This window comes from Rhinoderma darwinii, chromosome 13, assembly GCF_050947455.1.
Source record: "Rhinoderma darwinii isolate aRhiDar2 chromosome 13, aRhiDar2.hap1, whole genome shotgun sequence".
Taxonomy (NCBI): domain Eukaryota; kingdom Metazoa; phylum Chordata; class Amphibia; order Anura; family Rhinodermatidae; genus Rhinoderma; species Rhinoderma darwinii.
Genome location: NC_134699.1, coordinates 40,730,144 through 40,874,322, shown reverse-complemented (window position 1 = coordinate 40,874,322; position 144,179 = coordinate 40,730,144). Strand labels below are relative to the sequence as shown.

The 144,179-nt window shown below is 39.8% G+C and overlaps 4 protein-coding genes across 4 annotated transcripts; 1 reads left to right on the top strand and 3 right to left on the bottom strand.

Annotated features, from left to right (window-relative positions):
* Window positions 1-22,839: 22,839 nt before the first annotated feature.
* On the bottom strand, window positions 22,840-43,450 carry BPIFB6 (BPI fold containing family B member 6). The gene is made up of 15 exons (XM_075845625.1): window positions 43,345-43,450; window positions 41,823-41,934; window positions 39,374-39,478; window positions 38,869-39,015; window positions 34,401-34,464; window positions 32,827-32,887; window positions 32,522-32,613; window positions 31,572-31,751; window positions 31,068-31,121; window positions 29,383-29,544; window positions 28,211-28,278; window positions 27,176-27,218; window positions 26,688-26,751; window positions 26,392-26,474; window positions 22,840-22,878 (listed from the first exon to the last, which is right to left on the bottom strand). The coding sequence occupies exons 1-15, from the start codon at window positions 43,448-43,450 to the stop codon at window positions 22,840-22,842; spliced, it is 1,380 nt and encodes a 459-aa protein (XP_075701740.1).
* A 3,902-nt stretch (window positions 43,451-47,352) lies between these two features.
* BPIFB2 (BPI fold containing family B member 2) lies at window positions 47,353-63,044 on the bottom strand. Its single transcript, XM_075846222.1, has 15 exons — window positions 62,939-63,044; window positions 61,046-61,196; window positions 58,283-58,387; window positions 57,601-57,750; window positions 55,685-55,745; window positions 55,409-55,469; window positions 54,973-55,064; window positions 53,957-54,142; window positions 53,109-53,162; window positions 51,872-52,042; window positions 50,749-50,816; window positions 50,611-50,662; window positions 48,881-48,944; window positions 47,626-47,702; window positions 47,353-47,394 (listed from the first exon to the last, which is right to left on the bottom strand). The coding sequence occupies exons 1-15, from the start codon at window positions 63,042-63,044 to the stop codon at window positions 47,353-47,355; spliced, it is 1,440 nt and encodes a 479-aa protein (XP_075702337.1).
* Window positions 63,045-71,016: 7,972 nt separating this feature from the next.
* On the top strand, window positions 71,017-105,524 carry LOC142666492 (bactericidal permeability-increasing protein-like). Its single transcript, XM_075846559.1, has 15 exons — window positions 71,017-71,208; window positions 77,187-77,301; window positions 80,172-80,300; window positions 81,328-81,483; window positions 82,054-82,117; window positions 82,768-82,831; window positions 84,033-84,124; window positions 84,829-85,005; window positions 87,747-87,806; window positions 89,882-90,049; window positions 91,376-91,443; window positions 92,762-92,804; window positions 94,191-94,254; window positions 99,152-99,228; window positions 103,659-105,524. The coding sequence occupies exons 1-15, from the start codon at window positions 71,097-71,099 to the stop codon at window positions 103,695-103,697; spliced, it is 1,428 nt and encodes a 475-aa protein (XP_075702674.1). The 5' UTR covers window positions 71,017-71,096; the 3' UTR covers window positions 103,698-105,524.
* Window positions 105,525-106,083: 559 nt separating this feature from the next.
* LOC142666703 (bactericidal permeability-increasing protein-like) lies at window positions 106,084-137,084 on the bottom strand. Its single transcript, XM_075846855.1, has 15 exons — window positions 136,898-137,084; window positions 126,533-126,644; window positions 125,139-125,267; window positions 124,602-124,757; window positions 124,310-124,373; window positions 121,622-121,685; window positions 120,893-120,984; window positions 120,371-120,547; window positions 119,586-119,645; window positions 118,903-119,070; window positions 116,472-116,539; window positions 112,180-112,222; window positions 110,646-110,709; window positions 107,912-107,988; window positions 106,084-106,858 (listed from the first exon to the last, which is right to left on the bottom strand). The coding sequence occupies exons 1-15, from the start codon at window positions 137,010-137,012 to the stop codon at window positions 106,775-106,777; spliced, it is 1,473 nt and encodes a 490-aa protein (XP_075702970.1). The 5' UTR covers window positions 137,013-137,084; the 3' UTR covers window positions 106,084-106,774.
* Between the last annotated feature and the right edge of the window lie 7,095 nt (window positions 137,085-144,179).

Here is a 144,179-nt window from a genome sequence, read left to right as displayed (position 1 = left end):
AATCTATAGAGGTAGGGGAGAAGGTATGTGTGAATGATAGGCCGTAGTTATTGTTATTCAACGTTTCAATGAAGCCAGTAGCTTCCTCCTCAGTGCCTTTCCATACTATAAACAGGTCATCGATGTATCTTTTATATAGCATTATGTTATTTTTATAGTGGTGTTCGCCATGAATGTGTGTTTTTTCGAAGGAGCCCATGTATAAGTTGGCATAGGAGGGTGCGAAGCGGGTGCCCATAGCACAGCCTTTGATTTGGTGGTAGAAGCTACTGTTGAAGCTGAAAATGTTGTGTTTGAGAATGAATTCGATGCAATTGGAGAGGAAATCTGCTTGGGGTTCGGGAATTGAGTCGATGGATGAGAGGAAGGAATGGATTACTTCTAAGCCTTTGTTATGGGGGATGTTGCTATAAAGTGCCGTGACGTCTGCTGTTAGAAAACTGATTGGGGATGTTGAGGGGTCAAACTTTAGGTCATTTAGGTCTCTGATTAGCTGTGTGGAATCCTTGAGGTGGGAAGGTAAGGTGAGAACAATGGGTTGGAGGTGGAGGTCAATGAAATGTGAAAGGTTACTTGTGAGGGAGTCGATTCCCGAAATGATGGGGCGTCCGGGCGGATTGATTAAGGATTTATGAATTTTTGGTAGGTGGTAGATGAAGGGCATATTTGGAAAGGTGACAGTTAAAAAGCGCTTCTCCTTTTTATTTATTAGTCCTAATTTAGCAGCTGGCTCAATAAGGTCTTTGTATTCTTGTGTGTAAGTGGATAGTGGGTTGGAGGTGAGTTTTCTGTAGAAAGAGGTGTCGCTGAGGATCCTCAAGGTTTCATCGAAATATTGGTTCCTATCAAGGATGACTATACCCCCCCCTTTGTCGGCTGGGCGAATAATAATTTCCTGATTTTTTTGAAGATGTTTCATAGCTCTTCTTTCATGGGTAGTCAGGTTGTCAATATAGTGGGATGGTAGGTCTAGTGACCTGAACTCGTTACTAACCAGGGATGAGAAGGTTTCTACCATTGGGCCCTGGTGGTGGGTCGGGTAAAAGTTGGATTTGGGATGGACTTCCACTGGGATGGCATTGAGGGTGGGAGAATTTGCAGATGGTTCAGTGGTTGGGCCTGGTGTAGCGGTGGATTTGATCATGGCGAAGTGTCTGGTGAGAGTGAGTTTTCTTATGAACCTGTTAAGGTCCATAAAAAGTTCAAAAGTGTCAATTGATGCTGTGGGGCAGAAAGAGAGGCCTCTATTCAGAAGGCTGAGCTCAGAACTATTTAAGATGTGTGATGACAGATTGAATAATTTTACTGTTGGACCAGGTTCCTCTTTTTGTTGTGTGATGGATGTTGGTTTGGTGCGTTTGATGCCTCCTCTCTGTCCTCTAGGTCTATGTCTAGTTTTCTTTTGGTCGAAATTTTTTGGATTTTTGGGAAGAAATGGGTTATGGTCTGGGCTTTGGGGCTCATGATATATGGGATCAAAAGCTCTTTGCTTACCACAGTGGGGGTTAACGGGGGTCGGACTAACTGGGAGGGTAGTCCTAAAAAAGACGTCGTTGCGTAGGTAAAATCTAGAGCGGACGTGGCCAGATCTAGATTAGGGTTTGTGGACCCCTTGGTGGTGTTGTAGTCAAGAGGCGGGCTGTGGAAAAGGTCTTCGGGTGAAGTTGGGTTGGTGAAGTAGGGTGTGTTGTGTACTGATAATTGGAGTAGGGATGAGAGATTGTTGTCGTCCTCCTCATCGACAAAGTCAGTGGAGTCGTTGGTCAGGGATACGGGGGAATGAGTGATGGAGGGTGGGGGGACTTCCATGGATTGAGAGGTAGAAGGTAACCGAGATAAATGAAGGGCTAGGTCAGAGGATTTGAAGGCATTCATTGGTACTCTGGGGCTGAATGGTCTATGCGAGGGGAGGTAGTGGGGTTGTGGAAGGGGGTTCCGAGTGGGGGAAGGAACTGTGTCATGACAGATGGATTTGGGGATCGGTAGTGGAGTGTTAGTTCTCGATGGGTGGTTAAGGGTTTCTGAAAGAATTCTCGGTATTCTTTGGGGAGTTCTAATGGTGGGTCTGGACTTGGAGCTGTTCCTGAAAGATCGGCTGTAGGTCATGACCCGTGGGGTTGCGAGAATGGGTTTGCTCAAAATGTTCCTATTTTGGGTGTTGACATGGTCAGGTGGGATGGTGTCATGGTGGGGGACAGGTAGGATGTTGGATTTCCAGTCACCTGCAGGGTTGGTAGCATAGTCTGCCTGATCTCTTTTTAGTTTTTTAACTTTTCTTAGAATGAGATCTTTTTCATAAGCGATCAATCTTCTGCTGGTGGATTCTTCTAGTTTGGAGAAATCACAGTGATCGCTAAAGTGTAATAATTGCTCCTTGATCATGAGGATGTCCGAGAGAAGGGCATTGCTAAGCGTTGTGCGTTTGGTGTGCAGTCTTTCTAGGAAACCTAGATGGCATATATCTATAAAAGACTTCCAGTCAGTGCTGAAAGTAGGGTCTGTGGGATAAGGGTTGGTGATTAGCAACCTTAGACCTCTAGGAGTGATGTTGCTAGACATATACAGTGACAAAAATTGACAGTCAATGTTCTGCAGAGCTTCCTTTTTCAGGAGGTCTTCCAAGGATAGGTATAAGTTAGTCATCTTTTGGGTTTCAGCAGCTGATGAGCTGTTACTTGCCACATGAGGGAGTCTTGGCAGTGTGACGGTCCCGATGGATTCAAGGATGAGTTGTTCACGTAGTAGGTTCCTTTCAATGGTGAAATCCAACATGCTTGTAAGATGTAGCAGGAAGTTGTGGTAGATCCAAAGCAGCGGCTGCCAGTGGGGGAGTCAGCTTTCCAGCCAAAGGATTGGTGGTAGGGTGCTCCCTGTATCGGAGTATCAGCCTTGTGGAGCGGATAGGTCCGATCTGAAGTAGAGAGAGGGCAAAAACCACGGCGCCACTTGGTGTGGATCAAAGGAGGTGTAGGTGAGAAATAAAAATAATAAATGCTCACCGTGAGGTTAGAGGAGTTGAATGTAGAAATCCACGTATTAGCTGCTGCCAGATCCGATACCGGTTGCCGAGGTAACCGCTTGATTGTGATGAGTGCAGAGGAAATAAAATTAGGATCTATGTTGGCGCTGCTGCGTGGTGTAGAAAGGATGAAGATCCAAAAGCCAGATAAAAGTAAAATGATTTATTGCTATGCAACGCGTTTCAACGCCGAACTGGCGTTTTCATCAGGCATGGGGAACATAAAAGAAAGGGCATGTATTTATACAGAAGAACAAGTCATCTGATTTGGGGCAGTTCAGACTGGGTAATTAGGTAAAAAACCGCCAAAAAGACATCAGGAAGGGGGGGGGTCGGGGGGGGGAGGAGGGGGTTCAAAGTTCAAAGTTACATTTTATTATAATAACATTTGTTGGTGTTAAAACATATATACACAGTAGAATAAATTAAATAAACAAAGAGACGAGCTGTCATAATAAGGAGTTCTCTTTATGATGTGTCGATGGCGAACACCACTATAAAAATAACATAATGCTATATAAAAGATACATCGATGACCTGTTTATAGTATGGAAAGGCACTGAGGAGGAAGCTACTGGCTTCATTGAAACGTTGAATAACAATAACTACGGCCTATCATTCACACATACCTTCTCCCCTACCTCTATAGATTTCCTAGACCTTACCATCAACTATGATAACCATAGCAACCAATTTACAACAAAAACACATTTTAAACTAGTAGACGTGAACAGTTACATCGATTTTAGAAGCGCCCACTACCGCCCATGGCTTACAAATATTCCTTTTGGTCAATTCAGGAGGATAAGGAAAAATTGCAGCACCAATAAAGACTTCAACAAGGAGTGCCTAATTTTAGAAAAAAGATTTAAAGACAAACATTTTCCCATAAACCTTATTAATGGCGCAAAATCACGAGCTTCAGAACTTACACAAAAATCCTGTCTAACCCCCTCCCTCAAGATACCCATATCCGTCCAGAGCAAGCACAATTTCATCACCACTTATAATAGAGGCAATAAAACAATTAGGGATATTCTCTCCAAACATTGGCACATTCTAAAAAACGATCCGCACCTAAAGGACACGCTACCAGACCAACCAAACATCACATTTAGACGTTCCCTAACCCTCAAAAATATCCTGGCTCCCAGTAGAACAAAGAAACATATAGCAACACACACAAATTTTCTTTCGAACCTCAAAGGTTCCTACAAATGTGGACACCCACGCTGCCTCTGCTGCAACACCATAAGCCACAAAAAATACACATACACCTCCACCGTTACCAATGAAACCTTCACCATCCAAACTCTCCTTAACTGCGGCACCACATATGTCATATACCTCCTAGAGTGCCCATGTAAACTACAGTACATTGGCAGAACCACTCAATGCCTAAGAACCCGAATTAACAATCATCGGTTCAATATCAACACTGGATATCTTAAACACAGTGTATCCCGTCACTTCTCTCTGACACATGAGCGGGATTTCAACAAAATCACAATCACACCCATTGAATACATCCATCCCGATGTCCCGAACAGATTCAACAAACTCAAACAAAAGGAAAACTATTGGATTTTTAAAATGAACACATTACACCCACTGGGTCTAAACGACATTACAGAGTCATCCCTAGACTAAATACTGAACCAATCCCAATCATTAAAATTACCTCTGGATCCCACCAATAAACATATACCTGAACTCAATATCCATCAATCTACGTATCTCAATTAAATAGCCCCTATACGGAAATATGAGATAATTTCTCACTCCCTCATTTCCCTCTAAAATTCGACAACTAGACAACCATCCGTTCTGCATTTGTGGTTGTGTTGTTTTTCAAAAAACCATAATACGCCACTAATCCCGGATTTTTCCTCTAAAACAAACCCAAAATTCAATTAAAACCAACCTTTCACTTTCACTCCAAATAAATTCGATTATTGCCTCAGCAAAATCAATCCCTACCACTCTTACCCTCCAGAACTATTCCGATTTTTCAAATGATCTCCCAAATGAACTAATCACAAAACGAAAACACAAAACAAAAAATAAAATAAAATAATCACTACACATAGCATTGCCGTTTCTATAATAAAATCCTTACTTCATTACTTGTACTTCATTTATACTTACCTCAACCTCCCCCTTCTTTTTCGCCTTCTCTCCGTTCTTCATCAAATTTCCCCTGCAGCACAGTCCGGCGTTCTTTGGCGTTTTGCGGTTCACCGTGCGTTCCATCTCGTTTTGGACCGCGTCGGCCACCGTAATACAGGCGGTCTCCTTGGCAACAGACAACAACGTTCATTCATACACGCAAAACACGTATATGTCAATGTCACAACACCTTACATTAATAAAAACAAATAAACAAGCAAACGAATATGTATCTAGTTAATACTTGCTCACCTCCCACTCCTTCCCTATACCTTTTGATAACAATAAAATTTTGCCGTCCCCCGCAAACAAAATCCTTTCAGCCGTCCTTTCCACACCGACACATCATAAAGAGAACTCCTTATTATGACAGCTCGTCTCTTTGTTTATTTAATTTATTCTACTGTGTATATATGTTTTAACACCAACAAATGTTATTATAATAAAATGTAACTTTGAACTTTGAACCCCCTCCTCCCCCCCCCCCCTTCCTGATGTCTTTTTGGCGGTTTTTTACCTAATTACCCAGTCTGAACTGCCCCAAATCAGATGACTTGTTCTTCTGTATAAATACATGCCCTTTCTTTTATGTTCCCCATGCCTGATGAAAACGCCAGTTCGGCGTTGAAACGCGTTGCATAGCAATAAATCATTTTACTTTTATCTGGCTTTTGGATCTTCATCCTTTCTACACCACTACCACATATAGGGCATTGCCATACCCAGGAGAACCTGCTTAACAGTTTATGAGGTATTTGTCTTCAGTGGCACAAACTGAGCACAACATAATGTGCACTAAAATGGCATATCAGTGGAAAATCCACTGTGCATTATTTTCTAGTAAAAAACACCTTTTGGGGGATAACTTGCAGAATAACTTGCCCCGCCAATCAGCACCTTTCAGGGGGGCTATATGTAGGGCAAAATCTACAGGGGGCTATATGTAGGGCACTATCTACAGGGAGAGCTATATGTGGGGCACTATCTACAAGGGGATCTATGTAGGGCACTATCTACAGGGGATCTATGTAGGGCACTAAATATGGGGGGCACTGCCTACAGGGGGATCAATTGGGGCACTATCTACAGGGAGCACTGTGTGTGTGTTGCACAGTGTATGGAGCTATTATAATCAGGGACACAGTGTATGGTGCTATTATAATTAGATGTGCAGTGTATGGCACTATTATATTTATATTTAGGGTGTAGTGTGTGGCATCATGAGAATTTTATATTTGTTTATAGGTGCAGAAATGTTTGAAAAGTGAGACGCTGAAGACATCTGATTGGCAAACTGAAGAAATCTGCCGTGACCGGGAGAAGTCGTCATAGAGGTCTGGACCAGATGGAGAACGAAAGAGGTAACGAACAACTAGAATCTGAGATAGTCACCGGTGAGTCACTTAATATAAATGTTTATTCTGCCTCTAACCAGTACTGTAGTCACTCTATGATATGCACCGCGATAATGGGTAGTATATTTTATTTTTTTGTGAAACAGCAAACCCAGCAGATCCTTACCACTGTTCGGTCCATGCTGGGAGCTGTAGTTTTACACCGTACAAACTTATACAAGAGGGGTTGCACTAAATTGAGCTGTATTTGTGTTTGTGCTGTATATATATATATATATTCTGAGCTTGGTTCTGATGTAGTATATATGTACTGAGCTTGGTTCTGGTGTTGTGTATATGTACTGATCTTGGTTCTGGTGTTGTTTATATGTACTGAGCTTGGTTCTGGTGTTGTTTATATGTACTGAGCTTGGTTCTGGTGTTGTATATATGTACTGAGCTTGGTTCTGATGCTGTATATACGTCAGAGCTTTGTTCTGATGCTATAATTATATAGGATATACTTATAATAACAAAATTGCAGGGCAGATGGAATTGTTTTCAATTCATTGTATATTTAATGGGAAACTGTCTGGTCGTTTTAACCCCTTGAACCTCCACCATGCGGTAATACATGACCTTACAATATTTCCAAACATTCCCTTGTATGTTTTTTTCAGAAGCAGCAATATCTGTAAAATCAACGTTTAAAATGATGCACACTATAGGCTAATTACTCATTATAGGGTCACAGGGCGGTGTCACTATTCTGAAGAGTATGAGTCCTGCCTCCAAACCCACCTTTCCATGCTTCATTGGCATCCCCCTGTCTGTTATACATCACTACCAGTCTCCTCCAACTTTCTCGGATGTGCCATTGCCTTGTACTACTTGGGCATGCACTGTGCAGTGAGATGTATTCTGCCCGACTGCGCCGCGCATGCCAGTACAAGTCAACAGCGCATCCGCAAGAGTTGGAGCCAGGAGGGTGTCAATCAAAATGGGGGGGGGCACCATTTCAATTTTTGCCTTAGGCAGCAGAAAAGCTAGAATCGGTCCTGCCTGTGCTTCAGTCCATTGACACACTAGAGCCACACGTGGGATATTTCTAAAACCTGCAGAATCTGGGCAGTAAATATTGAGTTGTGTATCTCTGGTAAAACCTGTGTTACATAAATAAATGGATTCAAATTGAATTTCAGCAAGAAAAATGTAATTTGCAAATTTCAACTCCACTTTGCTTTAACCCATTCCCGCCGCAGCCATTTTTTGGATTTTCACTTTTGTTTTTTCCTCCCCATCTTCCAAAAGCCCATGTGTATTTTTAGATCTTGATGGCAAATTTGTTTTTAAGCTATAAATAAATAAAGAATTTACTTTTTGTATGGTACAAATTGTGTACTGTAAGTTATTTTGAATTTGATATGAATATGTCTACATATATGTTTATAGGTATTATTTGTATGTATTGATATACGTGGACGATTATTATGTTCTTTTTGAACTGGATTGGTTTAGGTATTAATGACTAGTGTCAAGTGTCTGAAATAAAAAATATGTGAAAAAGCAAGCAAAGTATGGGCACCACATAGGAGCTGCATACCCTACTACAGACACATGGTAGAGTGAATAGCTGGTCCTCATTGCAGTTGCACATGTGTAGATGGGATAGGGGAAATGTTAGTATGCATTATAAATAAGACGATTTGGAATTGGTGATGAAAGGGGTACACAGAAAATAATTCAATTAATCATTGTTAATTCAACAGTTATCATTCTGAACTTCAAGGATCAAGGGTGGGAATGGGTGAGAGCACATTCTAAAACCCCTGCCTTGGACACCAAGAGAACTTGTCCCACACCTGCGTCTATGTTTTTTGTTGTTTTTTTTAAGTTTACAGGAGCTTGCACGGCTTTTTGTTACTGTAATTATTGTAATTTTATAGTTCATAGTAACTGCTGCCAATCTGTTCATATCAGTATATTGAGCTATAGACATATATCACTTAATAATCTTTGTCATTCATTTTGGTTTTCCCAGTTTGTCAGTAAAACACGTTGGCTGTCAGTTGTTCTGAAAAAAGTAAAAATCAGGTTGGCAAACCAGCTGGTCAGGGGTACCCGAGAAGGCAGCAGTAGGAAGACTTGCTCAAAGATGCTTGGCAAAGCAGTCAACACATCTGCCGTGAGTCTTTAGACTGAGAGACCCATTCTTTAACCAGTTCAGGACCGGGCTATTTTGCGCCTTCAGGACCAGACACCGTTTAGCCATTTTTAGCACGTGTTAGTTAAATGGCTATAACGTTTTTATTTGTTGGGCTAACGACGTGATTTTTGCGATGTTTTTTCCGTAGACAATGCAGGTTTCATTTTTTATCGTTTTTATACACACCTTTTTTGCTATTTTAGAATTTGTATTCATAAATTTTGAAAATAATAGTAAAAAAATAAGCTTTTTTACGTTTCAGCTATTTTTTTTGGGTAATAACATAGTTTTACCCTAAAATAGACCTTTTATTTGTGATCGTCACTGTCTACCGTAAATTTTAATATATTACATGTCTATATTAGGGTAATTGGGTCAGCGCTAGCGTTACAACAATGATTGGCGGGGGGGAACGTTTTTTTTGGGGGTGGGTATTTTATGTGTATTTATTATTTAATTTTTTTTTACACTTTACTTTACTATTTTTTTATTACTATGGTCTGTCCCCCAAAGGTCAAAAAAGACCTTTGGGGAACTTTATATATATATTTTCTTTCTTTTACACCATCTTTTCCACTGTAACTGGAGCTGCACAGCAGCCCCAGTTACAGGGGAAATCAGCCCTCTCATAGTGACGATTGTCACTAATAGGGCTGTGCTGGGTCTAGTAAGATCCAGCAGCAGTCTGTCACTAACGGCACCCGGCGATCATGTGACCAGTCACATGATCACCGGGAGGAATAGAGACAGCGCCGCTGCTGCTGTCTCTATTCCTATACACAGCGTTCATTGAACGCTGTGTAAAAAGACATCGGAGAAGACAGAAGCAGTGAAAGCTGCTGCTATCCTCTCCTCAGGGTCCCCGGCAGTCACTGACAGCCGGAGACCCGACATTCAGCTGCCCGATCGCGCGGGCAGCAAGTTAAAACCCGAGCCGTAAAAAGTCTATGGCTCGGGTTTTAAGGACCCTGACCGCAGGCCGTAAATATACAGCCAGCGGTCGGGAACCAGTTAAAGGGGTTTCCCATCAGGGCAAGAATATCAACAGTAAAAGCCATAACTTACTGATTAGTTATAAGGGGCTACAAGTTATAGTACCTGTACAGTGCCAGGTGGTGTTGACTTTACTGGAGCTGTTGCCCCCTTTGTTCCAGGGGACCTCCATTGATTAGCATATCCCAGCCTATCATATTTTTCTTAATATCTCCATTTAGAATGAGTTATGTAATGTATTTAAAATGATTATGTAATTGTGTGTGTTGTTTTTTATACATTTTTACACATCCACTGACCCATGTTAAGACTTACTTATGTAGTTGCTTGTACAAGTGCCTTAAAAACGTAAATGATATAAGCCTACAACAAACCGCAGGGACCTTTCATTTGTCATCTTTCCATTGATATTGTAATCTGATCAGCAGCCAGGCAAAGGTTGAACATTCTATACATGCAAAGTTACAGTAGCCACATTACTAAGTAAACATCCTAATGGGAGGTTTAACAAACGTGTAAATATCAACACAATAGGTTAAATACATAGACTTAAGCCACAGCATTACTTACCATTGTTTAAGATGTTCTTACAACATGATATTCCCCCATTAAATGTCAGACGTGTTGGTTACAAATCTAAATAAACTATTGAAAACATCAAAATAACAAAGGGGCTTATAATTTACATTGATGGAAAAGAAATAGATTTACGACGTGTTATACAAATGGTCTGCAACCTATCACTCTCCTGCTGTTCTCAAACTACAACTCCTAGCATGTCCTGACAGCATATTTGCCTATTTTTCAGAATCAATATCAGGGAGACTTGAGATGTGGTGCACTTCTATGTAAACTCTGTACATAGGTAAATACCCCACCCCCATAACAATAGCCATAAACAGTGCCAGCAGAGAGCCCCTATAAAGGAAGCCAGCATAAATAGTGCCCATAATAAACAAGGGTGCAAGCAGATGGCTCCACCACCACATGATGCTTCAATTAGGCTTCAAACTCAGAAACTCCTGTGTCCCAGGTAGTAGCTCTTCTCATTGAGCTATGGGTGCTGCTAGACAGCTCCACTGCTAAATCTTATCTCCAGGTTCTTGGGATTTTTTGCCTTGATTACCTGATTAGTCTCGGCCTTTTAGCTTCCTCTATAAGACTATGTAGCTTTAAGTTGTCATCAAGCCACATTAAGTTATTCATTTCCAACTGTTGCATCTCCAAAGTTCCCGTTTTTTGGGAGATTCCTTGTCTTTCTACTCACAATCCATCCATCAGTTGGGACACATGTTGTATACATTTCCCCTCTGAACATTGTCAGCTAGATTGTCTGCCTAAACCTATTTCTTAACTAACTGAGAACACATCAATTTCTTAACTTTCTGTTAAAAAGCTATTACCACAATATGAATTTCAGGATGTCAGACTACAATTACATTTTTTAAGTATATTATTTTATTTTTTTACAAGGTCTGAATATGGACCCTAGTAAAATCAAGGCTGCTGATTGGCCAACCCCAAAAAATAAAAAAAGAAGTTCAGAGATTTATTGGTTTTGCTAACTTCTACAGAAAGTTCATTTGAGAGTTCTCCAACATCATACACTGAATGTGACTAGAGAGTAAATTAATCTTTAATTGGTATCTCACTAAAATCAGGAGTACAATCACCACCGTGAAAAAAGCCCAAGTCAAATTTTGAAAGAAAACAAGTAATTCATCAGCTGAGTAGTTGTGAATCCTATAGGATGAACACACCCATACAGATATGTAATGCATGGGGTTAACGTGTTTAATGATTGATGTTACAGCAGATCACTTCCACAAAACTATGGAACATCCAGGAACCGCCCTGAGTGCCCCAAGACAAAACTGAATCAACTCATGAATGACAGAATTTAACACGTTCCCAACATTTGTCGTATGGATACGTCATGGAAAGCTAGTGCTTCCCACATTTTCCGTATCCATACGACAAATAGTAGACACCATCTCAGAAGCTGAGTCTGTTTCACCATCCCCAGGTGTCGGCTGTTTGTTACAGCTGACACCCTGGGGTAATGACGGGGACCAAAGTTTGATCCAATCCCAACCATTAACACCTTAAATGCAGTGTTCAAAAGCGATCGCTGCATTTAAGGGATTTTCTGCTCATCAGCACCCCAGTAATGAAATTCAGGCCCCGACAGCAGCTGAGCCGATGTCATCAGTGGTGGATGTCAGCTGTATGTTACTAGGTGGACTAAAGAAAAGTGTAAAAAAAAAAGTGAAAAAAAAAAGTTGTAAAAAATATAATAAAAGTTTCAAGTAATAAAATAGAACAAAATCTCCCTTTTTCCGTTATCAAGTCCCTTATTATTGAAAAAAATAAATAAACCATACATCGCCACATCCGTAACGGCCTGAACTATAAAAATGTCCCATGTGGTGAACGGCGTAAAAAAACAAACCGTAAAAGACAATGCCAGAATTTTTGTTCTTTGGTCACTTAAAAAATGTGAATGAAAAGTGATCAAAAAGTCGCGTGTATCCAAAAATGGTACCTATATAAAAGTGCTATAAATTAGGTATCACCGGAATCGTACTGACCCGCAGAGTAAAGTTAACATGTAATTTATAATGCATGGTGAATGCTGTATAAAGTAACGAAAAAAATATTCCAGAATTGCTGTTTTTTGGTCACCTTGCCTCCTAAAAAATAGGATAAAAAGTGATCAAAAAGTCGCATGTACCCCAAAATCGTACCAATAATAACTACAGCTCGTCCCGCAAAAAAATATCCCTCATGCCACTACGTCTATGAAAAAATAAATTAGTTAAGGCTTCCAAAAGTCAGGAAATAAAAAATATGCAGTTGTGCAGGCCCGGGGGGAACATTTCTTCTGTTTCAAGAGGCGATTTATCAAGGCCCTAAAATTAGGAAACCGGGAAGGGTAGGGCCTAAACATATCTGCTGGAAGCGAGGGTGCAAAGTTATAACAGGACAACACTTCCTAGCAAAATTCCCCGAACTGCAAAGGTGCGGAGTGTGGACCAAAAGGGGGATAAGGAAGGACATTTATCAGTGTGACACTGGCCTGTGCAGAAAGGATTGCTTCACAGCATAACACACATCTATGGATTATTTTACAGTTTTTTTACCCCATTATTATACCACCTGACTATGCCCCTGATATACTCCGCCCAGCTCACATATGCCCCCACATTATAAACTGAAATACCAGTTTATTATCACATGTCGGGTATTATTTTACTCGGGAAAAATTGCTTTACAAATGTTGCAGTGCTTTTTCTCCTTTAGTCCTTGAAGCACAGAAAAATTAGAAAAAATTAGCTAAACCTACAATTCTTTGAAAAAAAATCGATTTTCATTTTCACGGCCTACTTCCAATAATTTATGTCCTGTGGCGTCAAAATGCTCACTATACCGCTAATTTCCTTGAGGGTTGTAGTTTCCAACATGGGGTCACTTTTGGGGGATTTCCACTGTTTTGGCACCGCAAGGGCCCTTCAAACCTGACATGGTGCCCAAAATATATTCTAATAAAAAGAAGGCCCCAAAATCCTCTAGGTACTCCTTTGCTTCTGAGGCCTGTGTTTCAGTCCATTACCACACTAGGGCCACATGTGGGATATTTCCTAAAACTGCAGAGCCTGGGTAATAAATGAGTTGCGTTTCTCTGATAAAACTTTCTGTGTTACAAAAAAAAAAAAATGGATCAAAAATGAATTTCTGCCAAAAAAATGAAATTTGTAAATTTCACCTCTACATTTCTTTAATTCCTGTGAAACGTCTAAAGGGTTAAGAAACTTTCTAAATGCTGTTTTGAATACATTGAGGTGTGAAGTTTTTAAAATTGGGTGACTTATTGGGGGTTTCTAATATATAGACCCCTCAAAGCCACTTCACAACTGAACTGTAAAAACAGCCTTTTGAAATGTGAGGAATTGCTGCTAAAGTTCTAAGTCTTGTAACGTCCTAGAAAAAAGAAAAGGATGTTCAAAAAACGATGCCAATCTAAAAGTAAAGTAGCAAAATTTTGGTGTTTTGGTGTTTTTCACAATTAAATACTGAATGTATCGAAAACAATCTCAGAATCGCTTGGATAGGTAAAAGCATTCTGAAGTTATGACCACATGAAGTGAAACATGTCAGATTTGAAAAATGAGGCTCTGTCAGGAAGGTCAAAAGTGGCCAAAACGGGAAAGGGTTAATTTGAGCGCATTGGGCTTTTTTCACAGTGGTGATTGTACCCCTGATTTTAGTGCGATACCAATCAAACATTAATTTTACTCTCTAGTCACATTCAGTGAATTGTCAATTTATAATTGTGGCTGCAGAATAAATATGAACCCCTTCCCGCAAAATGATGGGTCTGGTACGTTGGCATTTCAAGTAACTTGTCGCAGTCCGACGTACCAGACCCGTCATGTAGATGAAACATCTCACTGCAAGGGCGGCGATCGCAGTTACCGCTAATCGCTGCTGTTTAACCCCTTCGTCCGCCGCATTGAAGTGGTTGACAGAGGGAGGGGGATCCCTCTGTACCCTCTGCCCCCCCACCGCGAGAGATCGCGGGTGACGATGGTTGCTATGGCAACCAGGAAGCCTAGCAACGGCTTCCTGGTGGCCAGGTACGGAAGCCTATTAGGTCTTTCCCAAGGCAGGACCTAATAGGTTGTCAGTTGGAAAATGACAGTTACAATACATTGCTAAAAAATGTAGGGCAAAAGTTGCCAAAGAAATCAGCTACAGGCGTTGGCAAGCAAATCCGGATTGCACACAATAGCTTGCGGGGTGTAAACATGTAGTCAGCACCAAAATAGAAGTGCCTAGCATGTAATAAACACCCCACACATTCACAGCTGCTAGGTGTGCTGGCAAAATATTTGAATGGGTTTGCCTGCCACAGATATAAAAAGACCACTTCCCAACGCATTTCTGCACCAAGTAGGGGAGCGTCCTCAGGGGTATATCTTGTCTTATTAATCTTTATTGGTAAAGGGCCGGTCAGCATGTATTATGCTGTTTAAATTTCAGTTACGGCACGTATGAGACATCTGATGTCGGTCCCAACACGCGCCGGCAGAACACTGGGATCTTATGCACATCAAGCCCCACCTCCCTGGCTGGAGGCGTGATCGAGCCGCACCAATCAAAACACAAGACGTCAGAACAGACGCCCATTCGATCAGCCGGCCCCCTGGTAACCACTCAGCCAAAGGGATCGATGCAAACAGCATCGTTAGTAACATGGGGGGAGCCAAAGGCGGCCGAACCCAGCAAGACGACATAGCACCAAACTGAACGCTGTGATACAGCAAGGGAAACAGAATCGGAAAATGACAGCCCGAAGACCGTAAATGGATGCGCGTACAGCACAGAGTAGAGAGCCAGGACGACATAGACGCCGGCATCAGTCACCGACGCCGAAGCCAAGGCACAAACATACCATAAAGTACGCACATCAGGATCCAATTAAAAATGCAACAAATACACCGCATAGTAACATAGGCGAGTCACAGAGAGAAAGCACTAATCAGGCCGATAAAGCGAGCAAACCCCCCCCCCAATAAAAAAAATAATACAAAATAAATAAATAAAAAAAAAATGTATAAAAAAAATTACAAAAAATAAAAAAATAAAAATATGAAAAAATAAAAATAAAAAGGGGGGCCATCAGCAAGGGATCAGCAACAGCAGTGTACCCATGTCTGCCTGTTTCTGGCATTGACAGTGTGTCACAAAACACCAGCTTATATGTGGACAGGATTCTGAGGCCCTTTGTCACGGCACTTCCATCATACGTGCGTGACACGATGGAGGTACTACGGAAATTAGAAGGAATCAGAGTTGATTCTGATGTCCTGTTGGAAAGTCTCGATGTAGAGGCCCTCTACAGCTCCATTCCACATTCGTTGGGATGTGTAGCTGTGGAGTATTTTTTGAAGGAGAGAGGTGCTCAGTTCTACGCACATAACCAGTTTGTTCTACGGTTGCTCCAGTTTGTACTTGAGCATAATTTCTTTGTTTTTGAGCACAAGTTCTTCCACCAGCTCAGAGGAGTGGCTATGGGTAGCCCTTGTGCTCCTAGCTATGCCAACCTTTATCTGGGCTGGTGGGAGAGGGAAGTTGTGTTCTGTGACGCGATGGAGAAGTATGTTTCCTCCATCGTGTTATGGATAAGATTTATAGATGATGTCTTCATCCTATGGTCAGGGACCTCAGCGGAATTCAAGGATTTTGTGTCGATCCTAAATGTTAACAGCCTGGGTCTCTTTTTTACATCGGAGATCAGGGATAGGAGGATAACATTTTTGTACAAACAGATAGAGAAGACGGATCAGGGGTACATTAAGATAGAGATGCATAGGAAACCCACTGCCACTAACAATTTGCTGAGATGGGACAGTTGGCATCCTAGATCCTTAAAGATGGGAATACCCAAAGGACAATATATTAGAGCGAGACGAAATTGCACTACTATATCTGACTTCAGAGCATCTGCTATGGGGTTGAAGAATCGTTTTGAGCGTAGGGGGTATCCTGGCAGTGTGCTGAGATCGGCATACCAGCATGCCATGGCATCTGACAGGGAGTCCTTGCTCAATCCCAGGGTGCGGCCGGTTGATGAAAATGTAATTCGAGTGATTGGGACCAACGATGCTGCTCATCGGGAGGTTAGGAATATATTCGCATCCCATTGGGACATACTCAAAACGGACCCTGATGTGGGTAGTCTGGTTGGGGACTGGCCACAGATCACTTTTCGTAGAGGCCGTAACCTTAGGGATTGACTGGTGCACAGCCATCTTGAGGGAACGGGTGCCACTACCTGGCTGTCTACCAATACTGTTGGTTCATATCGTTGTGGTCGCTGTAAGGCTTGCACATCTGTCCTCAAGAACAAGACCTTTAAGAGCAATGTAACGGGGGAGGTGTTTGACAATAGGGCTTTTATCAACTGCCTTACAAAAGGGGTGGTGTACCTTATTACCTGTAGCTGTGGGTTGCAATATGTGGGCAAAATTAAAAGAGAGTTCAGACGTAGAATCCGTAACCACATATGCGACATTAATGGCAAAATTGATACCACGGTCTCAAGGCATGTTTGGGAGTGTCACTCTGGAGACTCCTCTGTCATTATGTTTCAAGGTATGGAATTGGTCAAGGCACCTACCAGAGGAGGGGATTGGGACAGGCGTATTTTGCAGAAGGAAGCACGGTGGATTTTCAAGATGCAGACTGTTAAGCCACTTGGTCTGAATGAATCCATCTCCTATGTCCCGTTCCTCTAACCATAAGGGGGTATATGCTTTTCCCTGATACATCTTTGTGTGGGTGCGACTCTTTTTATTGTCCCCGTTCTCCACCTTGAATTTGGTCTGCGGGTTTGTCTGTGCGGTTTAGGTGTATCCATTCTCGGGTATCTATTGCTATGCTCGGTGTGGTGCTGTGTGGGTACACTGCTGTTGCTGATCCCTTGCTGATGGCCCCACCTTTGTTTTTTATTTTATTTTTTTTGTAATTTTTTTTAATATATTTTTTTTATTTATTTATTTATTTTTTTATAATTTTTTTTTTTATTGGAGGGGGGGGGGGGGGTTTGCTCGCTTTATCGGCCTGATTTGTGCTTTCTCTCTGTGACTCGCCTATGTTACTATGCGGTGTATTTGCTGCATTTTTAATTGGATCCTGATGTGCGTACTTTATGGTATGTTTGTGCCTTGGCGTCGGTGACTGATGCCGGCGTCTATGTCGTCCTGGCTCTCTATTCTGTGCTGTACGCGCATCCATTTACGGCCTTCAGGCTGTCATTTTCCGATTCTGTTTCCCTTGCTGTATCACAGCGTTCAGTTTGGTGCTATGTCGTCTTGCTGGGTTCGGCCGCCTTTGGCTCCCCCCATGTTACTAACGATGCTGTTTGCATCAATCCCTTTGGCTGAGTCGTTACCAGGGGGCCGGCTGATCGAATGGGCGTCTGTTCTGACGTCTTGTGTTTTGATTGGTGCGGCTCGATCACGCCTCCGGCCAGGGAGGTGGGGCTTGATGTGCATAAGATCCCAGTGTTCTGCCGGCGCGTGTTGGGACCGACATCAGATGTCTCATACGTGCCATAACTGAAATTTAAACAGCATAATACATGCTTACCGGCCATTTACCAATAAAGATTAATAAGACAAGATATACCCCTGAGGACGCTCCCCTACTTGGTGCAGAAACGCGTTGGGAAGTGGTCTTTTTATATCTGTGGCAGGCAAACCCATTCAAATATGTTGCCAGCACACCTAGCAGCTGTGAATGTGTGGGGTGTTTATTACATGCTAGGCACTTCTATTTTGGTGCTGACTACATGTTCACACCCCGCAAGCTATTGTGTGCAATCCAGATTTGCTTGCCAACGCCTGTAGCTGATTTCTTTGGCAACTTTTGCCCTACATTTTTTAATAATGAATTATCTTTAATAAAATTTGTTTTAAAACGTTTACACAGGCAGTTCTAAATATAAGTCAATACAAGTGAACGTATACCTACCACACCCATATTTTTGTGAATTAAAATGACAATACATTGCACTAAGTAAGTAGTGCAGTGTATTGTACTGGGGATCTGAAGATCAGATCTTTAAGTCCCCAGGTAAGTGTAAAAAAAAAAAGTTCAATAAAGTTTAAAAGAAAGTTTAATAAATATAAATAAATAAAAGTTTTAAGTAATAAAAACAATAATCGCCCTGTTTCCCTGATCAAGTCCTTAATAATTAGAAAAAATGAAAAAAAACTATACATAATAGGTATCATCGCGTTAGGCCTGAGCTATAAAAATATCACGTTATTTTTATCGCACGGTGAACACCGTAAAAAATAAAAATAAAAAAGAATGACAGAATTAATTTTTTTGGTAATCTTGTCTCAGAAAAAATTTAATAAAAAGTGATCAAAAAGTCGCAAGTAATCCAAAATGATACCCACAAAAATTACAGTTCGTCACACAAAAAACAAGCCCTCCCAAGATGATATCAACTGAAAAATAAAAAAGTTATGGCTGTCAGAAAATGGCGACATTAAAAGATGATTTTTTTTTTGGAAAGGAGTATTTTTATTTTGGGTAAGTAGGAAAAAGTAAAAAAACAATATAAATTTGGTGTCGCTGTAATCATATCGACCCGCAGAATAAAGTTAAGATCTTATTTATACTGCACAGTGAATGCTGTAAAAAAGAAAAAAACAAAACACTGCTAGAATTGCTGTTTTTTTGTTTCCTCGTCTCCCACAAAATGGAATAGTGATAAAAAAAAATCGCATGTACCCCAAAATGAAACCAATAACAATTACAGCTCGTTACACCAAAAGCCCTCACACAGCTCCGTCAACGGCAAAAGAAAACGTTATGACTCTCACAACGCAATGCAGCAAAATGATGCTAAATGACAACCCAGACTAATTTTTTAGGTCCAGTAGTTTTTCACTAAAAAACCCACATCGTCATTTGCTAGACCCCACAGGTGGACCCCGTAGATGCTGCAGAGATGACGAAACATTAGGGCCTTTTGATTCTTATAGGGCAGGTGAAGAAGTGAAACATTTGGCAACACTGGAGCGCAGATATTTTGTACAATACCAAAAAAACCCGGCCTGTGCATAAAGGATTGATTCAAAGCGTACCACACCAATCCATGGATTATTCATTCACCCCATTATTACATCATCCTATTATGCCCTGATGTACTCTGCCCAGCTTACATATACCCTGATACACTCCGCCCAGCTTACATATACCCTGATGTACTCTGCACAGCTTACATATACCCTGATGTACTCCGCACATATTACATATAGCCTGATGTACTCTGCCCAGCTTACATATGCCCTGATGTACTCCGCCCAGCTTACATATACCGTGATGTACTCCGCCCAGCTTACATATACCCTGATGTACTCCTCACAGATTACATATAGCCTGATGTACTCCGGACAGATTACATATACCCTGATGTACTACGCACAGCTTACATATACCCTGATGTACTCCTCACAGAGATTACATATACCCTGATGTACTCCTCACAGATTACATATACCCTGATGTGCTCCTCACAGTTTACATATATCCTGATGTACTCCGCCCAGCTTACATATACCCTGATGTACTCCGCACAGCTTACATATACCCTGATGTACTCCGCCCAGTTTACATATACCCTGATATGCCCCCACATTATAAACTGAAATACCAGTAAAACCCAAAACAAAACTCTACCAAGCAAAATCTGCGCTCCAAAAGCCAAATGGCGGTCCTTCTGATCCTGCCAGTGTGTCCAAACAGCGGTTTATGACCACATATTAACAATTTATGGTCTGTGTGTGTCTCCAGTGGCACAAGCTGGGCAGAACATATTGGTCACTGAAATGGCATATGAGTGAAAAAATGCCAATTTTCAATCTGCAGTATCCATTGTGCACTAATTTCTGCAAAACACTTGCGGGGCCAAAATGCTCACAATACCTCTAGATAATTTTCTTCAGGGATGTAGTAATTTTTCATGGCTTTCCAATGTACTGGTACCTTAGCTCAATGCAACATGGTGTCAAAAAACAAATTTTGTAAAATCTCCACTCCAAGAACCAAATTGCGCTCCTTCCCTTTAGAGCCTTGCTGCGTGTCCAAACAGCAGTTTATGATCACTTGTGGGGTATTACCATACTCGGAAGAAATTGCTTTACAAATGTTGTAGTTGCTCACATGTTAATTCCTCGCATGTCGCTTGGAATTTGTTGAAAGGTGAGTTTTGTTTTAGTTTTTTTTTTAATTATTATTAAAACTGGTTGTTACTATGTTTGGGGCCTCCCTCTATCTGGCCATGTTAATGGGTAGAGATGAGCGACCTGGGACAACCGAACCCGGTTTCGGTCCGAACATCCGGAAAAGTTCGGTTCGCAGCGAATCCGAACTTCACCGGGTTCGGCCGAACCCGTTTTGACCGAACCCGGTCGAAAATATTATACAAATCGGCAGCCACTTGTCTCTATCAATCACTGATAGAGAAAAGAGGCTGCTGATTAAAAATAAAATAAAAAGCATTTCATACGTACCCGGTCGTTGTCTTGGTGACGAGTCCCTCTTCTTCCTCCAGTCCGACCTTCTTTTCTGACGCGGCAGCCTGTGATTGGCTGCAGAGGCCGCGGCAGCCTGTGATTGGCTGCAGCGGTCACATGGGCTGTATCGTCATCCAGGAATGTCGGGCCGGATGTCGAGAGGGACGAGTCACCAAGGCAACGGCCAGGAGACCGGACTGGAGGAAGCAGAAAGTTCTCGGTAAGTATGAACGTCTTTTTTTTTTACAGGTTACTCTATATTGTGATCGGTAGTCAATGTCCAGGGTGCTGAAACAGTTACTGCCAATCAGTTAACTCTTTCAGCACCCTGGACAGTGACTATTTACTGAGGTCGCCTAGCAACGCTGCCGTAATAACACCTTCACATGATTGGCAAGTCACCACCCCGCACAAGATCCGTGCTGTGCTGTGAACTCTGCTCTTACCATTACGTGGTGACTTGCCAATCATGTGAAGGTGTTATAGAGGACAGGAGTGGAGGAGAGGTAACAGACTGAGAGCTACGTAATGGTAAGAGCAGAGTTCACAGCAGCACTGAATCTGCACGCTCATCTCCTGAAATACTCTGTGCTGTCTTAAACTCTGTGGACAGGTCAGGATCCTGTTTCTTTTAAATGTTGCACTGTAGCGCAGCCTTATATAGTGGATCGAGCGGGTTCCCTAGCAGCATTTAAAAGAAACAGGATCCTGACCTGTCCACAGAGTTTAAGGCAGCACAGAGTATTTCAGGAGAGGAGCGTGTGATTGGCTGCAGCGGCCGCTGCAGCCTGTGATTGGCTGCAGAGGCCGCTGCAGCCTGTGATTGGCTGCAGAGGCGGTCACGTGGGATGAAGCGTCATTCCTGGAGGCCGGCATTCTGACGTCATCCTGACGTGCGTGACCGCCACTACAGCCTGTGATTGGCTGCAGTGGCGACATGGATGAAACGTCATCGCTGGAGGCCGGACAGGAGGAATGTAAGTATGAACGTATTTTTAATTTTTTTTTATTACATTAAAATTGTATTTTCCGCGCGGTCAAGGTTGCTGAAAGAGTTATTGCAGCCCATTAACTCTATCAGCACCCTGGACAGTACCATGCTCGGCGCACGGAAAATACAGGTTCGGTCCGAACTAGTTCGGTCTGAATCGAACTTTTTCGTGAAATTCGGCGAACTAGCCGAACCGAACGTTTCATAAGTTCACTCATCTCTATTAATGGGAGCACTGTTTGGAACACATCGTTTTGGATGAACTCTCTGGTCGGTACTGTGTATAGGGGTATCTCTGGCTAGCACTGTTTATTGCAGCACTTTCTGGATAATACAGTTAATAAGGGCAATCTCTGGATGGAATTGGTTAAGGGACACTCCCTTGGCAATGATTATTGGAGCACCTAAAGGAGCACATTTTGACTGGGAAAACACATCTAGTTCCTATTGTAAAATTTACATTTTTTAATTACCTTAATCACAGCGTATTTTATGCAGGTTTTCTACAAAAAAGAGAGGCTGATAGATTTTTTATTAAAGAAAAATTAACCTGTTACAAATATTTGTATAGTGTGCAATGTGTATGTCACATTTTGAAAAAAAGGCAAGCAAAGAATTAAAGAAATTTCCTTGGATCTTAACATGCCAAAAATGTATAACAACAGATCAAATCCAAATTAAAAGAACAAATGTGAATGTAATTTTTTATTGGTTGTAAATGTTCAAAGAAAATATTTTTTTTTCAGTATCAACATTCTCCATGTGCGGAACAAACACTACATTTACGGTAAGCCTCTAAATTTCCAACACAGTCGTCTCCAACCTGTGACTATCTAGCAGTTGCAAAACTGCAACTCCCAGCATGCCCTGACAGCTTCTGGCTTTCAGCGCATGCTGGGAGTCATAGTTTTACAACAGCTAGAGAGTCACAGGTTGGGGACTGCTAGTCTAATGCAACAAAATATATAAGGACGGGAAGCTTGATTGGTGAATCATTCTTGTTTAACATAGTTAAAGGAAAATAAGGCAATTCAGGCTTTGCAGACATTGACAGATATTAAGATTAAGTCCTGAAAATAGAAAAGAAGTGATAAGAAGAACATTATTTGCATGCACATTTTCGAAGCATTGGGTAAGTCAAATTATTTTAAAGGAACACTGAGAAAAATGATACCCTGTGTTATGTTTAGCATACCTCCCAACCATACCGCATTCAGAGGGACTGTCGCGGGCAAGCCGGTGGTATGTCCCGGTGTCAACTGTATCTGCGTCCTCAGTTTGCAGATGCAGTTAAATCCAATTTTCAAACAAGGAACCATCAGCTCCCTGCTTCAGTATTAGTACAGAGCAGAGGCAGCTCCTCCACTCGTTGAGGATTCCCCGCGTACAGCACTACTTTAAGCGCTGAGCCCAGGGAAGCCTTTGATGTCACAGTCCATTTATGGACAGTGATGTCGGGCTTTCAACTATCAAGTCCCCAGCCAGAGCAACGCAAGCTCCATGGCCGGGGAGTAATGTCTTGGGAAAGCCCTTGACATCACTGTCAGTGGCTTCTCTAGAAGCGGAATCCCCTTGACACTCTGGCTGGGCTTTCCACTGGAGAATCCCCTGATGCCACTATCTATATATGGACAGAGACATCAGCGGCTACTCCTGGTGCGAAATCCCCTGCCAGAGCATTGACAATGCTCTGGCTGGAACTTCCTCCCCTAGAAGCAGCCCCAATGACGCTATATACAGGGAGGGTAGCGCTATCTACAGGGGGTGGCACTAAATTCAAGAGGGTGTGGCACTATCTACATGGGCACTGTAGCAATAGATTGACACTAGCTACATGGGACAATGTGGCACTATCTACATGGGCAATGTGGCACTATCTACGTGGGCACTGGCAAGTTATTTGTGGGCACTGGCAGTAGGGGCGGCTAAGTTGGCATTATACTGCATAGGGCCACTAAGGTGGCATTATACTGTATGGGGACAGGTATGGGGCATTATACTGTATGGGACAGCTAAAGGGGAATTATACTGTACGGTGGCAGCTAAGGGGGCATTATACTGTATGGGGCAGCTATGGGGGCATTATATTGTATGGGGCAGCTGTGGGGGCATTATACTGTCTGGGGCAGCTATGGAAGCATTTTACTAAAGAGGCAACTATGGGGGCATATGTATGGGTATTGAATGTATGGCGGCATCTGTGTGGGCATTATACTGTGTGGGGGCAGCTATTTGACATTATACTGTGTGGGAGGCACTATGGGGCATTATACTGTGTGGGGGGAAGCTATAGGGGCTTTATACTGTGTGAGGGGTTCTATGGGGGCATTATACTGTGGGGAGGCACTATGCGAGCATGATACTGAATGATGAAAAAGCGCTTTACAAATTTACTATTCAAAATGTGCTAGAATTATGGCTTAGAGGGATTTTCGAAGATAGGTCCAAGATAGGCCATCTAAAGGGGACGCGCTGCTTCCTGTTCATTCCTGCCACTGCTCGTACTGTGAATCACCGACACACTTGTAGTGGTAGTTCACAGTATTGCAGTCTTCTCACATTCACTTAAAGGGAATGTGTCGCAAATTAAACCTTTTTTTTTTAAGTAAGTTACTTATTTTTATCATAGTTTTTACGTTTTTTGCTGTATTTTTTTTCTTCCATATGGTGGAATGTATTAAAAATGAAATAATAATAATTTTACATGTTTTCCTATGTTGACCACCAGAGGGAGCACTTCCGAGAATTACAGCAAGGTGAATAAGGCAAAGCAACCTGACTCACAGCTGCCGTAAATGTGTGAGGAAATCTCACCCCCCTCCCTATTTTTGGCTACAAGCCAGGAAAAGTTGTCTTCAAATTGCTAAGCATTGTCCGGCTGCCATTTTGGGAGTGATTGTACAAATGGCAGCTGCCAGAAGCTATAGGACACACCAAAAGGTTAAGGGTATGTTCACCCACTTACTAAAAAAAAGTCTGAAAATACAAAGCTGATTTCAAGGGAAAACAGGTCCTGATTTTCGGCCGTTTTGTAATCAAACTCACGTTTTTCGCTGCGTTTTTTACGCCCATTTTTAGAGCTGTTTTTCTATAGAGTCAATGAAAAACGGCTCCAAAAACATCTCAAGAAGTGACATGCACTTCTTTTTCAGACAGGAGAGGCCATCAACTGGAAAATCCCTTTAAATGATGTCAGAATTCTGAAGTACATTCTGTGAACCACATATGATAGCTGTTTTAGATCCTTTTTGCGCCAAGCTTGCGCATGTCTTAGCGGGAAAGGGGCGTAGTCTAGCCGCACCAATGTGCAAAAAATCTGCCAACATTTTGGCGCAAAACATTGGTGTAAACTCTGCCAACCAATAGGTGGTATAAGGAAGTTAAGGATGTCTAGCATGTCTAGCAAGATGCGCCAATTTTATTATACAGCATGCATCACTTTGATAAATTTGGCGCATTTTCTGACTGCCTTGGTTAAGTTCATGCTGTCTAGAATTTAGATAGTACTAGTAAATCAGCCCCATTGTATGGAATATTAGACTGACTCAGTCACTGATTGCTAGCCTAACGGTCGAATGAAGAGGTCTTCTTTTTAACATAACTTTTTTTTGGAAGCATCCCCAAAAATAAGATGATCAAACTCCCAGCTATCAGCTGTAATCTGCAAGGGAACCTGACAGCAATTCCTTTGCTGGGGAAATTAGACATTACCTTGTATCCATTGTAATGCACGGGCGTGCCAGGACCTCCAGAGAGAAAGATGCTCTTTGTAAGTGCTCTCTGCTCTTACTATCTGATGGAGGTTCTGAATGAGGGACTCCCTTCTATTAACTCAGAATTAGCCTAGTCCCTTATACAGGACACGTAACCACTAATGTACATTATTTTGAATGATACTGAGAAATTTTATAAGCATATTAACATGTTAGGTTGCAGGTTGAGTGCTTTCATATAGGTCGTATGACTTTTTTAGTGGTTTTGCAGCAGCAGGGGTGTGCATTTTATAGTAGAGTGCCTCAACTGCTGCAGAACATCTTTAAAAAAGGAGAGAGGGTCTTAATGTAAAGTAATGAAGTGTTCTGCAGTAGGTAGGTGACTGTACAGTACCTTTAAATACACACCTGAACTGCTGCAGAACACCTTTGTAAAGAGAAGTGCTATATGTCAATATGTTGGTGGTTGACATGAAGTTTCCTCTGAGAATGCCAGAGAGGAGGCAGAGCAAAAGGAAGAAGGAGTTGTCAGGAAGGAAGTGAATAATAGGAGTTAAAGGGGCTTTTCTATACTATAAAGTAATGGCATATCACTAAAATATGCCATCACTTTATGATTGGTGGAGGTCCTGGATATAGGTAATTCTACGAATAAAGGGGTCGCTGCGCTAATTTAGTGCTGTGTCCCCTTCAATGTTTTTCTCTGTACAGCAGCGCCCATTGGGGCCAGCTTCAGATTTACTAAACTGTGGGGTTAGCCGGGAGCTCTGCTGTGCAGTAAAACCTTAGAAGACGACGTAGAGCTAAATAAGTGCAGCGGCCACTCATTCTCAGGATCGGTCAGCGGAGATGATTAGATTGGAATATTACCTTATCTGTTTCAATTTGACCATTAGACAAGTTGATATCCAGTCTCTGCAACATTTGTGGGATGGGGATTGGTTGTAGCACGCCTGGAAGTGAAAATAAATATATCACTTATAGTATATTTCTTAAATCGGTTTTCTGAACTTTCCGTCCACACTGATATTATCATTGGGGTTTGGATGCTATGGTTACGTACGGCACGTCATCACAGTGATCAGAGTTTGGTTCAATAGAACCACAAGAGGTCCAGGTACTGCAGACAATGTACAAATGCTAAAATTGGGAAACAAGCAACTTACTACTGATAGCAGGGGTATACAACGTGTTGATCATAGACGTTATGAACTCCTTCAAGTCTTGCACCTAGACAAAATCACAGGGATGTGACTTGTTGCAGAATTTAAAGGGTTTATCCACAAGCTACAGTTTACATGTATAACTGAACCACAAATAAGACTAAGGATATAAGGTAACGCTATGTCACCGTGGTGCCCCATCTGAAAGGAAAAGTGACCTCACCGCACCGACTCAGCGGAACTTTATCAATAAAGTAGGATTTTTACCATACTATACTGTACTGGTCCAGGAATCCCCCTGTTGATTTCAAGAGGTTATTGGGACTTTAATAGCCTATCCTTAAGATGCCGCTGCCGCTGCCGCATCTTCTAAAAATTTTTAGGCAGAGCTCAGTATTAAATCAATATTCATGAGAAAGTCAAAGTAAAGATTTCAGTGGAATGCGCGGTCTTCATACATAGGATTAACTGTAAATAATTTGCTATCTTACCTCAAATTCTCCAACTGAGGATGAATCTAGAGCCAGGAAGGTCCTTAGAAAACAAAGATACATGTTCTAATTTTTCACCATGAACTTTTACCTCTCACTAGGCAATTGCACAGACAGGAATGTCAATCAAATAGCTCAAAAAATGTTGCAAGCTTAGGGTGTCGTGTCTCAGTCAATTTGCGTTTTCGCAGCGATTTTCAAAAAAGTATCAACAAAATACGCAATGTCTTGGTGGTAATCACTGGGTACGAATGACATGGCAACAATTGTTTTCACTGGACAATAGTCCTGGCAACGCAGCTCATATTAATATAAACATGGTTTAGGGTCTATGCACAAGACCATATTACTGATTTATATTTTACGGATCTATAAAAGGAAGTTGATAGCCTGGTATCGCCCCACATTATGCCATATTACTTAGGTACCATAACAAAGCAAACAAAAGTACCTACTGGTCTATATTATAGTCCCATAGGGACTCCATATGCATGCAGGTCTGCTAATACCTAATCCCCTAATACATTGGTGATCTATCGGGATCTAACTTTGGTGATATAAGTTTGGTTCAGTAGAAGTTTGGTTAGACAACTGGCCTGTTAGATTACACAAAGCTGAACAAGGCCTCATGCGCACAGTCGTATTACAGCTTCGTTTTGTACATAGCCATAATGGGACTACCATAGAGATGCATGGGATATCTACTGTACCCCTGTATGCCTCTGAAAAAATCATGGCATGCTCCTTTGGATGCTGTAGGTATGAACTTGATTCAAAAGACATATAAAAGAGTGCAAATCACTCCAGTTTAAAGAATATATATATATATATATATATATATATATATATATATATATATATATATATATATATATATATATATATATATATATATATATATATAAACATATATATATATATATATATATATAAAAACATATATATATCTTATTTTATTGATTTATTTACTTGTCTATGAGGTCTAAAATATGTAGATTACAAACATTCAGACATTTCCTTTTCTTCTTTTCTTACTTGTCAAGGGAGATCATAAAGTTTAGGTTTTTTTCATCAACTGATAACTGGAGCTTAAAATTCATATGCTGTAAAAGTAAATGGAAATGTACTAATTACATTCAAGAGTATGATAGAATTTATTGGTGTGGAACAATTGTATTACATAACAATCCTAATAGCGTTTGAAAAAGTTAGCTTAGGTGTATCGTCACCAATGCTAATCTTCTAATAAATAAAAATGATTGTCTATACAAATTTTATTTTCTGCAGCAAATATATGGCCTAATTTATCAAATCTATCTCAGATGGGAAATAGTCTTGTTGTCTTTTTTTTTTATTTGTAATCATTGATGTCAATAGGTGACATTTTCTTGCCTACACTGGGATCCAAAAAATCCACTGTTATTTTAGTCCAAAAAAGAAAAAAAAATACACTAAAAGCTGCCTTTCTGAATATGTTTAAGTGGCTCTAAGTCTGGGGAAAAGGTCAGGGCTTAGGCTGCTTTGTCTGTGAGGCAGCTTTCTGCTGCACTAACCTCCCCTCATTGCGCTAACTAAGCAAGCTAAGCCTTACTAACTTTCAACGTATTATTCAAAAACAGGGAGGGCCTCTGTTTTCTTAGTCAGATCTGTATTTTAAAGTTTATCTATGACAATGAACAAAAACACATCTAATTTAAGATATATTTAGAGCAAGATTGAAATTGCTTGGGCGCCAACACTCCATCTATACAGAACATGAGTCATAGCCAGTGTTACCTCTAGGCTGTGCGCTCTTAACAGGATATTAAACAGGAGTTAAACATTCGACACCCTGCAGACAAAGTTGTTACAGGGCTTGCCCCGTTCCCTTTTATCAGCTGATCATGGGGTTTATAGGAGTCGGACTCTAACTGATCTGATATTGATTACCTATTCTAAGCACAGGTCATCAATATCAAAGTCCTATAAAATGCCTTTAATTGTGGTAGTCGATTACAATTGGACCCTAGTGGCTAGCTCTAAAACCAACTCCATATTGTCTTCTGCTGGACCTGTGGGACCCTTTTATATTTGGTGCTCATTATTTTGTCATTGCCTGATGGGCCAGTCTGACCCTAGACATTGCTATGTTTTGTTACAGCCTTTTTTTTTTTTTTACAAGTTTGCTAGTAATCTAACTAGTATAATTGGCTCATTTTAATTCTTACCAGGTTAACTTCAAATAAGAGCTGAGATTTTGAGTCTGGGGACGATGCAGTAACTTCCATAGTTGAGTAGATATGAAGAATTGCATTTTTGCTGTTAGCTGTAACTAAAGCTGATTTATTCACAAAAATATTTATTTTGTAATCTTGTAGTCCTGCAGGAAGCTGAAAGAAAAAGATATCTGCATTATCATAAAAACAAAGGCAGTGAAAAAAGAGCAGTGATGAGGCTTCTTTTCTCTGATCGTGGGGATCACTGTATGGGCTATGCGGTTTATCACATTATGGGAATTATAGTAAAATTTTTTACTAAAGAATCTACGGTCTTGACTAAAGTCTGGGTATGGTAACAGATGTCCCAAGAGAACTGAACATATACAGAGAACCTGTATGCACCTTCCTAGACTCTGATGCACCTTCCTCTTTAGGACAGCATAACAGTCACAGTTGTATAACAGGCAAACAAGAATGGACAAGGAGGCAGCACTTCCAAAAATATTACAGCCTTTAATCATCCATGCAACGTTTCAGTCCACCAGAACCTTTTTCAAGCATGCTCCCTATACACTATCTTTCCCCCTCCCCTTATAGATTCTACCATGGATTCTCTCCTCTCTCTCTACACTGATGCTGCCTGTGTGATTTCCGCTTCCCTATCCAGACTCTGTGGGCTCTCCTCTCTCTCTAAATCCTCCTCTCCTCCCTGCTAGTACCTAATACATAGAGAACGAAGGGGGAGAGCACAGAGAAGAGATTATGTAAGCTCTAAACCCTACAGCAGTAGAACCGTAGGACAGTTTTTTAATGTAGACTATGCAAACGTGTAAATGGGTTTTCCAAGTATTAGAACATGACCCTCTTGTAATTAAAAATAAACTCTATTCATATATTTGACATTCAACTCCGGTCCCACGCTGCCAACCGCTGGTTCACGCTGCTCTAATCTGGTTCGATGACTTGTCAGAAAGTCCCTATGGACATCACATCTCATGGCCGTACTCTCAGTGCATGCCATTGTGACATTGCATAAAAATATAATACCATGAACACCAAGAGCAATGTTCATAAATTAATAGCAATAGCACACCCCTGGCATACACTTTGACTCTATGGTCTATAATATCACTCTTATAAGAACCCCTTTCTCCACTGAACACCTGATATAAAATCCCTAAGCAGTAAGCTCCCCAAAATGGCGGCTGAGCGAACAGAATATTTTCATGTAAGTCTATGACTGGGAAAGGGGAATTTGGAGCTCTGTATCAAAAAACTGAGCTCGGAACCCTATAAAGAATTTAGAAACCAATTTAGATTAAATAAAATTAAATTATATGTACACTTTCCTGCCCAAGACCACCTCCATGAGCCCCTTCACTCAAACTACCAGGAGTATTAGCTGTTAACCAGGGTTACTAATCACCAGGCATTTTTCAGTCTTCACTGTTGGCACCAACACTCTTTAGAATCCCGCTTTGAAAATCTGCTTGCCCTTGATAAGGTTGCGTGCATGAGCCCTAATGGGAAAATTTTCCACTGGGGCTTTTTTCTCTGAAAAAACACAACCCAGTCTCAACCTGTGAATACACTCTCAAAGTTCTGAATCTCAGAGTTGTGTGTGTGGTATAACAGATGGTGGTTGGTTTATAACTGAGATAGTTGGTTAATCTCATGTATGTATAAATTCCTACCTCGGGAATGAATTCACTTAGGATTGATGTGGACATGGCCCCTCCATTTGCAAGCTGAAAAAATAACAAATTATTGTTAGTGAAGTTACAGTACACTGGCGTTAATAATTTAGTAGAGAAACAAAGATCTGGTTCCATTACTAAGAGTTACCCCTTAACAGAGCAGTGCAATGCCATCTCGAACTTACTTATTGCACCCCACCCCATCTGAACTGAAATAAGCTAAATAAATAAACCCCCCAAAAATGCAGGTTTTCAAATGCAAAAGGTTAAGATTTTTACAAATCCATTTCCCATTAATGGACCCTGTCTGGACCCTATGTTTATCCTCTGCAAACAATTCAATACTTGAACTTAGCCTTATTATTGGATTGTGGCAAGGTTGGGGATAGGAAAGAAGATGAAACAAAGTTGAGGGGAATCTAGTCCTGTAATGTATACAAAACATATCATTCAGTTAATGTTCATCCTCTGTAACCTAATAGGAGAACATTTTCTTCATACATCATCTTCACTGGCTGTAAAGTTAAAAGCTCCTTCTTCTTGAAACACAGTGAAGGCACGTCCAAGAAAGTCAGCGGTCAGAAAGAGCGTTGTAGTTTCACGGCCAGATGGCAGGACAAAAGAACTTGTATCCTTGTCATCGGGTGGGTTGATGATATTTTCTCCATTGAATACTTGGACCTTCAGGAGAATATAGAATATTGTATGATTAAGGGGGTTTTTTAATGGAAGAGGTTCAGATTAACCCATGGTGCTGTATTTTAAACTCTAGAATGTTAATAAAATTCTCCTACCCTGACCCGACTACTCCACCAGCCTTTCAAGCATTTTCGACCTTAGAGTGAAACCCAGTGGGTGGGTATTGGGGACCCTCATTCTCGGGGTAATGGGAATTAGACCCTTCACCAATCTCACGTTTATGGCATGTTTAAATCACGTTTAAAAATGAATAGTGGGAAAACCACATTCAAGGAATTTTTTTCCATGTCAATAGGACATGCCAAAAACACTATTGTGTGGGGTTCAACTGCTGCTACTCCAATAAGTTGTTAGAATGAGACTGTTTTTTGAAGAACAGGCCACACATAAATGGAAAACCTTGGAAATCTATGGAAGGTTCTGAGTCTCTACTACAATACATAGGAGTCACATAAGTACAGAAGTAACAAAATGACCAGATTCACTCACTGTACCTATTTGTACATATTAGCATTCAGCTGTGGCACAACATGAAGTTCATGCCCCCCCCCCCCCACCCCCCTCAACTCACACATCTTTAATAGTACTGGTTGTCTCATATGGGGCAGAGGGACATTTAGGATCCCCTTATGTCCAAGGGCCTGGGTGCACTGCAATCTTGGCACCCCCTATAGTGACACCCCTAGCTTTCAGTATGGTTAATACTAGAGTTATTGGATGATGCAGTCACGTGGCAGTTAAAGTGGACTCACATTTAATTCAATATCAATATATTCTTCTGTCACTGTTTCTATTGGAGATGTCATGTAATGGAGACTTCCAGAACGTCCAAAAGGAAAACTCACTGAAAAAATATACTCAATTATTGCAGTGTCACATGACTACAGATAGCGGAAATAACAGTATAGAAATAAAGCAGTTGCATATAGTTACAGAGATGCATAAAGAAGAGGAGGTCGAGGTGCAAAAATTAGAATGGTTCCTGTTCATGTCACTCCATTTCCATATCCTGAAACCGGAGGAAGTCGGGGGCTCGTTTCTGATTGTAATACTTAACTGTTTGTCATGCACAATTTTCCATTCATTTCAGAAAGGACAAAATCCACGGCTGGGCACAGCTGAAAAATATGGCCATTTCAATAGTATATTCTTAAAATGTAGCCACAATAACAAATCAAATCTGCAAATGTGTATCCATCACATGACCATGAACGCTTTTTATTCACTGGATGTAAAACAATGAACATTCCAATTGAATGAAAGCAAGCAGAGATCTTGAAAGCTCAAAGGATTGATACAGATAGTTTATTGGAAAATTGTAGCATTTTTCATTAAACAAAGAATAACATTTATTTGTTGAAACTTGAATATCCCTTTTGGAATTACACAGGGCCGTAGCTGTAGGGGGTACAGAGGTTGCAGTAGCCATGGTGCTTGGTGGTCTTCTGCCACATAAAAGGACACCAGGACTTAGGATCTGGTCACAACTCCATTATTTATTTAGCATCAGGTTCCTGCTGCTCTCTGATGGCCAGAATAATGTTGAATGCTGCACGTTTATTTTCAGGAAAAGACAGAAACGTGACTGACTTATTATAATGCAATGGGATCCATTGCAAAACATGTCATAACAGAAAAAAATGGAAGCCATGACGCCAATGTGAACAGAGCCTAAATATGTCTCAAGATAGTATGGGGTGCTGGTACAGATTTTGCCTCGGGACCTAGGAGCCTCTAGAATTACACAAATAGCAAGTCCGCAATATAGAATATTACTATTTAAAAACGACCTGTAGCTGCAAGAGCAATCTCGTGCTCCTAGCTTGCAGGGCTACTGCTCTACAGACCTATCAGCAGACTGTAGGATGTTGTAATACAACCTGTATCTTCTGATGGGTCTGCAGAATTTAATTTTATCTCTGCTCCTATTTCAGATAGTTACCGATTTGTATCTTGGCTTCACGTAATAGAATGGTCAATAGCAAGTATCGATTGTTTTTAAAGAGGACCTGTCAGCTCTCTTGACATGTCTGTTTCAGTAAGTACTTGTATTACTCAATAAAATAACAATTCTGGAGCATCTTTTCTTAGTACACTGTGCTGTGCTGTTCCTCTATTATTCCTCCTGAAAATGTACAGTACGAATAAATTGACTTCTTGCTGTTATCATTTTCCCCCATCAATGGGATGTGTCACTTCACACTCTGATACTGTCAAATTAGTGTATATAGGATATACAGATATATATAGGAACACAGCCTATTAAGAAGGTGACTGGTAACACCCAGTTGTCAATTTCTTCATTCATTTCCAGAAGGAAAACAGAGAAATAGCACAATATAGAGTTTTAAGAAAAGATGCTACAATATTGTTATTTCATGGGGAATATAAGTATTTACTAAAGCAGACATGGCAGAAGAGCTGAACGGTTTTCTAAACACTTGCCTTAAAGGATGTGTAAGCGAGACCTGTTTATTAAAACAATCATCTCAGTTTAAATTAAATCTACTACATAGCAACAAATCATAATATTTTAAGAAATGGGAAAAAAAAAGAAAATGGAAAAATAAATTTAGTTACCAGATTCAATAAATATTTCAATAGATATTATCCGTCAATGTAATAACTTACTGTAGCAGGCAAAAGTGTTTTAAGGTTTTTATCCAGAAAGTTATTCATCACATTTGGCAAAATTCTGAAGAAAAAAAAAAAAAAGAACTGGAATTAGAAAGCTCAGCACAAAGAAGCTAACAAGGGAATCTGAATGTCCAAATCAAATTCATTTACATTGTTTATTTGCTTTTTTTTTTTTTTATTGTAAGAACGAAGGGCATCCAGGGCCATTGCTGTTTAGGGGATCTATAATGTTAATCCCTAATCATTTCCACTCATGTAAGGGTCCCTGCTTCTTTAAAGGATCTGACTAGAATTTAGACTGAGCTTATATAACTATTTTTTGGGATACTATTTTATGCCCTTATACTGTATATGCTTTCTGGTAATTTTAAAGCAAGCTTATTTTGCAGATTTGATAATAAAAAATAAAAAAAATCTATATAGAAGCAGAAGAACCAAGTAACAGTCGACGCAGAATCCCATTTTAACATGCAAAATACACAAAAGTTTGAAAGGACGACAAATTTCTGGCTTTGAGGAGCCCATACGGAATTCCACTTTTCTTGCTCCAAGAAGTAGTGATAGCTCCAACACTGTATGTACATGATACAGATAGACCCTGGTTACCTTGCTTTTTATACAGTCATTATGGTTATATTGTGATATAGAAGTTCTGTTACCTTAGTTTTAAGGGTATGTAAACATTTGCAATATATTTTTCATTTTTCTTCATTGCATTTAAAATATATAAAAATTAAACCACTCTGCAAATAGTCTTGATTAAATGTATCCTACCGTTTTGTGTATTGATCTCCCATGCAGACGTATGTGTCTCCATGGCTACAGACTACAAAAAAAACAGGGTATAATCTTATCCTGCAATAATGTGTTAAAGCGTACCCCTAATTATAAAACAACTTGCCATAAATCTATAGCATGAGCGAATATAAGAAACTTTGTAATATATCTTATTGGAGAAAAATTCATTTTTCTCCAATTATTAGACCCCTTCCACCAGTTTTCTTAACTGTTCGCTTACTCAGAATTCACTTATAGGCGCTTCACTTTCAAGTTACACTGCCCATCAAAGTCTATTGAGATTAGAGGGGGGGAGATAGGAGATATGTTAAAGGCTTTGTACACCTTTGCAAGGCAATTACTTTTTTTTTTTTTTTTAATAAAAGGGTGTATCATTGTGTTTGATGCAACTTTACAAATACTTTTTATTAAAAAAATGTTGAACTTTTTTAGGTACAGCTGCTTTGTATTCTCTATACAGAGCAGCTGTGTCTTGCGCTATTCACTGAATACGTCAGTTCCGCGGACCTGACGGGTTCAGTGATTCTGACATGTAGGATCCACCTGTAAACTATCACATCTACGTTTATAACTTAGATGTGATTGTTCACAGGTGGGACCAGCGTGTCAGAGACAGTCAGGACCCGCTGTCACTGAAACCCGCTGGGACTGACATATTCAGTGAATAGTGGTAGATATAGCTGCTCTGCATAGAGAATATATTTTAATAAAAAGTATTTGCAAAGTTACACCAAACACACTGATAAACCTCTTTATAAATATAAATAAATTGCCTTACAAAGGTGTACATTGCCTTTATGGCTGGGTTTTCATGGTCAATATCCGTTTTGCCCTTATATTTGGAAAATTACTGCAACACACCGCGGTTTTGCTGCCATTCGCGACAAATAATTATATGTTTTACTGCGGCGTGAAAAACCAACCCATCAGTCTCATATACACATCAGTCAGGAGCAATGTAGCTGAGAATCCAACACTGGTGTGAGATAGTAAGGCTGGGTTCACACGACCTATTTTCAGACGTAAACGAGGCGTATTATGCCTCGATTTACACCTGAAAATACGGCTACAATACGTCGGCAAACATCTGGCCATTCATTTGAATGGGTTTGCCGACGTACTGTGCCGACGACCAGTAATTTACGCGTCATCGTTTGACAGCTGTCAAACGACGACGCGTAAAATGACTGCCTCGTCAAAGAAGTGCAGGACACTTCTTTGAAACGTAATTTGAGCCGTTTTTCATTGAAGTCAATTAAGAACAGCTCAAGATTACGGGCGTCAAAGACGCCTCGCGTAATGCGAGGAGGAGCTTTTACGTCTGAAACGACGCAGCTGTTTTCTCGTGAAAACAGTCTGTCTTTTCAGACGTAAAAGCCAGTTCTCATGTGCACATACCCTAACACTTACCAGAAGCTGCTGCACATCTGTGTCTTTCTTGCACTCTCCAGCTCCCTCCTCTTGCTCACCCCTCCCCTCTTCATAGACTTGTATTGGCAGCTGTAACCAGATCTCTCAGAGCTTAGCAACCATATCCTCTCTGCCTCACTAAATACTGATTATATGAGTTAATTCAGAATGAGTGAACAGTTAAGAAAATCGGAAAGGGAGGAGGAAGAAAGGAGCCTAATAACTGGAAAAGGAGACATTTTTATTATATAAGATATATTGCAAATTTTATTGCTTTCGCTTGTACTATTGATTTATGCAAAGTTATTTATAACTGGAGGTATGCAAAAAGCCATTTGTTACTCCACTGTCTCTGACCGATTCTTCTTTCTAGCCTTTTCTTGAACATGATAAAATCATCTTTGATCAGAGCAGATTAATGTTATTCACACACAGCATTTTATAAGTCCTTAAGGAGAAATGTGAGCTGCAGAAATCAGAATTTGCATAGCCTGTGGATGCCAGAGTGTGGGAGAGGAGACACCACATGCACACAGCCTACAGCACTAACAAAGGGATGGGGTGGGGCAGAAAACATACATCACAGGGAACACCCACTGTGCTCTGAACCTGCAGTTCCACAAGCAATAAGAGGAATCAAGTCTTGAAAATAAAAGAAGCAATACGGAAATGAGTCCACAACTTAATGTGACTTAAACTTCTCCAGGTACATATATATATATATATATATATATATATATATATATAAATTATGTTTTTAAAGGCAAAGGTGCACATATGCTTTAAAGATATGAACATTAATATAATGAGCTTCTTAGCACCTCTATTCTTAATGGAAGCATAATTATTTTGTTAGAGTTGGGAGGAGTACTTACAAACTTACCACACTACCAAAAGTATGTGAACAGCCGAACCCCGGAGTGGGGTTCCTTGGGCCCTCATGAGGAAGTTACCCTCCATCTATACAGATCATGTACATGTTCACCTTTAATTGCATTGTAATTTTTGTTGTTCTCATTGCACACAGGACATATCATCAACAAGGTCTTATAGGTTATTTGTGAATAAATCCATTACATACAGAACCTAGAAGCAAAGGATTAATTCCAAAGTCAACTCCATATGGAGCTGTCTTCTACCTGACCTTTGAAACCTAGTTGTATTAGTGGCCACTAATTGTGTGGGAGCCTGGGCCCATTAGATGATCCTGTAAACTCTGGTGGACAGTCCAAACCTGACCACATCCATATGCACTTGTTAAAAATGTTATTCCCATGGATATTGCCCCCTCTTCTACAATTGAAATCCCCATTTGTCCTGCACATTACACCACTACAGCTAACCTTCATTTTGTGCTATCAAATCTATAAAGTTTATATGATCTGTCAACAGTTCTTAGATGAAGTGTCCACATACTTCGGCAATGCTGTGTATATGAGCAATCTAACTCGAGAGCCCAGTATGATAGGAACACTATTAACAATATGATTTATTCACTCCAAGAACTGTAAAAAGGGCCACACAAAAAGGACATTATTTTTGTGTCTAGGAAAGACGATTCAGATGTTAATATATAAAAGGGTCCGTAATTGCGTGCCAAAATTTCGGACCGCAATTACGCACTCATTCACTTCTATTGTCCACAGACACCTTCCCGTTAATTTACTTGAAGGTGTCCGGGCCGTAGAAGTGTACCTCAAACAATATGACACGTCTTATCTTCTGCGTTTTATGGGCCGTACTACCATACTTTGAGATTACGGGCACGGCCATGTGCATGGGGCCTTAGAGTAGTCAAACAAGGGAAGGCCCTACTCCAATAGGTAGTAATGGCAGATCCTATGACAGCATTCAAAAAAGGGCTAGATGCGCATCTAATGACAAATGATATTAAGATTATAGATAGTTTAGCAATAAATGATATATAATTGATTGAGAAAATTTGTACTTGATGTCTTTGACCTGTGTCTTTTTTCAACCTATGTAACTGTGTAATATGTGCAACACTGACAATAGGCCCTGATTATCAGACACGTGTGGTTATAGAGGTCTGACTTCTCTTATATTAGTGATTTCAGAACTTTTTAGTTTAGATCTTTGGTCCTTTGAAAAAATCTCTAAACTACAAAGTGGAGATATGAATAGAGCATTTACCTGCTACTTGACTTTCATCTGATTTTAGACTACACCCAAGTAAAAAATGCAGTGTTTATAAACATTCATTAGAATAATATAAGAACTTTAATTCACCTACCCTTTTGGAAGATTGGCTTCAACGTCAATGAGGTTGATCTTACATTCCACTCTGACGAAAGTAGGGCAGTCTACATTCTCTTTCTTTAAACTTGTATTTGTAATAATATCTACTTCGATTTTCATGTCAGTTTTTCCACCCAAGAAACTGTTAAATCATAAAAATACATTGGTAATTGTGTGTGTCCGTACTTTATGCAGGCTTGCCTTAGGGATGTGAAACCTGTGGGGCAAGGGTGGGAGGCCATTGGCCCTGATGACTTGGACACTTATAGCTTGCAACATTAATCACACACTCGGTGCCTGGACTTATGAAAAGACAGCCGTCTCCTTCCTTAGATTATTAATTGGCAGAGTTATTTGGCCAATTGTATGGCTCTATTAATATACCACATTTGGTAAGGTTATTCGGCCTATAGGGTACATGGTATGGCATGCCACATGGGTACCCATCAAAACAAAGGCCGGTTCTGAACATATATTTTATTGTTAACCATATTCTTTACCTTTTCCCGCTGATTTCTATCTTGTTTGTTACAAACATTTGGATACCAAAGTCTGGTAAGATGTTCAGAGAAATCTTGGAGAATTCAAGCTTTTCCACCTTTATACTGTAAATAAACATAGGTAATTATTTCCAATTTTCTAACCAGCTATTATAGGTAGATCATGATATTTGCTGACACAAGTTGAGTGAAACCTCTTTAGGATGACAGCCCTTAGTGGACGACACCCCTTAGTGGTCTTCTACAGGGGTGGTCTTCTAGAGGGGTGGTCTTCTAGAGGGGTGGTCTTCTAGAGGGGTGGTCTTCTTAGTAACAACTATAAGTGGCAGTATTTTAGATACAGGCAGTATATAAAAAGGAGGAGATAAACTTCCCCACAGTGTCTGTCGGACCTCAGGATATTCTTGTAGAAATCCTTATACTGGTGTAAATTTCAACTTGTTCCCCTTCATTTTTGACTGACAAACAGCTGGGGTTAAGGATTACCCAAGTGAAGGGGCTGGTCAGTGGGGGAAAGCTAATTTTACAGCCAGTTGCTTTACAGCCAGAGACTGGTTTGTTATATTGAGAGGAAATGGGAGGGAGATGGCTAATTTTCTGGTACACATATACAGGAATTCTCTACATTTCTGCCAATTTTGATTGCAATATGAGACAGAATTGGATCAAAGAAGAAAAGAATAGCTACCCCTTCTCGCCGCAGCCATTTCTACGTCGTTACTTTTCCTCCCCACCTACCAAAAGCCATAACTTTTTTTTGTCAATATAGCCATATTATTGCTTGTCTTTTGCGGTTTGAGTTGTCGTTTTTTGTGGAACCATTTATTGCACATATAATGTACTGGAAAACTGGAAAAAAAATCTTTGTGTGGTGGAATGAGAAAAAAGCAGTGATTCCTTCACTGTCTTTTGGCTTTTGTTTTTACGTTGTTCACCATGCGGTAAAAACTACATGTTAACTTTATTCTGCGGGTTAGTACAATTAGGGCGATACCAAATTTATGTAGTTTTTTTACGTTTTATTAATTTTACAGGGAAAAAATTAATTATTAAAAATAAAATTTGTTTTGTGTCGCCATATTCTGAGAGACATAATTTTTTGTTTTTTCTGTCGATTAAGCTGTGTGAGAGCTTGCTTTTTGGGGGGTGAACTGTAGTTTTATTGGTTCCATTTTGGGGTCTATCCGATTTTTTCATTTTTTTACTGCATTCACCATGCGAGTTAAATAATGTAATATTTATGAGGTCGAATTTTTGTTGACATTTTTTAGCAGGTTTTTTTGAACTTTGAATTTTTTTTTTCATATATAAAAAACTTAATTTAACTGTATTTCTGTATTTAACTTTTTTATTAGTCCCCCTAGGGGACTTTAACCAGCGATCGTTAGATCACTTGCACCATATATTGCAATACTAATGTATTGCAGTGTATCGTCGTTTTTACAGGCTCCTATTAAGCCCTGCCTCTGGAAGGGCCAAGTAGGAGCCCAAAGATGGCAGACCTGGGGGCCTTCTCATGGCGTCGTGGTGGGCTAATGAGCCGTTGGAGGGGACTGCCCCACCCTTTCTAACTCTTTAGATTCCGCCGTCGCTATTGACCACAGATCCAGGGGGTTAAACAAGCGGGATCCCGCTCATTGCAGTGAAGTGTCTGCTGTTGCATACAACTGACATGCGCAACATATGTAGCGGGCTCAGGCTGTGAGCCCGCTCTATACTTTCCCTCCCGGCCTCTGTCATATATATGGTGGATGTCGGGAAGAGGTTAAGGAAGAAATGCTGTTTTTTTTCTGTATTTTCTACATTTAGTGTTCTATCAATAAAAGAGCAAAGATAAGTAGATGTTAAAGGGGTTGTCTGATATGAGACGAAAAGAGTTTGCCTAGTTTTTAGAAACAGCACCATTCTTCTACATGGGCAATGTCTGGTATTGCTGCTCAGTCCATTATATAAAGTAGTCAATTTTTTGCATAGATCCACCAAACCTAATAGACAGGTCTAAATTGCTCTTTGAGTTCCCAGTAGGTACTATAAGCCAGGCCTAAAGTGACCATGCTTCTTTAAGTGCTATAAATAATAAGTTCTGACTAATAGTAATAGAACCACTAGTGGTTATTCGGGTTCTGTTACTATATTCGTTTACATAGTTACATAGTTAGTACGGCCGAAAGGGATTGGATAAAGGGAAGGGATGGGAGCAATTCTAGAACTTTGTTTTAACCCTAGTGATCCAGGGGAAGGTTTAAAATAAATAAATAAAAGTACATAAGTAAATAAATATAAAAATGACCCATAAGGCATTAACCAATCTTACATAAAAAGGAAATATTCCCTCCTGATCCCAAGTAGCGATCCAACTGGATCATCGTTCAAACAAGAATTCTACACATTGACATAGGAGCTGTTATTTAACCTCTACTGAACTTTACAAGCTACAGAATTCACTTACTTTGTAATACCCTTCACTGGACTTTTACCCTTTTTGCCAATGGCTTTCTTAGTTTCTGGTGATTCTGCCATTTTCTTTAGTGTGCTTTTATCTGTCAGAATATCTGTCACAACTATAAGAGTAAACATTTCACAATATTATACGTACATTCATACGTGGGGGAGCCAGAAGAAATAAAAATGCTAACATGGACCTTGACCTACAGAATAGGAACATTTAGGGTTGCTGATGGAGAACTAGATATATATTTTGAGAGTCAATGGGGGAGATGTATCAAAACTGATGCAAAACGAGAAGTGGCATATTCAGATTCCACTTTCAATTTTTCAGAAGCCCTTTGGCGACCTGATTGATTGACATGGCCAACTACGCAGCTTTTTCTTTTTTTTTTTGCATCTGTTGTATATACAGTATTTGTCCTTCAAATAAGTATACAATAAACTAGATCATTCCATAATTCTTATTAAATCTTTGCGTCTACATTATGAGCTATAGTATATAATGGTGCCCACACTGCTGTTCAGCCTTTTTAGGTATTGTGATGGCAAAAATAGCACAGCATGCAGCAGTACTCTTGCCACTAAAATGACTGATACCTCGATGGAGTCCCCAGCTGACCCCATTTCCACTGGGGTGCAATTTGAATCCGTCATATGACGGATCCGGCAAACCGCCATAACTTCTGTTATAAAGAGAAGCCATGAGCTCAGTTTCCAATCTAAAGTTGGCCATTGGTGTAACTATTATTAACAATCTGACTGCTTTAACAATCATTAATTAATTGTTACTTGTATAATAGTAAAAATTATAATTTCTAGACAATGTGAAAAAAAAATTTGCTCTATTGGTCCCAAAAGTTATATTGGTATTTCCTGCTTCAAAATTTTCCACGGTCTATAGTGATATATACAACAATTGTCACAATCATTTTCTACTGAAAAATACATGTGGGGCAGTGAAAATGCACAATAGTTCCCATAATATATACACATTGTTGTTTTTTTAGTAAGAATTGTAAGGACTGATAAGAAGGAAGGATGTAAACTAATGAAGTCACCCAATCAGTACACACAGCTGATCCCGGGACTATGTGTAACTAAACTATGTATTATATAATATATAAATACACAAATGAAGTATAAAATAAAATATTAAAAGATAGTCTAAAGTTTTATGTATGAGGTAGGCAAATAAATGAAATTAAGTTTAAATTATAAATGGTAAGTAGATAGAAAAAAAAGTAGATGATAGATAGATAGATAGATAGATAGATAGATAGATAGATAGATAGATAGATAGATAGATAGATAGATAGATAGATAGATAGATAGATAGATGATAGATAGATAGATAGATAGATAGATAGATAGATAGATAGATAGATAGATAGATAGATAGATAGATAGCTATGAGATAGATAGATAGATAGATAGATAGATAGATAGATAGATAGATAGATAGATAGATAGATAGATAGATAGATAGATAGATAGATTTAACTAGAGCTGGTGGCAACCCTTACCATTTTGTAGAGCACAATTGTCCAGCTGCAGATATGCCCCAGGTCCAAGTGACTGACACAGGGTTACAAGCCCTAGGAAGACCCCAATGTAGTACAACATGACCATTCTTCACCCCTAACACGACCTGGCAAATTATAAAAAAGTCAAAGCCATTCTGTTTTGCTTCATATCAGCATCTGATTCAGCTTGGGATATCACTTTACAACATGCTTCCCTTCACATTGGAAATCCTTTCTTAAAGGAGAACTACATTACATTTAATTACATTATTATTGTAGTGTCTTCCAATTAGAAAAAATAAAGATCACAATATTACACCATGTCATTTCAAAGTCTGTCTTGTTACAGCATCACCTTCACTTTATATGTTTAGGATTACTCTAAAGTATCCGCATGGCTCTCTAGCTGTTGTACAACTAGCAACATTTCCTGACGAGTGAAGATCTACTGATTGCAGACCACTGTTATAGGGGGGTAGTACATCACTAATAATTGTTTTTTCATAAAATGTTTACATTTCAACATTTTGTCCTATAAAGTTATTGTCAGGAAAAGTGGAAAAACTACAAACTACAAACAATTCTAGCAGTGTATCAGTGGTGGACATTGATTCTAGTGCACCTTCAGAGATAGCACTGGATACACAGTGGCAGGGTTGTGTTATATGGCATCCTTGGACTGGGATGGAGTCTACGTTCCCCAAGCCAAATGATAAACTGTTGGATGCGCTGGGATCAGGGCCGATTCTAGCTTTTCTGCTACCTGAGGCAAAAATTGAAATGGCGCCCCCCAAATTTTGATTGACATCCCCATGGCTGTTCTACATCACTGCCAGCCTCCTGCAACTCTTGCGTATGCACTGTTGCTTGTACAGGCATGCGTTGTGCAGCCGGGCAGAATACACCTCACTGCACGATGTGTGCCCAAGTAGTACAAGGCAATGGCACATCCGAGAAAGTTGGAGACTAGTAGTGATGTATATCAGCCAGGGGGACGTCAATAAAACATGGAATAGTGGGTTTGGAGGCAGGACTATGTGACTCCTCAAGACAGCGTCACCGCCCCATGACCCTTAATGAGTAATTAGCATAGGTGTGCACCGTTTTAAAAGTATATAATATAGATTTTGCTGCATCTGAAAAAAACATACAAGGGAATGTTTGGAAATATTGTATTACTGCATGGTAGTGGTTCAAGGGGTTAAAATTACCTGACTAGTTCCCATTAAATATAAAATGGATTGAAAACGATTCCATCTGCCCAGCAATTTTGTTATAAATATATCCTATATAATTACAGCTTCAGAACCAAGCTGATACATATATACAGCACCAGAACAAAGCTTAGTACATATATACAGCACCAGAACAAAGCTCAGTACATATAGACAACACCAGAACCAAGCTCAGAACATATATACAAGACCAGAACAAAGCTCAGTACATAAATACAGCACCAGAACAAATTTCAGTACATAAATACAGTACCAGAACCAAGCTCAGTACATATATACAGAAACAGAACCAAGCTCAGTACATATATACAGAAACAGAACCAAGCTCAGTACATATATGCAATACCAGAACAAAGCTCAGTACATATATACAACACCAGAACAAAGCTCAGTATATATATACAACACCAGAAACAAGCTCAGTACATATATACAGTACCAGAACAAAGCTCAGTACATATATACAGTACCAGAACAAAGCTTAGTACATATATACAAACAACACCAGAACAAAGCTCAGTACATATACACAGTGCCAGAACCAAGCTCGGTACATACATACAGCACCAGAAAAAAGCTCAGTACATAAATACAGAACCAAGCTCAGTACAGATATTCAACACCAGAACCAAGCTTAGTACATATATACAGTGCCAGAACAAAGCTCAGTACATATATACAGTGCCAGAACCAAGCTCAGTACATATATACAACATCAGAACCAAGCTTAGTAAATATATACAGTGCCAGAACCAAGCTTTTTACATAAATACAACACCAGAACCAAGCTAATACATATATACAGTACCAGAACAAAGCTCAGTACATAAATACAGCACCAGAACAAGCTAAGTACATAAATACAACTCCAGAACCAAGCTCAGTGCATATATACAGTAAAAGAACCATGCTCTGTACATATATACAGCACCAGAACCAAGCTCAGCACATATGTACAGCACCAGAACAAAGCTCAGTACATATATTCAACACCATAACAGATGATGGTCACCATATTACGGATCCTTACAAGATAGATCTGTAATATGGCTGTTTGCATGAGGCCTCAATGTGCTATTATTTTACCTGTTTATAGATAAATACTGTGTGTAGATTTATATTTCTGGATATTATATTATTTTATTACACAACGAACAATAACTTCACAGCATTAAATAACATGGACAAACTGGACATTCAATGTTTCCCATATCATAATTACATCTTAACATGGAAATATATACGAATTGACTAATTTTTAATAATTTGACATATAGAAACTAAACTTATGAGGTCACTGTGTGTGTGTGTGTGTGTGTGTGTGTGTGTGTGTGTGTGTGTGTGTGTGTGTGTGTGTGTGTGTGTGTGTGTGTGTGTTGGAACTTGTCCCATAATCCATTTCAGCTAAATATAAGATCTTTATGTTGAAATAAAAGCATTAGCTGAGGTTTTCTTATCTGAATTCCGGTGATAAGATTAAACCTCTTAGCTCGGTTAATGCATTGTAAACCTTCTATAGAAAAAGAACTATAAATCTGATCCACTTCATCCTCATATAAGGAAGTGAAATACAACATAATATTGTGCATTGTACTTTTTGATGTAGCTGATAGGCTGGACATAATCCAGGAGATAGGTAACTAATGTGCCGGGTAATTCTGCTGGTTCCATTTTGATGGGTTGCTGGCTCCTAAAGTTTCCAGTAATTTCGTCATCGCTGCTGATGTGTATGTAACATACTGTACTAAGTGTCACTCATCATCCGTACAGACACATGAAATCTGAATCTTCAACTGATAGATGGATTTCGGGGAGGTCGGATTGCATTGTGACACCCTTGAAGGGGATCTCTAGCCAATTTTTTATGAAATAAATGTAGGAAAGTGTATAGGTATTCTAAACCAGTACGGGTCCAACAGTAGACCACAATCTAACAGTAGATCTCACTGCAGAAACAATTTAGGTCTTCAGACCAGAGTTGTAACTTGAAGCTCATGAAATAAAAACCCTAACAGGGCCCCCGACTATCGTGTATCATTATGGTACTGGTGACCTCTTATGTGGCAAATGCCCTATTGGGACCCCTCAGATGACTGCAACCTCTGCAAATCCTATAGTTATGCCCCTGATCCAGGCTCTAGGTGTTCCTGATGGCAGCTACTCAGAAGTTGGAAAACATTGTGCCTGTCAACACCCTTTTCTAGTCAAATTATATAGGACCTCGTGAGGTTTGTTTAGCACTATTAGTTGGTGAGGCTCAAATATACCTACTGACTGCAGAAAGAAGGAGTTGTACGGTCAAGTATGATGAAGGCATGGAAGGTATCGCTATGGAGCAAGTGCAAAAATAAACTTAATCTAGCTGCTATCATTGCAGGTATATATATATAAAAAAGGGCATGCAAAAAATTTGCAGTAGTGTCTTCCCCATGCCACATGTACCTGGTTCCCTTGTAGATTGCCGAACCCCGTTTCCACAAAAAGTAGTGCAATAGCTGGTGAGCCACTGTTTGGAGACCACTACCATGAGGGGTGCTGAGGTTGTATTTCCACATTAGCCACAGAGTCTGAGGCCGAATTAAAGGATTATAAATGTAATGTGGGATTATTCTTCAGAAATTATACATAGAAGTACTTGAATATAGGAATATGATACAGAAAATATTACACAGCACAAGTTTTATTAGCGGTAGACATTTTATTCTTGATATCTGTTGTTTATTTCTTTAATATATATGTGAACTGTTGCTTTGGAGTTGAATAGTCATATAATCTACTTGACATATTGAAGATCACATGACATAACCGCATAATCCTGTAAAAAAAAAAAAGTTTTAGAGCCGAGCAAAAATATGTATAAAAATATGTATTTTTCTAAAGTAAATAAATCTTGGAAAAGTTATTTTCTGTCCTTGTAATATATATACTTTCATTACTATGAAGCAGTAGGTGCCACATCTATAAATTTCTAGGTGCTTTCTTTGCCTTATCATGCAATCGATTATAACAACATATATGGGCACTTTGAACAAACTGAAACACTTACTTCCTTGACCTCCATAACTTCATGGATAAGTTGTACGTTAGGTAATGAAGGTAGAGACACTCCCACACTCAGGTCCGCTGAAAAATGAAAATTATTAAATTGGATAGCAAATAATTTTTAGTCAGCATTTTCATCCCGTAACTTTTCTGCAGCATTATGTATTCTTGTTCAATGACAATGCCAGCAGAATAGTAGGATTCAAGTCCTGCTTCAAGTCCCCTAGGGGAACTAATAAAAAAAGTAAAAAACACTTAAATAAAGACTTTTATAATGTTAAAAAAAATATAAAAAAAAATATTAAAAGTCCTAAAAAAAACCTTTTTCAAATTTTTTCCCTAAAGCAGTGTTAAAAAAAATGAAAGTTAACATAACTGGTATCGTCGCATCCGTAAAAGTCCGAACTATCACAATATAGCGTCATTTAACATGCTCGGTGAACGACGTATATATATATAAAAAACACATGCAAATTTCAGTTTTCTGGTCACCTTAGCTCTAAAAATTTATCAAAAATTTGCATGTACCCCAAAATGGTATCGGTGAAAACTACAGCTCGCCCCGCAAAATTTAAGCCCTCACACATCTAAATTGATGGAAAAATAATAAAGGTTATTGCTCTCATAACACGGCGACATAAAACATATTTTTTAGTAAAATAGTTGTATTTTTTTAAAAGTGGTAAAACATATAATAAAACATATAAATTTGGTATTGCTGTAATCGTATCAACATGTAGAATAAGGTGAATGTCGTTTTTACCGCCCGATGGACGCTGTAAACACAAAACCCCCCCCAAAAAAATGGTGTAATCGCTGTTTTTTGCTAATTTCACCCCACAAATATTTTTTTCAGATTCCCAGTATGCTATGCGGTACCATAAATGGTGCCATGAAAAACTACAACTTGTCCCGCAAAAAAACAAGCCCTCATATGGCTATGTCGACGAAGAAATAGAAAAGTTATGGCTTTTGGAAGGCGGGGAGGAAAAACAGAAAATGAAAAACTCTAATTGGCCTGGTCTTTAAAGGGTTAATTCCCCCTTATTTCATATATCACCGCTGTATGTTTTATGAACATACGTTTTTGGGACTTGTACATAGTGCAAAGTCTAAATAAAAGTAATTGACAATCTAATAGGCTTTATGGAGCCCTCATATGAAGCTAAGGAGAGATGACCATTATGCCTATCTCTTCTTATTAGGAGCCGACTTTCCATCATGGACACACACAACTTTGGTGATACAATATTACTTACCATTAATCTGGAGAAGATAAGCCTTCTCAAACACTGTACGCATGTATCCAGCCAGCAGTGAGGGCTATGGTAGAAACCAAAATATATATTATAAATAACAAGTAAACAATATATTTTCACATGAAATCTTGCCTTGAAAATAGGCAAATAGAATTAATTTTGCTAAAGTTGCCCGTATCTTCTGCATTTTTTAAATACAACATCTTTAGTCTATACAGCTTTCCATCACCTTCTCTGATAGAGAAACCTACTTTAAAGACTTTGTACACTTCTGAAAGTTTTTTTTTCTTCATTAAATCTTTTATATGGATGATTTTAAACATTTTTTAAATTTGACATTTATTAAAAATGTTGCTTCGTTTTTCGGACACAGCTTCTATGTATCCTTTACTCACTATTCACTATGAGTCGATTCCATTAATTCAGCCAAACTGATGGAATCGACTCGGTTAAGAACGTGTTTTGTGTGTGTCTAACACACAGGATCACAATAATATCTATCAAATCTAAGTTGACACACACAGGATTCGCTCTCAGCCGAGCTGTCAGTTCAGCTGAACTGACGGAATCGGCTCATACCAAACGATACAGCTTCTATGTATAGAGGATACATAGAAGCTGTATCGAAAAAACAAAACAACATTTTTAATCAAAGTCAATTTAAAAATCACCTAAAACACCTAAAAAGTGTCATAGCACAATCCTGTGCCAAAAATTAAGTGGACTGCTATTAGATGGTCCCAGTGTAGAATCATATGCATCCAACAACCCAGACATTGGTTCTGAATCTCTATTTTATTCTACAAGTTCTGTTTCATTATCCCTTATTAAATTAAAAACATGTATCCCAATTTAATGACTTTGAATGTTATCATTCAAAGTCATGGACGTAACTTTGTATTGTGCTCTATTTGCACATTTGGTTCTTGTGCCAAGATCTTTTGGAGCCAGTGCCGTATGAACAACCTGTGCTTTTGTTTACATTCACTATCCCATACAACTGACTTTATGGACGAGCAGGTGTGTAGCTATAGGGGAGGTGCATATGTAGTGGACACACCTTGGCACTGGAGCCCAAAGGCCCCTCTCCGACATAAGAAGGCACTAGTATTATAAGTGGTACATGGGGTGCCCTGTTACAGACTTTTGATTGAGGCTCTTGAGCTTTAAATTACACCTCTGTAGATGAGCAGATTATATACATGTAATATATGACACATACAATGCATGTATCGCCTGCATAACTATCTGGTGATACAACCATGGAGCCATACATTTGAGATGCTCCTCAAACTATAATGTCCCCATAGAATACATCACTGGAAAGTTTATGGACCTAAAGAAGTATCAGTGGTGAAAGGGTAAAATCTTCAAGCACCAGAGCTATTTTGAGCTTGAGCTAGTGATCCAGTAAAGGATGGCTTGAGGTTTTCTGACTACTACTAATTGCCTTGACCCCATTGACCACATTTATAGTATCTGATCCAGCTTTTCAGCCTGCATGAAATCTGGTCTTAGCTGGTCAACCCTTGGACACCTTGAAACCTTCTCACACTCCAATGAGTTTGGGTATGTTGCTCAATTGTCACTGAGATTGGCTTTCAATTACTGTAAAAATGTCATCATATTAAGAGATTAAATAGGAAGAGAAATGTGCCTACAAGATTGATGCCTAATAAAAATCAAGAAGCGTAGCCTTTTTATTAACCAAGCAGGACACATTAACTTACATTACAGCTGCATTTTCCAAAAGAAGATGATGCCATTACAAGATTTAGATCTCTGTAATAAAAAAGGAACACATTAATAAACTCATAAATAACAAAGTCATATAAATAAGAAAATAGACATATGACACAATATCATACCCTTGCAGTGACACTGATGTCTGCAGCTTTCCTCCTTTAACATCCAACTTGGCAAGTAAAGTGGCTCCCTGAAGATATTAGAGAGTTGTAAACATTATATTACCAAAACCTGAGGCCATAATACAACTTTAATTATGGGTTAAGGGTTTAATCAATCTCAATGATTGTCATTGCAAACAAATATTTAAGTAAATAGATATATATGGATATCTGCAAAAGCATGAGCTAAAAAGGATAGACAACCTCTGTTCTCATGTATACTCAGTTGACAATGTTCTGATCAGTTGCTATAATCAGGGAAGTGGCCATCGAGGGTTCATTTCCCCAGGGAAAATGGAGTATTACACATCATATATTGAAATCAATGAGTCGGCTACATAATGCATTGAGAAGACGGTCCTCCAAAGGCAGAGCCATTCTTTGAAGTGGCTTTCTGCCCTGGCTAATAAAAGGGAGTCCAGGATCTTTTAAGGCAGACAACCCCTTTAATAACTATTATTCTATTATTTGTAGTTATACACAAAGCAAATTTTTCATCATATACTATGCTCCTAGACACGCCAACACACGCGGCTGCACTCTAATGCTTCTAGGGTGCACTCGCTCGTCCCTGGCCTTAAAGGGCCAGCGTGCGCACCAACAAAATGTTCCTTGACCTATCCCCTTACATCCTGGACTATATAAAGGGTTCTGCCCTTCCACTCCTTGCCTGAGCATTGTTGTTATTGTATTCCCATTTTAGTCTTGCAAATGGTCCCTTAGTTGTTATCCTGCTCCCAGTGTTCCCTTATCCTACTTCCTGTATCCCGTAACAGTGCTTGTTCCTGAGCTGTATCTAATGTTGGAGTGGTGTTGTCATCTGCCACGTCTGGTATCATCTGCCATGTCTGATATCATCTGCCACGCCAAGCATCACCTGTGCCACGTTTCTGCTACTCCGAGCATCTGACTGAACATCCTCCCAGGTACTCTTACCCCAGTTTGGCCAGCTGCTAGTCCGCTACGGCGGAGCGGCCTAGTGGGTCCACATACCCCACCGGCATGACAGGTTAGATGGGGTAAATGTTAGTGTTGTCATTAAGAAAGTATAATTGACAGCTTTCACGATCCTAGCCATACTTACCACATTGATTGTCATCAGATGCTGAATACGTAAGTTGGGCATGACAACAAACATCTCTACATATGGAGAAATCTGGACTAATAACTGATTTGACTTGAGAGTGACTACAGGTGTTTGGCTGAGCACAATATTTATCTTCACAGGTAGAGACTGTGAGTATTTCCAGCTGATCTACAATGACAAAAAGAAAAAAAAAATCTTATATTAGAGATATAAATGTAAAAAACAACTTAAAAATTAAAACTTACAATAATAAAAACAGTATTACTGAGTCAAAGGGGTTGCTCACTTTGGACAATCCCTTTTTTGTTAGATGGGTTATCTGAATATAATGATGATAAAGAGGTTATCCCATGAAACATTTTAATAACAAAAGTCCAGAAATGCTGTTAATAGCTGTTTTAAAGTAATTTGCAGTGTTTCTAGCACATAAAGATAGCTTTATCAGCTTTGTGTGCATCATTGTATCCTCCTTGATGCTGTTGCTAATCTGAGCAGAATCAGTCTCCTTCCCCTCTGGCAGATGACTATATATTCCCTTCTTACTTTCCTAGCAGATAGGTAACATGGCATCCAGAGTAGTGAAGATACACTATATAATGTGTGGCATCCACATTATGACCTTCCTTAGAAAGCAATCAAAACCTAACTAAATACAACAATGAAGACTGAGTGGGCTTGTGCCAGGTTGATATCTGCTGTCATGATGCAGAACTTAATCTTTATTATCTGAGAAGGAGCCGTTTTAGCTATACTGCCATGCTACTGCAAATGATCTGCTCCTTTCCTGACAAGCTTGCAACAAAGCTATTTCTATTGGCTGCTCTGCAGTGAACACAGGATCACTATGCAGAGAACTGGCTGTGGGGAGAATGACTGAGCATGGCTGATTGAGCATGTGTGATTTGGCTCATTAGGTGGATGCGCACATTGCTATAGGCTTTGAACACCAGGTGGGGCCATACTAGATAAGAAAATGTCAGAACTTCTTACTAGATTGTTTTCAAAACACAACATGTAAAATGCAAACATTAATTATTGTCTACACAATGAATATGATAGTTATTGGTAGAATAACCCCTTTAATGGTTTTTGGTACTCAACGTTGTTCACGATTCACTTTGTAAAAGAGGTGGCAGGTAGTTTTTAAACGAACATCACAGCGTTGTTGGCTGCCGCATTGTATATAACTGGGGAGTCTCAATCACATTATTTCTGTGACATAAAAAATATATACCTCAGGTATATGGGATCCCAAAATGGATGTTGTCAGGTAGCTACCAACAGACGCCTACAGAAAAATAACCAAAAATTATTAATGAGAAAAGTACAGTTTATGGAAAAGGTAACTAACAATAAAACGCTTGAAGACAATAGGGTAGTGTTTTTATATTAATCTGTTAATTCTACATTTAAGGGAATTTATTATCAGAAAATTCTGTCACTTTATTAAAAAATAAGAATGTGAACCCTTCCTGTTTTGTAGAGATCACAGGTCAGCAGTGATCTTATGATCATTAGAGGCAGGATTACAATGAAAGGCAACATCTCTATTATAAAGCTGGTGACATATAACACAGGATCACACCTCTGACAATAAATGATGAGAGGCAGATCAACTACTCCTCCTTAATGCACAGTGACCTCAGCAAAGGTCACAGAGCATGCCCAAAACACTCTCTCATAGAAGTCAATAGACTTTTTAAATTCTAATAGGCGATAATAACATAGGTAGCCCTATGTGAAAGTAACGGTGAATTCTTCCGATAACCACTACCTCATGAGAGGTTGTCATTCTATCATTCCTTTACTGCCATCATGACTAGTAAACACATTTTTTCCTCACTTGTAACAAAATTTGTATAATTATAGGATAATTCATCCAATATATTTCTGTGTTTTGGAAATGGCTACCTCAGAATATAGGAATGGAGAAAGGAGTTATAATATTCAGTTATAATATTAAATCCCAAGAACTTTTGGATTTTCAATTATGTCAGGATGTACTCGGTTATTTAGACTCCTTTAAGTTGTCTTTTCCGTACATAAACATACTTGGGTACTATGCTTTAGGTTCACACTTACAGAAGATGATGAGATTTCCAAATTAAATCCTTCTGAAGTCTGAAAGGCTGTAAACAGAGAGAAGAAGAAGTCCTGTGAAAAGCCCATGTTGACCATTGAGTTCTGGTCACCAGCTCCAGGTGGTAGTGTGAAGTCCTTGCTTCCAGTTGGGAAATCAACAACTTTCTCATGTACAGTGTATTCCACCTAGTCAAATCATAATGTACAGGTAAAATAATATATCTCATTTGTAGTATATCATTTGATAGTTTTCCTTTACCACATTTATTTTCCTTATTCACATTAGGTGATAACACACATGGCTGAATGTAATGGCCAGGGTTGGTTTGGTCAGGCACTGATACAATAACGGTTTCCAAAGGTTTCGTAGAAAACAACTCCATTTGGAGCTGACTTTTAAAGTGGATGTGTACTCGGAATCATTTCGGGATGGGCCTTCAGAAGCATTTCCCCTGGTGGGCCTGAGGAACTCCAGCCAAAAGCAGGTGAACATACATGATGATGTTAACATTGTGGATATGGTTTGACTATTGTGGTCCCCTGTCCATGTACAACACAGCATTGTGCTGCCGATGTGAACCAGACCTGATGGGAAACCACATTATTGATGACGTGGAAACGACATGGGATTTAAGCAGGAAATATATACATTTTGTTCTTTTTAGCAATTTGGAGCAGGTTGGGCTTACTTTTAGGGAAGGGAATATTCCCAAAAATTAAAATTATATTACATCTTGTGAAGTCTTAGGCTTTGCCCTACTAGTTCTGACTATTAAGATGATCAGTCGGGGACACAAGGTAAGATTGAATATTTATAAGTGAAGGAGAAATGCTTCAAACTAAGAAATAATTATATATTTCATAGTCAAAGTAGAGCAAAAATGTTTAATGCCCTTGTGCTGAGCCGTGTCCTACTACCCATCATAAACCTCAGCTTAAGAAAAATAGGAATGCAGCAAATATTCTGTTAGCATGACTTACTGTGTTAACAAAAAAAAAGTAACATTTCCACTTACATTCATATCCATGTCCATATAGTCCTGGTTCACAACAGGTGGGGTAGGCATAATATATTGCATGCCAAGGTCACTGCCAATAGGCCTAGCACCTTAAAATAAAAAAAACAAGGCCAATATATCAGTCACATGGAGAGTGAATTCTTTGTTAATATGGTAAATCTATTGGTGGGTTGGACACATTGACTTGAGGAGTGGTATGTGCTGTCTGAAATTAGGAATTCTAGAATGAATTTAATTTTTAAAAACACACAATCCATGGACAAAGTAAAGTAATGGAATCACCTATATAGTAAAGTGAACTCATATCTATCTATAAATCTATCTAATTAAAATATTAAATATATTGCATGTATAATAATATAACATATGACAAATATTATTGATCAAATTCAAAATCTTTTTGTACTTTTACCCGCCTTACTGTGCAACTTACCCACTAACAGACCAAGGTTGGCATTAAAGCCCAGGAATACATTTGAAACGGATACACAGAGCTAGACAGAAGAAAAGTTCATATGTTTATCATATCATAGATAAAATAGTTGGATTTATTATATTACACAGACAAATTTGGATGCAATTTTAAAGATTTTTAATGAAGACTATGTGTAAAGTTGTTACTTTTGTTATTTCAGATGCATTGGAGCATCCCACTGCTTCATTTAGAGTAAAGGCAAAGAATTTGGAACAGACTACAATTTTCACTCACCCGGTCACTTAGAATGGCTTGTATGTGTCCTTTAATTGCATCAACTACTCCGGGAACGAAACTGGGGAGAAAAAATAAAGAGGTGAGTAGTGGGGTGACCAGCAGGTGTAAGTAGCAGGTGAACTGATCTGTGATTGATTATTTTCCCTTGTTGGATTCAGGTTATATCTCTGTGTATATATATATATATATATATACACCGTTCAGCCGTAAGACTTAAACCACCTGCTCAAAAAAAGAGTATTCTGAAGACTGAATGACAGTGTTTTACATACTGTGTTTCCATCTCCGGTGTTTGCAAACATTGAATTAGATGATTAATATTTCAGAGTACATTCCGGGAGCTAGAAAATTAGAAAGCAGTGCTCCACTGCAGTGCCTGATTTAGAAACCCCCTAGTCCACATGGTCGTGTCAGGTACTGCAGCTCAGGCCTATTCATTTAAAGAGGCTCTGTCACCAGATTTTGCAACCCCTATCTGCTATTGCAGCAGATAGGCGCTGCAATGTAGATTACAGTAACGTTTTTATTTTTAAAAAACGAGCATTTTTGGCCAAGTTATGACCATTTTTGTAGTTATGCAAATGAGGCTTGCAAAAGTCCAAGTGGGTGTGTTTAAAAGTAAAAGCCCAAGTGGGCGTGTATTATGTGCGTACATCGGGGCGTTTTTAATACTTTTACTAGCTGGGCGCTCTGACGAGAAGTATCATCCACTTCTCTTCAGAACGCCCAGCTTCTGGCAGTGCAGATCTGTGACGTCACTCACAGGTCCTGCATCGTGTCGGACACATCGGCACCAGAGGCTTCAGTTGATTCTGCAGCAGCATCGGCGTTAGCAGGTAAGTCCATGTAGCTACTTACCTGCAAACGCTGATGCTGCTGCAGAATCAACTGTAGCCTCTGGTGCCGATGTGTCCTCGCTCGTCTGACACGATGCAGGACCTGTGAGTGACGTCACAGCGTGATCAGGCAGAAGCTGGGCGTTCTGAAGAGAAGTGGATGATACTTCTCATCAGAACGCCCAGCTAGTAAAAGTATTAAAAACGCCCCGATGTACGCACATAATACACGCCCACTTGGACTTTTACTTTTAAACACACCCACTTGGACTTTTGCAAGCCTCATTTGCATAACTACAAAAATGGTCATAACTTGGCCAAAAATGCTCGTTTTTTAAAAATAAAAACGTTACTGTAATCTACATTGCAGCGCCGATCTGCTGCAATAGCAGATAGTGGTTGCAAAATCTGGTGACAGAGCCTCTTTAACTGTGTTTTCCCTCAAGTAAAATGCATCAAATATTAAAAGGATAGTGGATAAATGTTAGTTAGCTGGGGGGCCAGCTGCTAGTACCCCCCAATGATCACTAGTATGGGGTCCCGAGTCCAGTTTGTATGGACTCTATGGGAGTAAGGCCAAACAGCCAGAATGCGAATGTAGAGATGAGAAATGTTGTTTGTGGCAGAACCTGACACATCCACATGGTCATAAACGATGCTATTTTGGGTACTAGTGAAAGGGCAGCCAGGCTTTCTCCTGATTGGTGGGGGTCTCTGGGGTCAGACAGGATGGGTGACTAATTTTATATCCCAGAACACCCCTCTCACTATAATTATGTTTATGTTGGCCAATGCATCCACATCCTAGAGCTCCTCATCCTCCTAAAAGATCTATATTTAGAAAACGACAGTAGTCCATGAAATCTGCTAATCTGACAACATATTATTTCCATTCTGCCAAGATTACCAGATTATTGTTTTCAGATTTGTATCTGCTGTTTATTATATGAATTACAAGACCTACTCATAGAAAAGTCCTGAATCTGACCCTTTTTCTTTACCAAAGTCCATACCCTTATCACTCATAGTATGATGCACAATTTGTATTATATTTTATGATATAAATCTTTCTTGTACCCGATTCCTCCTGCGGTGACTTGTATGCCTCCTAATATAGACTTGCAAGCAGAAACTTCAACAATAGGGAATCCTTTTGCTGTCCTCGTGACCTTCAGATCTGCTATAACACCGGCTCCTAATTTGAGAGTAATTTCTCCAGCAAGGACTCTAGGAATATGAGAGAAAGAACATAAACCAATGGAGTGGAATCATATTATAAGTGAATGCAGACAATAGTTTAGCCAGTGAATTTCCCATGTAAGGCACCCTGATCTTGTCTAACTCACATAGGTGCCATTTCATTACAGTAGAGATCTATGTCCATTGCAGTGTGTAGTTGAGTAAGGTAAAAACGGACCAAAGGCGCTGCTAGGATCATCGATGCAATAGGCTTTAGACAGGCATAAGTTCAAAAGTATTTAATAACACAGGAGAGGCTACGCGTTTCAACACCGGACCGGCGTCTTCATCAGGCCAATACCTGCAGTGTGTGTGTGTATGTTGTTCGGATATTTTAGGGGAGTGAAATGGGTGACTGCTCTGCCAGGGTTTCAGAGTTGGTGTAATGTAAGTTATAGTGTTTATATATAAATTGTAACATAAAACACAAGGGGGCACCACTTCATTATAATTTATACATGGTACTTTCATTGAAAAATCAACATGATGTGTTACCTAGAGCCGGATCTAATTTACTCACATTCTTCCACTGATATGAAGATTGGTATCTACAGAAACTTGTACTCCAACTTTTGGCATAAACTTCACATTGATTTCAGGAAGCTGGACATTGAATATTTTTATCCTGTATTTGTATGAAAGATGCAACAAGTTATCACATGGATCTCATACATAGTGTTTCATTGTAACTCACTGCATAAAGACATAAAAAAAGTTATATGATTTTTCAATATACTTTCTACATCAATATCCCGCAATTTTTAAGATCTCTGCTTGCTGGAATTTAATAGGAACATTCACTCCCAAATTTAAATTTTATAGTTAATGTAGGTATTTACTAAAACAGACATGTCAGTAAAGCCAACAGGTCTTCTTTAAAGAGGTTGTAAAGAACTAGAAAAATATGGCTTATTTCTTCCAGAAACTGCGCCACACCTGTCCATTGGTTGTGTCTGGTATTGCAATATCACACACAATCTGTGGACAGGCATGTCACTGTTTTTGCAAGAAAACAGCCATGTTTTTCTAAGTCTGTACAACCCCTTTTAACCCCTTCCCCTGCATGCATTCTGGGCCTTAATGACCAAGCAATGCTTTTAGTTTTTCCATCGTCACATTCAAAGAGCTATAACTTTTTTATTTTCCTGTCGACATGGCTGTATGAGAACTTGTTTTTTGTGGGATGAGTTATATTTTTCAATGGCACCATTTTGGGTCATATAGAATTTTTTTATTAACTTTTATTAACTTTTTTTGGTGGGGTAATATAAAAAGACAGCAATTTAGCCATTGTCTATGCCATGCATTTTAAATTGACGCCGTTCACTATGTAACGTAAATAACATGCAACCTTTATTCTATGTGTCGGTACGATTACGTCAGTACCAAATATGTATAGTTATTTTATGTTTAACTAGTTTAATAAAAACACTTTTGAACTAAAATTATTTTATTTTGCATCTCTGCATTCCAAGAGCCATAACTTTTTTATTTTTCCGTCAATGTAGCCATATGAGGACTTGTTTTTTGCAGGACTTCATTGCTACCATTTTGGGGTACATGGGACTTATTGATTAACCTTTATTATTTATTTTTTTTTGAGGGGATGGAAAAAATATCAATTTTGCTGTTGTTTTTTTTTCGCCGTTTACCTTGCAGTGTAAATAATACGCTAACTTTATTATTTTGGATCATTAAAATCGCGCCACTGCCATATATGCATAGTTTTTACTTATTTTTTACGCTTTTACTAAATAAAACCACTTTTTATGAAAAATATTGTCTTAGTTTTTTTTTTTGTGTACCTTTATTTAACCTTCATTTTTTTTTCAGTCCCACTAGGGACTTCACTGCGTGATCTTTTGATCGCTCATATAATGCTTTGGTAAACTTGGGCCATGCCTCTTGCCAGGGCAGACATGGGGGCCTTTGTTAATCCCCCGGCTGTCATTGTAACACATCGGCGGCCCACGATAACATTTGCGGGCCCCCGATGGGAGACAGAGGGAGCTCCCTTCTTCTGTAAACTACTCAGTTGCAGCGGGCGCTACTGACTGCAGCATCTAAAGGGTTAAACGGCCGCGATCTAAGGAAACTTTGATCGCTACCATTGGAGCTGGAGCCCTGCTGTCATCAGACAGCCGAGCCCCCGCTCCAGACTGCACGGGACACCCGTGAAGGACTTTGAGTAGGCTGCCTTGAAAAGGTGGTGGCGGCCTGGAATAAGGCCCCTTAATGACCACCGTGAGAAGGCGTATCGGCGGTCATTAAGGGGTTAAGCAACAACCATTGACAATTTTAGTGATATTATGACACTGGTTGCTGCAAGATAGTATATCTCAATATTGTGACTTTTATAGAAAGCAAGATTATAGGTATAGAAATTGTTACACATTTTTCTCAGTCATGATGGATTAAACATAATGATCATCTATCAGATGAACAGGGACAGAACTACCGTATAGGCTTTACAGCTGTAGCAGTTGCCCAAAGGTCCCTCTACCACATAATACCAGTATTATAAATGGCACATGATAAGCAGAGGTCCCTGTTACAGATTTTGCATTTGGGACCACAAGTTACATATCAAGTAACCCACATAATAATATTTTTTATAGTAGCAACACTTTTCATTCCCATCATTGTAGTACATATCCCTTCAATGGTCGGCATCTTGATAGGAAGAATTATCGGAGCACTCGACAAATCAAATGAATTGTCCCATGTATAGATTTAATTATTTCGTGATTTTTATCTTTTCCTTATAGATAAATAGCATAATAATAAATTATTTATACTAAGGACAGTTAAAGGCAAGGGCAGCCAAGACAAGATGAGGAGATGGAGACTGGGTCCAATGTGCTTTTTCAGTAGGAAGAAAAGAAAGAGTAGTTCTTAAAAGAAAGCCAAGGGTCAGGGGTATCCAACACACCATCATTTTTCCATTAATCTGTGTTATTCTCTTAGCAGCAAGACAAGATAGACGGGATTCTTGAGGGTGAAAAGACAATAAATGGTGCACATATGAGTTGTGATACTCCATGTTACCAGACACATGACAATGGAAGTTGATGCTTTTACGTTGCTCCAGGACACAGGTTATGGAAGTACACAGTGGTAGCGTCTGCCCTTACATAGTTGTGTTAGAGCTATTGGTACATAAGCCAAGAATATCCATGTTATACCCTTCAGAATGGTGTTTCAATGAAGTAGAGTTCTGGGATTATAAGCATGAACATATTTATATAGCAATGGTTAGTATTTAATTACATATAATACATACCCTGCAAGATTAAGGACATTGCCCAGGATAGATTTTCCCATTCCAAGAAGACCTCCATTTGCAAATATTCCTACCTCTTTCTTCTCTATAACTGAAGGAATTGGAATGAGTCCGAATGCATTCTGGAGAGATCGTTTTTGGGTCTGGCAAGCTGTGAATAAGAAAACACATGTCATCTTCCTCCTTACAATCAGAATGGAGCCTATATGAAAGGCCTATAGTATTTAATGACCTATGCAACATTTTATTTAATGGAAATGCTGGAGCTTTAGGCCTTTCAAGGTCTGTCAAGACAACAATCCCTGACAGGATCAGGATGACCAAGATATAATGTAATGACTGGAGAGGCTTGGCATGCAACATGGAGATTTAAAAAAAAATTGGAGTGTTTTTTACTTGCGATTACAGTATATGGAATAAAGTACCTAAAGATTTGTACCGCTATGTTTGTCTGCTTTTATCCTCCGAAGAAGCACTTTATGTGAAGGCTGGGAGACCATGCAGTAGAAAAACCAAGTGTATTCAGATACTTCATCTACCACATCTAACCTCCTTGATATTGGGGATGGTGAGAAACTGTTCCTGGAGACTGTGTTGAATTTTTCTCTGGACTATACAGTGTGTAGTCCCATTGCATATAATCTTTATATAAGGATGTACAAGAGACTCCTAAATATCTGAACATCATGTTCCTTATATTAGAAAAAAAATTGGGAGTGGTTTAGTGAGGGGTTATACAAAATGATGTTGGTGTATATGTGGTCACCAAACTCATTGACCTCTTCCCTGCCAGCTACACATGACCTGTTGGATATGCATGCCATGAATAAGGACACAAGACGTGTCAGAAACGCGTAGGCACAATTCAACGGGGTTTATTCTGATCCTTCACCCATCTCTCATCTTTGTACTCTGCTATACTACAGAACTATTTTTCTATATAGTTCATTTTATTTTTGTTATACCAATAAAATTGGAACAGGAGTTCCTTTTTACTTACACTCAGCGCTGGATCTTGGGCTCTACTTTTGACCTGTTGGATACTAATAAAGTCTTTGGGAATCAACTCAGACTGAAAATCACCTCAGAACTTGTAATTTAGGAGTTTTATTGGACACTTAATAATGAATCTGAATCCAACCTATTTTGACAGCACCCTATGAATCCTGTTGACATCCCCACTAAGGAAACATTAGTGCTTATATCATACATGAAAGAGATGATCTGACAAGAGTCAATAGTCAGGGTCAGAGTACCAGAGTACTCAGTGGGCCGAGGCTCTTACACAATAAGGCCTTATTTACACAAGCGTGTTAAACATCCATTTCAGGTCCCACGGACCTTTGTAATTCAATGTGGTCGTTCACACGGCCGTTGTTTCAACGGACGGTGTGAAGGGTCCGTGAGAAAATAGGACATGTCCTATTTTTTCACGCTTAACGCATCCCTCCATAGACTCTAATCTATGGGGTATGTGAGACATCGCGTCCCGCAGTGCAGAGCACGGATGCAGCTCAGATGTGAAAAACTGCAATTTTTCATGTCCGAGATGCGCAACGCCCGTGAGAATCTGGCCTAAGGGTCCCAAAAGTCTAGCAGAAGACAACCCCTGACTTTGGCTCTAGACATTTGTCACTAGGGTCTATTTCTACTTAATTGATTCATAAATCTATACTGAGCTTCAGACCTGGATATCTGTGGTACATGTGTTTACACACAGTTTTACAATAAGCCATATGCTACTAAACAATGCTAATAATTGATGTTACGTGAAAAAATGTGGACTTGTAATATGCATTTGGCAGACAATGTTTCTAGATAAAAAAAGCTTATGTTCATGTTCTTACTATTACATTGTGCTCAAAGTTTTCCTTATGAATAACTACTACACACCATACTCCATAGCTTCTTGTTTTACGCGGACAACCGTTTTACAAGGAGTACTTCTCATTGGCGAAATCCATACTATCAGCAGCGCGGTTATAAAAAGCAGCTTCATAATGTCTTCGGTGAGATCTCTTCTGGGTTCAGAGAAAAACAGAAACGTTAAATATATAATTATTAAGCAACAGAATTCCAATGTGATAAACTCAGTACAGGACTTGCATTGAGTTTAAGCAAATTACTAACTTTCCATTGTATTGTTTTATGAGGACAACCTTTTTCTAAATGCCGAGCCCTGGGAATCAATTTCTCGTCATGAGTCCGGCAGCTTTAATCCCCTGTGATCAGCTGTTAATGTCAAGGGTCAGGCACATATTTCCCCAGCAGTTACTGTACTATTACATGGTGTCCATTCAAATCATGGTTACATGGTGATGTCAACATGCCATAATGGGGAAGATGGAAGGGGATTGTTCTGCCAGGACGTCCCCGTTTAGCATTTACAACTCGTGGTTCAGTGGACATCACTGTTCCCTTGTAGTAATGGCTTCATAGGTATAAGTCTGACCAGGACAAAAACTACGTGGAGTTTGTATGTTATCCCAGTTTTCTTGTGACTTTAGTCTACTACTCCAGTTTCCGACCACAATCCAAAAACATGTCTGGGTTAATAATTTTTTTTTAAATTGGCCAGGTTTACACATGTACATTTGAGACAGGGAAGTTAAACTGTGAGCGCTACATATTAGGGACAAAAACTGATTCTTATTGTATATTTGCAGTATATAGCGCCATCATCGTTTGTGGTGCTGCACATTTTAAAACATGCTGCAGCATTGTAAACAGAGACTGGCAGGGGAACATGGAACCGTCGAACATGGAGCAGGTGATTTGAGTTTTTTTAAAGTCTGGAAAATCTCTCTAAATTCTGTGCAGATACTCACAAGTCTCCAGACTCCCACAGAGGGCAATTCTAGTAATATATATATGCTTAAAATGCAATTCTCTTATAGACAAGTGTAGTTAAATGGGTTGTCCGCTCTGGACAATTCCTTGTGTTAAAATAGATCTTTGGCAAACAAGTTCGTCACAGAATGTCCCACTGTTAGAATCCCACTGTGGTCAGCTGTAATATGGGGCATACCTAAGCCGCAAGTGATCCATTGCCCTGGAGAGCCATTACAGGGGTAATCACGCATTAAAGGGGTTTTACCACAATCAACCTTTATCACCTATTTACACCCATTTATTACCGCTGGGTCTCCCACCGATTTCTAGAATGGAGTTTCGGAACTTGAATGGACCACCAGTCGAGCATCCACTCTATTCAATGTCTATGGGGCTGACAAAAACAACCAAGTGTTGTACTCAGTAGTCTCCGTCAGTCAAATAGACTTTGAGTAGAGCAGCACCATGCATGCTTAACCGCTGCTCCATTCAAAGTCCTCCTCATTGCAGCTGTGCCGTGAGGAAAAACTGGGGTCTCGGGACACTCATTCTAGTGGTCGGCAAGGTCCAGACGGAGGGGCCCCAGCAATCAGGAACGTATCACCCATCTTATGGATAAGTAATAAATGCTGATTGTTGGAAAAACCATTAAACAGTATCTAATCGAATCAATAAATTGTCATGTGATACATGGATGTACCGGGTGCACCACACTCTCCAGTCTAGCTAATAGATGAGGATCGTGAAAGTGGTACTCTGCTCATTTAACTCAGAATATTATGGTATTTGAAAATGGGTTTTCTAAACCAGACAACCTCTTTAATGAAGATATATCTAGAACTCTTTTATACCTAATATCCGATAATCCTAAAACAAGGGTTTTCACTTTGTATAGGAGAAAGGTGGCTTCACCATCAGCATACAGTAGAAGGGCTTTTTTAAATATATTTTAGTGTTTTGGACTCTTTCCCGCTGGATAGGTTTGGTTGCCTCTTGTAAAAAGCATGATATTACAAATTCTAAATTAGATTCTAAATTAGATTGCTTTGTAATAGGTAATTTTATCAAAAAATTTACCCGTATTGGCAAATGTTGTTCTTGCTTTCCTCTGGTTCAACATTGCATGATAATAGGTCAAATTGTGCAGTTATATGTATAGAAATGAATTTTCAGCAATGCTGGTTATAAATTTAAGCACATGAGGACCACTCAGTGTCTTTAAATATATTACGCTGGTCCGTATGTGACTGCAGGACTGCTGCAAAGTAGATGCATGATGCTTGCAGATGAATGATAAATTATATATACATATATACATATAATTCATAATATTCATAGAAGCAAGGAGGTATTCAATATATATATATATATATATATATATATATATATATATGTATATATATATATATATATATATATATATATATATATATTGAAGAAAGTCCCACAGCACTCCATGTTAGTGAAAAAAATGGTGGTTTATTAAGCCAGCACAAGCTGCAACGTTTCCGTCCTGCTATATGACCTTTATCAAGCATGAAGTTAATTTTTTATTATTCTCGATTTTTTTTATTTTAAGAAAACTATAGCATTAAACGTAAAGATAAAATTCTTACCTGTGCCTATGGTTATTCAGAACCTTCCACAAGTTAACGACTTCTGAGATTGATTTTGACAGAATGGGCATTTATAAGTGGTTTCAGGAATGTTGACATAGGAGGCCAATATGTAGAAATCTGCCTACAAACAAAGGGTGTAACTTCATAAACATTTAATATGTATTTAGTATTTGCAAATAAAATTGATGCCAACCTAATTTTTCTCACAGTGATCAATTCAAACCACTCAGTTCCAATGTTCATTAGCTTTCATAGAACAGACAGGAAATACTGCTATATCATGGCTGGCCTTACATTGGATGATGCCCTCTGCAATGCCTTCTGTTGGCGCACCCACCCAATATGGTGTGCTGTCAAAAGAATACAAATTACCAGACCAGACTGTGCCTACTTATAAGCACCATACAGTACAGTGCCTGAATTATGCCATATGCTTGACAAAAAAACCTTTCATGCATTTGCCCAAAAATCAATTCTATACAGTGCCGCTAATATCGCACAATAAAATAATTGAAAAGCCATTGAAAAAGTCAAGTTAAAGTTTCTTTCTACTGTGTATTTAATGCATTAAAAGTCAAGATAAAGAGTACTACATCTGTACACTAAAAAAAGAGTATACTGTATAGTGCCACAATGTAAATGCGACTAACACACTGTAACCAAATAAGAGCTTCCTATATAAATTAATCTAATAACAAAGCTGTGTAATATCTAAATGATACTACTATACAAGTAATATTAGGGTTAACGTGGCGCCCCCCTTCAGCAGTAGCAGCTGATGCACACTGTGCAAACATACAGGTTGCACATCCCTTTGCTACATCATTAGGGCCTGTACTACATTGCTGTGTAGCTACAGTATAATGGATTAATTTCTCCTGGTCGTGGTCTGTATTTTACCCATACAAGTGGTAGGAGATCCCTATTTAATCAGGGCTCCTGTGCAGGTGCTTATTGCCTTGTAAGAGCATGCTAAAAGTAAGAGCACTCCGTTCGAAACGCGTTAGCAGTAACACGTCCCACCTGTGTCCGATGGACTTTTATTCTATGCCGAAATAAAGCTCTTTTTATATTTTTATAAATGTGGATGTGCTGAGGATTTTCTTTCAAAAACTCTTCTATTTATTGGATCCTTGCCTTGCCTGCCTGCAAGCTCCCTTCTTCCAACTGCACTCCAACTGAGGAACTATAGATCCCAGGATAACCTATTGGATGAGCACACCTGCAGCTTCCATTGCTGCCATTTGTTAAAGTTGGACAAACCTAGTGTTATCCTGCGAAGGTTTCGTATCCTGTGTCCATTACCTGTCGATATCCTGTGTCCATTACCTGTCGAAATCCTGCATTCTGTGTCTGCTTCCAGTAATCCGGCACTAGCCTGCTCCCAATAATCCGGTGCCAGTTTTTTCAGTAATCCGGCGCCAGCCTGCTTCCAGTTTCCAGCACTAGTCTGTATCCTGCTACAACCAAGGTACCATCTACCCCTGTCTGCCTATCAGCTGTCTGGCCAGCAGTTACTTCACCTCAAGAAGTAGTGACCTGGCACCTGGCAGTCTCCCTGCAGCGATCACCAGATCCCTGTATAGGGGTTAAAAGGTGAAGACTGGTGAGGCTGGTTAGACATCGCCCTTAGAGGTGGCGAAGTAGCCCAGTGGGTCCACAAACCTGCTGATCGTTACAATTTGCTCAGGCCATGGACCCTGCTGGCAAACCCAAGACTGCTGTTCAAGTCATGCAGGAGGATATGCGAGACTTTACAGCATTTTTCCACAACTGCCTAAAATTTTTGGACAGTACTGTGAAAATAAAATAGATCCCTCTGTCCCATAAGAGGAATCTAGCACTAGATTTTGCACTAGGGTCAGGAGCTAATCCTCTGTTTAGAAACACCGTATCATAAGTTTCTGAATTATTAGGCACCGCCCTGTTAATCCACAGTTTAGATTAGCTTTGGGAGCATTATAATATAGCAGTTCTCTACACCAAAGGTAAATTATATCTGTTTATTCATTAAACAGTTCTGTAATGTAAAGTCTTTCGCCAAATAAACAGCTTAGGGCCACCTGAAGAACTAACAGAACATGTGTACCTTTCAATTCCATGGGATTTAGTGTTACATATTGAATCCATCTTTGATTTCAATCAACTGTATATTTAGTATTATGTTAACGGTCATAACAAAGGTAGAAAACCTGTCATTTACATGGTCTTCCAAAAATCATTTTTACAAATTTTAAACTGAATAATATGATGGCTTTATTACCGCTCCATGCAGGAGCCATATATTTAGAGCCAGGCTCTAGAATTTTGGTCCCATAATGCAGTCTGTTTGGACAGAGTACCACTTCTTCTTAAATTGATTTTACCATTTAGGGGAGGGGAATTTGCCAAACCAAGGTGCTCATTGGAAAAAAGGACTACATTTGTCCAAATCTATATCTGTACATAACCATAAAATCTGCATAGTAGGCCACCCAATTCCCACATTGCTACCTATACTGCAAGGAGCCTCTTTCTTGGGTCAAAAACCGGGCTAAACATACCATCTCTCCATGCACATGGAGAAAGTTGGCACTAGCATTGATTCATTAAATTTATTTTCCATTCATTATTTGATGGATTCCCACAATAGCTACTCCCTTGTTTTCTTCTTACTTTCTCATCATTATGTGTCCTCTTCTTTTAGGTATATATTCCATAAATCAGATAATCCATAACTAGTGTTTTCTCATAAGTGCTAAACGGGACCAGGAAAACCTTTCTCAGACCAAGCTTTGGGAAATACTTTCATAATCTAGCAGGCTTTCTATATAAGGCTCCTGCACGAGCTATAATATTGCCATGTGCATGGAGCCTAATAGGAAGTATAAGACGTTGTCGCTCGGTTCCCCTTTATGGAGAACTCTGAATCACCTGAGTTTTCTCCAGAGCCTACACTTAAAATGGGAATTTTCCAGTGGCCAACATCCATCACTAGAGGTAAGACAGATTTATACTGATTCACTGAGTTCATAAAATGGTTGGGCTGAGTAGCTAAATTCAGCCCAGACATTTTACTTTTTATAAATCATGTTACTAGCTAGTAGTCGCGTCTCGCGAATTACACACATGACACAAAGTGAGCAGTGGAGGTAGACTAAAATCACCCCTATAGACTCTGTTGACGCTTATTATTACAAAGCCTTCAGAAAGCATTTGGAAATGTGAAGAATGTGAAGTTCATCATTGAGGGTTAGCGCCTCCTGTTTTTCATGTTTTTCATACTTGGGTTCACTTAATTCTGCGATAAATTAGAGATTTATTGCCATTTTCAAATCCCACCACAGAATCTTGATAGGGTTTGAATCCAAGCTTTGATTTGGCCATTTAAGAGCCCTCCATTTTTATTTTTTTTACAGGTATGTTTAGTCATTGTCATGTTACAAGGTTCACTTTTGGCTGAGCTTCAATCCTCAGACAGATGGTCTCACATTATCCTCAAGCATCCTCTGATACAATAAGGAATTAATATTGGATTCTATGATGTTGAGCGCCCAGGCCCTGATGCAGCAAAGTCGCCCCAAAAAAAGAACATTTCAATCTCCACGCTTTAAAGTTGGCATCAGGTTCTTCTAGTGAAATTCTGCCTTTGGTTTCCACCAAACATGTCTTCAGGTACCCACCAAACATGTCTTCAGGTACCCATAAAACATGTCTTCAGGTACCCACCAAACATGTCTGTATACTGTGGATACATAACTCATTTTTGCCTTTTTTGTCCAGATCACATTGTTCCAAATTCTGGTGTTTAACAAAGTGTTCTTGGGCAAACTTTATTATTGCTTTGATGTTCTTTCTAGACAGCAAAGTTTTCCTCCTAGCACACATCCCACATACATCTAATTTGTAAAGCCTCTTTATAATGGTGGACTCGTGCACTTTGTCCTCAGTCGTGACAAGAGCAACCTGTAGATCCCATGAAGTGGTTCTTAGAAATTTCTGTCAGTGTCTTTGTTTCTGTTCTTGGGCTGAACTTGCTGGGATGGCCGGGCCTGGAGAAGTTGCCAGTTGTTTGAAATGTTCTTTACTTCTTTATCTTTCGGACCGTGAAATTGCTTGTTGATCTTTCTAAATCGCTTTCCAGACTCACGGGCATCTATAAAAAAATGTAAGGAATCAGAGCTTTTTTGATCTCAACATGGTGATACCACACATTTCAACAACAAAGGGCAAACCAAACAAAATATCTGAGGTTTTTATGCAGTATTTGCATTTTGTCATGTTGTCGGCCACAGTTTTTTTTTTTTGAAAAGCAGCGCTGTTTTGCAGTGTTTTTTCGCTGGTTATGCGAAAAATTGTGTGGCAAAAATCGCATTAGAATACTGTCACAAACAAATACACAGTAAACAGTGAGGTCCCTGTTCTTCCCAAACCTCTGTCCCTACCAACTTGTACGACCCGACCTAAATGACGGCGCACAACTGGGTGGCGTTCCCTATACTGGTACACGTGAAACTGACAAACGGATAAGACAGAGACAGTACGAAATAACAAAGGGTAACTTGGGAAGTACACGGAGGAAGAGGCAGGGCAATTGTGCCACGGATAAGTCCGGGTGCAAAAGGCGGAGTCAGGCAGGCATGGTCAAACCGGGAGAGTGCGGAAAAAGTCAGAAGGCAAAGAAAAGTTAGGAGTCCAGCCGAGGTCAGGTCACAGGAAGTCAAAAAGCAAGTCGCTTAGGGGAAACAAGGGACAGCACTAGGCAAGGAAACTCTAATTACAGACAAAGGCTGTGTACATGTGCAATCGTCTTCTGTGACTATGCCATAAATGTGTGGGTGGGGAATACCTCTTTAATACATTATTGCATTTTATTGTTTTCCTTTTTTTTTTCTTCCTTTATATCAACTTTATCTTTAGATATACTTTATATACTGTTTAAATGAAGTGTCAAATATTGATATGTTCACATAAAACATGTGGAAAAAATATAAAAAATAACGTACATGGGTGTTTTCAGTATTTCAGAAGACTGATGCTTAGAGATAAATACTGCCTCTAAATGATCACCCAGCAGGTGGCAGTGGCACCATGTTATTTTTGCATGGTACAGTATATTGCCAGTGAAGACAATAGTTGCTGGTTTAAAGGTTTGTATAAGCTCTATCCGTAGTTACTATAAGACAAATCAGATAGAATATGAGCACTGAGCACATAACAGAAACATAATGTTGTACTGGGAGTAAAATATACATTGTTATGATCAGAGATGTAACTTGAAGTTCCTAGGCTCCAATGCATAACCTACCTACCAGGTACAGTTTATGATACTGGTGTCTTCTTATGTGGCAGACATGCCCTTGGGCACCCGCAAGTACCATGGTCTGGTTGTGACTGCTACCCTTACATTTCCGGTAGCTTCTCCCCTGGTTACGATACTTTATTCTCTACATACATTGTAGTAAATAGTACCACACGCTCCTTCCTGGGACAGCCCCAATTAAATCTCAGCTTCCACTTCCTCATTCCATCTTCCTTTTTTAAGATTCACTTCGTATTCAGCTTGCCGTTTTTTCTTTCCAGCTCATATTTAATTTGTGCCAACATCACTCGCAGCAGAGATGACACTGATCTACACATTAACCTTGGCTTTCTCTGTAGTTCTGCTTGGAGCAGCAGACGCTGTTAATCCCGGTTTGGTCGTGAGAATAACACAGAAGGGGCTGGATTATGGTATGATTCATATAATACCTGGCACCGGCATGAATGTATATTATGTGTGTATGAGCTGAATAGGTGTTAGGAGTGAATAAAAGGGTTGGTAGAAATATCCTTTATATACAGTATAATATTGCAGTATAATGCTTTCAAAAATAGAAATGTTAATAGTTGTTTTTTTTATCAATTAGCAAAATACAAAGTGAATGAACAGAGGAGAAATCTAAATCAAATCAATATTTGGTGGGACCACCCTTTACTTTAAAACAGCATAGATTATTTTATGTACACTTGCACAAAGTTATGGATTTTGTAGGATTATAGTCATGTGTATGATTCACCAATTATACCAAACAGGTGATAATGATCATCATTTTCATATGTAGGGTGAAACAGTCATTAACAGTAGCAGTAACAGCTCTGTAGAAGGCTTACAACTGGGTGAGGAACAGCCAAACTCTACTACAAAGGTGAGGTTGTGGAAGACAGGTCCACCATGGCAAGACTGAGTACAGCAACAAGACACAAGTTTGTCATAATGCATCAGCAAGGTCTCTTCCAGGCAAAGATTTCAAAGAAGACTGAGGTTTCAAGATGTGCTGTACAAGCTCTTTTAAAAAAGCACCAAAAAATGGCAACGTAGAGGACCGTAGACGCAGTGGTCGGCCAAGGACACTTAGTGCAGCAGATCAAAGACACATCATGCTTACTTCCCTTCGAAATCAGAAGATGTCCAGCAGTGCCATCAGCTCAGAACTGGAGGAAACCAGTGAGATCCAGGTACACCCATCTACTGTTCAGAGAAGTCTGGCCAGAAGTGGTCTTCATGGAAGCAGCGCAGCCAAAAAGCCATACCTTTGACATGGAAACAAGGCCAAGTGACTCAATTATGCACGAAAAAACACAGGAACTGGGGTGCAGAAAAATTTCAAAATGGGGCTGGAGAGAGGTACAATAATGAGTGTCTGCAGGCAACAGTGAAGCAGGGTGAAAGTTCCTTGCAAGTCTGGGGCTGCATTTCAGTAAATGGAGTTGGGGATTTGGTCAGGATTAATGGTATCCTCAATGCTTAGAAATACAGGCAGATACTTATCCATCATGCATTACCATCAGGGAGGCCTCTGATTGACTCCAAATTTATTATGCAGTAGGATGACCCCAAACATACAGCCAATGTCATTAAGAACTATCTTCAGCGTAAAGAAGAACAAGGAGCCCTGGATGCGATGATATGTTCCCCACACAGCCTTGATCTTAACATCATCAAGTGTGTCTGGGATTACATGAAGAGGCAGAAGAATTTGAGGAAGCCACATCCACAGAAGACATGTGGTTAGTTCTCCAAGATGTTTGGAACAACCTCGCTGCCAAGCTCCTTCAAATACTGTTTGCAAGTGTATCTAGTAGAATTGATTCTATTTTGAAGGCAAAGGGTGGTCACGCCAAATATTTATTTGATTTAGATTTCTATTCTGTTCATTTACTTCACATTTTTTTAATTGATAAAAAAAAAATATAACACTTCTATTTTTTAAAGCATACTTACTTTGCAGCATTTTTCCACAACTACCTAAAACCTTTGCACAGTACTGTATACAGCAGCTAGGGATTGTCCACACTTAACGGAATTACTGCAGAAGATTTCTGCAGAAACTAGCAGAAATTCTGCTGCTGCGGAAATTCTTTACTGCAGAAAATGGTGCGGATTTTGCTGCGTCTATTTCAATGCTGGGAGATGGTGACATCTCCTCTGAAAAACGCAGCAATTGAGTCCACTTTCCACAGCAGGAATTGACATGCTGCAGTACGAAAAATATCCACCGCTGGTCAATTTCTTGTCGGAAATTTTAAGCAGCGTGTGGATGATATTTGTTAAATCTCACCCACTTTGATGCTGCTGTATTTTGCGTATTTTCCATCCGCAATTCCAGATGGAAAATACGCAACAATTCCATTACGTGTGGACAAACCCCTAATCCTCTACTTCTCTAATTCCACTGCTGATATTACATAACACAAATGTACCGTTTCCTCAAACCTGTTTGCCAGGTTATGCTGGGAGTTGTAGTTTTTAACAGGTGGTGATCCCTAGTTTAGAGATCAGTGAATAATATGTTTAGAGCATTACTGCTTCTTACAGAGAATAATATTAGTGAACAATTTCTGAGTCTATTCTTATCATGTGAATCTCTCTTTTTACAATTGGGAAGATCGTAATGACATTGCGTGTACTCCAATTCTCTGCTCTTGATCCGCAGCAGCAAGGCTTTCCTTCACCTGGTGCAAATATTCAGTTTGCTGCCTTAGCCCTGTAACCAAATACCCTGGCACTGGCTTTACAGAACCCAGCATCGGGGGGCACCATGACTCACTTGCGCCCCCTAGCTACAATGCTGCTCTGCAGAACCCATAAGCAAACTACTGACTTGTTTATAGCATTTAATACTGTATTTGTATTTGAATTGTGCGATTTGAGAGCTACTGCCATTGCGCCCTCCCCTTGTTCACTGTAAACTGTTGATAGAACTGGAAGAGCTGGATGATGAATTCTGCAAGTTGTTACAGCAGGAGTCGGGTGGTGACAGTCATGTTTCCCAGAATGGGTGCGACTCCGTCAAACCACAATATGCAGCTACTAAATATTGATTTTTCAACTTTGTGTGCTACAGTAGCTCTACATAAGCAATGCACAACACAATTTATTATTTAGCATTAATCCCTACATCATGACTGCTGCCTCCTCACATTTATTGGGGGTTTCGGATTAGAAAAGAAAGTCTGCTTTTTTTTTCTTCAGAAACAGTGTCACTTATTTACAAGGGCTGTGTTGCAGCTCATCCCTACTGATAAAACATAAACAGGTATTCATTTATTTTCCATTGTTTATATGGCACTAGCATATCCCACAGTGTTATATACAGCGTACTGTATGTAAACATTTAAAGACATGCTGGAGCCAATTGCATAGGAAGAAAATTGATCGGTATGTTTTGAGTTATGGGTGAGGCAGAGTAACCAGAAAGAACCCTCATCAATAAAGGGGAGAATATGCAAACTCCATGCACATGTTGCTGTAATCAGATTTTTCAACAATATTCACACAATATTTGCAAGATTGTGTAGTTGGACACTTTTTTTTTTTACCTTTCTAGACTGCCTCAACATGACTAGCGCTTCGATAAACCCCAGATAAACAGTGCATATAGCATCTATATAAATAGCATCATACATTAGAATGAGATTTAGCCTCATATAGAATCCAGATAAATAGTGCCGCAAGGCATCCAGATAAATAGTCATACAGTGTAAAGATAAAAAGTGTCACAAAGCATACACATAAACAGTGTCATACAGTGTCCAGATAAATAGTGTAGCAAAGCATCCAGATAAACAGTGTCATATAGTGTCCAGATAGTGTCATATCGTGTCCAGATAAACTGTGTCATATAGTGTCCAGATAAATAGTGTAGCAAAGCATCCAGATAAATAGTCATACAGTGTAAAGATAAAAAGTGTCACAAAGCATCCACATAAACAGTGTCATACAATGTCCAGATAAATAGTGTAGCAAAGCATCCAGATAAATAGTGTCATACAGTGTCCAGATAAATAGTGTAGCAAAGCATCCAGATAAATAGTCATACAGTGTAAAGATAAAAAGTGTCACAAAGCATCCACATAAACAGTGTCATACAATGTCCAGATAAATAGTGTAGCAAAGCATCCAGATAAATAGTGTCATACAGTGTCCAGATAAATAGTGTAGCAAAGCACCCAGATAAATAGTGTCATACAGTGTCCAGATAAATAGTGTAACAAAGCATCCAGATAGATAGTGTCATACAGTGTCCAGATAAAAACTGTTGCAAAGCATCCAGATAGATAGTGTCATACACTGTGCAGATAAATTGTGTCATTATGTTTTCAGATTAAGGCCTTATTCACATTTGCATATTTGATCAGTATTTTGCATTATATTTTTTAGTCAAGACCAGGAGTAAAAAAGAGACGAAATATAAATGTTTTCATTAATTTGTTGCTGTATTGAGGATCCACAAATGGTTTTGGCTTTAAAAAGGAAGTAATATATTTATCAGATATGCATGTGCAACTAAGACCTAATAGTGCATACATTATCCAGATAAATAATGTCATTAGAGTACAGATATATTGGGGGCAATTTATTAAAACTGGCGTTTCATACGCCAGTCTTAATAGACAGAAACATTGGAGTTAAGTTTGACACATTTATTAAGAAGCGAAAACATCTTAATATACAGGTCGCATGTCTCAGCCAGGCCGTGTGCCACAATTGTGACGCAACAAACGCTACCATGCGTCATACATACCCTCCACGTCACCCATAAAATAAAAGAAAACACATACCCTCCTCACCGCTCCTCTTTTCCCTTCTTGGATCCTTCATCCTTCTAGTGCGGGTTATCCAAGGTCCTGACACCGAGCAGCGAAAGGGCCTTATATGCAATGCAGCACTTCAACGTCATCAGTGCTGCATCGCATACAACATCCTGATGCTGCCCAGCATCATTATGTTGTATGAGCCATGCTAGAGTGATGAGGGGACCCGGAGGGGAGAATAGGAGCGGTGAGTATTATTTTTTTATTTTCATTTTTATGTTGTTTTTATTTTTTATTTAACTGTCTAATGGGAAGGGGGGGTGCGGGTGTAAGTTTGATCAGAGAGGCAAGGTACAAGGCTCATCACAGGGATTTGACCCGCAGAGTGAAATCTACAACAAGTAGGACCTGGCATAGATTTTCACTGTCATTTATGCCAGTTTTCTGGCGTAAACAATAATAAATTTGTTTGGCCGTATGGGCCATGCCCCTTTCCCCGAATCCACGCCCCATTTCCACAAATTTGGCGAGGATGGGGAAAAAAGGCCCTTTTGTGACTTTTCTTTGCCAGAAACCTGGGGTAGAAAGGTTGATAAACAGATAGATATTGCATACATTGTCTATGACACAGTGCCGAGGCTCTGGCTGGGGATTCCGCTCCTGGAGGAGCCCCTAACATCACTGTCCATATATGAATAGTGCTGTCAGGGACTTCTCCAGCTGCAGAATCCCCGGCCAGAGTGTCGGCAACGCTCCGGCCAGGGATTCCGCTTCAGGAGTAGCCCCTGACCATATATGAATAGTGACATCAGGGGCTTCTCCAGGAGCGGAATGCCTGGCCAGAGCATCGGCAAAGCTCTGACCATGAATTCTGCTTCAGGAGGAGCCCCTGATGTGACTGTCCATATATGGATAGTAACATCATGGGCTTCTCCAGGAGCGGAATCCCCAGCCAGACCATCAGCAATGCTCTGGCCAGGGATTCCGCTCTAGGAGAAGCCCCTGATGTCAATGAACATATATAGACAGTGATGTCAGGGATTCCCTCCTGGAGAGGAATTCCCGGCCAGAGTGTCGACAACGCAATATATGGACATATATGGACAGTGACGTCAGGAGCTCCCCCTGGAGCGGAATACCTAGCCAAAGCATGGCCAATGCTTTGGCTAGGGATTCCACCCCTAGAGGGAGTACCAATGGCTACAGTAGGGGGTTAGTGCATCTACAGGGGCATTACACTTTATGGGTCAGCTATGGAGCATTATGCTGTATGGGGGATTTGGACATTATACTGCATTGGGACAACTGTGTGGGCATTACACTGTATGGGGCATCTGTGTGGGCATTATACTGTATGGGGGCATCTTTATTGGCTTTATACTGTATGGGTGCATCTGTGGGATATTATACCGTATGGTGGCAGCTATGGGGGCATTATAATGTATGGTGGCAGCTAGAGGTCATTATACTGGTGGGGGCAGCTATTTGGCTACAAATGCTGCATTGGTTGTCCCTCTTTGCTATATTTGAAAGTTGGGGTTATGCACAGATGACAGCTTATTCTGAAAGTCACCTGAAAAGTTAGGTTAGCCTTAACTTTATTGATGAATATAAAACTTGTGCTTCCTTTTCAGCTCGTCAACAAGGGATGATTGTTCTACAACAGAAACTCTCAACTATTCGGCTGCCAGATTACTCAGGGTCTTATGATGTTGGAGTCCTGGGAAATGTGAAGTACAACATCAACGGGTAAAGAGGTTGACTAATTTTAATGTTAGGATAGACCATCAATGTGTGATTGGTGTGGGTCTGACCCCTGGGACCCCCACCAATCAGCAGAATGAAAGTGTTGTCGTGCTCCAAAGAGTGACATGGCCTTTTCATTGTTATTTTACCTTTGGCAAAGGGAAAATGGGGAGGGGGAAAAAAAAGAAAAAGGAAAGGCGCTCCTCTAAGGTAATAACATCATAGGGACAGTTAAAATGAACTTCACGTGCAGGATCTTATCTACGATAACTGACCTTTTCGTGTTGTGAAGGTTCATTGGCACAACTCTATTTTGATGCGTGATGAGTCTTTGACTCTATGGTTCACAGTGTGCTAGCCCTTGGAGTTTGTAACGAGTTTGGCTTGGTAGAGCTCCCTCATTATCAAGACAAAGCCAGTGGAAACAGAAAAAGGACTCCTTTTGGGCGCTCCTGTGTTCACAGTGATTCGATGTGTTTTTTTTTAGAAAAAAGTTTGTAATTCACGGGAAAGAAACTTTGTTTAAAAAGATTCTTTATTATTTATTCAGCAATGAAACGTGTTTTGACGAAGTTCTTCATCAGATGCAAGGTCAAAATGCGTTGCATTCCTTAATAGAAAATAAAGAACCTTTTTAAACAAAGTTTCTTACCCGTGAATTACAAACTTTTTTCCACCCATCAATAAAAACACTTTGGATCATTGTGAACACAGGAGCGCCCAAATCGAGTCTTTTTTCTGTTTCCACTGGATCTCTCTTCATTGTTTACACAGATGCAGTCTTTTGTCCATACGGGCAGCTTAGTCCCATTCATGTTAAAACCCCTTTGATGGTAAAAAAGGAACATTAGTTTTTAATTTCTTTTGAAAAAGAAAATGGTCACGTGTTAGTAACATTGTGAAACATTGCACTGTTGATATTTTCACTTCCTTAAAATGAAGGAAACTGGAACCAACATAAAAAAAAGTGAAGTACGAGTACCCACCAACATTCTAAAATAAAAAATAGGTACACATCCCTCCTATTCCCCATGCTGCATTACCAAGCATGTAGATGATACAGAAAACAATTCCCATTCACCCAGGAAAACTTAGATTTAGAAGCTTTAGTTGACGGTGGATCATTATAACTTTTCACTTCAGTGAATCACAGAGCTTCACTGTCTCTGACGGTTAAGAGATATTAGGGAATAGTATAAGTAGTACCACATGGTTTGGGAGATACAGACTAAAAAAAATTAGTACTGTGCTAACAAATTGGTACAGTTGGAGAATAAGTAGTATGTGGTTGAGAAACTACAATTTACAGCATGCATTAATACCACCTGGCAAAATACCAATAGGAATTTTTTGGTTAGAGCCTAACCTTTAATGTGAGATTTATTTCACTTTTTAGCAATTTAAGATAGTGATACAATTGTATCCATAAAGTTCGTTCACTAGCGCTTGCGCACTTTACATTGACATATGTAATAAGTTCAGATAGGACAAGGATGAGATTTAAATGGTTAATACCATCACACTCTAGTATTTATATTTTATTTTAGAATTTTCCTGGTTTTTATTTATTTTTATATTTTTATATATTTAAAAAAAAAAAAAAAAAATATATATATATATATATATATATATATATATATATATATATATATATTATATTTAAATATTTTAATTCCAAGTTGGGACCGGTACCCTCCTTGTCACAAGGTGTGTGCCAGGAACTGATGCAGCATGAGCAGCTGCTCTAGGAGTTCCTCTATATGAATCTCTTGTATTTCAGCTACTGCTGCTATAGAGATCTCTGTGCAGCTCTCTTATTAGCAGATCAGCTGCTTTATCAAGCACAGTGAGATCTCTATAGCAGCAGTAGCTGAAATACAAGAGATTCATATAGAGGAACTCCTAGAGCAGCTGCTCATGTTGCATCAGTTCCTGGCACACACCTTTTGACAAGGAGGGTACCGGTCCCAACTTGGAACGAAAATATTTAAATATAATATTTATTTATTTATTTTATTTTTTTAAATAAAAAAAATATATATATAAAAATATAAAAATAAATAAAAACCAGGAAAATTCTAAAATAAAATATAAATACTAGAGTGTGATGGTATTAACCATTTAAATCTCATCCTTGTCATATACGAATTTATTACATATGTCAATGTAAAGTGCGCAAGCGCTAGTGAACGAACTTTATGGATACAATTGTATCATTATCTTAAATTGCTAAAAAGTTAAATAAATCTCACATTAAAGGTTAGGCTCTAACCAAAAAATTCCCATTGGTATTTATCCAGTGAAACACATATCTTACTCAAGGGAAAAACCACGTAAATGTACTATTGCACAGTGAATAATACCACCTGGCAGAAGCAATTTTGTTTAGTTTGTACTGGCCAAACTATGGGGCACTGCTTCTACTGCTTTCTAAGTTCTGCACTTTTGTCAATGTAGTCCAGGATTACTACCACAGCAGTTTCTTGGAATCCAATTTGCATAATAAATGACATGGAGTCTGAAGACACGTTCCTTCCTGGAGTAGAAACCAGTCAGGATTTTCCATTCATGATCATTTATATGGAACTACCTTTGGTTCTGCTACTGAATTAGGATTTTTATGGTGTTCTTTTCAGTCCTTACAATATGGTGGGTTTTATTTTAGATGATCAAAGTCCAATATTAAGTCCAATATGTTTAGTTTTAGGTCTAGAATTTGTCAGGTGAACAGGGAGGGCTTTGGGGTCCATAGTTCACCAACACTTTTAAGAAGGAGGGAAGAGGTAGGATTTTTCCTTCTTTTACATTTTGTTGTTCATGTACATATTGTTTGGGAATGCCGTGAGTGTATAACCTTCTATTTTCTTCTGCAGTATGGTTATAACCAATTTCCAGTTGCCCAGTTCACAAGTCACTCTTCTTCCCAATGTTGGACTGAAGCTCTCCATCTCCGGGGCCTACATTGAAATACATGGAAAATGGGGAGTACGTTATCTGTTCATGTAAGGAATATTTTTCAATGGAGTTATTGTGTGAAGTTATCTAATAAAGGACAGTATTTACAGATTGGTCTTAAAGCGGGCCCTTGTGGTTCTGGTCGTTCAGGGGTTGTCCTGTTTCAAAATTACATATCAGACATGTAAAAAAATATATTGGTGGGGTTCTTGAATCCCGAACCCCCTTTGATGCTTTGAATAAAGGGGTTCTGTCACTTGTTACAGTGGAACCTCATCTGCTGTGATCTGATGCATGTTATTCTCAGCCTCAAATTGGTTGAAGATAAAAGCTCTTTAATTTCAGTAGCTCCATGCTCCATGATTTGTCACCCATTTCAGAGGCATATATACAGTATAGTAAAGGGTCCACAAAAAAATGCCCTCATCCTGTCCTCACTGTCAGAAAATGGGATTCCTCAACACCGCCTCCATTTCCGTAACTTTGTACATTTGAGTGTCTTTTACAATTCTTCTTGTTACATAACCATGGCACCTTCTACCATTCATACCACCAGAAGACCTTCCCAAGATCAATGGAAGTCTATAGTATCTGTACTCTTACACAGTGGCGGCAACATAAATAAGTGAGGATACATCACAGAAATATCCCTAGACAAAGTGTAGATTGGGCGTTGCCACATCCCCCCACCCGGTCCTATTGTTTTTCTTCCATTTCGCATTAACTTATATACTTATGGCATCGTGTAGAACTCTGCCTAAGAATACTATTTATGTTAGACAATATACAATTTATAATGCTGCAGCAATAATAATATAATTCATGGGGGCACCCAAAATAATCAACTATTACAGAGAACTTACCCCTAAAATAGAAAAAGAAAACGCCAATAAATATGTTTGTGATGGGCTCATCTATAAAGTTGTTTAAAGTTTAGAAAAGTTGGATGATGATGACCATTAGATCTTTAATGGGGGATGTCACTGCCAGAATTATAAATGTCAAATCTGCCTAGGAATAAGTTTATTTTGTTGAGTATTTTCAATAAGTGATTTTTCTTCTTTTTACAACTAGATCATCTGATGGTGACTTTGAATTAAAGGTCTTGGGGATCTCAATTTCCGTAGGTCTGAGTTTAGGAAGCGATGGTTCTGGTCGACCCACAATATCTACTTCTGGTTGCAGTGCCCACATCTCAGACATGCAAGTGCATTTTTCTGGTGGACTTGAGTAAGTTACATGATCTTATCTTATATATATATATATATATACAGGTATATTTTGACTAAAGATTGTCTTAAAAATATGAGGACCTCACTTTGAAAATGTGTAGAGAACAATTTGGATGACAGTCATAGGTGAACTGTTAACAAAAGCATAAAAAAGATGCTCCTCCTTATCTTCTGATATCAGAGGAACCACTAATAGCATCGGCCAAACCAGTATTTTCCAACCTTCTTGGTGTGCTCATTGGACCCAAATCCAAGTGTGACTTTGGGTCCACTGAATTTTTTTTTTTAGTAGTTGGCAGCTGCAAATGTTGTTCACCCATCCACCAGAGACACAAGTGATGTATCTGAAAAGGGCACCAGTGTTAAAACTGTCACTGGAAGATGTCAACAGGCTAGGAACCATATCACTGGCACTTGGCACCTCGGCAGCACTGGAATAACATCACTTGAACCTGCTCAGATGCTAATAGTAAAGGTTAATGATATAGTGTTTTTTATAACGGTCCACCATATCCTGTTTAAAATGACATGAAGTTGTAGTACTTTTAACTTGAAATGTTTTCCACAGTTGGCTCATTAACCTCTTTGATGACGTCATCGCATCATCCTTAAGAAACTCCATGCGAAACCAGGTAACTTTCCCACGATTGTAAGGTGTACACAGTATTTGTATAAATATAGGAAAATGTAAGATGGACATGGGCCATTGAAATCCCAGGATTCCAGGTGGAAGACCTCGGTCTGCATGATTTATCAACCTTTTCACTACCATCAATTTTAAACTAACAACAATGTGTCTGATACTTTTACAGAAAGATCTGTTTCAGGAAATCTAAGTTGATGCTTTTTGAATAGTTAAATGTCCATATTTATTTAAAAAAATTTAAAGGATATGTAAACCTTTAAAATGCATTTTTTATTTTAATAAAAAGATCAGTCAGTGTGATTGGTTCAATTTTTTAACTAGTTTTTATTAAAAATGTGTTTTACTTTTTGAGATACAGCTGCTCTGTATTCTCTATACAGAGCAACTGTATCGTTCACTAAGAACTAAATCCATCAGTCCCGCGTACTGCGGACCTGACAGGAACAGGATTTAGAACTACATACAGCTGCTCTGTATAGAGAATACAGAGCAGCCGAATCTCAAAAAGTAAAACACATTTTTAATAAAAACTAGTTATAAAGTTGCACTAACCACACTGACTGACCTTTGTATTTAAAAAAAAAATGCCTTTCAAAGGTTTACATAGCCTTTAAGTTAAAGTTTGTTTTCCTTTAGATTTGTCCAATGGTCGTTGATGCAGTTAAAAATCAACTGGAGCCTGTTTTGAGAAGTTTACCAGGTACAGTACTGAACTATAAAAATACAAAAAGCTTTATATAGTCTTCACACGTCACATATTTTTATGCAGATTTTCAGTCCACAACAATTTACAGTACAATGCATATGAATGGGGTTTTCAAAAATCTGCACAGAATTCACAGCATACTGCGGATTTTCAAATGTGCAGCATCTCAGTATTGTTGGGGATTTGCTGAAGATTTTTACATGGATTTCACCCTCTGCTATGGAATTTTCACTGCAGATCTTACTGGAAAATTCAAAGTAAATGCGCTGCAAATCCACAAACAAATCCGCCACATATGAACTTTAAAGATGACATTGAGTAAGGTGGATTAAAGTCTTTGAACTTAGATCCCTACCAATTCAGAAAACATAGTAATATTTCTAGTAATGGAAATCTTGGATCGTCATAAGGGGCTTTAATCTGTATATGGCCCTGCAACCCCTAAATGACTTCAATCATGAAGACAACCCATTTTTAATTGAAGCTGGGTCTGTTTTCAGAACACCCGGCGATCAGCTGTTATTGCCATGGGAAGCTGTGGCCAGTCATACATTTTTGGAAAATTTAGTATTACTGTATATTCTGGCCATTCAAATAAACGTAAACCATGGCCGTGCCAGGTCAGCAAGAGGAAGAGCCACACTTTGCAGCGACTCTCCAATCTGGCTAATAGATGGAGATCCCTAGTGGGTGACACCTTTTATTATGTCCTTATGCTCTTATAGGTCATATGGAAAGAAGTTTTCTTCATGAGACAACCAATTTAATTCTGTGCCTTAGCTTACAGTTTCTCTTTCCAGCCAATGCTATGGAGGTACTGTAGCTGTCACTGTTATGGGTGTGCTGTGGATAGCTCTGTGATGAAACACTGTGGCTGACAGTGTTATCGGTCCAGTGTGGCTGGCTCTGCTCTGGGCCTCGGTGGCTGGCAATGTTATGATAGTACTACAATTACTGATGTTATGGGGGCACAGTGACTAGCTCTCTGTGGCTAGAAACGTTATAGATCAGTATGGCCGTCAGATTTATGGAGGGACTGTCATTTGCCCCATGATGGTAGTATTGTATTTGGCTCTGTTATAGTGCACTGTCACTAGCCTTCTGATGATGACGAAGTCTTTGGCTTTGATATGTGGGTAAAATGTATCAGATGTCATACTTTATATAGTCATTGAAAAACATATTTGTTTTACAGTTACTTCCAAAATTGATCATGTGGCAGCTATTGATTACTCTTTGACGGGACCTCCAACTGTGACAGCTGACAATCTGGATGTACAATTGAAGGTACTGTCTGAAAAAAAAGATCCCTATGTTGGTAGTCAACAATGAGCCCCTGGAGCTATTAAGAGATCATCAATTGAGACTGGGAATGCAACATGACGGAAGATGCAGTATAAAGCCCAATTATGTATTTTATCAACAAGACATTGGCAAAAGTGCCTGAAACGTTGACAATAGTGATCAAAACAAAAATCTGTGTGTTCAATGTACTGCATAAACAGCGTGCAATAAGTGCCCCCCCCCCCCCCAGTGGTGACTGTGGGTAGCCAGACTTTTACCATTTGAATATAAGACTAAACAGGGGATTTGGAGCTCTGTATCATAAAATGGAGCATTGATAAGATATATTAAGAAAAGAATCAGCACAGAATGATATGACTTATGGTACATTCACATACGGCAGATTCATTGCAAAAAGTTCTGCAACTAAAAATTACACTCCTCCATACATATGAATGTGGTTGTTTCTGCAGCATCTGCATGAATTTCTGCGAGCCTCATTCAGATGAATAGTAGAGTCACTGAAATTTCTGCAACAAATCTGTTCCATAAATCTGTGAACTTACAGTACCTTAAAAACGAGATGTGGAGGTGGAGATCCACAGGCTAGTATATTACATAGTTAAGTTAATAAAACTGGTATCTGCAATTCTATTATGTATATTGTATATATACATTTAAAACCTAATTACTTTTTATATCCATAGGGAGAATTTTTTGAACAGTCGCACCGCACCCCACCACCATTCTCACCACAGCCTCTGTCCATACCAGATGACCACAGTCTTATGGTGTACTTTGCAGTCTCTGACTATCTATTTAATACTGCTGGATTTGTCTATCAGTCTGCTGGAAAGCTTATCTTCAATGTGACTGATGACATGGTATGACAAACAACTAAAAAGCTATAAACAATATTGTGTCAAGTGGTTATATTTACAGTATTTTAGCTTAAAGCCCTGTTCACACAGAGTATTTTTGCAGGCGGAAAAATCTGCTGAGGCTGATTTTGACCTGCCTGCACTCTCTTTGCTGAGTGTTTCGTGCCGATTTTCGGCCGCAGCCATTGAGCGTCGCGGGAAAAACGTCTCCGCCTCTTTATTGAAATCAATGGGAGGTGTTTTCGGCACATTTGTGGCGTGGTTCCCGACGCGTTTTTCCCGTCAAAAACGGCACCAAAAAACTCTATGTAAATAAAATGGTCAGACCATGCGCAACTCCTTCTTTTTGAAGACAAGATCGGAGACAGATTGCTCATCCTTAGATATTGTATTGCAGTCATCAACTTGATACTACAGCACATGGATTAATGTCAATGAATGAAGCAAAGCACGCTTAATATGTTTAACCTTTTTTATTAAGATGCCTAGTTTTCCAATATGGTATAAAAAACACCCTGGTCCTCGGGTAATTCTATATATTGGAAACACACTACCTATATATCATCCTTATTGACTTGTAAAATAGCCAAAACTTAGGGACATTCCATCATATCTAAATAACAGCATCGAAAATAATAGTATAAATCCTAAAAGACCGTTATATAATGTAATTGTTAGGGGGGATTCACACGAGCGTGTATTCGGTCCGTGCGGGCCGCGTGGTTTTCACGCGGCACGCATGGACCAATACAAGTCTATGGGGCAGTACAGACAGTCCGTGCTTTTTGCGCAGCGTTTGTCTGCTGCGCAAAAAGCGCGACAGGTTCAATAACTCTGCGTATTTCGCGCATCACGCACCCATTGAAGTCAATGGGTGCGTGAAAATCACGCGCACCACACGGAAGCACTTCCGTGGGACGAGCGTGATTCGCGCAACAGCAGTGAAAAGGATGAATGAAAACCGAAAAGCACCACGTGCTTTTCTGTTTCCGAACATCCAAACGGAGTGTCTTTGCGATGAGCGAAGCCGGACAAGCGTACCGAACTTCACCGGGTTCGGCCAAACTCGTTTTGGCCGATCCCGGCAAAAAAATTATCGGTACGTGACGTCAGGAGATAGTCACTGTCCATGGTGCTGAAAGAGTTAAACTGTTTCAGCACCATGGACCGTGACTTCCGATCCCAAAATACATGAACCTGTAGAAAAAAAAACGAAGTTCTGACTTACCGCTAACTCCCGGCTTCTTCCTCCAGTCTGACCTCCCGGGATGACAATTAAGTCCAAGTGACAGCTCCAGCCAATCACAGGCCAAGCACAGGCTGCAGCGGTCACATGGACTGGCGCGTCATCCAGGGAGGTGGGGCCCGATGTCAAGAGAGGCGCGTCACCAAGGACGCGTCACCAAGGCAACGGCCGGGAAGTTCTCGGTAAGTACGAACTTTTTCTTTTTTTTCTACAGGTTTTGCAATATTGTGTTCGGCATTCACTGTCGAGGGTGCTGAAAGAGTTAGCTCTTTCAGCACCTTGGACAGTGACGGCCGTCGACTAGCATCATCTCTATGATGGCGGCTGCGCGAAAATCACGCAGCCGCGCATCAGACACGGATGACACACGCAGCTGTCAAATGGTTTTTGCGCACGCAAAACGCCGCGTTGTTTGCGCGCGCAAAAACGCAACGCTCGTGTGAATCTGCCCTTAAAGTGTGCCTTCAAGACTTTGCTCATATAGCATCCGGCTATGTGGCTGCTACTGACTTTTTTTATGTACACTAAGAATGGATTCAAAAGAGAGGAAACTTATAAAGGACATTTTATACTTCGGTCTTTGGAGTGTCTTCTAGACTTACAAACTTGCTGCAAGAAATCCTGCTAAATGCTCGTTCATACACAGTTTAGCCACGGCGGTAGTGGTGCAGCTGAGAACCACACCGCTATTCCACCCACAAGTCACAGCAAACTTGTTGTTTCAATGTTCCTTCGTAAGGTCTCATGCATAATAGTGCAATCTAAGTTGTACCGATTTTATACGGTGAAAGACAGTCTTTTTTTGTCAAATTTCCAATAATTGCAACAGAAAAAAAATTGTTGCATTCACCAATGAACAACGTAGTTATTGTGCTTTTCCACTAAATTCAATTTATTGAGAAAAAAAATTTGCTGCAAACATTCGGCCACTTGGATTTTTCAAAGAGAATAACCCCGAAAAAAATTAGGCAAAAATTTCTTCAAATCTCCATGTGTGAACCTTAGCCTAAAAACATTCACACCACCATAATACAGCAGCATTTTAGGGTCTGTATTAAGGACACAACACCCTGACCTTCACCCCACAGTTTTACTGAGTCAAGTTCAAATCACTTTAGGGTTCTCTGGTGATGAAGTTTGGTTCAGTAGTACCGCTGAGTGTGTGGGTGTTGTGGCGATATTATGGACCCTAAAATGTAGCTGTATTATGGTGGTGTGAAACTGGCCTATGGGGGAAGTATTCACACATGGAGATTTGGCACATATTTTTCCAAGCCTTTATGTTTTTTTACAATAAAGACATTTTTTACATATTTGAAATTTGATAATAGACCTCGATAATGTACCAGAAAAAACCTGAAACATATTCTCTCCTCTGCCATCCCGATTAGCCTTGTCATTACTACTTATTTCAACCCCATCTGACCATGTGTAGATCATGTTGTATACACTCGGCAAGAGCTTCTCCAACTGTCCATAAATTCTTATGTCTCTCTAGGTTTCAAAAGATTTTCCTGTGCGACTGAACACATCATCTTTTGGTAAAATGATACCACAGGTAAAGAATAAAAGCTATGTTGAGCTGTGAAAGGTGCCAGCCTACATAAATAACACGTGTATATATATATATATATATATATATATATATATATGTATGTATATATGTATATATATATATATATATATATATATATATATATATATAAATACAGCAATGATTTGACAAACTAAGAATAATATTTTTACTATATGATCACTGTCAAGGATAGTACTGCCCTCTCTGTTTCATACATGAGTCGGGATAACTAGTGGGGTTGTCCCATCTGGTCAGAAACTTTCAATATGCCCTATCAGGGATGTAACTATAGGGGTGCAGAGGTAGTGGTCACACCTGGGCCCTGGTGCCTAAGGGGACCCATAGATGACACATAATAAGACAATAGTATTATAAATGGCACAAGAGGGCACTGTTACAGATTTTGCATTGGGCCCAGGAGCATCAAGTGACACTTATGTGTGTACCTAGGGTATATGGACAGCATAGAGGCGATGCACTCCTTAGGATCTCCCTCTATTAGCAATATGCTACTCTATAAAACAGGTGTTAAAATGTTGATGTTTGCTATTCAAAAAGGCAGTGACCCTTAAAGAGGCTCTGTCACCAGATTTTGCAACCCCTATCTGCTATTGCAGCAGATCGGCGCTGCAATGTAGATTACAGTAACGTTTTTATTTTTAAAAAACGAGCATTTTTGGCCAAGTTATGACCATTTTTGTAGTTATGCAAATGAGGCTTGCAAAAGTTCAAGTGGGTGTGTTTAAAAGTAAAAGTCCAACTGGGCGTGTATTATGTGCGTACATCGGGGCGTTTTTAATACTTTTACTAGCTGGGCGCTCTGACGAGAAGTATCATCCACTTCTCTTCAGAACGCCCAGCTTCTGCCAGATCACGCTGTGACGTCACTCACAGGTCCTGCATCGTGTCAGACGAGCGAGGACACATCGGCACCAGAGGCTACAGTTGATTCTGCAGCAGCATCAGCGTTTGCAGGTAAGTAGCTACATCGACTTACCTGCTAACGCCGATGCTGCTGCAGAATCAACTGAAGCCTCTGGTGCCGATGTGTCCTCGCTCTTCCGACACGATGCAGGACCTGTGAGTGACGTCACAGCGTGATCTGGCAGAAGCTGGGCGTTCTGAAGAGAAGTGGATGATACTTCTCTTCACAACGCCCAGCTAGTAAAAGTATTAAAAACGCCCCGATGTACGCACATAATACACGCCCACTTGGACTTTTACTTTTAAACACACCCACTTGGACTTTTGCAAGCCTCATTTGCATAACTACAAAAATGGTCATAACTTGGTCAAAAATGCTCGTTTTTAAAAAATAAAAACGTTACTGTAATTTACATTGCAGCGCCTATCTGCTGCAATAGCAGATAGGGGTTGCAAAATCTGGTGACAGAGCCTCTTTAAACTCTTCTCCCTTGAAGGGAAAAAAACTTATTATCCCCATGTGTTTTACACATCATGTATTTTTTGGAGAAATTCAGCGGCAATACTTGCTCCAAAATTAGTCAACAAAGTAAAGCACAATGCAAGTGAATGGGATTTTTAACGCAACGGACTCCAGGAATTCTGCAGATTTTCAAAATCATAGAATACCCTATGTGTTACAGATTGTGCCGCAGATTCCACCCATTGCAATGCGAGAAATCAACAGCTAAATCCACCACAAAACCTACAATTATGTGTTACATTGATTCATTTGTTGCAGATTTTGGTGCATATTTTTAGGTCAGTGTAACAGCTTATTCTTTACATTCTGCATTAACCCATCCCAAAACTGAAAAAGTACCTGTAAGTAAAAATAAGCATCTTCAGGTGTGAAGCATTTCAATAGTCTTTTTAACCATTTCTGAGTTGACATTTGATGACAACCACTTAGCAAATATATACAATTCTACAATTTTGTCAAAAGAACTCATGAGATATAATTCATGAATTCCATTAGACTGGTCATTGTTAATATCTGATCCACCTGTTCAAATCTCTTCATAAAATTTGAATACTAATTCCAGATTTTGTTCTGAAGTTAAATTTTGCCTTTTGTTTTTTCCCATTGTCAGATATCAAAGATGTATCCGAATATGCTGATGAAGCTCAAGATTTCATCACCTTCTGCACCGTCTCTGACCATGGAACCAGGAAATGTGACCATTTCACCAGTGTTGGACATCCAGGCTTATGCAATATTACCAAACTCATCTCTGGCTCCTCTTTTCCTTTTAAACTTGGTAAATAATTTTCTGTAATATAGCAGGGAAATAACAGTGTCCAGTGGAGGAGATGTGAAACTGGATCAACATGACGTTGACCATGCTGCCCAATTTGCAGGCAGTATGATATAAGTTGTCATGCAGTTATCATGTCAAATGTTGTCAAACCCTGAATAGAACCGCCCTCAGGAGCCAAAAGCCCCCACTTAGTGGGGATTGAAATCAGTGCATTCCAAGTTATCCTATATCTTTTCCCCAAAAACTATATATCAAACAGTTCCTCCTGCTCTATATGAGAGTGCATGCTGATAGAGCAGCATGTTCAAAGTGTCAGATCCTCTTAAAATATATGGTCTGCAACATTTTTTCAGATCAATCTGAATTTTTCCTTAGACATTGTTTCATGCTTATTGCATGTACAGAAGTGTCTCGAACAAAAAAAAAAGTGATTTCATGATACTCTGTCACGAGATGTCGATGCTATATGTGTGGCCACCCAGTTGTCTTGATGTGATTTGCAGCCTGTTGAGGGTTTTAATAGCACGTTGCCATATTGTATTGAATTTGTTATTCAAAATCAAATTTAAGCAAAGGTAAGGGTCAACACATCTGTAGCACATTTTAAGGTAATGCCATCTGTGAACAAGGCATTAACACCTACCAGTATCAGTACACAACTTACCAATACCCAACCTCAATAATGTTCGCGGACAAGGCATGCCTTATGCTTGATGGTGCCCTGTCCAGTACCTTCTATTGATGCCAGCACCCCCTTATGGTGTACTATATAATGCCCACATAATACAATGATACAATTTACAAATCACCGTATCAGGCAGTGCTTCACTAACATTGTAATGAGGTGCCAAAATAATGCTCCTAGACAGCTGTCTAAATAACACTGCCCATCAATAAACTAGGGAATGTAGCAGGACCTAGTGCAGTTGCCTCCTGAGAAGTTCAGGCACCAATGTTTGGGTGGGATTGGAAGTGCAAGCTCTGAGTGCACAGGCCATGTGGGCCAGTGGTGACCCGTTCAGTAGAGACAAGTGAAGTCGTATACCATTAAGGCCAGCCCTTATATTTTCAGTCGTGTTTTATAAACTATATCAGGGCTTCACAACATTTTTCTACAGGGGCAAAAGTCCCTGCCAAAATAAAAACAGACTGTGCAGTTTAGGATTACTCCTGTCAAAATTGCCTCCTCGGCTGCACCTCACCAACAACTGGGGGCAACTCACCGTTTAAAAAGAGCTGATCTATTGGGTGTGTACTTTTGTAGTGTACTAGTTAGTAAATGTGTGAGCTTACCTGAGTATGGCAATCTTTGGTTTTCTTTAACAGTCAATTGATGCTGTGGCAAAAGTGGGAGTGCATTCAAGCAAGATTGTGGGGTACCTGGAACTTAGCAGGTGAATAATAAGAGAAATACATAAAAGCAATTATTCAGTAAAGGTAAAGTATTAGTGGAAGAGTGTTACTCAGGTACAGTGATAAATATGATGATCTCCTGGTTAACTGCATTTCTCATTTAGAGGCTTTTCAGTATTTATCATTGATCACATGAAAAAGATGAATAGGCTGCAACAATTTTTGGACAGGTGGAAGCTTCATAATTGATAATTTTTGTAGTTGTAAAGCAGACTGTTTTTTTATTGGTTAAGTGAGATTTTTAGATTTTGTTATGCTTTGTGGTTTATGTTAGAGGAAGGCTTAAAAGTAAAAAACGCTTGATGCAATAAAAATGGCTGAAAATCAGGGGCTGTTTTCCCTTGAAAACAGCTCCGTATCTTACAGCCGTTTTATGTTTGCCATGCGAACATGCCCTTAGATATAATGTGGGTTAATGTGCACGTGTCGAACAAGCAAACTAGACGTAAAATGCTGTATTTTGGGGGGCATTGAGGCTTTGTTTATTTAAAATAATTATTAAACAAAGCTGATAATTGTTAAAAAAAAAAAGTGTGGCTTAAAGTGTAGCTAAATCTTCAACAAACATCTGACATGTCATAGTGACATGTCAGAAGTTTTGATCAGTCGGGGTCTGAGCACTGAGACCCCCACCAATCGCTAGAATGAAGCTGCAGAAGCGTCAGGTGAGCGCTAAGCCGCTTCGTTTATGATCAGCTTTTTTCGGAAAGCCGATGTAGCTTTTTTCGGAAAGCCGATTTTCTAGCGATTGATGGAGGTCTCAGTGCTCGGACCCCCACCAATAAAAACTTCTGACATGTCACCAATAATGCTAAAAGGTTATAATGAGTTGTCTGGTTTGGAAAACTGATTTTCAAAACACCATTTGGACATTCTGAGTTATTAAAAGGGAGTCTCTCATTCAGGAACTCAATCAATTCGCTGGAACACAGAGCATCTGTCATGGGAGATCTAACACGTCTGTGATTACATACTGTAGGCAGCCCATTGATTTCAATAAATACTATGTAATACTATGTTTCCCCTGTGTTGGCGCTGCAGGGGAATGAAACTTGCTGCCAGGCTCCCTTACAGATTTTGGCTGATCACTGGGGTACCTATGATCAACTTATCTTTGGTGGACTCTTCTAACAAAAAAGGGTTTTGTCAAAAGCAGATAACCTCTTTAAGTACTGTATATAAATGTGTTCCATTATTAACAAGACTACTACTGTATTTGATTAGTGTGGTGGAAGTCCGGCTGACTTTTTACAATTCACAGAATTTTGACTTGGTTTATAAATGGTTTTTTTTTTCCAGCATTAAGATTGATCTCAAACATTCAGATGTGGGACCTTTCCCTGTGAGTATTCAGCAGATGTAATGAACCATGTAAGGCAGACCTGTATTATTTACAACTGAATGCCACTTGCAAAACCAGTTTCTCTAACCTTACAGTAATAAAATACCTACTCTGTTTTTACATGCATTAGACAGATATTCTGCGGATCGCACATGATACAGGAAGTAGTAAGAAGGTGTTCGATCATTGCAGGATCTTTAAGGAGGCTAAATAAGGACACAATAAAATGAATTTATCTTTAAATTATGGGTCAGCATTACACTGACATGGCATTAACCAGATACTTTCTATTGAATGGCCTATTTGTAGACTTATAGCCAACAGTATATATTTTGTTGAGCTTCTTCAAGGTTATAATGCTCTCACATCAAATCACAGTAACAGGAAGATTGAGCTAGAACAAGTTTTCAGGAATTATGATTTGGAGATATTAATGACAAGGATTCCATTGGATCTTGCCATCTAATCACTACCACTAACCATACGTTCTCTATGCCTAATTTAATAAGGGCCGTGTTTATTATTCTGCCTGATGGGACCCTATGATAATAATTTGTCTTTAATAGTCTATAGACCAGGGGGTCCGAGGAGGGATGTGGGGATTTTTCCATTACCCCATCATTTCCCATGGCCGTAATGATTTCTAGGTAAACAGCATTGACAAGTCTGTTTACCAAGACATGTAAATAATCTCTGCCGCCTCTGTTCTCAGTTATGGCCCCCGAGGGACACTTCTGTGAGCCATATTTTGACAATGCTTATATTACAAGTTGCATGCTCTTATTGTATTTATAACCTTAACCCAATGTTTAACAGTGTTTATTGAGTGTAGAATCTTTTTAGATACATATGGTGAGATGTTTCACTTGTGGTCTTTAAAAGATGCCATGTTGGGGTCAAATGCTATGAGAAAATGAAATTATTGTATGAAAATGTTGTGGAATACCGAGAGAAGAGGTGTAGCAAGGGTAGAGCTAGTGGGGCATGTCCCACAGGTGTTAAATACCAGAAAAGGTACCAACAAGCCCCTCTGCATTGGCCAGGGAATTTAGATACATGGCTAGGGCACCAAACGGACTCTTTGCCGTGGGTCAAGGAAAGCCTAGCTGCGACTCTGAACCAGAGTGTCTGGTCATCAGAAGTGAACGGTAGCTTGCCATACGTAGTGGATTTCTCAGCTTGATTGACCTGGCAGATTTTTCCATGATTAAACCTCAGCACGGGTATGTCTCGATAACAAATTATATTAGTGTGATCTTACATTGACAGCTTGATAATAATAAAAAAAACTCTAGAAAAAACTAGCAAACTAAACCGTTATATGTGAATCATTTTCATGTTTGCTCTGTTTCATCCAAATTTTATGTCTTGATGATTATATTACAGGTGCAAATTATAAACTATGCTGTTGGCTATTACGTCTCACACATTCTACTTCCTAAAGTTAATGGTATGTACAGATAACTGCCCATTTATATTGACATTTATCAAATTAGTGTAGGATTAATTAAAATCAAAAACCCTTTCCTGCCCTGCAGAAGCAATCAGCTGAATAATATTTCAGGCTCTGCATAGAGAGATTGTTCCCAGTAAACCTCTCACTTCTTCTGCTATAGGGAAAGATGACAACTTGGTCAAGAGAACCAAACTCCTCATGCACATGGCATAAGACTGTACAGTAGGACACAGTCCCTGCAGTTACTTACTATGGTGACTGAGGCACTCCATCAGTCACCGAAGGGTGCTCCGTAAGGCACTTTATTAGGGAATTAATGCAATGCTTCTAGGCGAGAATATTGATTTAATTATCTTGTACATATCATGAGTTACAACCTGTACTATAGCTCAGAGGTGCATTCACAATTCTGCTGGTCGTCATTAGAAACAGTCGACAAGCTTGTTGTCAGACACAACAGCTTAGTTGAACTCCGATAATGGAGTCAGACAGTTAGTTGTAAAGATCACATATTCCAAAATGCAAATCAGCAGGGTAAACTTTGTGCAGACACTAAACAAGCAGAGAAAGTTGGGAGATTTCCGCTCTGAAGACTGAATTGTGAATGCAATTGTGAATACAACTCTCAGCTATGTCACAAGCTGTAACTCAGGATCTATAATAGTTAAGTAATAGAATATTTCTACAAAGTTACTCAACTTTTTGTGTAGATTAATTCTATATGTAAACTCTAAATTAAAGTTGAAAGGTGGACATATACTTTATTCAAATTCATACAACTTCTGATTTGTAATACAGACTTGTCAGAAGATCGCTGGGATTCATCTGCTGAGATCCCAAGTGATTGTAAGGGTATGTGCACACACACTAATTACGTCCGTAATTGACGGACGTATTTCGGCCGCAAGTCCCGGACCGAACTCAGTGCAGGGAGCCGGGCTCCTAGCATCATACTTATGTACGATGCTAGGAGTCCCTGCCTCTCCGTGGAACTACTGTCCCGTACTGAAAACATGATTACAGTACGGGACAGTTGTCCTGCAGCGAGGCAGGGACTCCTAGCATCGTACATAAGTATGATGCTAGGAGCCCGGCTCCCTGCACTGAGTTCGGTCCGGGACTTGCGGCCGAAATACGTCCGTCAATTACGGACGTAATTAGTGTGTGTGCACATACCCTAAAAGTCAAGTTGAGAACAGTTGACAGGAGTCGAATGTCAAGGAATCAGCTGCTCTCAGCTTTCCTTAAAGGGAACCTGCCACCAGCATTTCACTTATTAAACCAGCAATACCTGGTGGAAGTGGGTGATAAATTATTTTTATGGAACCTATAATTATCTTCTGAGTAGCTCTGTACCTTAAGTATTCCATTTTTCAGTGTTCCAGCACGTATGCTAATGAGCATAAAAGAGTCATATCTATACTCTTTAAGTCTTTCTCAGTTAATCTCGCCTCCTTACTTTTGATTGACAGCTCCTCGCCTCCCCCCAGCACACATAAAATCCCACACTTGCGCATCGATGTCCTGTTCTGGGGCGTGCTCACAACAGGACACCATAGAGATGCATGCGCAGTAACTAGATGTGAGGCCCGGAAGAAGCAGGGAAGGGTGTCGGACCATACATGAAGGGCGCTTGCGCGCTATCTCAAACGAGATTTCGGCATTCGAGGCGGGACAGTTTTTGGCGGTGGGCAGGCATAAGAGGAATGAACGAGACTGCCAGATTATTACTATAAAATGTGCAAAATGTTCGCAGACCGTTAGTTACGGTCGGTGGAGGAGCTTAGGAGAGGGGATAATGGCAGTGGACTTTTGACTGCAGCGGCCAGCGAGGGGTGAGTAGCGTTCAATAGGTGCAACACTGGTGAAAGGTTGCCTTTAAAAGAGACAAAGAACTTACAGTTTAATGACATGCCTTCATCTCTGAAAAGTGAAACAGAGAAAGTGCTACAGTACCTTCCTTCTAGCGATCAGTGAGGGGCTAGAAATGAGAGATTTTCCCAGAATTCCTTTTGAGTTCAATTTGATCCGAATAAATTAGCTGTGAATCGCAAGTGCCACGATTGCCCGGAAAACGTGTGTCTGACGCTCCGATGTCTTTTTTAGATTATAGTCAACCCCTTTTGAAGCTATTTGAAGGCTTTGAAAGGGATTTTTTTTATTTTTTTATTAAAAGGTCAATCAATGTGTATGGTGCAACTTTATATTCTCTATACAAAGCAGCTGTATTGTCCCGCAGATCTGACGGGTTCAGTGTCAGCGTGTCTCTAACAAGGATCCACCTGTAATCTATCACATCTAATTTCATGCTGAAAGGTAAAAAAGGGAACAAACATAGGGCATTAACCACATAGGATGGGCAGCACGGTGGCTTAGTGGTTAGTGCTATTGCATTGTGGCTCTGGGGTCCTGGGTTCAAATCCAACCAAGGACAAGATCTGCATGGAGTTTGAGAAAGGCTCACACTGAGCTGAAACGTCGCACACGAGTGGAATAAACGGATCATTATTTTCACAAATTTGGTAGTGCTGCCTCACTCTCCTTTTTACGTATATTGAAGGGTCATTGGACTGTGACCTAAGAGGCTTGCACCCAACTTATATCCTTTTGTCCAGTGCTGCTGATATTTGCTTGTTGCATGGAGTTTGTATGTTCTCCCCGTGTTTGCGTGGTTTTCCTCCGGGTACACCGGTTTCCTCCCACACCCCAAATACATACCAATAGGGAATTTAGATTGTGAGCCCCAATTGGGACAGTAAAAAAGAGAACCTCTGTACAGCTCTGCGTAATATGTTGGCGCTATATAAGTAACTGAAATAAATAAATAAACATCGGATGTGGAGTGGGTGCTATTGTGATAATTTGCTCACCTGGTGATGTTGTGTTAGGAGCACGACACCCCTGTAGACAGAGGTGTAGCTAGGTTCTCCAGCACCCGGGGCAAAGATTCAGATTGGCACCCCCAACTTATTTCCCGACCTCTCCTTCCCCCTCGCCATGTTTGCTTTCTCTACCAATCAATGAGGTGTATTTTTTTTCAATTTTTTTAATGTAACTCGAGCATAAAAGCACTTCTACATTTTACAAGCGATATAGTTATATAACGTAGTTAACATAAAAATAAATTAAGAGAAAATAAATTAAAAGGCCACATGCAGCCCCCTGTAGCTAGCGCCACACACAGCCTCCCTGTTGTAGATAGCGCCACACAGCCCCCCAATTTGACAGTTGGACCTTCACATCCCCTAGTGGGACAAAAGAAAAATGTAAAAAAAAAGTGAAAAAAAAATGTTGTCAAAAATATAATAAAAGTTTCAAGTAATAAAATAAAACACAATCACCCTTTTTCCCTTATCGTCCTTTATTATTGAAAAAAATAAATAAACCATACATATTTGGTATCGCCATGACCGTAACAGCCTAAACTATAAAAAATATTATGTTATTTATTGCACGCGGTGAACGGGGTAAAGAAAAACCTTAAAAAACAATGCCAGTATTTCTGTTTTTTGGTCACTTTGCCCTACAGAAATTTAAATAAAAGTGATCAAAAAGTAGCATGTATCCAAAAATGGTGCCTATAGAAACTATAGGTCGTCTCTCACAGATGATCTGCAAAGAGGAGTGGGCCAAAATTCCATCTAACATGTGTGCAAACCTCATCATCAACTACAAAAAACGTCTGACTGCTGTGCTTGCCAACAAGGGTTTTGCCACCAAGTATTAAGTCTTGTTTACCAAAGGGATCAAATACTTATTTCTCTGTGCACAATGCAAATAAATATATATAATTTTGACTATGTGATTTTCAGTTTTTTTTTTTTTATATATAATCTATCTCTCACTGGTAAAATTAACCTAGCCTAAAAATTCTAGACTGTTCATGTCTTTGACAGTGGGCAAACTTACAAAATCAGCAAGGGATCAAATACTTATTTCCTTCACTGTATGTATGTGTATCAACATATCAACCTATTAACTAACCATTCAATTATTTATTAATTTCCTTTAAGATATACGTGCACAAAATGATATACATACACATATATAATTTGCACTTCTGCCTTATCAAAATACAACAATTGTATAATTATAATTGTATACAACAATTATGCAACAGAGACTGACATGTTGACCTTTCCTTACTGTCAGCGTCTTTTTCCAATTTTTTTCTGTATAAATGTTTGTACCTTCTGCACAGTTCCTCTATCCCTGTGATACTGCCTGAGGAAGTAGCCGGTCCGGCTCCGAAGCGCGTCGCTTGTATCTATCAATTTCATTAAAGAACTTTCATCTGCACAGTGTTTGCCTCCTTGTCATGCGACACTAAGAAACCAATATTACACCTCTTCAAAAGGGGACAGCGCCACTCGTAGGGCTGAGTTTTAAGAAGTTCTCACTGTACTGCCATCACATCTAAGTTCCCTTTCAAAGGTTTACGTAGCCTTTAATTTTGAGTCCGCATTAGTAATGTCATCTAACTATACCCCTTATGATTGACTATGCTGAAGTCTGGGATAACTGCAGTGCATTTTGAAAAAGCTGTCTGCAAGTAATTATAGGGAAGCCCGCCTGAGGTCATGTGATCCTTTTTTTAATCTGTAAAATTTTTCCACGATTCGTGCGCTGTTAACCCCAAAATTTGGGGATCTTGCCAAATCCGAAACTATTGGGAAATATGGACCAAATTTGATTTGTGTAGAATCGATTCACTCATCTCTAGTAGGGGCCCTTGGTGTCCAGACACCCACCAGAAATAACTTCTTACATGTCTCTATGACATGTTAAAGATTGTATGAAATGACATGCTTAGACGTAGAGAGAACTATGCAGAAATAAGGACAGTCTACCTTCAGAGCTTACATTCTGTTTTTATTTTGATTTCTTCTAGAAATTCTGAAAAATGGCTATCCACTGCCGCTGCTGGATCACATTAAACTCTCCAATATCACGCTAAAGCTATATAAGGTATGTCCAAATTTAAAGTTAGATTTATGAGACAAACCTATCTAAACATAATACTCCAAATATCAGCGTCATACACTTCTCTCCATTCATGTTTAGCTCTACTCACAGCACAGCACGATCTCGCTGTACTGTCCCATACACCCACATTAACTTTACTGAAGTGTCTTGAGAGTGAATAGACATCGCCTCCAGCCAGAATGCAATGTCTATTCACACACCCGACACTCCGGTAAAGTTTCTGTGGGACTTACAGCTCGTGAGATCACGCTGTGCAGTGAGTACAGCTAAACCTGAATCAATAGAAGTGTTTGCCGCTGATTGGTCACTGATTGGCCAGCTTCAAACACTTCTCTTTACAAAACCACTGTTGTTATCTACATTACAGCGCTGATCAGATTATGTAGGGGATATGGCACTTATAATCTGGTGACAGAGCCTCTTTAAGTACCTGAGTAAAATATGCAGGCATCAGAAAATGTAGGCATTGCTATGCATCTTGAATGCAACAAGAGATTTTAATCTCTTTTTTTCTGCCTCCTGCCGCCTTGATCTACCCTCAAATTAGAGTCAATTAAGCCTTCAGTTGAAAATCTGTTTAAAGAGGTTCTCCAGTCTCATAGAGTCATGGTGTATCACTAAGATATGGCATCACTTTATGATTGATGCAGATCCACCTGCTGGGACCCCCACTGATCCGGCGAATGAAGAGGCTACATTAATTGGCGTAACACTGCATCCACACTGGGTGGTCGGGAGCGCCGCTGTACAGGGAAAAACAGTGAGGAGGCCGCAACACTAATCTAGCGATGAGACCCTTCGTTCTCAGAATCTGTGGGGTTGCTGGCAGATGGACCCCCTACCGCCAGAAAGTGGTGGCATGTTTTAGAAATGTATTATGTCTCATATTTTAGGAGTTGTGAGAATCTCTTTAATCTGAAACAAATTGGTTACTATGGAGATCCTGCTTGTCCTCCTATATAAAAGGCTGTGCTTGCTAGACAGTGTCCAAAGTAACCAGTCTGTTACACTACCCAGCTGTTAAAGTCAAAGTTGGTTGGCAGGGCCGTCCTTAGGGGTGTGCAACCTGTGTGAGTGCACAGGGCGCTGCACCCTCCCAGCACGTGGGGGGCACCACTGGGCTCTGCCTCTGCTCTATCCTCTGCTCTTAGTTACACACACGGTGGAAACGAGAGCTAAGGCAGAGGAGAGGAGGAAGCTCCACCCACAGCCCAATCCCTGCAAGAAACGTGAGCCTATCAGCAAGGAGAAATGGTAAGTGCCTATGTGTGTATATGTGTGTCTATGTGTGTGTGTATATAAATCTGTGTATATATGTCTCTGTGTATATGTGTCTGTGTATATCAGTCTCTGTGTGTGTATGTGCATATGTGCAGAGGATGCGTAATCTCGTTGTAACCTGTCATCTACCGCGTAATCTCGCGAGACTACGCGTCCTCTGCTGTAACTACCACAGACAGAGTAACGAAGTGCAGGGATTGTGAATAGACATCCTGTGGAATGTCTATTCACTGTCTAAACACTTCGGTATTGTTCATGTGTTAGTATAAGACAGCACATAAGGATCTAGCAGGATCCCTATGCGCTGAGTAAATGAATGGAGAGGAGTGCATGACTCTGATTGGTCAGCGTCATACACTCCCCTGTACAACGCGCACTTGGTCTAAAGTAAAAATATGCCCACTTGGGCATTAAGCAACTCATTAGCATAAATCTAAAATCGCTAATAAAGTGTTAAAAATAGATCGTTTTTTTTAAATAAAAAGCATTACTGGCACCTGCATTATAGCGCCCATCTCCTTATGTAAGAGATAGGGCACTTATAATGTGGTGACAGAGCCTCTTTAAAATATATTCTAAAAAAGGAGGCCCCAAAATCCACCGGGTGCTTCTTTGCTTCTGAGGCCTGTACACAGCACACTGAACTGGTCCCTAAAAAAATAGCCTTTTGAAATTTTCTTGAAAATGTGAGAAATTGCTGATAAAGTTCTAAGCCTTGTAACGTCCTAGAAAAATAAAAGAATGTTCAAAAAACGATGCAAACATAAAGTAGACATATGGAATATGTGAAATAGTAACTATTTTGTGTGGTATTACTATCTGTTTTGCAAGCAGATGCATTTAAAGAGGCTCTGTCACCAGATTTTGCAACCCCTATCTGCTATTGCAGCAGATCGGCGCTGCAATGTAGATTACAGTAACGTTTTTATTTTTAAAAAACAAGCATTTTTGGCCAAGTTATGACCATTTTTGTATTTATGCAAATGAGGCTTGCAAAAGTACAACTGGGCGTGTTGAAAAGTAAAAGTCCAAGTGGGCATGTATTATGTGCGTACATCTGGGCGTTTTTGCTTCTTTTACTAGCTGGGCGTTCTGACGAGGAGTATCATCCACTTCTCTTCAGAACGCCCAGCTTCTGGCAGATCACGCTGTGACATCACTTCCCCAGGTCCTGCATCGTGTCAGACGAGCGATGACACATCGGCACCAGAGGCTACAGTTGATTCTGCAGCAGCATCTGCGTTTGCAGGTAAGTAGCTACATCGACTTACCTGCAAACGCCGATGCTGCTGCAGAATCATCTGTAGCCTCTGGTGCCGATGTGTCCTCGCTCGTCTGACACGATGCAGGACCTGGGGAAGTGATGTCACAGCGTGATCTGCCAGAAGCTGGGCGTTCTGAAGAGAAGTGGATGATACTTCTCGTCAGAACGCCCAGCTAGTAAAAGAAGTAAAAACGCCCCGATGTACACACATAATACACGCCCAGTTGTACTTTTACTTTTAAACACGCCCACTTGGACTTTTGCAAGCCTCATTTGCATAAATACAAAAATAGTCATAACTTGGCCAAAAATGTTCGTTTTTTAAAAATAAAAACGTTACTGTAATCTACATTGCAGCGCCTATCTGCTGCAATAGCAGATAGGGGCTGCAAAATCTGGTGACAGAGCCTCTTTAAACTTAGAAAAATGCTAATTTTTGCAAAGTTTCTCCAAATTGTGGTGTTTTTCACAAATAAATACTGAATTTATCAATCACATTTTCCCCACTAACATAACGTACAATGTGTCATGAGAAAACATCCTCAGAATCACTTGGATAGGTAAAAGCAAAGTTATTACCACATATATTGACACGTCAGATTTTTAAAAATCGGCTTCGTCTTCAAGGCCAAAACAGGCTCAGTCTTGAAGGGGTTAACTGTACTCAGAGAGTTATCACTGTGTGTTATCTGTGGTGTTACATAGGACCACAGGTAACATCTACTACATTATCTGTACTCAGAGAGTTATCACTGTGTTATCTGTGGTATTACATAGGACTGCAGGTATCATCTACGACATTATCTGTACTCAGAGAGTTATCACTGTGTTATCTGTGGTGTTACATAGGACTGCAGGTAACATCTACTACATTATCTGTACTCAGAGAGTTATCACTGTGTTATCTGTGGTGTTACATAGGACTGCAGGTAACATCTACTACATTATCTGTACTCAGAGAGTTATCACTGTGTTATCTGGGGTGTTACATTGGACTGCAGGAAATATCTACTACATTATCTGTACTGTGTGGGTATATATGGGTCTGTATGTAAATGTGTCTTTGTGCTTTTATATACGTGCCTGTATGTATTTGTGTATGTTCCTGACTGTGTACTTATGTGCCTGTGTGTGTGTGTGCGTGTGTGTGTGTGTATGTGTCTGTATATCTATATATTTACCTTTATGTATGGATATTTTAAAGGATATGTGTATATATATTTGCCTGTTTGTTTAAATATGTGCCTTTATGTATGTACAGTATATATGTTCCAGTATGTTCGTGTCTATATATGTGGTTAGTTTTTGAGTCCCGCATGGGGCGGCATCCAACCTAAGGCCGGCCCTGCTGGTTGGCACTATGGTGGCATCAGAGAAGGGGAAAAGTAGCTTGGCAGTAGTCACACCATGACATTCACTTTGTAGAGATTGTGATCTGAACTGCGCCACCGTCACTTTAAATGGGGATGAAAGAATAGACCACAGACCATCTTTATTGGCCAGCTTCAGCCCACTCAAGGATTCACAGGAAGAAGTGATGACGTCAGCATTCCAAAAATTATTTTTATTGTCCCATAATACAGACACCAGCAACGTTTCGGTTTTAATTGAGCCTTTTTCAAAACATTCACTGTCACTCTTTTATTAATCGTCTTTTTCTATAAAAAAAAAATAATGTATTTATTTAGAACCATAGAGTCATGTTGTAGAGGAGCCTATGATATGTAGTAAATGGTAATGTATATTCAGTAGCAAATAATCTATTTATATAGTGGTGGTAAAACTGACAATATACTAAATATGTACTGGAAGTAAATGTATATATTTGTTTTAAGATGTATTAATATATATATTTTTTTTATTCTAGCATTACTTCGTCCTCGGAGCAGATGTCAAATATGAATAAACCATGAAGGACAAGAGCTAAAGTTTGCCAACGTAGTCAGACATTTTTATAAAGATAATGAGAAGAAGCAGATGAGCCCTGGAGTCGTGGCATGACGATATCATGACACAAAAGTACTTGATGAAATGCTACATTAAATGTTAGGGTGCTAGGCCCTATGCACACGACCGTGTCCGTAATTACAACCCTTAATTATGGGTACGGACAGCTGTCCCTTTTTACAGGCCGTGCTCCCACTGTAAAGTATGTGAGTGCGGTCCTAAAACTAAAAAATAGGACATGTCGTAATTTTATCGGCAAGTTTCCACGGCACAGGCACGTTCCCGTAAATATACGGGAAGGTGTCCGTCGGCCATAGAAATGAATGAATTTTTTGGTCAATTTATCAAAGTAATACATATAGAAACATTTTCCTATGAACTCATAGGCCTATTTGCTATTCTGCAAGCTCCTGAAACTGTATTGTAACAATCTGTCAGGGAAATAAAGGGTCTACTGCCCCCCTTTCTTCTTCCATGTATTGGCCGGTCTGTCTGAAGGTAACGTGTGGTTTAGTTTTGGTTACATTCATTTGCAGTCAGAGTAAGGCCAGGATCACACACACAGTTTTAAAGCAGTTTTTGGCTCCGTTTTTTTTGAGCCGAAGCCGCAAGTGGATCCAAAGGAAAGGAAAGCTATAAAGAAAATACCTTTTTTCTTTTTTGTCCTCTCCTGTGTTTGGCTCAAAATACTGAGCCAAAACCTGCATCAAAACTGTGTGCGTGTTCCTGGCCTAAATTCTTATTTAACACACAGGTATTTTCTGATGTTTTAAACTGAATCTAAAAAGGCTTCTAAAAAGACCAGCATGATTAAAATGTTACATACATGTTTAGTGTGTTTTTAGTGGACTTTTTTGTGGCTTTTTTTTTCGTGTCATTTTGCACATGTGTTTTTTTAAAGTCCTATAGAGCAGCCTATAGGAAGAAAACGGCGAAAAAAACGCCGCCCCAAGAGTATGCGTTTGGAAAAATCACCGTCATTGACCACAAAATTGCCACAAGCAAGAACGCAGTGTCTATAGTGCTTTTTATATTTTACTATAGACTTTAAACGTTACGTACAACTTTGAAATTGAATTTTTTTATAAAATATTTGTACTTTTTGAGATACAGCTGCTTTGCATTCTGTATACAGAGCAGCTCTATCGATTACAGGTGGATCCTGCGTGTCGGAGACACGCAGGACCCACTGACACTGAACCCGTCAGTGCTGTGGACCTGATGGATTCAGGTCTTCGTATACGATACAGCTGCTCTGTATACAAAATACAAAGCAGCTGTATATCAAAAAGTAAAAATAATTTTAATGAAAAGTATTTTGAAAGTTGCACCAATCACACTGATAGACATATTAATAATAATAAAAAAATTATTTAAAAGTTGTACATAGCCTTTAACGTAACATCTGGCTACACAAAAATGTGAATAAAAACGCCATAAAAAAACACATCAAAATGTGTGGGATACCAGCCTAAAGGTAGAGAAGTTTCTACTAGCTCCCAGCTGGAGATAAGGCAGCACATACACTATTCCTTTTCTTAACCCTGTTGTCCTCGAAGCCAGGCTTTAATACACCGATAATAAGATATCGTATTTTTTTAGAAAGATCCGGGAAGACCGAAATGTCTGGTGCAAATTTTTACAGTGTTTGCATCAAATTAACCCTACAATGCATTTGTTATACATGCGACTAACAAGAAGTGTGTCTATACGTTCCATGTTTCACCATGCGATCATTATCTGAATAAACCGTCTTTGACACAGCATTAAACGGTGAAAATACTAAGTGCCGTGAAATTATTTTTTTATATAACAAAAGGTAAGGCTCTCTCCTCACCTGTGTCATGGCTTCCGTTCATAAAGAAAGCCACAACGCAGTGTCAGATCTGTTGTATGACGGACACCAAGGACGCCCGACGGACCACATTGATTTATAATTGGGGCCACTGGACTACATCTGGGTTTCTGTAGTTTTGCAGTGTGAATCTTCCTGTCTAATCTGATGGAATTTGCAACGGATACTAACAGACGGAGGCTAATTTGTGAACACCTCTTTTATAAAGATGGAGGCAGACACCAGTATCACATCATTGACAATAGGTGATTGGACAACTCGCCTACTTCCCTCCTTTCATGATAAACTATGCACATGTCACAGAGCATGCCCACAACGCTCTTTCATGGAAGTCAATGTATTATTTTCTGACTGAAATTTCTTATGTCTAGGTGCCTAGCACATACCTGGAACTGCTTTTCACAGCTCATGCCAGATACCTGCCCCATAACTAAATAATAGAATTGAATAGATATGCAATCAGAAAATAAAAACAGATTAGAATAAAGAATATTTTTAGAATATATTTAATTGTTTGACAAAAAAAATCAACATTAATTTTCTACTATGTAAATAAGTACGATATAAACTGTACATTTCTCAACCAGATAATTTCAATCCTCTCATTGCGACCATACAACCACTCTGAGGGGCTTCACATTCTGCTTGAGATGGAAAACCCCCTTCCATGGGATATGCCACAAAAAGGGGAAACTCAACTCTGGGACCCCCACCTGTCAGGAAAGCGGGGATCCTCGGGATGCTGTTTGCCAATGCAAAGTGACTGTTTAAGCAGCTACTTTTAGCATTATTTCTTGCCATTGAAGTCTGTGGTAGTTCAGCTTGCCACCTCGGCACTGAAACCGATTCTACAAGGGGCTGCAGTCTCCCCAATAGTTGGGAGTCCTTAAAATAAAATTATATCATAGATTTATGCCATATCCTGTTAATATACCAGGATGGTAACAACTATGAATTTGGATCCACTGGTGGGCAGCCTCTATGCAGTCAAGGATATAGCTGTATATAAAACTGTTATTTTTATTTGCAATCAAATCTTTCACATTCCCATAAAAAAAAAAAACACTCTTTTTACAAGTAATCCGGTAAAGGACTAGAATTTTATTTCTGTCTCTATCTAAATGATCCCTAGTGACGAGAGTTGTTTTTTCCAGTCTATAATCACATGGCATCATAATGAATCATATAGAAGTTACAATTCCATCAGGCCAGGTGCTGTTTTCTGTTTTTCCATAGTGGACATTTGCCCCAAAGAGAAGGAAATTCTGAAAGAAAGAATAATATTAATAAATATCAAGCATGAGTGAAGCAGTGTAAAATATAGTAAGATGAAAAACTCTTCTTTACAGATTCACCATAAACTCAGACATAAGAAAACTAACGGCACAAAGTCCAGAGAGCAAACTGTATAAACAAGATCAAAGAACATAAAAAACCCAAAAACAAGATTACAAAACAGGAGCCTGAAATAGACTGAAACCCCACTCTTGTCTCATCAGGGGCTTACCTGCTGCTTTAAACCTGTCCTATGCTTTACACTACAGCTCTGCTTCGTTACTGTGTATCAACACATGTCCACCAAGTCACTCCATGAAGAACTGATATCCATTACAGCAAGAATAAATGGTAATAAATTACCAGCAAGATTTTTGGGTAGCCAAAACTGGAAGGCATTATATACTAACTCCAGTTAAAAAAATATATATATATATTGCAGGGCAACTAATCCACAACTGCACTCTATGATCCCAGAAATAATCTGTATAAAATGCTGAGTAGCATTGCAAATACTTTGCCATATGCATCTTGATTTTGACCTACATTAAGACCAGAGGTAGAACGGGAGATTCCTGGGCCCCGATGCAAAATCGGTAACCGGGTCCCACAAATTATCACACATCCTACATGGTATAGGTCTCCTCATATGGGTCAGAGGGACCTTTTGGAATCACTCTGGCTTCAGGGCCTGGGTGCAACTACAAACATTGCACCCGTTAAAGTACCACCTTTGTTTATGGCTAAATGAAGCCGAGTACCACAAAAGAAAAAAGTTTATGTTGGATTTTTTTCTGGTGATTTTCCTTTGTTCACCCACGGAATGGGCAGTACATAGGGATTTGGTGGTCTCTTACCCCTTCTCCCTTCATAGACATAATATAGGCATTCTACTACATATTGGGGACATGGAGGATGTCTGTCTAATGATCATACAGCTGTCTTATGCACAGGGCTCCCTTCTCCAAGGTAGTAGGTTTAATATGCTTTTCTATTGCAGGACTTAAAAAAAACTCCATTATGTGATAGAAGCAAGGACAAACCTGCTGTGGCTGTAGGACAACATCTGTTAGCTGCACATTATCCAGAAGTGGGAGAGGATAACCTCTGTTCAGAATCTCTGTATGAATAGAAACATTATTCATCATGTTATTCGCAGTCATTGACAAACCTGGACACCAATTCATCTCTAGACATATAATTAGAGGAATTAATATCTGCTTACAATCATTGAATAGGAACCGGGTTTAGTACTAAAGGATGAAAATCTGTCCTGGTTGTGAGTACTTTAACTGTAATGCACCGAGCACCTGTGTAATCCTCACATGACCAGGACAGATTTCCATCTTCTAGAAATAGGCAATAAATGTTCCAATTCAATGACTGCAAGCAGACATATTGAAAACCGTCAGGAATTTATACACAGAGCATATTTAGAAAATAACATCACTTTTCAATATACAGTGAACAAACTTTATTTACAGGGATTGTCTCACAAAGATAACAAACATACAGAAGTCACCCAGCAATCAGCGGATCACCAGGGGTCTGGCTTCTCTTACCCCCAGAGATACGCTAATATAACTAATAATAATATAATCGCGGACCGCAGACCCCTCTCATCCTGCTGGCGTCTCCCTCCCTGGAGACGCCAGCACATGCAGCCGTCCTGCCCTGCAGTGACCACTAGGGAGCTCATTTCCGGCATTAAAGGTCCAGTGCGCACACATGTAAAGAATTTACTAATTACTCACGGTCCTTTTGAGATCCTACAACAGATTAACCCTGTCTCCTATAAGCTTCGGATGCCTCCTACCTTCAAAATGCCCAACTCCTTTCATGTGTCCTTCCTGAAAACTATGGTGCTGAACCGCTACAGTAAGACTCCTAGTCCTGCAGTTGCTCCCAGCAGCTCTTTCGATGTGTTTGAAGTAACAGAGATCCTGGACTGCAAGAGGGTAGGAGGAAGGACTTTCTATTTAGTGGATTAGAGAGGTTTGGTCCTGAGGAGAGGTCCTGGGAGCCAGAAGAAAATCTTAATGCCCCTACTCTCATTAAGAAATGTCTCTCTCGCTCTGGACCCAAGAAGAGGGGGTGTAAGGGGGGCACTGTAACGTACGCAGACCCCTCTCATTTTGCTGGCGTCTCTCTCCCCAGAGACACGAGCACATGCAGCCGCCCTGCAGTGACCACTAGGGTGCAAGCTCATTCCCGGCCTTAAAGGGCCAGCGCGCACACATGTAAAGAATTTACTAATTACTCCCAGATCACCCTGGAGCATAAAAGGGCCCTGCCCTTTTCACTCCTTGACTGAGTGTTGTTTGTATCCCTATGTTAGTCTTGCAAATGGTCCCTTTGTCGTATTCTGTTCCAGTGTTCCCGGGCCCTGCTACCTGTATCCCGTGCTGTATTTGTTCCTGCGCCCTCTCTAGTGTTGGAGTAGTGTTGTGCCATCTGCTACGCCTGAGGTCATACACCACGTCTGGTGTCATCTGCCACGCCTGGTACCTCCTGCCAAGTTTTGCATCACCTGCCGTCAAAGTACCATCTGAGCCTAGCCTTGCTACTGTCTGGACTATTACAGGTACCCTTGTGCTTGGACTTTGTAGAGACTTGGTACACTGTTTTGCCAGCTGCTACTCCGCTACGGTGGTGCGGCCTAGTGGGTCCACATACCCACAGATCATGACATTACAAACTGGCAATTCAATCAAATGCCCACATATATAGATAGTAGTGCTAACTAAATGTAAAAAATATATAATAAATGGTATAAAATGTCCTAAATATCAGATACAAAAAGACCAAAGCCTAGATGGAATATGGATGATAAACCCCAAAATATTTTAACTATATAAGGCCACAGAATTAAACTGAGATATTGGACAAAAAAAATAATGCACAAGAAAAAGGTTAGCACATACCCTGAGACATAGTGTGGAGTGGGACTGGCAACCTCAGGAACTGGATGAACAAAAGCGCCTCGACGCACATTTCGCCTCAGGAGGCTACATACATTAAAACTCCAGGGGTTTATATAGAGGTATAAATGGTTGCTCTCATCTGTAATGAGCGCAAATCTTTATATGTGGGCATATTATTTATTGTGCAGCATTTATCCATCTTTGTGGGTTACTTGAGTGGGTTCCGACCACTGACGGTTGGTTGACTCTGTAGGTCACTGGTCTTTTTCATCCGACCCTACTGTCTTTTTCTCCTTGTATGGTCCATCCTTTTAATCCGTATTGTATCATTGTTTATTGTATCTAATAAAGATTTTCTACTTTTGCATATATTTTTGCATATTATTTCTTGTTTACTACTTGTAAATTAGGGACCCCTCCTTACGCCATTGGTTCGGTTAGAGGTTTTGTAGGTTGTTCAATTCAATCAAATGGCCTGCCGAGTAATAATTGGACGTGCTGGGTCCGTTCATATGCTCTAAATGTCGTTGTGAGATAACCGTTGTAAGACCGAAAAACCCCTCTAAACTGAAGGATCTTTCATTGCAATTTATTTTGTTTTCTTTTGCAATACATTCTATTCAGTTTTAGCAGAGTCAACAGAAATATTGGGCATAAATAAAGATGACATATTCTACGGATTAGCAGATCATGTGATTTCATATAAATTATAATAAGTATAACAAGAGAATGCAGACACAAATTGTGTAGAGAGAAGACAAAGGTAAGGACCAAAGAGACAGGAGGAAATAGAGAGGAAGGTAGTTGGTAGTAAGAGCTAAAGCAATAAATCTCCAACATGCAATCTACTCACGGTTAACCTGAGGCAATAATACATTTAATAAATAATAGTTCACAGCCACATTCAGTATTGTCACCTGCAACATAGTAGAATAGTTATTGGTGTATAGTTATCAATCTCTCACTCAATCTTACTTAATGATTCCTTTAATAAACTATTGTACTCAATGTTTTGTATTATACTTTATATGTGAATATATAAGATCAACCTACAAATTATAAAAACTTCACCTTAGGATCCAGTTTATAGAATATATTAATCATAACATCATATTATAGAATTCTCATTTATGCAATGCCCTAATAGATGTTCTAAAATGGCTTGAAAGGTAGAATTTGACATTAAGCATATGATCACCTGTGAACACCATTTTGCAGTTTACATACAGATGTAATCTACGTAAAAAGGTAAGTAAGTTTGTAAATGCATTGTATTCTTATCTGGTACTGGTCCTGAGTTATAGTCTGTATTACAGTCCAGAGCTACATTTACAACTCTACTGGTTGTTATTGGAAACTGTTGACAAGTTTGTTGACAGATACACCCCTTAAAAGTTGAGGTGTTTTTCTATAATACAGTATTTACTATAGATTAGTATGCAGTGCTTTGGGTAAAGATTCACCTAAGCAAGAGCTGTGCAGACATTGAGCCAACAAGGAATGCTGGGAGCCTGAAGCCTCCAGAATTGTGAATGCAGCTCTGGATTTTGACACAGGCTGTAAGTCAGGAGAAATGTAATGTATCTACAAAGTTACAGAAATGCTAGAAAGTTCTGCATGTCTTTGTTCATAAGTGGTTTCTGATGTCACAACTTTGGTGTTCACAAAGACATTTCTCAAGGTTTCCCTGTGGGCTGTGGCTACCAAACAGGCTACAGATTTTTACAACAGCATGTTGCCTGAGCTACAGAGGCAAACTATAGTTCATGATAAACAGTTGTACATAGTTTATTAAAGTACATTTGAGAATTGCTGCTAACATATTACATGATATATAGTCAGGTACATTCTAAGGTTCAGTTCACATTACATTTGAGCCCTACATTTAGTGTATACGGTGGGAAAACCTTCTGTCGTAAATGCCGAACTTATTTTCAGGGCTACATTTAACCGAAGAAGGCAACTGAGTGTTCTTCTGACCTCTGTCAGGCTGGTATGCAGAGGCATCCTGCAAAAACACACACCACACGATATATATATATATTTTTTTATTATTTTTTTTTCACATGGCATATGTCAGAGCCTTCAGTCAGAGGTATACGTCATCAAAACTTTCAATGTATACTTCTTACGGAAGGCTTAGACCTGATGTGAGCAGAGCCTAATACTGATTGTGTTCATATGCAGTCCCCCAAGCAGTGATCTCTTAGAACTAAGCTGCAGGGATGGCAGGGGTATTTTCCTTTCTGCTCAGTTTAGACATGTATATGTATGTGATATGTATATAGATCTCTATGTAGATCTTTTGCAGATTAATATGTGGACATTTATAAATAAGTGCATCATCCTACAAAGTGCGTTATTCATTCTCGCTCTTGTATACTTACAGAGAAAGGACCAACATCAGAGTGTTTAAGATCCATATGTACTCTAGAAACAAAAACAAGAAAAAATGACAAAGCTTAAAAGGGGTTTTCCCATGAGGGAGATTTATGACATATCCACAGGCATACCTCCCAACCATCCCGGATTCAGCGGACCGTACCGGATTTCGGGTGACCGGGGGTATGTCCCGCTGTCAACTGTATCTGCGTCTTCAGGACGCAGATACAGTTGAACCCAATTCCAAAGCAGTGAACCATCAGCTCCCTGCTTCAGAATTAGTTCAGAGCGGAGGAGCAAAGGGAGCTCCTCCACTCGTCAAGGGCTCCATGAGCACAGCGCTACTTTAAGCGCTGTGCTCGGGGAAGCCCTTCACATTGCTGTCCATATATGGACAGTGACGTCAGTGGCTACTCCTTAAGTGGAATCCCCATTTCCGATGATCTGGCCGGAGATTCTGATCCGAGAGGAAATCCCTGAGGTCACTGTCCATTATGGACATTGACGTCAGGGGCTCCTCCTGGAGCGGAATTCCCAGCCAGAGTCAGCAACGGGGATTCCGCTCAAGGAGTAGCTACTGACGTCGTATGGACATTGACGTCAAGGGCTTCCCCGAGCAAAGTGCTTAAAGTAGCACTCTTCCCGGGGAGTCCTCGGCGAGTGGAGGAGCTCCCTCTGCTCCTCCACTCTGAACTAATTCTGAAGCAGGGAGCTGCTACAGGTCACTGTCCATAAAAGTACATTGACGTCAGGGGCTCCTCCTGGAGCGGAATCCCTGGCCAGAGTTGGCAACGGGGATTACGCTCAAAGAGTAGTCACTGACGGCACTGTCCATATATGGACAGTAACGTCAAGGGCTTCCCCGAACCAGTGGCGGATTATCATATGGGCGATTCGGGCGGCCGCCCGGGGCCCGAGGCTCCCAGGGGGCCCATGGCAGCCCGAACCGCACATTATTGTACAAACCTATTCAGCGCGCTAGCGCTGCTAATTTCCGAAGATGAGGAGGGGAGGAGCAGGGAATTGGCCGGGAAAGGGGTAGGACACGCCTCCCTGACAAGTGCGGGCGCCGCCATGAGTAACAGAACAGCGACGGACGGCTGTTCTGTTGCTCTAAAGCTGCAAGAGAAGACCCGGGCGGGCGTTCACCGGCGCTGAGGTTAGTCGGCTTATCCTCCTGCCCAACTGGTTCCCGACCGCTGGCTGTATTTTTACGGCCAGCGGTCAGGGACGGGTCCTTAAAACCCGAGCCATAGACTTTCTACGGCTCGGGTTTTAACTTGCTGCCCGCGCGATTCGGCAGCTGAATGTCGGGTCTCCGGCTGTCAGTGACTGCCGGGGACCCTGAGGAGAAGACAGAAGCAGCTTTCGCTGCTTCTGTCTTCTCCGATGTCTTCTTACACAGCGTTCAATGAACGCTGTGTATAGGAATAGAGACAGCAGCAGCGGCGCTGTCTCTATTCCTCCCGGTGATCATGTGACTGGTCACATGATCGTCGGGTGCCGTTACTAACATACTGCTGCTGGGTCTTACTAGACCCAGCACAGCCCTATTAGTGACAATCGTCACTATGAGAGGGCTGATTTCCCCTGTAACTGGGGCTGCTGTGCAGCTCCAGTTACAGGGGAAAAGATGGTGTAAAAGAAAGAAAAAAAATATATAAAGTTCCCCAAAGGTCTTTTTTGACCTTTGAGGAACAGACCATAGTAATAAAAAATAATAAAGTAAAGTGCAAAAAAAAATTAAATAATAAATACACATAAAATACCCACCCCAAAAAAAAACGTTCCCCCTCCCGCCAAACATTGTTTTAACGCTAGCGCTGACCCAATTACTCTAATATAGACATGTAATATATTAAAATTTACGGTAAACAATGACGATTACAAATAAAAGGTCTATTTTAGGGTAAAACTATGTTATTACCAAAAAATATAGCTGAAACTTAAAAAAGCTTATTTTTTTTACTATTATTTTCAAACTTTATGAATAAAAATTCTAAAATAGCAAAAAAGTGTGCATAAAAACGATAAAAAAGGAAACCTGCATTGTCTACGGAAAAAAACGTCGCAAAAATCACGTCTTTTTTTTTCTTTTTATAAAAATGTGTGTTTGGTGCAACTTTGTAATTCCGTTTTATTAAAAAATATTTTCACTTTTTGAGATACAGCTGCTTTGTATCCTGTATCCGTCAGGTCAGCAGGACTGACGGGATCAGTGAAATGGGCCTTGCGCTAAATTATAATCTTAGATGTGATAGATTTGAGGTGGATCCTGCGTGTCACTGATCCTGTCAGTCCTGCTGACCTGACGGATACAGGATACAAAGCAGCTGTATCTCAAAAAGTGAAAATATTTTTTAATAAAATCAATCAATCACACACATACTAATATATATATATATATATATATATATATATATATATATATATATATAAAATTATGATATAAAGTTTTTAAATGTGTACATAACCTTGTGGCACTATATACAAGGGGGAGCGCTGTGTGCCACTATATACAAGGGGGATATATACAAGGGGAGTGCTGTGTGGCACTATATACAAGGGGGATATATACAAGGGGAGTGCTGTGTGGCACTATATACAAGGGGGAGCGCTGTGTGGCACTATATACAAGGGGGAGTGCTGTGTGGCACTATATACAAGGGGGAGCGCTGTGTGGCACTATATACAAGGGGGAGCGCTGTGTAGTGCTATCCACAGTGGTATGTGTGTGGCGCTCTTTATAGGGGGGGCTTTTTGGTGCTATTTACAAGAGGGGGAGGGCTGTATGGCACTATCTATATGGGGCTGTGTGTAACACTCTCTACGGGGGGATGTGTGATATATAGAGGGGGCTGTGTATGGCGATATCTATGGGGGTGTGTAATATCTACAGGGGCTGTGTGTGGCACTATGTACAGGGGGCTGTGTGTATGTGGTGTTTTACAGTGTGTGGTATTATTATATTCAGGCGCGCAGTGTTTTGTGCTATTATATTTAGGGGCACAGTATGTGGCACCATGATAACTTTATTTTCGTTTATAGGTGTGGAAATGTTGGAAAAGTGAGGAGACGTCTGAGTGGCAAATTCTGCAGAAATGAGTCATGGCCGGGAGAAGTCGTCATGAGCGCTGGACCGGATGGAGAAGAAAAGAGGAAAAAAACTACTAGAATCTGAGACGTCGTCACCTGTGAGTCACTAGATTTATAGAGAATCTGTCACCTCTCCTGACATGTTTATTATAGGAATCCTTGTATTTCACAAAAAGTCTTTCTGCAGTCCAGGACTGATAGACAATTCCCCTTGTCAGGAGGTTGTGTCCCTGCACAGTGTGATACTGTCAGTATGTAGGGACACCGCGCTGTGACAAGGGAAATCGTAACACTGTTAATGCTTGCCCAAAAAGGTAGTGTTAAAAATAGTTACGGCAGGGCGGCGGTGAGGAAGGGGGGCCCAAGTTTGGGTAACAGCCCAGGGCCCATGGTCTACTTAATCCGCCACTGCCCCGAACACATCGCTTAAAGTAGTGTTGTGCCCGGGGAGTCCTCTGAGAGCAGAGGAGCTCCCTCTGCTCCTCCGCTCTGAACTAATTCTGAAGCAGGGAGCTGATGGTTCCCTGCTACAGAATTAGTGGCTACTCCTTGAGCGTAATCCAGTTTGCTGATGATCTGGCTGGGCCAGAGGCATGGCCTAATAGATTGCCTGTCAGTTTTACACCGACAGGCAATAATGCTTTGGTATACTAAGTATACCAAAGCATTATATGTGCGATCAGCAGATCGCATGGTGAAGTCCCCTGGTGGGACTAAAAAAAAAAATGTAAAGCAGTTAGGCCCCCGGCTGCCATGGAAATCCAACGGCACCCCACTCCGATGATGCCGCTCTCGCTTCAATTCCAGCAGTTGGGGCAGGAGCCAGGCCGTGCTCCCTGCAGCTGATCGCACATATGTATCCACCCAATGAGAGCGACAGATATATCCGTCGCTATGCGGGAATTAACACCTGCTTGCGACGGATATATCCGATTGCACAGGTGGTATTATTATTGTCAGTGCATCATGATTTCTCACAGGTGTTTCCGCTATGGGTTATCCTTAAATCATGACCTGTTGGAAGCTCTTGTGGAAATGCTCTACCTAGCATTTTACACATACTGACCCCACAAGAGACACATGGTCTGACGAGGTTTCAAAAAAATTTGCTCTTGTTAATCTATCGTATAACTAAAGCATCAATTAAAACTTGGAGATAAATACATAAAATTAGAAATATAATTTGTTCCAATGTACATACCTGCTCAGATTGAGATTGCCAACAATCCACCCTGAGTTAACAGACACTTTTGCCAGAGCAGTTGTCGTCTAAGAAGGAATATGAAAATCATACTTAAGTCTCAAAAGAATAATTGTATTTTAAATTACATCCTTGTTAGCCACACGCCATGGTGTATCGTCCGGACACTTTACAATTGGAGGTGGCTGAGCATCCTGGTCTTTCACGGTTCAGAAACCAATTATATTGTTGATCAAACAATGTCTAGCAATAATAAGAAGAACCATTATTGGTATTCATAGCTTCCGAAGAATCGAAAAGACCCGAGTAGAAGATCCCCCGGGGGAAAAGGAAGATGTAAAGTAAAGCTGACCTGTTCTTAGATTTAAAGGCTATGTAAACCTTTGAACATTTTTTTTTTTAATAAAACAATGTATTTTGCCATTTTAAACAACTTTTTAATTGTTTTTTTATGAAAAAAATTTTTTTACTTTTTGAGATACAGCTGCTATGTATCCTGGATGCATAGAAGCTGTATCTTGCACTGAAACCCGAATCCGTCAGGTCAGCAGGACTGACGGCTTCGGTGACAGCTGGTCCTGCGTGTCTCTGACAGGATCCAGTTATTATTGATCACATCTAAGTTCATAGAACTTAGGATACTTAGAAGCTGTGTCTCAAAAAGTAAAAACATTTTTTGGATAAAAGTTTTAAATGCCATGATACATTGTATAATTAAAAAAACAAAAGTGTTCAAAGGTTTAAATAGCCTTTAAGGGTAAGATTTCAGGGGCTAGCAGGATTGTTCTTTTACTTTGAAAAACAAATGCCAAGATGGATATGGAGGTGGACATCCATCCATTTAACCATAAATCTCTATGACTGGTTACTGGAAACCAGTTTGCATATGCAGTAAAACCTTTATATGAAGACACATTTCCAAGACTATATGCATCTTGCTAAACATATATAGTCATCATAAAATACTCAATACAACTTCTGATGTCAGATCATATAACTCATAGTTCACAAGTGTAGTTTTAGTTAACAAGAGTCTTGGCTGTGTATAAGGGTGCGTTCACAGTTAGCGGCCACAGCACAAAACCGCTCTGCCATTTACAACCCATTTGAAATCTGAGTTGATTTGCGGTAACACTACACAACAACGCGTTTTTTGGCGGCGTCTTAGACACACTGTTGCCGTACTTTGGCTGCTACGTGTCACCTCAGCCTTACTGTTTAGAGCAGAGTTTCCCAACCTTTTCAGGCTCGAGGCACCGCTGGAAAAAAAAAATCTTCAGGGCACCCCTACCAAAAATTGTTTACATAACGACAAAAAATAGCTAAAACCAAGCACTACACTTTTAGGGTAAGTTCACACAGCATTTTTTTGTAAGGCAGGAAAAAAAATCTGACTCAAAATTCCTTTAGGAACTTTGAGGCAGATTTTGAATTGACGGCGTTGTTTGGCGTTTTTTTTTTTTTTGCGTGTTTTTTTGCTCACATTCTTTTTTAGCCGTTAAAGCTACTGCAAAAACTGCAGCCAAAAAAAGCACCAAACGAGCGTTGCAGGTTTTTTCTGCCTCCTATTAATTTCAATGGAAGATCAGAGGTGGAAACCACTCGAAGACCACCAGCCCCCCACTCACAGTAATATGACCATGGGCCCCTCACTCACAGTAAAATGACCATCAGCCCCCCACTCACAGTAAAATTACCATCAGCCCCCCCAATAAAGAGACCATAAGCCCCCCAGTAAAATAACCATCAGCCTCAGTCCCCCCCCCCAGTATAATGACCATCAGCCCCTCTAGTAAAGTGACCATCACAGACAGAAAGTGTGCTTACTCCTGGGGAAGGAATAAATAAGGAGGTATAGTAGGAGAGGACTACTACTCCCTGCGTGTCCAGGCTGTTATTATGTGATATCAGAGGACATTACAGGGAAGAGGTATAAGAGGAGAGAACTACAACTCCCAGCATGACCAGGCTGTTATTAAGGGATATGAGAGGACATTAGAGGGAAAAGGTATAAGAGGAGAGAACTACAACTTCCGGCATTCCCCTGGCTCCAGTTCTCACACAATTGCTAACAAACTATAAAAAAATACTTACCCTGCCCAGTGTTAATGGCTCCTCTCAGGAGTGGAAAGTGGTGGGCAATACTTGTAGCAAATGTGCGTGTCTCACGTCTGCTACAAGCATAGTTGGAGTAAGCGTCGGGGCGGAGCTTGTAGCAAAAAAAAAGAATGTATATTTTTTATTTATTTTTTTGCAGTGGATGAGCGGAGTGTCGCGGCACCCCTGAATGGTTCTCGCGGCACCCCGGTTGGGAACCACTGGTCTAGAGCAACAATAGAATTGTATAATTGGAGGGATATTTAACAATCATACAAATATCTGACTGCAACCTAAACATATTAATCTAGCAGTATTAAGAGCGTTAACCTACCAGGTTTAGAAGGAAGACAGGAGCCAGGGAGGAGTTTGGTAAGATGACATAAGCCTGAATATCTATTTTTGGTGAAACAGTCAAATTTCCAGGCTTGATGTCCAATAATGGAGCGGCGGTGGATGAAATATGCAGTTTCATCAGCATATCTGGGTACATCTTTGACAACTGAGACAAAAAAAAACATGATTGTGTAAAAGCATTTTTGTGTTGAGTCAATGTATTAAAAGAGGAACTGGTCACTTCTCCGGACATGTCTATTTTTTTTAGTAAATACTTGTATCCCCCATCAAATAAGATTTCTTCAACATACTTTCTTAGAACTCTGCATTGTGCGGTTCAACTGTTATTCCTCCTAGAAATTTATGAAGAAATTGACAACTGGGTGTTACCATTCCCCTTGTCAAAAGGGGTGTGTCCCTACACAGTCTAAGACTGTCAGCATAAATTGTACTGTCTCAGTTTGTGTAGGGACACACCCCCAACTGGTAACACCCAGTTGTTAATTTATTCCTAAATTATGGGAGGAATAACAAAAGAACAGCACAACGTAAAGTTCTAAGAAAAGATGTTCCGGAATTGTTATTTCATGGCGACTACAATTATTTACTCAAACAGACATGTCAGGAGAGGTGACATGTCCTCCTTACTAGATAAGGAAGACCTTTATAAAGGCTTTTTACCTGGGGGATCAGTACCCCAAATGAAGAGGTATTCAGTCGAATGTTGAAATCCTTAGGAATCTATGATTGGAAGAAAGCCATAACACAACACTTATAACAGAAAACAAATGTTATTTTATCGCCTTGTACTATATACACTAATAAATAGTTTACAACATACTTGGAATTGCATGTTAGTAGATGACCTGTTGTCAAGTGACCCTTTTAATAAAGGCTTAGGTAGCACTCTAGATGTCTACAACAAAACTGTCAATCTGTTATCACAATCATTTTCTACCTGTTGTATATGCTTATCTATTAGCTTTTCATGATAGATGATCCATAACTCTTTCGTTGTGGTGTGGGGTCATCAAAGAATTATCCACATTGAAAAAAAAGTGTTCCAAAAATCATACAATCAATAAATATATATATATATATATATATATATATATATATATATATATATATATATATATATATGACGATAATCTGTTTTAATCATATCCATTCAAGCATTATGATTACATTTAAAAATAGCAATATCCACCTGCTAAAAGAAAGGTGCCCACTACAATCTTCTGAGCATTGTTCCCCTTTGGTTTATAGCTCCAAGATTTCTGTATACCTCTGAGCTTTACTATCAGGCTCTCGTTTGATGTCAATCAGAATAATAGTTTATCAGAACATCAGCCATGATGAACAGACAGAACATGGCATTTCTTGGCTTAAGTCCTTGCTCAGAAGAGCTCACCCCCAAACCTCTCCTAGGCTATCAGTGTAAATTTATGTTGCTCTTGACATACCATCTTGTCAGTCATGTTGAAGATGAGTTTTCCAGCTGAATAATAGACAAAACCAGCCGTGTTAAACAAATAATCAGAGACTCCGAAGTAAACCATGAGGCTATGGTCAACAGGTAAGGTCAGGTTTGGTGGTGAGAAAGGAGGAGGAGTGCGTTGAGACAGCTCAAAAAATTCCCCCTGTGGAGACATGCGGTGGTAAAATATTATAAGTTAGTCATAGCATATGAGTATGTGTACTAAGTGCACATAGAGTATTAATATATATACTACTGGGACATACAGTACATCACGTTTGTACCTAACATACAAATTCCTGCGTTAAACATATACTATATGGACAAAAATATTACAACAACTGCAGTCAGCATAAATAATTCCCTTCCTTTCGCCCCCCAATCAGGATATTGGGGGTCTGTGAGAAGGGTGTATTGCACCCACTAGATTAATCTCTCTTGATTTATCTGTAATACCAGTTTGCCATTGTTAATGCATATTTCTGGAACAGTGACTGGAAGAACTCACCTTTAGTTGCAGATCCACACAATCCGCTGTCACTGGTGGCGGACCAGTCAGGGAGTAGTCAATAGCAGCAACACTGTCAATCTTTGCGGTTACTTAAAAAAAGATAAATGTTACTCTACTGTGCATCAAAACTTTTCAAACTATATCTCATTCATGAGGACAATAGATTCATTCTAATAGCGCTGACCTTGTAGCCAGGGTCACCGAGAAGTACTGCAGGTATTACCCAATATTACACACTTTATTTCCTTTTTATGATTTTATAATGTAAATGAAGGGAACCCCTAAGGGTATGTTCACACGGCAGCGTCCGTTACGGCTGAAATTACGGTGCTGTTTTCAGGAGAAAACAGCACCGTAATTTCAGCCGTAATGGCATGTTTAGGCGTGTTTCGCAGCATCCATTACGGACGTAATTGGAGCTGTTTTTCCATGGAGTCCATGGAAAACGGCTCCATTTACGTCTGAAGAAATGACAGGCACTTCTTTGACGCGGGCGTCTTTTTTACGCGCCGCCTTTTGACAGCGGCGCGTAAAACAAATGACCGTCGGCACAGAACATTGTAAGACCCATTCAAATGAATGGGCAGATGTTTGCCGACGCTTTTGAGCCGCATTTTCGGACGTAATTCGGGGCTAAAACGCCCGAATTACGTCCGTAAATAGTGTGTGTGAACCCAGCCTTAAGCTTATGGGTATGGCCGGCTCCCCTTGAGATGGTCAGCCTACCTGGTAAGGTTTGCAGTAGTGGTTCCAATTTGCTGGTAATTGCATTACTAACCAGAGGACAGATCTAATGGGATAAACAGACAAAACTATGTAAAGTACTGCAATATTCCTTGTTTATTAGATGGTGACAACACACATACCGATGAGGTATTATTTAGCGTTATCTATGGTAGATTAATAATTGCCAGAGCCAAGATCAACATCCAGTCTGGCACTCAGATCTGAAGTCCATTAATAATTTATTATGTAGTCAGTGTCAGGCTTAGGTTCCTTTGGCCCACCAGAAGAAATGATTATGAGGGCCCATCCTCTATCCATACCGAACACATGTACGTCCACATTTATTTGCATTGTACTCTTTATTATTACCATTGCACACACAGGACATATCATCAATAAGGTCTAATAGGTTATTTATGAACCAGCCCATAAGAAATAGACCCTAGTGGCAAGTGATCGGCACAAAGTCTGCTCTAAATGGAGATTGCTTCTGCTGGAGCTTTGCTGCCGGTTGTGTTAGAGCTTTAGTACTCTGGTGAATCAGTCCAACCCCGTATGTAGATCTCTTCAAAATAGGGTCAACTGTGTGTACATTAATGTAGATGGTTTTACATTTTGGCATTTAATTTTGTGAATATAAAGCCTTCTCACCCCTTTCCATTCCCCTTCCCCTTATTTCCCTACTGTCCCCTTTTTATATTCCTGAGGTCGGTATATAATCGCAAGCTGTTATTAAAGGATTACAATAGACAAGGCATTGTCCTCTCCTAAAAGCTATGCTATTTAAATTTTATGCCATTTGGCTAGGAGAAACACGGGAAAAATACACCGCACTCATAGATATTCATATTCATGAGGGGAGTGCCGTCCCGCTTTCCCTGCCCATCAGGCCCGTGATTGACAGGTTACTGTGTATACGTGTACACACTGCAGCCAGTTAGTCACCACAGAGAGGGGTGGGGGGAGGTGGAGAGACGTGGAGGGGACACGCACTCCCCTCATAAATAACTAGTTTGGTGTACTCTTTCCATGATCCTATTAGCCAAACAGCACACATTTTTTGTGCGTTTTTTACTACTAGAAATGTGGACCTGTAGCTGTGTTATGCTGCCCTTATATAGGGCAGCATGTTAAGCTGACAGATCCGCTTTAAACGGGTTGACCACATTATTTAATCTAGTTTTTTTATGGTCCTCCAAAAATAAGCTGATCACAGGTTATCCCACTGTTGGTACCCCTAGTGATCAGCTCTAATCTGCAACAGAACCCACAAGCAAGTGTTCAGTTACCTTGCAGCTCCACCACAGGTCAAAATAAAGCATTACATGGTGTCTATTGGAATCAATGGGCCGGTTTTTGTTATGCAATTGAATGTTGGGTCCTCCAGAGAGAGAAATGCTCTTAGTAGCCGCTCCGGGTAATTGATGGAGTTCTTGTATGTCTTAATGGGCTATTGGAAAATGTTTTGTTTTTTTAAACCAGACATCCCCTTTAAGGTAATTTTATTAGTAATGTTTGAAATGATGAAATGATTCTCTAGCCCTTCCAAGCTTTTTCCATTACTACTTGGCTAGCCAAGTGGTGAATGCTCATTGGCGGCTCTCCTCCTCTGATTATAATCCAGCGGTGTGCCTAGAACAGAATTGTAAGTCCTGGCCAGAGCCTACTAGTCACAAAGAAGGTGTGGTATGTCGCTTTTTATATTACTCTGAAGAGGAAGCTAAATGATCACCACATATTCCTCTAAGGCTTCCTCACATCTTCCTCAGCCGAAGAGCCTACTGGGCTTCCGCTTTTGGAGGTTGCATAGAATTACCACTCTCTCAGACATAGTTGATGGGGACTTTTTCTGTACGTTCCAACATTTGCAAATTACTTTTTATCTACCAGATCACTCCATATTCCAGTATTATCAATTGAACCATGCCTTTGGGCACAGTTTCATGGTTTGGCTGTCACAATTTACACCTGCTGGACAGTCTAGCACAAAATTCTAACCTGGTTAAAACAAATCAAATTTTTATAGATACCTGATGTGTACCTGTGCTCCTTTAAAGGAAAGGTCCATTCATAAATGGTAGAGTGACATACCTGACTTGACCAGGGATGATTATGGTGACCTTTTAGACAGCTCTGGTCCCCCCTTATTAGTGCCCGGGATAGGTTAGTACAGGTTTAATTCATTCCCAGAATTTACTATACTCCCCCTATCATCTCTACACAATGGTTAGATTGGCCTTGGCAGATTGCCCGAGGTGTGTGCTTGCCCCTGGTGAGATGTTGCAAATTTTTGGGGAATGTGGGGTACTTCAAGATTACTGGCGTGATGTTCTTGCATTTATGGAGTCTTATCTAGGTACCCCAGGGAATATGCACCCTAAGGTCTGTCTCTTGTGGATGAGCTCCCTCTTACTGTTGCTACTATATCATTGTAATCCTCTGTTTATTGCCCTGACTCCCTTATTTTCCTTCCCCTATATGCCAATGTTGCTCCCGCATTGGGGAGCTTTTATGGTATTCTGTCTATAATGATAGGAGATGTTGTACACCTCAAAGACAAAATGTATCACTCGCTTTTTCCTCGTGTGCACATGCTTTATTATACTGCTATTTTCTCATGATATTCACTGTACAGTTTTTGATTTGTTAAATAAACCTTCCTTAAAAAAAAACAATATTTCTATTCACCTGATTCTCTATAGCTTTTCTTAATGCCTTGTCAACATTGTGGCGGAAGAGGTCAACCAACCAACTGCAACAGAACAAGAAATATAAGCTTCATATTAATGTGTAAGAAATGTAGTATCTCAGACGACTACAGGACAATCATCCTGATAAATAAATGCATTAACTATATAAGATAAGCTCAGAGCAGTAATGATTGCAGTATTTTTAGACATGCCCATCAATTGTATAGATTTTGGTATTGTATGGTTACAATATTCTGTGGATGCTGTGAAAATAAAAATGTTCAACGCACCTTAATTTCCCAGACACATGGATCTTGACATCTGAGATGTGGTTGCTGCAGTCAGAGAGAGCAATTGTTGGTTTTCCTGCCGTGTCACTTCCTACCTTCAGCCCCACAGATATACTGAGTCCTTCCACCTTCAGATCAAATCTACCTTTTGTGGATCTAATGATAAAACGATTACATTTAAGAGGCCTGTTCCTAAACTCCAAATATCAACCATTTAGATCCAGGCAGTCAATGGAAAAAATGGAAACATCCAAGAAGATTGGTACAGAGATTAGAGAGCAACTTTCCACTGTCCACCAGGGACTTTCTAAGAAACTAAACCACTTACCAACAGGGACTTTTTCTGGACAGCAAACCACTGGATATAAGAAACAGATTGGGACCCTAAACTACTGTGAGACAGGCCACTAAACCAAAGGACACCAGGGTTCTACTGGGCACCAAAACACTCAAGACCAGGGATTTTTGGGGCACTAGATGATAAATAGACAGACAGACAGACAGACAGATAGTTGCCGTGATGTTTCATTTTCTTACGAACGCAGTGCCTTTACTTTCCAGTTTCCTTTAATCTCTATGAAGGCTCCAGAGATTGACAGCTTTAAGCCAACATTGGGTACCGGGCTGATTTGTGAGCTGGGTAGCTGGAAGTTTTGAATAGTCATGCTGTAATTAAATAATATTCTAAATTAATTATATGCTCATTTTCTTATGACCTCACGAAAAATTAATAATGGCTGCCATCATAGGGACATTGTTTAAGTCACTGTTATGATCAGAGGTAACTTATATTAAGCAAAGCAAAATCTGTGACATACAGTAGCCCCCACCTACTATATATCCTTTATAATAATGGTATCTTATTATATGTGACTTCTACCTCTGCACCCTCTATAGCTGCGCTCCTGTTTATGGTGACATTGGCTGCCACTGTTTTGGGAGTATCGTGGTTGCCCCTATTTTGAGGGCAAGTGCCTGTCATGAGTGCACTGTCGCTATCACTATTATTGGGGCACTGTGATTGTACGTGTTAATAGGCCACTGTGATAGTTATATAGGTATTATGTCACTGTTTTCGGGTCACTGTTTTCGGGTCACTGTGACTGTCACTGTTTTGGAGGTATTGTGGACGTCACTATTATCATTTACACTGCTGTGTGGTAATTTATATGGGGGGCATTGTGACTGGCATTGTAAGAGGGCACTGACCTGATCAGAGTATTTGGGGGTGGGCTTCATGTATGAAGACTTTGCTGCTACGCATTTCCCTTTTCTCTGGAATAATTTTTTAGTAGGCAAGTATTAAACATGATGACATTTGGGCACACATGTTGGTTATCTATATGTATACAGGCTATATGGTGATGTTTTAGGGTAAACCTTTGGCGTTTGCACAGGGTGCATCAGCCAGCCTCGCAGAAGAAGGCACTACCAAAACTTGGCACTCGTCGATTGTGACCACCACAAATCTTAATATTATTTTTATAGCAGTTTTATTTAGATATTGCATACAACTCTTATCAGATTACTTCATACTGTATATGGTGCTGTATGTTGGAATTATTTGAGCACTGTATGGTGATATTTACTTTGGCATTGTGTGCCACTGCTAGTTAGTCACTGTACAGTATATTATTTTTGAGGTGTGTGGTGGAGGCAGCAATGTATAGGACTGTTATTTATGCAACTGTATGGAAGTGTTTTTTGGCCAAACTTACGGCGCTGTTATTTGGGCACCATAATGTAAGGTGCTTATAATTAGACACTGTATGGTATAGTAATGGTTGTACAATGTATGACAGTACACCACATGGGGGCAAAAACAGAGCGTACCACATAGGACACCTTCCAATGTAAGGGCAGCCTTGGTCCAATATATAGGATATTTTCCAGTTCTGTAGGACTCATGCAGAAGGCTAAAGCCTGCTTACCTGTTGAAACTGTATTTGACTTTTCCCACATGGGTATGAGCAGAGCCTGAGAAATCTGGAAGATGAACCTTAGCAAGTTCCTGTTGCAAAGCACTCATTCCCTCCTGCCGTGCTGAGAGAACAAAGTGATGATATACAGTGTATAGGGGAATGCAAAGACCAAAAATATATTTTTCTTTACCAGCTAAATGTGGTTATGAATAAAAACCATAAAAACTAGAGAAAATAAAACCAATAGTTTTACCAAACTAGCTATATTGCAGAAGACATCATGTGGCAAGTATGTGATTGGATGGTATTGGCACCACTTTTTATAAATGACTCAGATTCTCTATTGTTTGCAAATCGTTCGGGACCACAAAGCATTGAGGTTTATGTGGGTGTGCAAAACAAGAGGAGTTTCTATGCAGTTTTGGTAACGTTCCTGGGTGGAACAGGGGAAGGTTTTGAAATGTCTCACAATTTGAAATATAATGTTAGGAGGTGTGGGGCAGGGACAACTAAGGTTGATCCATCAGTGTAAGAAAACTTTGTATGTTAGGGAACTTCTTTATCAGCAATTCCCTAATATATGTATATATACAGTTAGGTCCAGAATTATTTGGACAGTGACACAAGTTTTGGCATTTTAGCAGTTTACCAAAACATATTGAATATACAGTTATATAATGAATATGTGCTTAAAGTGCAGACTCTCAGCTTTAATTTGAGGGTATTCACATCCTAATTTGAGGAAGGGTTTAGGAATGACTGCTCTTTAATATGTAGCTGCATCTCTTTTTCAAGGGACCAAAGGTAATTGAACAATTATCTCAAAAGCTATTTAATGGGCTGCATGGGCTATTCCCTCGATAATCCATCATCAATTAAGCAGGTAAAAGGTCTGGAGTTGATTCCATGGGTGGCATTTGCATTTGGAAGCTGTTGCTGTGAACCCTCAACATGAGGTCAAAGGAGGTCTCAATGCAAGTGAAACAGACCATCGTTAGGCTGAAAAAAAAGAAGAAATCCATCAGAGAGATAGCACAAATTTTAGGAGTGGCCAAATCAACAGTTTGGTACATTCTTGAAAAAAAAAAAGAGCGCACAGGTGATCTCGTGAATTCCAAAAGGCCTGGACGTCCACGGCAGACAACAGTGGTGGATGATCGCAGAATCCTTTCCATGGTAGAGAAAAACCGCTTCACAGCATCTACCCAAGTGAAGAACACTCTCCTGGAAGTAGGTGTATCAGTATCTAAGTCTGCCATAAAGAGAAGACTTCATGAGAGAAAATACAGAGGGTTCACCACAAGGTGCAAACCATTAATCAGCCTCAAAAATAGAAAGGCCAGATTAGACTTTGCCAAACAACATGTAAAGAAGCCGCCCAGTTCTGGAACAGCATGAAAATAAGATCAACCTGTACCAGAATGATGGGAGGAAGAAAGTATGGAGAAGGCTTGGAACGGCTCACTCATGATCCAAAGCACACCACATCCTCTGTAAAACATGGTGGAGGCAGTGTGATGGCATGGTGGGGGCAGTGTGATGGCATGGTGGGGGCAGTGTGATGGCATGGAGGAGGCAGTGTGATGGCATGGGCATGCATAGCTGCCAAAGGCACTGGGTCACTAGTGTTTATTGATGAAGTGACTGAAGACAGAAGCAGCCGGATTAATTCTGAAGTGTTCAGGGATTTACTTTCTGCTCAGATTCAACCAAATGCAGCAAGGTTGATTGGACGTCGCTTCACAGGACAGATGGACAATGACCCAAAACATACTGCGAAAGCAACCCAGGAGTTTTTTAAGGCAAAGAAGTGGAATATTCTGCAATGGCCGAGTCAATCACCAGATCTCAACCCGATCGAGCTGCATTTCACTTGCTTAAGACAAAACTTAAGGCAGAAAGACCCACAAACAAGCAACAACTGAAGACGCTGCAGTAAAGGCAAAGCATCACAAAGGAGGAAACCCAGCGTTTGGTGATGTCCATGGGCAAAGGATTCTCTACAAAGTATTAAAAAAAAAAAACATTTTATTTATTGTAATGTTAATTTGTCCAATTAATTTTGAGCTCCTGAAATGAGGAGTCTGTGTAGAAAAATGGTTGCAATTCCTAAACGTTTCACAAGATATTTTTGTTCAACCCCTTGAATTAAACCTGAAAGTCTACACTTCAATTGCATCTCAGTGATTTAATTTAAAATCCAATGTGCTGGCACGCAGAGCCCAAATCATGAAGATTGTGTCACTGTCCAAATAATTCTGGACCTAACTGTATATTACCTGAATATCTCCATAAGGCTGCGTTCACACATTGCTGTTTTTTATTCCAAAGAAGAAAAATCTTGCGACACTAAATACCTGGTAAAAATTTGGTATATTTCTACTATCTAAAATGAGCATGACGGACACAGATACACTCCCATGGGCAATGGCCAATTCACATGTACACACACTTCTTGGCCTATTGCTGTATTGTTGTAGTTTAAACTATGATGTGTGAATGCAGCCCTAACAATTGTAGAAGAGAGCAGCTGCAAGGACATCAAATTCTGTGCACCTGCTCATCCCAGAACCATCAACAGAAAAAGTGTTTGGTCACTTGCAAACTGTGGTAAATTCATGGGATTCCCTTGACCGCAATGTTTCTTTATGGGAAACAAGTTTGCTTGATAGGCCATCAATGTTAAAGTCCTAAGGCACCCTTTAAGCTTTGCGCATTTAAAAACAAAAAAACAAAATAATAATAACTTTATTTGATTTACATATCTGATACTGAATTGTGCTGTATCAGATCCTAAAGATAAAGAATGTTCCCTGGCAACCAAAGCTTTACCAAGAGTGTATGCCCTAAGGATAACCCATTTGGTCAGCTATAACCTAATGTCCTGTCCCAGTTTACATTGGGAAATACTTCTAGGAGGAAGCTGTATCGCATTTTGCAATAATGAACTTTTTACTTTTTATTGCTTTTTTGCAAAATAGTTCACATGAGATGATGCTTGGAAATTTAAGGGGATTTCCCAACTATTTGATTAGAGAACTATATGATAATTGAAGCTAAGTGTAATAATAATATGCGCACATTTTATATACATTTCACCACTGCCAGCTGGAGAATACCAATAAAGCCTACTCGCAATTTTTCAACCAGTTTTGTTTATTGCTTCAATGCGTCTAAATTAAAAATTAAGCAACTTTGCAAATAGTCTTTAATGCTGTATTGCGCATACAGCTCCCATGCAGACCTATTAGTTTCCATGGTTACAGACTGCAAACATATCTTGTGTAGTCTGATCCTGCAGTTATGTGTTACTCCAATCTGTCTGCCCCCTTTTCTTGTTAATCTTCTGTCTAAGACTTACTTTCTATCAGCGTAACATGTCCTAATAATGTTTATAACAGGACATCTCTACAATTTATTTTGTGTTTGGCTCTGTTCACTTGCATTAAAGGACTTGCCCCGAGATTGACATTTATCACCTATCCATAGAACAGGTGATAAATGTTATATCGCTGGTGGCCTCAATGATCACTATAACCTCCTGAGATTACATTTCAGCATTACTCACTTATCCCCGATGTAACGCTGAATCCGCGGGCAGACTTCTACGGTTAGTTAGAGGGATTTGTTTTCCCTGTGCGCGCCGTAAACTTCAACTCCCATCATGCAATTCGTTCCTCTGTCTGTTGTGTATCCCTGTTCGCCAGCTCAAGTTAAGTTGATTTGCAGATGTTTACGCTGTGCATTGACGGAGCTCTGTGATACCCAGCAGTGACGGTAAATTATAAAATTCCCCATATGTACAGTTCACAATCATTCTGAGCCCCCTTCCTTTACTTCAGCAGGGAACGTACAGCACCATCCCTTATAGCGGTCACATGGGATGATGATGTACTGGCCCTGCTGATGCTAGTTGTCACGTGAGCCAATGATGCGCTAACACCACTGAACGGGAGACCAATCTCGGTCACATAGGCATGTGTCGGTGCGTCATCAGTGCAACTAGACAAATAGCAGAGAAGGGAAGCAGCACCACTCCATATGTTGGGAAAAATCAAGTGATTTTATTCCAGAGATGAAACTATAGCTTAGTGGGGCTGAAACTATAGCTTAGTGGTTAGAGCATCGCCTTTCAGTGCTGGGGTTTAAAGTTCAAATCCCACCTTAAAGGAACAGTGTCATCACAAATAATTTTTTTATATGTTAAAGATGTTAGTGCTTTAATAAAAACGTTTATTTTCATTTGTGTGTTTGTGTTTTACTGTTTCTTATTTTTTACACTTTTTCTTCCCTATGGGGGCTGCCATTTTTTGTTCCATTTCTGTGTGTGTCAATTAACGACACACACAGACATGGAACATGGCAGCCACAGTCCCATAGGGACTGCGAACGGCTCCCGTCCCATTGACTGCCGTGTACGGCGTCTGTGTGGGAACTGCGCATGCGCCGCTCCCACACAGTCCTATTCGAAATTGGCGCCGTCCGGCGCCATTTTCCTGTGGACCGGAAGTCGCGGCCGGACAGTAATATTACTACTTCCGGTCGCGGCTTCCGGACTTGTGCACATGGAACAGCGGCAGCAAAGGGAGCGGACGGGCCGGAGGGAGCCGTGGCGGCAGGAGCAGGTAAGAGATTTCAATGTATGTTAGTGTTTGTGTGTGTTTACTACTGTATGTAAACCTACTACACTGTGGGTTACCTCAAAAAATGGCGACACACAGTGTAGGAGGTTAAACCTTTCAAACCCCTCGTTTATCCCGGCACTAGCCAGGATAAAGGAGGGGGGGATGCTGAGAGCTCACTAGAGCGAGGGCTTTTAACCCAATGTTGCAATGCTGCAATTTTGGGAACAGCTCCATCTAGTGACCAAAAATGGGTAGTATTATAAATTAGAAATAATTTATAATATTACATGGACTCGTGCAAAAAAATAAAAAAAATTTGAACAATGTTTAATCACCCACACACTAAATGTTTAATTTTTTAAAAAAAAACATGTTTTTCTGGCAACACATTCCCTTTAACAACGTCTCTTCAATTTATGAGGCTTTCCTGCTTGTGCTCTTTTTAAAGGGGCAATACACGACAAAAAAAGGGCATTTAAAAAATACAAATCTGAGGGTACAGCTGTAGCCTTTGTAAAATATAAAGAGCTTAATAAAATCTGTAAAAATGTAATAAAATTAGCAAAAATACAAAATGAAAGGCAGGTGGCCAAGGATAGTAAAACAAATCCCAAAAAAATTCTTCAAGTATATAAATGCTAAAAAGCCAAGTTCTGAACATGTAGGACCCCTAGATAATGGTAATGGGGAGTTGATCACTGGGGATCAAGAGAAGGCAGAGTTACTAAATGGGTTCTTTAGCTCTGTGTACACAACAGAAGAAAGAGCAGCTGATGTAGCCGCTGCCGGTGCTGTTAATATATCAGTTGATATACTGAATTGGATGAATGTAGATATGGTCCAAGCTAAATAAAATAAAATAAATGTGCACAAGGCCCCGGCACCAGATGGGTTACACCCTAGAATTCTTAAAGAGCTTAGTTCAGTTATTTCTGTCCCCCTCTTCATAATATTCAGAGAATCTCTAGTGACTGGTATAGTGCCAAGGGACTGGCGCAGCGCAAATGTGGTGCCTATTTTCAAAAAGGGCTGTAGGTCTTCCCCGGGTAATTATAGACCAGTAAGCTTAACATCCATAGTGGGGAAAATGTTTGAGGGGCTATTGAGGGACTATATACAGGATTATGTGACAATAAATAGTATTATAAGTGACAGCCAGCACGGTTTTACTAAGGACAGAAGTTGTCAAACCAAACTAATCTGTTTTTATGAAGAGGTGAGCAGAAGTCTAGACAGAGGGGCCGCTGTGGATTTAGTGTTTTTGGACTTTGCAAAGGCATTTGACACTATCCCCCATAGACGCCTAATGCGTAAATTAAGGACTATAGGTTTAGAAAATATAGTTTGTAATTGGATTGAGAATTGGCTCAAGGACCGTATCCAGAGAGTTGTGGTCAATGATTCCTACTCTGAATGGTCCCCGGTAATAAGTGGTGTACCCCAGGGTTCAGTGCTGGGGCCACTATTATTCAACTTATTTATTAATGATATAGAGGATGGGATTAATAGCACTATTTCTATTTTTGACACCAAGCTATGTAATATAGTTCAGTCTATGGAAGATGTTCATGAATTGCAGGCAGATTTAAACAAACTAAGTGTTTGGGCGTCCACTTGGCAGATGAAGTTTAATGTAGATAAATGTAAAGTTATGCATCTGGGTACCAACAACCTGCATGCATCATATGTCCTAGGGGGAGCTACACTGGCGGATTCACTTGTTGAGAAGGATCTGGGTGTTCTTGTAAATCATAAACTCAATAACAGCATGCAGTGTCAATCAGCTGCTTCAAAGGCCAGCAGGATATTGTCGTGTATTAAAAGAGGCATGCACTCACGGGACAGGGATGTAATATTGCCACTTTACAAAGCATTAGTGAGGCCTCATCTAGAATATGCAGTTCAGTTCTGGGCTCCAGTTCATAGAAAGGATGCCCTGGAGTTGGAAAAAATACAAAGAAGAGCAACGAAGCTAATTAGGGGCATGGAGAATTTAAGTTATGAGGAAAGATTGAAAGAATTAAACCTATTTAGCCTTGAAAAAAGACGACTAAGGGGGGACATGATTAACTTATATAAATATATGAATGGCACATACAAAAAATATGGTGAAATCCTGTTCCTTGTAAAACCCCCTCAAAAAACAAGGGGGCACTCCCTCCGTCTGGAGAAAAAAAGGTTCAAGCTGCAGAGGCGACAAGGCTTCTTTACTGTGAGAACTGTGAATCTATGGAATAGCCTACCGCAGGAGCTGGTCACAGCAGGGACAGTAGATGGCTTTAAAAAAGGGTTAGATAATTTCCTAGAACAAAAAAATATTAGCTCCTATGTGTAGAAATTGTTCCTTCCCTTTTCCCGTCCCTTGGTTGAACTTGATGGACATGTGTCTTTTTTCAGCCGTACTAACTATGTAACTATGTAACTATGTAAAAGATGCAACGTTTCGGCTAACATTAAGCCTTTTTCCTCTAGGAAAGCGCGCACCAGGATTTAACTTACTCTTTAGTCTGGAGTGCTGTTCTAATCTATGTTTTCTCCATCATTGCGACTAGAACTACATAATTTCTGGCGCTCCATGGGGTTTATGGGAAAAGTAGGAAACTGCACAAGAAGGAAATTATAACTATATTGGTAAGTGTGGTATATTTGAACGTTTAGTGCAGTCGGAGATAGTTTTTACATTCCGGATAACCCCTTTTATACTACATTTCCCCTGCAGTGGCCACAGCACTGTAAATGCCTGGCTGGCCATGGCTCCCCTGGCAAAGTTAACAGTTTGCCTGGGGTTTCAGGATCTGGATTGCATGTGGTAAAACGCCCCTTTAATTGCACCATGGTATTTAGTTATTATGTTATTGTTCAGATATTTGTATGAATTCAATAACATTTTTTAAAGAAACCGTTGGCAATTCTTGTCATCAGACACAACATTAACAGTTTAACTGAACTCCTATAATGTAATTGGACAGTGAGTTTTTCCTTCTTCAGATAAGTATATAGTGCTTGGTGTTAATGACCTATCCACCCAGACCCCACACCGATCCGACACTCCGGCTGCCTCCGTGTTTGGAACGGTATGCAGTAGTTGGAGCTGGAAGCAGATGGCTCTGGCCACTGCATAGCAGCCGTTCGACAGAACTGCAGCTCTGCTCCTATTCACTTGGATAAATTAAAAAAAAGGCTGCCTGCCGGCAGAAATAAGCCCTGTTTTCCAACCATTATTAAAGAGTAAAAATAAAAAAGTCTTTATTCAATTTGCAACAAGGACAGACTACATGAAATTTAAAAGTTAATGTCCATTTCTGACAGCAATTAGCACAGTGCCAGACGTAAGAGCTCTGTCTAGAAAGGGTTAAGTACCACAACCACAGAGCGCTACATGCAGTTAGTTATTAGTTAGATTCAAAGGTGTCAATAGGACAATTATTAAAATAAAGGTAGAAGCCCCCCCCCGACATGTTTCGCTACGATGTAGCGTCCTCAGGGGTATCGGGGCCAATGACAGCGAGCGGCGGTGTCAGTCTCATTAAGTATTCACTGCAACTAGCTGAACATGTGTCCACAATCAGTCGATAGCCTATCCAAGGAGGAATAGAGGACCGAGCCTCCTCCTCCGTTGATTGACAGATTCTGCCACCAATCACTTACTAGTTAGATGCCACCAATGAACAGCACTCAAGTGCACAAGCACACCAGGCTGCTTGATGGTAATCGCTGTACATATAATTATAACATTACTATAATACAAGAAAGAGGTCACCGATGAGTTTATAGATAAGTGCACAGAGGCACAAAGTGAGAAAAGTGATGGGATAGTAACGAATGTGATTAGTAATAGTACCATTCTAGGTACAAACGCTGTGCCCTGATTAAAGACGATATCATAGTTGCTGTGAGCGGCACAACAATATTACTATGATCTAAATAAGTTATTAGTGGGCTTATAGATTAATACGTTTATAGGGTAGAAAGACATAATAGGCAGAGTTATCATGGACACTGTAGATAAGTGTACGAGTCTACACACGGAGACAGACACACTGGTGTACTGGCATGACTGAATCAGAATGCCGTATATGCCGGACAGCAAGGTAATCGCTATACACAGTATCGGGACACTGCTATTATGCAAAAAATAAATAAAAAAAAAAAAAAAAAGGTTTACTGGAGAGTTTGTAAAACGGTGCACAAACGCACAATGTGAACAGAGTGAAACAATAATAATACAATTTTATAAAAAAAAAAAAAAAAAAAAAGGTTTACTAGAGAGTTTGTAAAACGGTGCACAAACGCACAATGTGAACAGAGTGATACAATAATAATACTATTTAACACACTGGCGCTGTGAGGTGATTAAAGGTGATGTTACAATTACTGTAAGCAGCACAAAAGATGTTACTGTGATCTGGGAAGGTTATCAGTGGACTAATAGATCAATGCGCTAATAAACTAGGGTAAATCAAAATGAGCAGATTCATGATAGGCATTGCAAATTAGTATACAAGTATACACGCTGAAATACCAGAGATATACGCGCAAAGGTGTAACAGAACGGCATAGTAAGAATGCCATTTATGTCAGACAGCGATATAAGTAGTATACAGAATAATACAAAAATATCTATGGATAGATAAAAGGTATGAGATATTACACTCATCGGGCTTAGTAGAGACCAAGCATTCAGAGTCAGTTGCTATCAAAGTGACTCATAAAGAAACGCAGTGAGTTATAATTGATCAAAATATTCAAACCGCCGCTATGTCGCTTACCAAGCTGTAGCCTGGGGGTACCTGAAGCAAATACTAAGTATGATTGATAGTAGTATATTCATATAAGAAATGTGGATAGTAAGGCAGATTATAAAGAGTTTAATGACTACATTGTCAGTACAGTACCAGAATAATCACACAAACTGAAGTATAGTTTGTGTATTCACTTGGATAGGAGCAGAGCTGCTGTACTGTAGGTCATCTACTATTCTTTGACCGGAAGCCATCTGCTTCCAGCAATATTGTACGGTACCCAGAGGCAAGCGGATTGTCGGATCCGTGTGGGGTCCGGATGTCGGCCACGCACCGACCATATACTGATGACCTATCCACCGGATAGGTCATCAGTAAGTGGAAAACCCCTTTAAGACAGGGATTGAGCCAGAATGGAATACTTTGAGATTTCAGCTCTGAAGCCTGCAGAGATGTGAATGCAGTTCTGGACATAATACGAGCTGTAACTCAGGACCAGTATAAGAATACAATGTATTTATAAATTTACTTTGCATTATGTAGCCGTGTGTGTTAATCCTTGTCTATTTATTATGTCTGTTCTAATATCACAGTAGCCCTGCTATTACTGATAATGGACAGTGGAATACAAAATAGCAAACTACCAAAAATGACTGCAGAAATATAAAATCACACCATATCACAAAAATACAACCTGATAATAGAGGATTTAACAAAGGTCTTATTGGTTATAGCACGAATAGAAGTAATGCACTCCCCCTCTCAATATAAAGATTAAATGGAGGATCTGCATGCATACATTATAATGCTCAAAGTGCATATGTCGATGACAATTTAGGGAATTGCTTTGTATATTTGTAAGTAAGACCTATTCTCAACTCCCAGAGAAAATCATTTAACATAGTTTTACACTGTTCCAACATAAATGAAGAATTGCTTTTCTTCATCAAAACCTTCACACAGATTAATAACCTCCATTCCTTGTATAAATTTGCTGTACAACATACCATAATCCAGCCCTTTCTGCGTGAGTCTCACCACAAAGCCGGGGTTCATAGCACCCGCTGCTTTCAGACATAGAACCAGAGAAAGAAGTAGGGGTGTTACATAGAAGAACACCATATCTGCAGGCTTAGGTGCTATCCCTCTGTTCCTTAAACTGTGGTAATCGCAGTCATCATATTTATACAGCACTTGAAGGGAAACAAACAAGGAAGTAAGAAAGAAAGAAAGAAAGAGAATGAGGAAGTGTAAGATCAATGCACCCGTGAGTCACGCAGAGGATGAAGAGATTCTCTTTAACTGACTTTCTATGGTCAAGGAGGACAGAGCACCACGGAGACTCTTTAGCAGTGTAAAAAAGTTGCTGTAGATTTATTCAGAGAGGTACATAAAAAAAAAAGTGCATACAGAGCTGCAACGTTTTGGTAGGCAAACCCACCTTTGTCAAGCATGCAGGTGATTGTACATAGTGGCTTTATATACCCCACCCCCTACATCCAGCACTCACAACACATGTGCGGATGAGTCACCATTAAGATCTTAGCAACCCCAGTAAACATCCCATCCACTGGTGTATGCTTCTCCCAAGCTCCACGTTTATTCATTTCGATCACATGTATAATAGACAATAGTGAATATTGGGCGTCCACAAACCTCACAACCGCTGAGTGTACCGATCCATGGCTGCTAAGGCTGATGAAAAAATGACATATTTTCTATTTTGCGTCTAAACAATACCATTGCCCCTGTCCAGAATAAGGAAGCCAGAGGGGCTTCAATACCTCAATAACATGGCGGCTATCAGTCCTAGTGCGCCTACGTCGGATAACCGCGTATGCGCAATAGCGACCGATTCCGCTAAAGACTCACGGAGCTGGGAGTCATAGTTCCCTGGTTCAATTACCTCAAGTGCGCATGCGCGAGCGTACATCCACCACGAGCGTACAGCGCACCAGGCATCCACCGCTCCACCAATATAAAATACATAACAATGCTATATTAGTAGCATCACAAATAATCCAAACATGGTCCAGCGCAATAATAGATAACAAAACTAATATATTATGTAAACAGTCATAGAGTGAATTTGAACAGCGGTCTATGCAGACAGTAACAAGGACATAAAATCCATATAGACAATTTTACTGTGAATATATCCAATCTCATTTTCAGATCCATTTCAGCAGTTTTGGTAAGTTTGTGTGTGTCCCAATAGATAAATTGCTGTAAAAAAACAAAGGGTGTTATATAAGTGAACAATTAAAAACAATAAAAAAATCTAAATATGCACGAAGTACATTTCAGCCTACAAATTGCCTTACGTAAACGGTTTAAAACTGAAGTCAAGGTTGGGTCCCCTAGGGCTTAACGCGCCCAATTCATAAATCCATTTAAATTCCCTCTGTTTCAATAATTTCTCTCTGTGACCACCCCTCCTCATGGGCGGTATATGATCAATAATTCTAAAACACAGTTGACTGACATTATGTTTACAAGCAATAAAATTTTAGGGACTGGCAATCCTGCTTTCTCTAATCTAATAGAGGATTTGTGATCGTTCAACCGGATCCGGCATTCATTAATGGTCTCACCCACATATAATAGCCCACAAAGGCATTGTATAACATAGAGAACATAACTGGACATGTATATCTGTTCTTAATCATGTACCTTTTATTCATATGGGGATGGATAAAGCTGTCTCCTTTGATACTGCTGTTACAATGATTGCACTCAAGGCAGGGAAAATTCCCATTTTTGGGTTTACTTAAATTTGTCTGTGACAATATTTTTGAACCACCAATGTCTGGCCTTACTAATACGTCTTTTAAACTCCTACCCCGTTTGTACACCATCATAGGGGTGGTTTTTATCCTCGTACCTTTGGTAAGAAGGTTGCAATTACCACGTAAAATTTTATTGATTCAGCCACTAAGTCTATTATAAGAGGAGACAAAGGGAATATGTTCATTCTACTTCTTATTCATTGTGGTTAATAAAGTATCTGTCTGTATTGGTTAATTCATTCCTATGTCTATCAAGTAATCCAGATGGATAACCTCGATCCCTGAATTTCCTATGCATTTCGGATGCTCTTAGATTTAATCTAGTGGGATCAGACACTATCCTTTTGACCCTGAGCATTTGACTCCACGGTAAGGACTCTATCATATGTCTAGGGTGTTGACTACCAAAGGGCAACAAATTATTTCAATCAGTGCTTTTAACAAATAAATCAGTCTCAAGTTTACCATTATTAATCTGGACCAAAGTATCTAGGAACTGTATGGATGAATCAGAATAGACCATGGCGAACTGTAACTCCGGGTACCTCCCATTTAATTCATCAAGGAACAGATTTAGGGTAGTATGATCACCTTTCCAGACAACTTTCTTAATATTTGGGTCAGGCAGCAGCGATAGATGTGCCCCCCCCCCCCCCCCACCCTGCCCTCTTCTCTTTCTCATCTCTTTCTGATACCTTCTTTCTGATATCTAAATTACCTCAACTGCTATGATACTTCTTCAAAGTGATCTGATGATATGGGAATCTCTTGTTCAATTGTTTGTACATAGTTTATTATGTTCACTTATGTTTACTTCGATTGCAACTACTTGCTGATGTTACTTGTAAGGCCTGCGCGCCTTTTCTTTATTTTGTCTCTTGATATCAAACGTTATTTACCAAGATGTTCAGATTTCAAATGTATGATGACTGCATGTATGTTATTCTCTTTTCTGAATAAATAAAAAGAGATTTGAAGAAATAAATATATTGAATATAAATACATAATGGAATGTACTATGGTGGTATAAATGTTTTATAACTCACTTGTTAATTGTTGCAAAATTGTGCCAGAGGTGCTATATTAGTTCATCTTTACATTAATACATTTATTTTTTTACCATGCACATCCTGCCGAAACAACCGCATTGACATGTATGGAACGGAATTTTTAAATTACAGAAATTAGGATGTAAAAAGTACTGAATGAAAAGCAACTTTTTAATGACTGTGATAAATAACTCTGCTAGCCTAGAAATAGATCTGCTCCGAGAATAATATTAGGGCACATGCTCAAGGCCATGCTACAGGTCTGTGTTGTATGTATCTGAAATACAGTGCACATAACTTGCTATCGGTTTATACTGTACCTCACGTGTCTCTGATTTTTTACAATGCCGAATGACATAGGTCTTCGACCTGACAAGGTATTAAAAAAATGTGGCGCTGTCATGTATTCCCAGATACAAAATCGGGGAATTTAAACCAATGAGGCAATATGGGTACAGTTGTGACAAATAGTGTCACTCTCTCTGTCATATTACACCAGATAATAAAACAATAAAATCATTTAATAAAGTTCCTAAAGTTTTGCTAAGTATAAAGTTATGCTAATCTCTTTGCTGGCCTATTTAAGAATTACTTTGTTTATGGGGATCCATCGGTTTCCTCTAAGTGTGAAATATACAAGAGGTTCATCGATGATATCTTTATAATTTGGAAAGGCAACCAAGGTGAATTAAATAATTTTATCAATACCAGTTACAAAAAACTATGGGGGCTGAATTTCACTCACTCCCTCTCTGAAACCAGCATTGAGTTTCTGAACGTTCTAGTTTTCCACAAAGTGAAAAATGTCAATACTAAGTCTTTTTATTTAAACCTGTGAATAGCAAGAATTACCTTGACTTCAAGCTCCCACTATAAAAAGTGACTTTTGAAATGTGTCATTCTGGAAATTCAAAAGAATTAGGAGAAATTACAGTAACAATAAAAACTATAAAGATCTAAGTAATTTACAATGATTTCAAGCTAAGGTTATCCTAAATCTCTTTTAAACTCCTCCAGTACTAAAGCTAGAATACTTATCTAAGAAGTCTTTTTGGTCCCCAATACAAACAGGAACAAAGATAATAATGATTTTTTTTCACCTATTCACCAGATGAGGAATATACTGTCTAAACACTGGAACAGAGACAGGAAAAAAATAACACAAAACATAATTCCTTTCACAAACAGAAAAAGGGAATTTGTGCCAGATTCTACTAAAAGAAACTTTTAGCATTTCCTCTTTTCTCAACTGCGGCTCAGAGTACATTATATACCTAACCGAGTGTTAATGCATTCTACAGTATATTGGTTGCAAAATTCAAGCTTTGAGAAACGGAATTAGGCAGTCCATCACAGATGTGACTTTTTGAATTTTACCATCACCCCAATCGAGCAAATAAAAGTTTAATTTGTAGAATTTGATATGAATTTCTTTTTTTTTGTATGCGATTGAGCATTTGCAAACAGTATAATTACAACTGAAGCTAGCTATTATTGTAGGGAAGAGGCTTTTAGAACTGTGTTCTGTACTAGTTTTATTCTGATAGGAGCTAAAATGTTTTGTTTTTTTTAGAGGATGTCCCAGTGTTTAGACAGTATATTCTTGATCTGGTCACGTTGTTGCGAGGACATGGTGATAAAATTGGTGGAAAAATCATTATTACCTCTGTTTTTAAACTGTATTTAACCACTGATGCTATAACTGTCTCTATGATCTGAGGAGGAGGATCAATCCCCGAAACGTGTTATGGCTATGAGACTTCACAGAGATCTTGGAATATTTGACAGCGCCACACAAAACAATTTTGTTATTATTTTATACCATCTATCTGCCAATTAGCCAAATCACCCTTAGGCCGTATACACATGAACGGGTGTCAAATCGGGTGTCAAATCGGATTTGCATCCTTGCGGGACTTGTTTGAAGACGTCATCCGGGTATATCAGTCAATCCGTTCAAACATTAATGGGTTAGACATGCAGCTTTATTTCTGACCAGGTGAGCATATTCCTACAGGCCTAACTGGTCAGTTACATCTGTCGTGACATACTATGCGAGGTGCTGTCCTCTTTTTTTTCCTCCTCTCCTTCTACCCTAGAAGAATTGCATTTAGGTGAGAATATGCACCAATCCCTGCTGTTCTCTCGCTAATCTCCGCTGGACCCAGTCCTTCCTGTTTACAAAAGGAATGTAATACACACTGTCTATATGACATCAGGTAAATGCAGTTGTCAGTTATCGCCATACGGTATGAAAATCAGCGTGGATTAAACTTCTCTGTAACAGGCCTCAAATGTAGTATGGGATCATATGAAGCTAATGCATAAATATAAGGTAATTGCAGAATTTCTTTTGTAGGGTTTGCTGATAAAGGGTGGTCACTTGCTTGTTCTCCTGATCTGGTTGACTACCAGCATCAATCATAAACAATAGATGCCCATTGTTTTAAATGGGCATTCTATAATGCTAGTTCCTCAGCTAGTAACAGCTTATTACAACGGTTCCCAGCAGTGAACACATCTACAATCAGCTGTAGGAAGGGAAAAAAGGAAGGTCACAATAACACTGTGCAGTGAAAGAAGCTGGGCTGGAACAATGAGAAGTGTATTACACTGATTGGTCACTTATTGGTCACTGATTGGTCGCTGATTGGTCAGCCTCATACACTCCTCTGTACAACGCCCAGTTGGTAAAAAAGTAAAAGCACGCCCAGTTGTTTATTAAGAAACGAATTAGCATAAATCTAAAATAGCTCATAACTTGTTCATAACTTGCTCAAAAATGATAGTTTTTCAAAATAAAAACCACTGTTGTTATCTACACTACAGCGCCAATCAGATTATGTAGGATATAGGGCATTTATAATCTGGTGACAGAGCCTCTTTAATTAAAAATAATAAGTGAAAAAAAATTAAACACCCACTTTTTCCCCTTACAAAATGCTTTATTATTAAAAAAAAGTTACACATATTTTATATTGCCGCGTCTGTAACGACCCCTACTATAAAGCTATTACATTATTTAACCCGCACCGTGAACGCCGTAAAAAAATAAAATAAAAAACAATGCAAAAATTGCTGTTTTCTGTGAATCCAGCCTTAAGCAAAATTTGATAAAAAGTGATCAAAAAGTCACATCTACTCCAAAATGGTACCCATAGAAATGACAAGTCGTCCCACACAAAAAAAGCCCTCAAACAACTGCATCGGCGTAAAAATAAAAAAAGTTATCGCTCTTGAAATGTGGAGACACAAAAACAAATAATTTTGATAAAAAATGTTTTTACTGTGTAAAAATAGTAAAATATACAAAATCTATATAAATTTGGTATCACTGCAATCATAACAACCCACTGAATGAAGTTATTGTTTTATTTATACCACACGGTCAAAGGCGTAAATTTAGGACGCAAAAAAGTGTGGCGAAATTCTTGGTTTTTTTTCTATTCCTCCCGCAAAAAATGTTAATAGAAGTTAATAAAAAAATTATATGTACCCCAAAATGGTGCTATTAAAAAACACAACTCCTCCCGCAAAATACAAGACCTTATACGGCTATGTCAACGCAAAAATAAAAAAGTCCTAGCTCTTTGAATAAGACGATGAAAAAACGTAAAAATTAGCTTGTCATTAAGGCCTAAAATAGGCTGGTCACTAAGGGGTAAATACAATATTTACAAATAACTTTTTGGATTCTAGAACACATGGTAGGTTGGATGAGTCATGTGAGGCCATCCACATTGATATGTATCCACCCCTATGAGATGATCCCATGTTGACGTCCAAGCCTGTGATATGGAATGACATCTACATGTATTCCTATAACACAAGGCGATGAGGGTGAATCGATTTTTTCAAATCTAGGATATGAGGTGTTGAACGCTTTGATCATCCATATAAGTATCTAGGCTATGAGGTTAGAGCGTCCTGCTTAAGTATTAGTTTGGCTGGGGACGCGTTGCCAGGTCCCCATGTGTAACAGACGCTTTATAGAGGGATAAGACGCTGGGAACTATGCAGCCTACGAGCGTTTAATAAGGCTCAATGTCATCATGGACAAGCCCTTCCGCCGATTGGCTGACACACCCTTGATCCGTCCCCCTTGTGGGAGGTCCTCAGTAGTCTTAAGCTCGGCATTCCGAGCGCACGCAACCATTGTGCTGCACCTGTACACATAACTGTATGGTTGGCCTGACTCTCCCTGAAGATCACTGAATGCAGGGTGAAACATGTTGGAGAGGCTAAATATAACTTGACTATAGTGACAGGATAAACTTAGAAGCACATAGCTTAGGTAGTACGCTCTTTTCAGAGCGCTTCCAAGACAGTTCAGACTAGACTGTTTGGAAGGGATGGAAGTAATTTGTATATCTTTTATGCTGGGACTCCCTGAATGCAGGCACAAGAAGGTAGAGAAACCGCAGCACACACGTTATCCAGGTATCAAAAAG

Bases quoted from the DNA above. Each gene is read 5' to 3' on its own strand.
- BPIFB2 (XM_075846222.1), bottom strand. From the start codon at position 63,044: ATGAAGCTGCTTTTTATAACCGCGCTGCTGATAGTATGGATTTCGCCA. The intron at 50,663-50,748 runs GTATGATATTGT...TTTTTATTACAG, and splicing joins ACATCAGTGTCACTGCAAGG to AGATCTAAATCTTGTAATGG. The intron at 47,703-48,880 runs GTAAGTAATATT...TTCATTTTTCAG, and splicing joins TTATCTTCTCCAGATTAATG to CGGACCTGAGTGTGGGAGTG.
- LOC142666703 (XM_075846855.1), bottom strand. From the start codon at position 137,012: ATGGTGTTCTTCTATGTAACACCCCTACTTCTTTCTCTGGTTCTATGT. The intron at 126,645-136,897 runs GTATGTTGTACA...TTGTTCTCTCAG, and splicing joins GCAGAAAGGGCTGGATTATG to CACGGCAGGAGGGAATGAGT. The intron at 119,071-119,585 runs GTAAAAAGCCTT...TTTTTGTCTCAG, and splicing joins TTGGGGTACTGATCCCCCAG to TTGTCAAAGATGTACCCAGA.
- LOC142666492 (XM_075846559.1), top strand. From the start codon at position 71,097: ATGACACTGATCTACACATTAACCTTGGCTTTCTCTGTAGTTCTGCTT. The intron at 85,006-87,746 runs GTATGACAAACA...ATGTCTCTCTAG, and splicing joins TCAATGTGACTGATGACATG to GTTTCAAAAGATTTTCCTGT. The intron at 87,807-89,881 runs GTAAAGAATAAA...TCCCATTGTCAG, and splicing joins TTGGTAAAATGATACCACAG to ATATCAAAGATGTATCCGAA.
- BPIFB6 (XM_075845625.1), bottom strand. From the start codon at position 43,450: ATGGTCATGTTGTACTACATTGGGGTCTTCCTAGGGCTTGTAACCCTG. The intron at 32,888-34,400 runs GTAAGTTATTAC...CATATTTTTCAG, and splicing joins AAACACTTTTGCCTGCTACA to CTGTGCCCAGCCGTGGATTT. The intron at 28,279-29,382 runs GTAAGAATTAAA...TTACTTTTACAG, and splicing joins TCTTATTTGAAGTTAACCTG to CATATGAATTTTAAGCTCCA.